General features: G+C 45.8%; 4 protein-coding genes and 1 long non-coding RNA gene across 18 annotated transcripts; 4 read left to right on the plus strand and 1 right to left on the minus strand.

The window, feature by feature from the left end:
* Window positions 1–11,147: 11,147 nt before the first annotated feature.
* Window positions 11,148–34,925, plus strand: DDX52 (DExD-box helicase 52). The gene is made up of 15 exons (XM_084750540.1): window positions 11,148–11,299; window positions 12,462–12,645; window positions 17,046–17,182; window positions 18,672–18,857; window positions 20,721–20,864; window positions 21,683–21,794; window positions 23,103–23,175; window positions 23,911–24,114; window positions 24,821–24,911; window positions 26,810–26,932; window positions 27,021–27,171; window positions 27,831–27,906; window positions 29,507–29,578; window positions 31,588–31,674; window positions 34,520–34,925. Exons 1-15 carry the CDS (start codon window positions 11,213–11,215, stop codon window positions 34,569–34,571), a joined length of 1,779 nt encoding a protein of 592 aa, XP_084606666.1. The 5' UTR covers window positions 11,148–11,212; the 3' UTR covers window positions 34,572–34,925.
* Window positions 34,926–37,139: 2,214 nt separating this feature from the next.
* On the plus strand, window positions 37,140–111,868 carry SYNRG (synergin gamma). Of its 11 annotated transcripts, none has more exons than XM_084750484.1 (23): window positions 37,140–37,291; window positions 43,373–43,413; window positions 48,519–48,640; window positions 52,586–52,716; window positions 56,067–56,172; window positions 56,598–56,796; window positions 58,750–59,052; window positions 60,099–60,332; window positions 61,398–61,475; window positions 63,571–63,767; window positions 64,423–64,665; window positions 66,986–67,119; window positions 73,175–73,287; window positions 73,490–73,552; window positions 79,905–80,837; window positions 90,801–91,160; window positions 94,135–94,298; window positions 95,202–95,255; window positions 95,681–95,777; window positions 98,085–98,233; window positions 109,179–109,289; window positions 109,687–109,722; window positions 111,048–111,868. In XM_084750484.1, the coding sequence occupies exons 1-23, from the start codon at window positions 37,221–37,223 to the stop codon at window positions 111,177–111,179; spliced, it is 4,071 nt and encodes a 1,356-aa protein (XP_084606610.1). In that variant the 5' UTR covers window positions 37,140–37,220; the 3' UTR covers window positions 111,180–111,868. The 11 variants fall into 11 exon arrangements, with proteins under 11 accessions (XP_084606610.1, XP_084606613.1, XP_084606614.1 ...); XM_084750487.1 differs by having other exon boundaries at window positions 48,522–48,640; XM_084750489.1 differs by having other exon boundaries at window positions 37,141–37,291; window positions 56,598–56,709.
* LOC311579724 (uncharacterized protein) lies at window positions 103,146–109,168 on the plus strand. Of its 2 annotated transcripts, XM_084750551.1 has the most exons (4): window positions 103,146–103,968; window positions 104,097–104,137; window positions 104,171–105,031; window positions 105,135–109,168. In XM_084750551.1, exon 3 carries the CDS (start codon window positions 104,281–104,283, stop codon window positions 105,028–105,030), a length of 750 nt encoding a protein of 249 aa, XP_084606677.1. In that variant the 5' UTR covers window positions 103,146–103,968; window positions 104,097–104,137; window positions 104,171–104,280; the 3' UTR covers window position 105,031; window positions 105,135–109,168. The 2 variants fall into 2 exon arrangements, with proteins under 2 accessions (XP_084606677.1, XP_084606678.1); XM_084750552.1 differs by having other exon boundaries at window positions 104,270–109,168.
* A 708-nt stretch (window positions 111,869–112,576) lies between the features above and the next one.
* LOC311579736 lies at window positions 112,577–114,700 on the plus strand. The gene is made up of 2 exons (XR_014773236.1): window positions 112,577–112,690; window positions 112,727–114,700. It is a non-coding gene; the product is annotated as an uncharacterized lncRNA (long non-coding RNA).
* Window positions 114,701–118,088: 3,388 nt separating this feature from the next.
* DUSP14 (dual specificity phosphatase 14) lies at window positions 118,089–138,336 on the minus strand. Of its 3 annotated transcripts, none has more exons than XM_084750555.1 (3): window positions 138,171–138,336; window positions 120,771–120,861; window positions 118,089–119,379 (listed from the first exon to the last, which is right to left on the minus strand). In XM_084750555.1, the coding sequence occupies exon 3, from the start codon at window positions 119,279–119,281 to the stop codon at window positions 118,685–118,687; it is 597 nt and encodes a 198-aa protein (XP_084606681.1). In that variant the 5' UTR covers window positions 119,282–119,379; window positions 120,771–120,861; window positions 138,171–138,336; the 3' UTR covers window positions 118,089–118,684. The 3 variants fall into 3 exon arrangements, with proteins under 3 accessions (XP_084606681.1, XP_084606679.1, XP_084606680.1); XM_084750553.1 differs by lacking the exon at window positions 138,171–138,336 and adding an exon at window positions 137,963–138,121; XM_084750554.1 differs by lacking the exon at window positions 138,171–138,336 and adding an exon at window positions 136,476–136,613.
* Between the last annotated feature and the right edge of the window lie 3,590 nt (window positions 138,337–141,926).

Here is a 141,926-nt window from a genome sequence, read left to right on the forward strand (position 1 = left end):
AGGATCTCTCTCTATAACCCTAGCTGTCCTGGAACTCACTCTGTAGACAGGCTGGCCTCTCAGAGACCCGACTGCCTCTGCCTCCTGAGTGCGACCATTAAAGGCGTGCACCACCACGCTCAGAGACTGTCCTCCATCTAAGAGGTCAGATCTTCGTGAACCTGGGTTTTTCTGCAGCTGTGTCATGAAAAACAAGCACTCTCTGGCTGATAATGTGGAGTGAGAAGCAACTGTGGCAGTGTCTAGCTGAGCCCAACCAAGACATTCACAAATCTCACTAGCAAGCAAGTGTGTGTATTTTAAGTGAAATTGTGGTATGTTTTCTTTGCAATTATGTGTTTGTTACATCTTCAAATGGCTACTGCGTTGGGAACTCATAAACATTTGTTGAGGCCTCACAACTTAATATATGGAATTTAATTTTTTTTCATTCATGTAGTCATTCATTTGTTTATTTATTCGGGGGCGAGGCATGTGTGCATTCCAGGGAATATATGTAAGGAGTATAGGCTAACATGCAGAAGTCAGTTCTCTCGCTTTGCTATGTGAACCCCAGGGATTGAATTGAGGCCATCAGGCTCAGCCTTTACCTGCTAAGCCAGCTCACCAGCCCAACATATGGAATTTTAAGAATATTTCTTTTGGCCTGAGTTGCTGTTTTTAAAAAATTGCTGAGGCACTACCAACAAGGGTGTTTGGGAACCTTGATTTCTCTACCGTAAGCTGGGCCTGAGAATAATACAGCACGTGTTGGCTGTGACGCTGAACGAATGAACATACAGAGTCTTCAGAACAGCTTCCGGGAGCTGGCATAGCTGCTTCATTACTCAGGATGGGTCTCATCAATAATCCTACTCTGCTTTTTGTGTGAGACTCTGAGGACTTTGGAATACGTCTGTATGAATAACAATAACACTTTATAGCCACCGTTACAATCAGATGTTTGGGGCTACACTTACTCTCAACAACTTATTCCATTTTTTTCTTATTACTTCAACCCTTAGGCCTCCTAGGACTGAAATCTTCAACTCCTTTACCTCAGTTAGACATATGGAATTCGTCTCTGGTACACAACAGAGGTTTTAAGACTAACTGTTAAAAAAAAAAAAGTGTATTGCAGGCTGGGCGTGGTGGCGCACGCCTTTAATCCCAGCACTCGGGAGGCAGAGGCAGGTGGATCGCTGTGAGTTCGAGGCCAGCCTGGTCTACAAAGTGAGTCCAGGACAGCCAAGGCTACACAGAGAAACCCTGTCTCAAAAAACAAAAACAAAAACAAAAACAAAAAAGTGTGTTGCAACAAGTTTATATCATCTGAAAGCCAAAATAAGCTTTCAGATTGTCTTCAAAGAAACATAAAGCTTTTCCTTTGTTTGTTTGTTTGTTTGTTTTTCAAGACAGGGTTTCTCTATGTAACTTTGGCTGTCATGGACTCACTTTGTAGACCAGGCTGGCCTCGAACTCACAATGATCTGCCTGCCTCTGCCTCCCGAGTGCTGGGATTAAAGGTGTAGAGCTTTTTCTCTCCTTCCAACTCCCAAAGTCCAACTGTTTCCTCCAGAGCCGCTGAGCTGAAGGGGACAGAAGTAACTTCCCATATATTCTTACAGCCCTGTGTCCTGCTGTGACTTAGCTGTGACTTCTGAGGTGACTTCCTATTTTGATACAGCTTCAAGCTTGTGTAAAAATAGTACCCCAATCCTGTGTACTCCTCACCCAGGTTTTTAAAATATTGGTAGTTTACCATATTTGCTTTCACATTTATACTTCGGTCATTTCATTAACATGGTGTCCGATGGATATTTCTACTCATGCACAATTTTCTCCTTTGTATTGAATAAAAAAAAAAAAATCTTGTGACAATGTGAATATCTTGTTTCTCTTCCAAATTTCACCCACTAGTTTTTCTACAATTTTCCACAAATTGATGACTAAATTATTACTACTAATGAGGGCTAGGAAATTATTTTCTAATTCTAATTCTGTAATTTTTCTACATTTTATATATATCTGCCTTTTTTGGAGACAGGTTCTTGCTGCCTATCCCATGCTGGCCTAGAACTCTTGATCCTCCTGAGTGCTGGGGTTCCAGATGTGTGCTATCATAATCAGATTCTTTTACACTTGCTAGCTAATATTCCTTGCTTTTAATACTACAGTGTGTGTGTGTGTGTGTGTGTGTGTGTGTGTGTGTGTGTGTGTCTGTCTGTCTGTCTGTCTGTCTGTCTGTCTGTGGACAATTAGCTGGAGTCCTTTCTCTCCTTATACCATATGGGTCCCCAGGATCAAACTCAGGTCACCAAGGCTGGCAGCAAACCCCTTTACCCATCAACCTTTCCCCTTAACAATCTAATGAAAAAGCTCACTTACCCTCTCTCACATATATTTACTTGATTGTTTTTTATAACTACATATCTTTTTGTTTGTTTGTTTTTCAAGGCAGGGTTTCTCTGTGTAGCCTTGGTTGTCCTAGACTAGCTTTGTAGACCAGGCTGGCCTCAAACTCACAGCGATTCACCTGCCTCTGCCTCCCAAGTGCTGGGATTAGAGGCATGTGCCACCACATCCGGCTCATAAGTATTATTTTTAAGCCATGAATTAAACTGTCCTGCCTAATTCCTACCTACCCAGTTCCTATCACAGAATTCATTCTACCGCTTGCCCTTTCCAGATTAGTGACTTTCTTTTCTCTCTGTGAGGAAACCAAGCCTCATTCTGTCTAGCATTTTACTTATTTACTTAATCCCAGAATACCCAGAATCAATCACTGTCAAAAATAAGAGTCCCACTACTGCAAGAAAGCACACTGGAGTTTAATATTAATTTACAGTTTTCCTTTTCTTCAGTCTAAAAATATTTAGTGAAACAACATTGTGTTTAAATTCCTCGGGCTGGGAGGCTCCCAAACACACACACACACACACACACACACACACACGGCTGATTTTCGTGTGATTATTATGTTATCCACTTCGATTCGGTTTTAGTATTTTTTTTTTGTATCAGATAAACATTAACAGCGTTCTAAAAGAATGCACAAGAAGAAACACAAATGAGCCAGGCACAGCAACCCATGCCTGTAGGAGCAGCTACTCATGAGGGTGAGGCAGGAAGCTCACATTGGCCTGGGGTGTTGGGCAACATAGCAAGACTCTATGGAGACCTGGGGTGGGGACGAAGCAAGGGGTTAGAGGAGGAGAGAAGAGAGAAATGTCATCCCATCCCTCTGTTTAGTCAGCCCCTCGTTCTTCTTACTCCCGTCACAATTCTCACACGTACCTAATCTTATTCATTTCTGACTCATCTTCCCAGGTTTTCGTTTTGGTCACAAAAACCAGCATACGCGCGTATTTTATCACTTGGTTTGTTTGTTTGTTTGTCTTGCCCCAATAGCAGCATACTACAAGTATTTCTTTTTTGTTTGTTTGTTTTGGTTTTTCGAGACAAGGTCTCTCTGTGTAGCCCTGGCTGTCCTGGACTCACTTTGTAGACCAGGCTGGCCTCGAACTCACAGCGATCCACTTGCCTCTGCCTCCCGAGTGCTGGGGTTAAAGGCGTGCGCCACCACGCCCAGCACTACAAGTATTCTTTTATGCTTTTTTTTCCCCTCACTAAATCACATATCCTAGAAATCATTCTCTACCGCCTTGCACATCTCTTCCTGATTCTTTGCTAGAGACGCATAAGGACGCTTCTCGTGCCCGCCTTCCCGTGGGCATTTAGTTTGCGTTTGTTACTCTGCGAGTACAAATACAAGTGCTGCACGTGTGTGTTTAGGTTCTTAGAGGCATATATTCAGGGTAAGTTCTTAGAAGGATTCCTGGCTTGAAAGTCAACACTTCTCACGAGTATTTAGCTGCACAATGAGATTTAAATAAAGAAGCCTAAAGTAGTTTTGTAATCGCCTCCCATTGTGTGTTTGTTCACACAGGTACTTGAGTGTCTTATTTGAGTCACTGGAATTTGTATACCATGTTTGATGTTGGTTTTGAGACAAGGTCATGTGACTATATTATTCCAGGTTAGCCTGGAACTCGTTCTGTAGCCCAGGCTACCCTAGAAGTTGTGATGGGCTGGCTTCAGCCCCTGAGCGCCGGGCTGAGAAGGTTCACCATCACACCCAGCCACCTCCACACAGCACAAGCACAACTTAACAAAGGTGTTCTGATGGCGCCTAACAAGCTCTTCCTACGCAGATCCAGGCCCATATGTATTCATTTAATTTGATCTTAACTCCAAGAATAAAACAGCACAGAAATACTGGGGGAGGGATCCCTTAGATCAGGGAAACAGTGGTAAGTAAGGACAGGTGGCGTCTGTATCTGCTTCTCTAAGGAAAAAGTATGTCATCTGTGCAGAGCTGGGGTCTCCAGACGAACAGTGAAGGGGCTGACGTGAAGGTGCTACAGAGTCGTCTATACTGTAAATCGTGCAAACACCAATATGCTGAACAAAAAAAAGCTTCTTCATACATCTCCTTTCTCACTAAAGTACATTTATATGTACTTATACATATGTGTACATGTATCCATGTGTGCATGTATGTATATATTTATATATACATATGTATGTATTGATAGGTTATAATGGAATGAGCTAGAGAGATTACTAATTATCTTAGGCTGAGATTACTATGGCTTTGAAGCTGGTCAGGTATTTTTAAAAATGCTTTATAATTGTGATTGGACATTCCCGATTGGGTATCCGAGGAGCAAGGGCGACTACGCAGTCAGTCCACGCTCAGTGCAAGACATTATTCTGGAGTTTTATTGTTTGTGTCTTCCTTTTGTGTGCTTGCCTTCAGCAGGGTGGAGGTGTGCTGATGGTCATCTAGCCTGAAGGAGACAGATTCCATTCGGAAATCTCTGGAAGTTGGGGCTTTCACAGCTGGGGTTCAAAGATAGGAGTCAGTTATCTCTTCTATGGCTGACAAACAATGGTGAAAAAAAGGAAAAAAGATCCTTTGTCTTTCCTATTGTAAAAGAAAAAAACTCTCCCTATGGTACAAACACTAACACTTCATCATGTTTGCTTCACCACTTTATACTTCAATAACTCCCTTCAGTGGTTGCCTGCCAGGATTTTCCACTGTAAATTCCCTTAATTTTTTCCCCCCTCTGTAAGTAGTAAGTAGCCCAGGGGATAATCTCTGCGGCTGTGCAAATATCCCCTTCTCGTTTGTGAAAAAGTTTCGTGACGAGGTAAGGACAGGAGCCTCGTAAGCCTCCTTAAATACCATTCTACACAAATGAACTCACGCCAGGTCCTGCAACCAAGAAGCCAGGCTTCCTTAATTACTGTTGCCTTTACAACATCACTAACTAGCCCGATGTGCTCCAGGAGCTCAGGCTCTGAAACCACACAAACGGGGTTCAATATCCACTGTGGCTACTTGCTATGTATGGGATGAGAAAACAGGCTATGTCATCATCCTGAGCCCTGCTTTCCGTCTTTCTTGGGGGTGGGGAAGGGCTGTTATGACAATTGAGAGAGCTCAGAGAATCTGAAAAAGTACCCAGGACTCTGTGCAGCAAACAGGAGATGCTGAATAAGTGATTACTGTTAATAATTATAAAGAGATTGGCGTTAGTTAGTTTCGAACTCTTGTCATTTCTCTTCCAGACAGACACACTCCGCTGTACCACGCACTGTGTTGTTGGTTTCAGCCATAGGTGACACCTTAGTCTGAAAGCAACATGGCTGCCCATGTCATTTCACTCCTGGAAATTAGGCTGTCGGGTCTGTGGACCCAGAGCTCATGCCGGCTCTTCACTGTGGACAGTCGTCCACTTAGTAAGAGGAGTCTAGACCCTGTGGTTCCAACAAGACTGGAGTGCCACCGTGAGGTCGGCTTTGGTGCAGGTGCTATTTCTTGGAATTGTGTTCTATCGACAGACAGGGCTATAGTGACTGGAGCAGTCGCCTTTCCATGACGTCTTGTTTACAGGAAAGCCTGCAGAGTGCATTCTGTTGGCTTTTCTGGCAGAGAAAGGAGAAAGAAAAGAAGTATAGGAAAAGAAAACACTTTATCTGGATTCTGAAGTCTTAGTGTATCTTGAGAATTTGGAATCAGGACCTTAGCTTCAAATAAAGTGAAGCAGTGGGCCCACTGTCTATCTGTTGCTGAGTTTGTGATCTGTAGCCCACCATCCTCTACAGAAACTAGATTTTTATTGAAGTCTTGGAGCTATGGTCCAGGAGTCTTTATTTTTCTTGGAGATATATATATATATATATATATATATATATATATATATATATATATATATATATATATATATTTTTTTTTTTTTTTTTTAAATCCTTTCTCCAAATGACCATTAGAAATTCCACTCAGGACTGGAGAGGTGGCCTAGTAAGAAAAGCGCTTGCTGTGCAAGCGAGAGGGACTTCACTGAAATCTCCAGAACCCACGTAAAGCTGGGTGTGTGGTAGCCTGGATCTGCAATCCCAGTGCATCTCCAGGAAAGCAGGAGGTAGAGACAGGAGAAGCTCCGGAAGTTCCCAGGCCAACAAAGAGGACCATGCCTCAAAGCGGAAGGCAAAGCTAGACACCAAAGTTGTCCTCTGAGTGAGTGCTGTGGCCTCACTCTGTAGCGTAAGTTAATCTTGAACTCACAGCCATCCTCCTGCCTCGGCATCTTGAGTGCCAGGATTATGGGCACTAGCTGCCACACTTGGTTCGTAATGTGCTTTGGCCTGCTTCTTTCCTTGAGGACCATCTTTGGTTGCCTTGACTCTGGACTTGCCTCCCTCCCACAGAAGCACTGCTGTGTTTCTATCATTGGCTTAACACCCCTGAATGGCTCTCAGCACCTCCAATCGTGCATTGGGCTCTTCACTAGGAAGCACCCACCCCCCCTGTCCAGTTCCAAGTCTTGTTGCATCCTTGCCTCCAGCTTTCTGGAAACATTAGTAGACCCTCAAGCGCACCAGGCTGTTTTCCCAATTCAGTACATTCATTGCAGCTGTTTGCTCTATTTAAATACATTTACCCATCTGGTGGTGGTGGCGCAGACCTTTAATCTCAAAACTTGGGAGCCAGAGGCAGACAGCTCTGTGTTCAAAGCCAGCCTGGTCTACAACATGGGTTCCTGGATAGTCAGGCTACACAGAGAAGCTGTGTCTAAAAAAACAAAAACAAAAACAAAACAAAAAAACCGATCAATCAATCAATAATCAATACCTTTTCCCACAACATCTATTAGAAAACTTTTCTTTTCTGTGACAGCATCTCATGTAGTGGCCAGGCTAGCCTTCAACTGACTATATGCCCAAGGAAAGCCTTGAATTTATTTAAAAAAAAAAACACATGTATTTATTGTGAATGCATGCATGCCACAGCATTCGTGTAGAGGTCAGAGGAAAACTTGTGAGAACCTCTTCTCTTCTTTCACCATGTGGGTTCTCAGGAATAAACGGAGATCATCGGGCTTGGCAGCAAGTGCCTTTACACGCTTAACCATCTCACCAGCTTCATGACCTTGACCTGCTGACCTTCGGCCTCTGTGCCACCATGCCTAGTTTACCAGTTAATGGGGACTGAACCTAGGGCTTTATACTTCTAGGCCATCACTCTACTAACTGAGCTATATCCCTAGCCTGCTGTACCAGCCTCCTCTTCTCTACAAAACCCATCCTACCGTTCTGCAATGCCCAACCCCCAATGACAACCCCTTCGCTCCCTGTATCTTCTACTGCCGGCCCAAAAACATTTCCGTGCTTTGTTTCATCTCTATATCCCTAGCCGACTCTACTCCTTGAGAACAGAGATGGTGTAATCTCTGCACCCCTAGGCCATGGTCCATGGTGGGCGCTGTAAAAACAGTGCTCCCGCTGGAGCTTGTTGAATGATAAGCGGGGAGTATATGAGGAAAAATATTCCACAACACACCTCCGGGCCCTGGAATGGTCATTCTGTTCATAACAACAAGCTGTCCCGAGCAGCTGCCACCTTGGTGTTGCACAGACTGTGTGTTCTCACTGGCTGCAGTTGAGAAGCCATGTGTGTCCAAGAATCACACCATACTAGTTTTTGGAGAAATTCCAGTTATACAGAACCATGATTCAATTTCCTCTTCACATTTCTTGACGATACTTTCAAATGGGCTTGCTTTGTTTCTCCCCAAGAGGAAATGCTCTCTTAATGAGTCAGCTGGGCATTGTTGAAGCAGGCAATGGCATAAGTCTGCCCCCCGTCTGACTTCATTCATTTTATCTGCCAAAGTCTGTTAACACAAAACACCAGCCTAAAGAAATAGGTCCAGGGAGGGAGGAAAGGGAGTGTACAAGTGATGGGATAACAGTTGAGTTGTAATCTGAATAAATTAATTAAATTTAAAAAAAGAAATAGGTCCACTGCTAAATTCATAGAGATCTTTGCGTGGTTTGTCCCATTTCATTAGCTCAGTAAGATTTACAGGGCTGGGGAGATGGCTCAGTTGCTAAGTAGCTAGCCATGCAAGCATGAGGACCAGAGTTCAGAACCAGAGAACTCACATACAAACCCAGGTACCACGTGCTCATAGCCCTAGCAGTAAGGGGATGGGAGATGACTTAGGAGACAGATGGAGTCCTAAAGCTCTTTGGCTGGTCTAGGCAATTGGGTGAGCTTTGGGTTTAGTAAGAGATCTTATCTGAAAAATAAATGTGAGGGATGGAGAGATGGTTTTAGTGGTTAAGAGCACTTACTGATCTTACAGAGGTCCTGGGTTTGGTTCTCAGCATCCACACAGTGGCTCACAACCACTTCTAACTCCAGTTCCAGGGGACTCAACGCCTTCTTCTGACCTCAGGGGATAACAGGCACAGATGTGGTGCCCATACATGCATGTGAGAAAGACAAACAATAAAATAAATAAATCTTTAAAAAAACTAAGTGTGGAGGGTCAGAGAGACTCAGCAAGTAAAGGTACTTGTCGCCAAGCCTAAAGACCTGAGTTCAATTCCTACTACCTACAACGTGGAAAGAAAGAACCAGCTACTGCAAGTTGTGTTGTGACAACCACACATGTGCTGTAGCACATGAATACACATGCAGAAATTAATATAGTAAAGATTTAATAATAAATAAAGAAAGGCGAAGTGCAGTTGAGGAGACACACCTGATGTCTGTCCGCAACACACACTCATGTGCACTCACATGCATATTTGCACATATGTACATAAACCTGGACAGACACCACATAAACACACTAACACACACACACACACACACACACACACACACACACACACACACCATTATTGACCACTTAATGTGAATCAGATGGCATGCTCAGTAAATGCATTAAGAAGAGGCATAACAAGTTGGACACGCCTGCAATCCCATTACTCGGGGAGACAGAGTTCAAGCCCAGCTTGGTCCACAAAGCAAAGCCAGGACAGCCAAAGTTACACAGAGAAACCCTGTCTTGAAAAACTTAAAACTCAAAACGAGAGAGAGAGAGAGAGAGAGAGAGAGAGAGAGAGAGAGAGAGAGAGGAATGACACATTGCCTCAGCCTCAGAAGTTTCAAAGACTGCGGACCAATGCAGTAAGAAAAGAGCTAAAATAGAGACACATGGGCCAGGCATGGCGGCACACGGCTTGGATCCCAGCACTTGGGAGGTAGAGGCAGGTGGATCTCTGTAAGATTCAGACCAAGTTCCAAGGCCCTGCTTCTAAAGTAAAAGATATATAGCACAAATTCAATGAGCAATACAACTCTATTCTCTGAATGGAGGGGAGCAAGCTGGGTCACTGGTATAATGTTAAACCTTTCCCAGTAAGAACAGCCATCCGCAGGGCTTTCCTCTTCTCTCTCAGCTCCTGGGAGGTTAACTCTGTAGTGAACCATCAATACCCAGTGGCTATAACTGGAGGGGAGAGACCATAACTGCCACTGTGCTTGCCTGGATAAACTTTGGCCCTGGCTAAGCCAAACACTACAAACTTCTTCACAGCCTTATCTGGTCTTTTGCGTGAATTTCCAGGATCAAAGTCAGCTCATCAAGTTTACAGGGTTAGTGCCTTTCCCTGTGGAGCCGTCTTCCCAGTCCCCCCAAATCCCTATTTTTTAGGGGGAATAAATATACTTTAAACAGCAAGCTATCCGCACTGTAAGCGGTGAGAAGGAACCAGACAGGAGATTCCATGCCCAGCTCACACTCACTCCATATCTGCTTGAGTGTGAAAGTCTCACTAGATCAGTGTTCTCTCTCCTCCCTATGTCATATGTCTATACTAATGATATATGACATTTGAGTCTATACACTGGACTATTTCTATGTTGATGGCTCCCGATTTTGTTTCTCCAGCCTTCACCCTCACACCTCAGACTCTCAGGTCCGAGTAACTAGTTGGATGTCTTCATTTAATCAACTAGAGATCTTCATGTCTACAAAACAGTAGATGCCCTGCCATCAACTCGGCCCAAACCCTAGCATTTAGTTAGCAACTAACTAACAATTAATCTAACAATGAAGACGAAACTAAAAATCGTATGTGACAAACTAAGATAGCTGCCCCTTCCATAAATAACATTGTTTTTGCAGCATGTTCGCATTAAAAACCAAATACCTCACCATGCCTTTGTTATAGTTTTGAGATCTGATTTGTTTGCTCCTTCAAACTTATCTGTAAGCTTAGCTCGGACCACTCCAACCTTCTTTCCTTTCTTCCTCCCTTTTTCCTCCTTCTCTTTGCTTTTCTCTTTCCTTCCTTCGGTGGCACTGAAAAGCAACTCAGGTCTTGGCTTCTATTCTAACAATGTCTCAAACACTCCCTACTTCAGATGGGCTTCCTTTTATCTGGAATGCTGTTCCCATGCCTTGGAAAAGTGGCCCTCTTAATTCAAACAGTTGATTGAATTTGACCAATCTAACTAAAAGAACCCCTCTCTATATCCAACACATCTTTTAATTTGCTTCACAGCATTTTTTGTTTTTTCTGAGTTACAGTAACTGGTTAATAGTAACTCTGTCTTGCTAGACTGTAACAGAGTGCAGAATCTTGGCCTGTTGCCCATCAACCCATCTCTAAAAGTCTAGAACACTCCCTCGGACAAGAAGGGTCTTTGTGTGTGTGTGTGTGTAAATGGATTCACAACGCAAACGTCCTCCAAGCCAGGCTCCGCCTCCTGGAGCTGCTTCCGCCTACTGCCAGTCCGGAAGCTGTCGCGGAGAGGAAGTTGTCTACTCGGACGCTGGGAGGCTACGAGGCATTCTGGGTAAAGATGGATTCCTACGATCTGTTTCGCCGGCTCGGTGCGGGCGCCAAGTTCGACGTGAAGCGCTTCTCGGCAGATGCTGCTCGATTCCAGGTATTTACTGTGCGCGGGGAGCCGAGTACCCGAGAAGGGACGGGATCCCGAGAGTGAGACCGCTGCCAGCCGGGCAGTTGGGGCACCGGATCCCCCACCCCCCCACCCCGGTGGCCTGGCTTCTACCACCCCCGGGCATTTTCCTCCTTTGAGATTCAGCGTCATCTCAGGCCTACTGCAGACTTTAGAATGGCTGTTTTCTGAGCCCTGGTAGACTCAGTTGAGCCTGGCACGGACACTTCTGTTTCCCGACTTCTTACTTTGCAAAGTTGGGATCCCTTCCGAGGCCCCTTCTCAGAAACTAGAGGAGAGGTGTGTCGAAAACAAACGGAGAAAACACTTCCACCGCCTGCGACCGAGGTTTGACTTGGTGTGCAGGTAGCTGTACTGTACTTGGCAGTATTTTTTTCCTCCATTACTCCAACCAGAGGCGTTTTGAGTAACCAGCCGTTAGAGTGACGCTGAAGTGCGGGGAGTGGGGTTTCTCTAAGGAGTAGTGAGCATGAAGGGAAGTCAGCTGGGCCTCACTTGTGGAACAGTTTGAGCACAAGCCTTACTATAAAAGAGCAGAGCCTTGGCGGGAGGCGAGGTCTGTGTTTCTTCGTCCTGACTGCAGTGCTGTGGTTACAGTTGAACCCTGGAGCGAGGTTTTCTGGGTCCAAATGCTACATCTGCTGTTGAATAGTTTTGAGATCTTGGTTAAGTTACTTGCTGATGCCTGGATTTTCTTCTTCTTCTTCTTCTTCTTCTTCTTCTTCTTCTTCTTCTTCTTCTTCTTCTTCTTCTTCTTCTTCTTCTTCTTCTTCTTCTTCTCCTTCTTCTCCTTCTTCTCCTCCTCCTCCTCCTCCTTCTTTTTCCCTACTATTTACCTTGTAGGTTTGATGTGAGGATGAAGTAATTTAAAATCTAATAAACATCCTTGACGTGTCGTAAAGGTATATAAGTATTCATGGCTGTCATTGTTATTTCTGTTAGGAGGCCAGAGAGCAGTGTTTGTTTGTTTGTTTGTTTGTTTCCATTTGCCTAAACACACTCAGCTCAACAGATTCCTGGTTGAAACAGTTAAAAAAGACGAATTACAGAGCCCGTGTCCTCCATGCTTCCAGGATGAAAACGGCGCTGTTCTGGCAATAGATTTCATTTAAAACTTTTGGGGTTTTAGGTAGGAAAAAGGAAATACGATTCTGATTCTTCGGAGGCGCTGAAGGGACCAGACTTCTTTGGAAGCAAGAAGCCTGTCTCAGATGAGTGCGGAGCGTTACAAATACACCAGGAGCTCCAAAATGAGGAGAAAGCAGAAGGGGGCAAGGAGCCCAAGAAGAAAAAGAGAAAAAAGATGATTTCAGGTAAGTGTTGACTTTCTGTTTAAAGAAAAAAAATTTTTTTGCGGTAGCAAAGTAGTGCAAGCGGATAAATCAGGCAGCACATGCCAGTCCTCGGTCGATGCCATTTGGATTATATCTAGATGCTAGCCCTCCATTGTTCACATAATGAGACTCACGCATAGCCTTTTGTACGGGTGTTGCTATTTCTGTAGATAATAACCCCAAACTGGAAGCACTCTGTGAGAGGGTACGCACAACCATCCTTTGGACAGATAACACAAGATGACTCCCACCCCTTTGTCACTACTGGATTTTGGATTTGAGACCAGGATTCCCAAATGCTGGCATTGGAGGCTGGGGAGATGGCACAGCAGATACAGGGGTTGCCATAGAAGCCTAGTGACCTGAGTTTGATCCCAGACTCCATATAAAGCTGGAAGGATAGAACTGACTCCACGCCTTATCTCTGAATTTGAGGCCAGCCTGGTAGCCAGGGCTATACAGAGAAGCCTTGTCTCGAGAAGGAGGGGGAGGAGGAAGAGGAAGAGGAGGAGAAAGAACTGACCTCACAAAAAAAAAAAAAGAAAGAAAGAAAGAAGAAGAAACTGACTCCACAATGTTTTCCTCTGACCTCTGTCACATGCTATGGCACAATCCCCTTACCCCCAATAATAATATATTAAACCAAACGCTGAGGTGACAAACATGAGCCATTACATCTGTCCTAGTGGTGTTATTGGTCTTAATTTTTTTCCAATCGAATTAATGAAATTTTTAACTTAGATGTTGTTGTTGTTGTTGTTGTTGTTGTTGTTATTATTATTATTATTATTATTATTTTGAGATAAGTCTGTACCCCAGACTATCCTTTAACTTCCTATTACAGTTAAAGAGTAGCCCTGAACATCTGCTCATCCTGTCTCCATCTCCCATGGACTGTTGTTTTAGCTGTGTGCCATCATGTGGCTTTATGCTGTGCTGGGCATCGAACCTAGGACTTCATGCAGGCCAGACATGGACTCTGCTCACTGAGCTGTATTACTCCTATCCCCTTTAAAATTTTTTTTTAAACTTAGAAACTAAGTAGGGTTGAATACCTTTCTAAAAATTCATTAATTTTGAGACTGGGTTTTTATGTAGCCCTGGCTGTCCTGTAACTCACTATGTAGACTAAGCTAGCCTCAAGTTCACAGAGTTCTGAGTGCTGGGGTTAAAGGCTCATTTTATATGTTTTATGGATGCTTCATTGCAGCTTTTGTAAATTATCTCGTCCTTTTCATAGTTTTTCTTTTCTTTCTCTCCTATATAGGAAATACTCTATAGGAGTGTTTATGTGTTATGACTGTTAACTTTCCTAGCCATTTGCCCTTTTTTATAAATACCTGAATTATGCAATGATAGTGAGTAAATTTCTTTCCCAATCTTTATTTCCTGTTCCTCGATTCTATTATATTTTTCTAGAGACACTGTATTCACACTGACATGCCTTTCTTCAAAGAAAATATTAATTCTCTCTGTGTGTCTGTGTGTCTCTCTGTGTGTTCATACAGCGCTGCACACGTGGAGGTCAGCGCTATCTGGCAGGAGTCTGTTCTCTCCTTCTGTCACATGCATTCTGGACCTCAGTCTCATGTAGCCAGGCGAAGAATCTACCAGAAACACCTTATCACTCAGGAGCAGAGTGTCTTGTTCTTTATAATACAATGTATACTTGGTAGGGCTGGTACATACCTGGTTTGATTAGTGCCTGTGTCAGGGACATTTACGATGTATTCATATTTCTGCTATTACATTGTAAAAGTCTTCTCTTTCCCTAGCTTTAAGAGCATTGGTGAACCCTTTGCCTACTGCTAAAAAAGAAATGCCACAAATTTAGAGGAAGGATTCAAATGTTGGGCCATCAGAAATGCATAGGTGTGCACTGTAACCAGTAATAAATGTATGTAGGCTGTAGACCTATGATAATGCATTTATTTTTAGCTAGAGATGTTAAGATTGTGGATTAGTGGTGATTGGCATTTATTAGTTCTGTCTGTGTTAACCACGTTTACCTTAGACTTCTAGGCACTAGTGATCCTCCTCCACAAGCTGTTTGCAGGCTCTCGCGCTCTCTCTCTCTCTCTCTCTCTCTCTCTCTCTCTCTCTCTCTCTCTCTCTCTCTTTCTCTCTCTGTGTCTGTCTGTCTGTCTCTCTCAATTCTTCCCTGTGATACCTATTAGAAATATAGGGAGTTTTCTCTTTCTGTAAATTGATCTTGTCGTATTTTACATTCGTTTTATAGTTATTCATTCATTCCTTCTTAGTTTAATAAACTTCATATATTATGGAAATTAGCTCACAGTAAAAGATCCTCTTATGTTTTCCTACCTGTTGCTTCATTTTGTAACATTGAAATCTTCAATCCAGTGGTTTATTTGTTATAAGGAGTGAATGGAGCTGGGCAGTGGTGGCGCATGCCTCTTAATCCCAGCACTGGGGAGGCAGAGGCAGGCGGATCTCTACGTTTGAGGCCAGCCTGGTCTACAAAGTGAGTTCCAGGACAGCCAGGGCTATATGGAGAAACCCTGTCTAGAAAAAACCAAAACAAAAAGAAAGTAAAAGACTGAATGGGATTGATGTAGTGGTGCACGCCTTTAATTTAATCACAGTCCTTGGGAGGCAGAGGCAGGCAGATCTCAGAATTCTTGGCCAGCCTTGTCTATATAGCAAGTTCAGGGTCAGCCAGGACTACAGAGTGAGACCTTGTCTAAAAAAAATAAGAGTGAACAGGGGAGTAAATTCTTTTTTTTTTCCCCCCTTTTTTTATTAATTTATTCTTGTTACATCTCAATGGTTATCCCATCCCTTGTATCCTCCCATTCTTCCCTCCCTCCCATTTTCCCCTTATTCCCCTCCCCTATGACTGTTCCTGAGGGGGATTACCTCCCCCTGTATATGGTAAATTCTTTTCCTATAGCTTTGTGTTCTGTTTTTCAGTAGCGGCTCACTGTGTGGCCTAGTAGACCTGAAAGTTGAGATCCTGCTTCCTGTCCCTATGTCCCCAGTGCTGGGATTATAGGCAAGCGCCATTAGACACAACTCAGATGTAACTTTTTTTGTAAACTTATTTCCCACTTTTTATTCAAGGCTGTCTTTGGTCTCTGTTCTGTTCAATTGATTTATATTCCTGTGTTCTCAATTGTTGTGGCCTTCTATCTAAAAACAAAACAAAAAGCAAAAAACAGACAGGTGAGGCATATTATCACACACGTGTATAGTGTACTAGGGGCCACCTAGGACTGCATACAGCTAAATAAGTATTGTGAGATACATCTGATCCTTAATATATACTTTAAAACATACACAGTTTTATTAAATGTCAGTTATGTCTCAGTGGAGTTAAAAATTACGTTTTAAAAATTCCATAGAGGAGCCGGAGAGATGGCTTAGCAGTTTAAAGCACTGGCTGCTCTTCTAGAGGATCCAGGTTCAATTCCCAGCATCCACATGGCACCTTACATTGCTGTTACCTCCAGTTCCAGGGATGGGATACCCTCTTTTGGCTTTCCTGGTTGCCTGGCAGTACACATGGTACATAGACAAAACACCCATACACATAATTTTTTTAAAAAAAAATCAGTCTGAAACCCCCGCTGGTCTGCAGTCTTGTCACTTAGGAGGTAGAATCCAGAAGATCTGAGGTTCAGGGCCAGGCTGGGCTACATGAGACGCTGTAAAAGAACATAAAATCCTTGTTTAGACTATTCTCACATATTTGTTCTCCCATACAACATTAAAGTCAGCTAATTAGTTGCTAAGACATTCAGCTGTTAATTGAGCCAGTGTTTTTTATGGATGTGGGGAGAATTGCTATCTTTTTTTTTTTTTTAAAGATTTATTTATTTATTATGCATATATACCTGCAGGCCAGAAGGTGGCACCAGATCTCATTATAGATGGTTGTGAGCCACCATGTGGTTGCTGGGAATTGAACTCAGCACCTTTGGAAGAACAGGCAGTGGTCTTAACTGCTAAGCCATCTCTCCAGCCCGAGAATTGCTGTCTTATGAAACTGGATAGCCCTAAGCACTGCAGGTTTGCTGCTAGTGCACATGACATCTTCTCTCATCATAATACTTTCTTGCTTGGTTTTTGATAAACAAGCTGGCTTCTGTGTTGCTTATGTACTTTCAGTTCATCTCCTGTTTGACACATGCAGTTGTCTGACGTTCACAACTGAAATAATCAACTCTACCACTGTTGCAGTCCGCCCATTTCTAGCCTTATATACACTGTTATTTTTCTTCCTCAGTTGGATCTGCTTGTTTCTTGGTTTAGTGTGAAGTGCAGCCAGTTTGGTACACCTCACACTATTACACTTGATATCTTTTTATTTATTTATTTATTTATTTATTTATTTATTTTTAATTTTTAAAATACAGAAATTGCTGCTCAAGAAGACTTTGACAATACTATACAGTGGACATCCTCTGTGGAAGCAAAGATTCAAGATAAAAAAGACGAAGGAGAAAAAAAGAAGCTGACATCAGGAAAGCTGGAACATCTCAGAAAGGAAAAGGTTTGAAAAATATCTTTATAGCTGGGCACAGTGGGGCAGGCCTGTAATCCTAGCGCCCAGAGGCAGGGGCAGGCTGATCAATGAAATACAGGCCAGCCTGGTCTACAAAGCAAATTCAGGACAGCCAAGGCTACACAGAGAAACTCTGTCTCAGGGGTGAGATGACATCTTCTCAAAAGTGTACATAGTTTGCACTGGACTTCTGTTTGTAGATTTATTTTGTTATGTTGAAGATTAACTACGTTTGTGTAGATTGTACTTTAGTGAAGACTGACAGGAGCCATCTGCAGTGCTGGAGGTACTCGGTTGCAGTTATAGCGAGATGAGGTGGGTTAGTTCCAGCTGTTTATAGATGTGTGAGGTATGTATGTCACAGTTCTCGGCCATCTCAAGTTTCAAGAGTAATAGTATGCTTAGCTTAGTATTTTTTTTAGGTTTCCTGGTGTGGAGAGATGGCTCAAGAGTTAAGAACACTGGCTACTCTTGCAGAGGACCCAGTTCAGTTCCCAGCACCCACAGGGCAGCTCACAGCCATCTGTAACTCCAGTCCCAGGGGAATTGGATACCTTCTTCTGACCTGTCGGCATCAGGCACACATGTGGTGCTCATATATACATACAGGAGAAAACACTCACATATATAAAGTAAATTTTTTTTAACTCAAATTGCTTAACTCCTTTTGATAAATTTAAAAGTTGGTTCCCTTTCTCTTCAGTGTTGAACTTAGTGGCTTAAAAGCATTTTCTCTGGCAGGGATTTCAGGGCTGGAATTTTCATTGTTTGTTTGAGACAGGATCTCATGTGGCCTGCATGCATCTCCTGGTTCTCCAACTGCCGGGAGTACAGGTGTGTGCCACTGCACCTATAGAGGGTCCACGTTCTTAAGGATGGCACTTTGTGATGAGGGTGTGGGACATGAGAGAACAGTGTGCCCCTGCCCCTCAGCTGGCGGAGACTGCAGGGCTTCCGTCAGGGACTGTTGGCCTGTGCTTCAGTGCCCCACACGCCAAAGTGACTGACTGTGGCTGGAGGATGAACAGGTGGCTCAGTCAACAACATTAAACTCCACCCTTGGCCCTCAGTTTTAAGAAACATGTGGCTGATTGGCTTGTTTTGTTTGTAAGTACTAAAAAGCACTGGCCTTTGTATACTACATACAGATGGAAAACATGATTTCAGTGCTTGCCTTCTAGAGGTTTCTGTAAAGTTATGAAAGCTACAAATGTGGCAGAAACACATTACAGTGTGTAGCACATTTCTATCTTTGACTTGAAAGCACAGACAGATGGGTCCATCATTTGTGAGGGGCTCCTGCCTGTGAACGCCACAAAAACCATGTGGTGTCTGTGCTGACTGGGGCTTGGATTTAAACAGAAGTTTTATGCGTTGCTATAGCTATGGCACAACTGTTACTGCTATTAAAAACATCTAAGATTGTTGTTGTTGTTGTTTGCCATATCCACATTGGCTCTTTTGTTTCAATTTACAGATCAACTTCTTTCGGAACAAACACAAGATACATGTCCAAGGGACTGATCTTCCTGACCCAATTGCTACATTTCAACAGCTTGACCAAGAATATAAAATCAGTTCTCGATTGCTCCAGAACATTCTAGATGCAGGCTTCCAAGCGCCCACACCAATTCAGATGCAAGCCATTCCAGTTATGCTGCATGTGAGTGTGAAGATCTAGGAAGCCTGTAACGTCCCCTGTGCCCTCATTCTCTTCCTGACTCCTTGAAACCCTTTCTGCCTTAGTCCCCTGTTAAATTGTTTGCTTTGAAGGCAAGTTCTTGTGCCCCATAAAGTCTGCTTGCCACAAGTAGATGTCATCATCCCCTTTATTAGTTCCTCGTGCGTGTATGTGTGCACGCGCACATGCGTGCGTGTTGACATAGCCTCGAATCCATGATTGCACTGCCTTATCCTTTTGAGTGCTGGGATTTGGGGGCGGGGTAGGGGCGCCACTGTGCCTGACACTGAGGTGTTCTTCTTCATGAAGCGTTTAAACCTTCTGAGCATGGAGACTGTGTTTTCTTTTCATTCTTAGTTTAGTTTGTAATGCCCGGATGCTTTATAAAGTTCTTATACTTAGTTCTCCAACTTAGTTTCCTTGCTCTCCCCATACACTTTATTATTGAAATGTCCTTCACATACAATAAAGCACAGAGATGTTAAGCACTGCTTAGTCTAAGCAGTGTGTAGCCCATGTGATATAACTGCACCCCAGTGGAGCTGTACATTTCTGTGCACCTCAGAAATATACCCTGTTCATTCGTCCTTACTCTACCCCACCCAGAATAAAACACTATTCTGATTGCCACCGTGTGTTTTACTTCTAAGTACAGGTAGGGCTGTCACTAATCTTCTTTTACTTAGTTTTTGAAACTTATAACACATCTGCTACTAAATATCATTCTTTTGTATGCATGTATTAATGATGTGTTTATCAAATCATTTATTAATACAGGTATAAATTAGCTGAAATCTTTGGAAACTAAATTTTTGTGAGAACTTGAAAAATATAAGTGGTGATGGTTGTGGCGGCAGCGGCACACGCCTTTAATCCCAGCACTTGGGAGGCAGAGGTAGATGGAGCTCTGAGTTCAAGACCAGCCTGGTCTACAGAGTGAGGTCCAGGACAGCCAGCGCTATGCAGAGAAACCCTGTCTTGAAAAATAAATAAATAAATACATAAATAAATAGATAGATAGATAGATAGATAGGCGGTGAAAGTTCCCTCGCTCCTCCCCTCCTTTTCTCTCTTCCTCCTTCTCTTTCTCTCCCCTTCTCTCTCCCCATTTACAAAACAGTCAACTTGGCCTTCAGTTGAGGTAGTTGGAAGATACCAGTTATCTTTTCCCCCGTTATATTAGTTCTTCCCTTTGCTTTGTGTACTGAAATGAGAATATACTTAGATATTTGAATGATGTTACTGACTCACATTTATTGAATTTGCACTTAATTTCTTCTTAGGTTATTTCTACCGTTACTTCAGCTTAAGGCTTTAAAAAATTACAGTGACTCCTTTGAAGATTTTCACCTGTAAATATTCTCCTCACCTAGGTCACTGGCAGTTTTTAATTCTAACTTTCACTCATTGTGTTATTTAACAAACCTTCCCAAGGGGATTGAACAGTACAGATACTGGGATAAAAGGTCAATTGTGTTATATGCTTTGGTACCAGTTTAATGGGAAAGCGAACTTGAAACAGTAGTTATGGTTCCCTTTGGGTGTTATTGCCCATGGTGCTTACATTCAGATGTACCTTAGTGGCCGTGCTCAGAAACACTGTTAGGGCAGCAGTGGCGAGGGAGAGGGGTTAGAAAAAACAACAACAACAACAACAGACGAGGCAGTTAGAGAAGTGGGCAGGGTGCAAACAGCTGAATTTATTTCATTCACTTTGAAGTGAGCGAGTGTGAGTTGAGTTTCTTCGTCCAGTTCCGTTTGCTGTTTTCATGGCTGCTCACGTTGTCTAACCAGGCTCTGAAAACTTGCTAAACCTGTCCTGTACTTTCTGTGCTCTGTTGTTAGGGTCGTGAACTTCTGGCTTCTGCTCCTACTGGATCCGGGAAGACGTTGGCTTTTAGCATTCCCATCTTAATGCAGCTGAAACAACCCACAAATAAAGGCTTTAGAGCCCTGGTCATATCCCCAACTCGAGAACTCGCCAGCCAGGTATGGCTTAGGGTTTTGAGAGAGTGCCTTGGTGTTTGCTTTGATGTCACTCTTGCTCAAAAGAGTGTCTTCTGTCTCGGTCCACTGCCCTGTACAGAGTATTCTGTATATTCTAGCATATGAGCTGGTCTTTGAATTGTCCATAATTTTCTGGAATGTGATTTTGACAGTGAGGCTTCTTTGGCACAGGTTCTAAGATCTTTGAGGTTGAAAGAATACAGTCATATATTCATCACTGAAACTTGTTTTTCTCATTTAGAAAAATGAAATGTTGCTGGGTGTGGTGGCACACACCTGTAATCCCAGCCCTGGGAGGTGGAGGAAAGAGGATCAATATTTCAGAGTCGTCCTCAGCTTCAGTTACACAATGTCTTTAGTCCCAGCACTCTAGAGGCAGAGAGTCTAGGTGATCTCTGAGCTTTTGGCCAGCCAGGGCTACCGAGTGAGATCTTGTCTGAAAACAAAAAGAGAGGAAAAGAAACTGCCTCGGTTTTCTGAGACAGTAGAGACTCTCCGTTGACAAGTCCGCTGTCCCCGTGTGTAGAGCAAAGCACATGCCATGCAGTCAGACATCCCAGCTCTGCGCTCCAAGAACTGCAGTAGATGGAAGGGGCTTGCTCTTGTGTCATGGAATTAGTTTAGGATCTTAAGGAAACTCTTGCTTTTTTTTTTTTTTTTTTTCCAGCAGTACAGGTCAGCCTGTAGAGCACTGCAGGTTCCGTCTGTGGGTTGATATCAGAGATATTAAGGCACAGAAGAGGCTGAGCACCCTGGCCTACTGTCCTCACTACTTCGGTTCTCTTGCCTTTTTGTTTCAGATTCACAGAGAATTAATTAAAATATCTGAGGGTACAGGATTCAGGATACATATGATCCACAAAGCTGCAATAGCAGCTAAGAAATTTGGACCTAAATCATCTAAGAAGTTCGGTAAGAACGGCCTGCTTAGTATATGTAATGGATTTGGAAATAATAAAGATCCTAATTGCTGTTTCAGCGTTGTTACAGTACAGGTCAGGTGAGTGTGTGTGGGTGTGTGTGGATGTGTCTGTGTGTATGTGTATTTGTGTGTGTGTAAATGTTTAAAGTCAGAATTTCGTGTAACTCAAGCTGGCTTCAAATCTATGTAGTTGAGAGTGACCTTGAACTTGTGACCCTCCAGCTTCGGCTTAGTGCTGGGATCACTGTACCCCATTTATGTGTGTAAGGCATCAAACCCAGATCTCCATGCATGATAGGCAAATAGTATACCAGGCGAGGCACATCTCTAAGTCCCTTATAAGTTGTTTTATTGGGTCTCTGTGTAGCCTTGGCTGTCCTGGACTCACTCTGTGTAGACCAGGCTAGCCTCGAACTCACCGAGATCTGCGTGCCTCTGCCTCCAGAGTGCTGGGGTTACATGCGGGTGTCACCACGCTCTGTTTTAATTAGTTATTTCTGATGAAGCTAAACATAAATTTGTCCTCCCTGTTCACCCAGAAGATCTGTGCCGGTATCCCAGATGGTTCTTCCCACCAGTCTCTATAGGGATATTTGGCAATATGTGGATATTTGTAGTTGTTGCAAGCCCCTCGGTGCCCAATATAGCTGTCTACAGAGAGTCATGTGACTCACCACGGCAGCAGTGCTAGGGCTGGGAAATCCTACCTCACACCTTTGATTTTCAGTCAGCTGAGGGAATGCCTTGGCAGAGAAGAGTGGATTGCGTGCCACCCCTTCTGTGAACCAGAGAATTTGCTCTTAACTTGAGCTCTGAGAGTTTAAGATTGTTCAAGCCAAGCATGGCAGCATACCTGCAGACCCAGCACTGAGGCAGGAGGGTCAGAGGAGTTTAAGGCTGGCCTGGGATTAGGAGGATACAGTGTTGCCTCTTATAAATTGAAGTATTCTTGCAGCCTAGCACTATTATAGCAGGCCTGGGCTTGGCTCTGCGTGAGAAGGAGCGCAGCTGCTAACCTGGCACTCCTGAGTCTGAACTACACAGCAGGAGTCTGTCTCAGACAAACGAAAAGGTTGAGGAAACCCCTGAGATGATAATAAACAGTAGAAACTAAGGGGTTTACACTGGTGGAAGAAAGAAATGTGTGCTGGCTTACTAAGAAGGATTTTTGTGTTAACCGCTCTTCCCTCCCCACTTAAGGTTATTAATTAAAATTCTGAAGGCCCAATTCTGTACTCAAATTCTGTACAAAAACTGCATCTTGTTTTAGCAATTTCCATCACCTGTGTTTCCTGTAGATATTCTTGTGACGACTCCAAATCGACTGATCTACTTGTTAAAGCAGGACCCGCCAGGGATAGACCTAACGAGGTACAGCATTCTAGTGTCTTTCCTTCCCTGCTTATTGTGTTGGGTTTTCACTGGGACTAATTATTTGACAAAGTAATTTAAGAAAGGAGGGAAGAACCCGCTGCTGTTGGAAGGCATATAGCTCCCTGTGGCATTGGGACAGGAGGGTGAGGCTCCTGGCACCCACAGTTAGCAAGCAGGACGGTGATGACTGTTGACTTGTAGCTTGCTTTCACCTTGTCATTCAGTGCGACACCTCAGCCAGCGGGGCAGCTTACAGAGTGGGTTTCAGTGACCCAGAGGCTTGTCTCTGGTTCTGGATCCTGTTGGGTTAACAGTCTCAACCTTCCCAGTTGTATTTGTTCTCAGTTGCTCTTGGTGCATACTGTCTGCCAGCTTACGCCGTGTTATGTTGAGAACAGTAGTTAAAATTAGCCAGCAGAAAAGTAGTAGTTAGCAGGTCAGGAGGAAAATTACACACCTGATGAACAATCAATACATCTTTTAGCAAAGGCAAGGGGTCCTGAAGGAATCCTCTGCTGTTGCTGATAAGCTTGTCTTTGAGGATTTAAAATAGGTGACTGAGTTACATTTATAATGTTTTTGTGCTAATTTTTCCTGTATTTTGTATTTCTTGTTTGATAAAGTGAATCAAAAAACGGCATCATTACAGGACATTTCTTCACGTTCCCCGATAGTTGGGTGAAGTGTCCTGGATCTTCCGGTTCAGTAACCACAGGTTCTCCTGTTTCTTAGTGTTGAGTGGCTGGTAGTGGATGAGTCAGATAAGCTGTTTGAAGATGGCAGAACTGGCTTTAGAGACCAGCTGGCTTCCATTTTCCTGGCCTGTACATCCCACAAAGTCAGAAGAGCAATGTTCAGCGCAACGTTTGCATATGATGTTGAGCAGTGGTGCAAGCTGCATCTGGACAACGTCGTTACCGTAACCATTGGAGCAAGGTGACCAACCGTTCCGTCACGTTATCCCACTCACTCGTTGTCTTAAAGTAAGGGGACAAGAAAAGATTTGGATAAGCACCAGGATATAGTTCAGTGATTGATAGAGCAGTTACTTGGCGCAAGATCTCTGTTCCATTCTCCAGCACCGGAAAAGAGTTTGAGGTGGATAGGCATTTCATGCTAAATAAAAACACAATCACAGTTTTAAAAAAATGTTCAAGGAGGGAAGGTAGGGCTGGGAGGAGAGGAGGGAGGAGGCTACAACTACGATATAAAGTGAATAAATAAATTAATATTTAAAAATGTTCAAGGAAAAACATGGGTTGGCAAGATGACTCTTACTGTTGTAAGGGTGCTTTCCACCAAACCTGCTGCCATGAGTTAGAGCCTAGAACCCATGAGTCTTCTAGGAAAGACTCGGGGAAGTAGGTGATGTGTCACACAGGAGCACACATGGTAGTCAGGGAACACTTACCAGGACTTGATTCAGCCTCAAGGTGATCAGTTTACACAGCAAGCACCTTTGAGCCTCTGTGCCGCCCCTGGCCTGTTTGGTTTTTTTTTAGACAAAGCTTTACTGCATGTCCCAGCAGACTAGCCTTAAACTCACAGAGCCCTGGGCCAGTCCCCCAGGTGGTGGGATTGCAGGTCCTCACCAGCATATCCAGCTAAAATTTGATACTTAAAAGGTACATTTTCTTCTCAGGAATTCTGCAGTTGAAACTGTCGAACAAGAGCTTCTCTTTGTTGGCTCTGAGACTGGAAAACTTCTGGCCATGAGAGAACTTGTTAAAAAGGTATATTACACTGCATGCATTCTTGACTTATGGTAAAGGTTATTTACATTTAATCATCATCCTCCATTGTATTTAGTGTTGATTGAATCCTGGTGATCCAGTAGGCGATGAGGTTTCTGTTTTATCCCCAATTAAGTACTGAGTAGAAGCCTTGGTCAGAAAGTTTAAAGACTGGAAAATTGGCTCAGTGGTTAAGAGTACCTACAGCTCTTGCAGGGAAGCTGGGTTCAGTTCCCAGCACCCACATGGAGCCTCACAACCATCCCTAACTGAGTTCCAGGCACCTGACTCCCTCTTCTGATGTCTGTGAGTACCAAGCACATATATGGTCACATGCACATATATAGATAAAACACTCATACACATAAAAACAAATCTTTAAAATTAAAAAAAAAAACTGCTAGTGGGTTCTGGGTAAGGAGAAATGTAAATGGTAGGTCTGCTTTTTGGAGTTTACTTTTTTTTTTTTTAAGATTTATTTATTATGTATACAGTACACAGTAAATCACATTATAGATGGTTATGAGCCACCATGTGGTTGCTGGGAGTTGAACTCAGGACCTCTGGAAGAGCAGTCAGTGCTCTTAACCTCTGAGCCATCTCTCCAGCCCTGGAGTTTACTTTTACAGGTGAACACAAATACGGCAGTTAGGATAGTTGGAAGATGGGGAGAAAAGGCATTTGTACATCCCTGGGGCCCGTGGAAGAGGCGTGCTTTAGGAGCTAGGAAATAGGCTTCTGAGCTTGACAACCTAGGGAGTCTAGCTGTACCGTTTTCTTTGACGTTTAGGCAGCTTACCTTCCTTACACCCCCACTCTTCAGTTTTCCCTTTTGGTAAAATGATGTAATCTATTTCAAAGAGCTAGTGTGGTGTTTAGTGTGTTGCACACGTTACTTATAATGCGCTTGCCTGTGTGTGTTTGGTGGCACTCCTGTCTGGCCTTATTTTTACTTTACTGGCTTAGGATTTTGCTCGACAGCTCAAGCTGGCCTTGCTATCAGGATCCCCCTGCCCCAGCTTCTTGCGCTGGGTTGTAGATGTGTGCTACCATGCGCATCCTCATTTTACTGATACTCGTGAGGGTGTCATTTTGTCCCTAGGAAACTTCAGGTTTTTGCAGATAATGATATGGTGAAAATAGATGAGAGATTTTTAGCCATGCATCATCTCTGAAATATGTAACGTTTTATGTTGTACACCAAGACAGCTAGAACTAAAGATGCAGGGAAGTCCTAGAGTTGGGGTAAGCAGTGACTTAAAGACACGAGCTCTACATTGCGAGCGGAATCCACGTCCTCGGGCGAGGAGGTGCTGGCTCTGGCGTACATTATCGTAGCAAGGCAAGCTTACTGGAATTCGTAAGATAAGGAATATAGGCCAAGGACAATAAGAAGTACCCACTGTAGAGGATGGATGCTGAGGAAGAAGGAGGCAGGGTTAGACACTGGCAGTGGAAGTGAATGACCTCCCGAAAAAGGGGTGGGGCGGGGAGGAAAGGCTTATTTCGGCTTATAGTCCCTGACAGACATCAGACACGTAGAGGCAGGAGTTGATGTAGAGGTGATGGAGAAATGGTGCTTTTTAATGGCTTGCTCCCCGCTGACTTATTTGGCCTGCTTTCTTCTAGCACCCTAGACCCTCTGCCTAGAGATGGCACCACCCACGCAGGGCTGACCCATCAATCATGCATTAGGAAAATGCACTACAGATTTGTCTGCAGGCAAATCTTACGGAGGCAACTGTTTTTCGGTTGAGAGTCCCTCTTCCCAGATGGCTGGTTTTATGTCGGGTTGGCATAAAACTTGCCAGGACAACGCACTAAGTTGAATGGGTTATTTGTGAAGTGGTTGTGTTCTTTCTTACAAGATGTGCTAATTTTTGCTCTTTTTCTCCTAGGGTTTCAGTCCACCTGTTCTTGTTTTTGTTCAGTCCATTGAAAGGGCTAAAGAACTTTTTCATGAGCTCATATATGAAGGTATTAATGTGGACGTCATTCATGCAGAAAGAACACAGCAGCAGGTAGAACTTCAACTGTGCTACAAACATGTTCTGCCTGCTTTCTGTTCTGGAATGGTACTAAACCACTTTATGTGTCTTCTTTCACCAGCGAGATAACACAGTCCACAGCTTCAGAGCAGGAAAAATCTGGGTTCTTATTTGTACAGCCTTGCTTGCAAGAGGAATTGACTTTAAAGGCGTGAACCTGGTCATCAATTATGACTTCCCAACCAGCTCAGTGGAATACATCCATAGGATAGGTGAGCCTGTGTTTTCATGCCCCATTGCCTACTTATCTTCTTCAGCATCGCTACTGTTCCCTTTAGACACACTTTGGTTTTTGACATACTTTATACTCTTTGCATTTTGGTGCTATGAAAATCCAGTGACCAATGGACACAGTGGTGCATGCCCATAATCCCAGCACTTAGGAAGGCAGAGACAGGAGGATCTCTGTGAGTTCAAGACCAGCCTGGTCTACAAAGTGAGTCCAAAACAGCCAAGGTTACACAGAGAAACCCTGTCTCAAAAAAACAAAAACAAAAGAAAGAAAAAGAAAGAAAGGAAATCCAGTGACCTTTTTGGAGTGGGGAGGCGTATTTTCTTATTTAATAATGCATGTGAGCATGCAGTGTGGGGGTTGCAGGGAAACGTCAGGTGTTTGTTGGTCCTCAGTTTTCCCGTGTGTTTGAGGCAGGGTCTTGTCCTTCACTGTGTGTCAGGATAGTTGGCCCTTCCAGGGATCCCTTCGTCTCCGCCTCCCGCCGTAAGGGAGGCTTCTGGCTTTTTCATGGACTCTGGGATTTGAACTCATATCCTTGTGCAGCAAGTGATCCATGCCCTGAGCCATCTCTCCAAACCTTTATGTGAACCTTGGGAGTTTTCTTCCAGTTTAGTAAAAATCTCTGGTTTCTTCTAGGTCGAACTGGAAGAGCAGGGAACAGGGGAAGGGCTGTTACATTTTTCACTGAAGATGACAAACCCTTACTAAGAAGGTAAATGGGGGCTGGGCTGTGGCTCAGTTGGTAGAGCTCTTGTCTGGCATGTGGGATTCCCCTAAATTTGATTCCAGCATCACCCCTACCACCCCACCATCCAGACATGCAAGAAGCGTGCAAGCCAGGAGACATGGCCTAGTATTCTGGTTTCAGTTGACAGAACTGCTTCGTGATTTTTATATGTGTATTTTATTAGTAGATAATTACAAAATGGTATGTCCCAAATTCTTTTAATATGTTATTTATTAGTTAACTAAATTTTGGGCGTGTGCTGGGTGTGGTGCTTACTGCCACATAGATTGCTGCAAGTTTGAGGCTCTGTAGTGAAATCTTGTCCCAAGATTCAGGGGAGAGATCCAGGGGTGATTTTTTTTTTCCCTTCCCTTCTGCTATTAGAACGTGAAAGTGTTGACAGTGGAAGATTCAGTTTTAGGTTTCAGAGTAACAGAACTGGCCTGGGAGCGTGAGTTGGGGAGGGGGGGTGTAGTGTCTTACTGTATACCCCAGGCTTGCTCTAGTCTCTGAGCAGCATGGGCTAGCCTCAGACTTAGAGCCTGGGCCTCCCAAATCCCAGGGTGACAGGAGTGTCCCTCCACACTTGGCTTTGCTCTTCAGTCAATCCTCTTACCATGGTACATCCTTTCTGTTACTTGGGGCCAGATGGAGTTTTATATTTAGTCCCAGAGTCACTTACCACAGAGGAGAAAGTATTTCAGTGGCACATTTTATTTTTAGTCAGTTGTAGCCCTTTGAAGTGTGGGTATCATATACTTTTAGACACTCAGGTCCTAATTTAGCCCATCATTGTAGATTTTTATGCAGATTTCTGTTTTTGGCCTGAGACAGTCTCCCTGCCTCAGCCTCCCGAGTGTGAGTGTTAACAGGCTGGTGCCGGCACTCCCAGCTGTGAAGGTGCAGGGTCCTGCGTGCTGGTTTTGGTTGAAGAGTAGCTGACAGCACCTCTCCTTTCCAGCAAATGTAGTTAGGGTAAAGGGGCTCGAGCCCTGGTCTGTTTATTAGCTCGGATGATGAGTTTGATGTGTTACCTTCAAAGCCTCCATTCTGACACCTTGGCTTTCCTCTAAGCAGACTTGCACGTGTCCATATGTCGGAGTGTGTTGCAAGAGCCTTGATGGGTCTAAGTAAGGTCTTAATAACCGCAAGCATGTGACTGATGATCCCAACACCAGTTAGCTCTGACCATTAGTTTCCATCTGTGAGATGGGGATTGTAGGACTTTCCATTAGGTCATCATGAGGAGTGACCAGGTTATCACTTGTAGAAACCGTGCGGTGCCAGCCCTAGTAAGCACTGCCACTTAGTGAGCTCAGGCTTAGCTCAAGATTCATTTAGGATCTGAGGTAGCTACTGCCTAATAGTGACTACTCATCAGGGTGTTGATTTCAGCCCAGGGACGGCTTCTCGGGAACCCAGGATGGTTGCATTTGACGGTGGTAGTTGGTACTCTCTGAGAAGACCATGTGGAATACTTTTGTGTAGTTTTAGCTCCTCTCATGTTTTAGAGAGGGTTTTGTGCATGACCAATTTTGTATGTCACTTTAACAAGACCCGTTACTGTTTATGGTTCCTTTTTCAGTGTTGCCAATGTTATCCAGCAGGCTGGTTGTCCTGTGCCTGAGTACATAAAAGGTTTCCAGAAACTACTAAGGTATGCATTTAAACCCGCTTGGACCTTTCTCTCTGGGTCTTTATACACACATTCTTGCTTTTTGTTATTTTGTTTCTTCCCCTTGCCTTTATTTAGCTTGTAGTTTAAGTCATATATCGCAGAATGCTGCGTTGTTGAATTTTACATGTGTTTCTGTTTGTCTGTTTTTTGGTTTGATTGGTTTTGTTTTGTTTTGAGACAGAGTCTCACTATGTAGCCCTGACTGTCCTAGAATTCACTATGTAGACCAGACTGTCCTTAAATTCACAGACACCTGCCTGCCTCTGCTCCCGAATGCTGGATTAAAAGTATGCGCCACTAGGTCTGGCAAATTGTGCAGGTTTTTAATCTTGTGTACAGATGTCCTTGACTTAAAAGGGGTAAGGTCCACTAAACCCATTGTAACTTGAAGGTATTATAAATAGAAAAAGGGCCAGGCAGTGCAGTGGTACATGCCTTTAGTCCAGCACTTGTCTTTAGTCCTAGCACTTAGGAGGTAGAGGCAGCCTGGTCTACAAAGTGAGTTCCAGGACAGCCAGGGCTACACAGAGAAACCCTGTCTTGAAAAAACCAATAAATAAATAAATAAATAAAATGGATTTAAGTGTATTAATCTACCAAACATCCAAGTGTAGTAGCCTAGTGTACTGTAGACTTTCAAGGTTTATGTAATTTTGTTTTTTGAGACAGGGTCTCTTGCTGTCCTTAGGCTGTCCTGAAACTCATAGCAATCCTCCAGCCTTGACTGTCCTAACTACTGAGATTATAGGCATGCATCACCACACCTTGCTAGAGTGTCTGTCACTCTCATTGTTGAGCGGCTCACTTGGAACTTTGCTTCCCTGCTGCCGTCCAGCATTGCTAAGGAATTTTGTGCCACCTGTTGCATGCTGGGAGAGTCAAAGTGCAGCAGTCACTTTGCATCATAACGTGAAGAGGCTGTGAGCCTGCTGCAGTGTGGCTTCTGTAACAACGTCATCTGGATGTGCTCCGTTCTTGCCTGTTCAGTTTCCCTTGTGTATGGCCGAGTGACACTGCATTCGCAGTCCTGTGCACTTGCCACCTGTCTCGGGACTTTTCCTCTTGCAGAGTTGCACCTCTGTGCACATTAATCAGCAACTCTTGTCTTCCCCTTTTCCAAGGTCCTGGCAACGATTGTTTTGTTTCCTGATTCTTGTTTTCACTATCTGGGTGCCTCATATAAGTTGAATCACGTGGTATTTGTCTTTCTGTAGTTAACATACTTCACTTTGCGTAGTGTCTTTTAGTCAGAACTTCCTTCCCCAAGCCCCTTCCACATTTTCCCTGCCCATTTAGGCTGCATGCACGTTCTGTCAACTGTGAGTGGTGCTGCTGCACGTCTTTGAAGACTAGTGTCACACACTCGAGATTTCATCCTCTTTGGCATTACTGCAGTCCCAACAGTCAGGTGCTTTTAGAGCATTTTAAGTAAACACTTTGCTTTAGGACATATTTCCTTGTTAGCTTTTTCATCTTTGAAATTCTGATTTCTTAAAAAAACTATTCAGTGAGTGAAATATACTTAGAATTATTAATAATGGTTAATTGTCCAGAGTAAGATTCTTTAATGCTTACTGACATAGGACATGAGGTTGTCTCAGAATATATTTAATCTCAGCCAATGTTTTTTGGGTTTTGGTTGTTGGTTTTTGGTTTTTTGTTTTTTGTTTTGTTTTGTTTTTTGGAGTGCTTTTTTGTTTTGTTTTGTTTTGTCTTTTTGAGACAGGGTTTCTCTGGGTATCCTTGGCTGTCACAGACTCATTTTGTATACCAGGCTGTCCTTGAACTCACAGTGATCCGCCTGCCTCTGCCTCCCGAGTGCTGGGATTAAAGGTGTGTGCCACCACGCCCAGCTCTTCCCGTATCCTTATGAAACAATTTTAAGTGTTATCAGCTAATCTAACCCATTGAAATGGGTAGAGCCTCACTTAGCTTTAGCTTCTAAATGAACTTGCATTTAATTCATTTCCTCTCTTACTTTCTTCCAGCAAACAAAAGAAAAAAATGATTAAGAAACCATTGGAAAGGGAAAGCATTAGTACAACTCCAAAGTACTTCTTAGAGCAAGCTAAACAGTAAGTATACATGTATGGTAAGAAAACTACTATGTAATTAGAGTAGGCATTATTTTTCCTTAAGATACATTTTATAGGTAAAATGGATAGGTAATCCACTATAGGGTAGGGTAAAAAATTTCCCTCAGATTGTCTCTGATTTGGGAATTTGCATATTTCTTTTAGTTGTTTGGGTGGGTGGATTTTTGTTTGTTTTGGGTTGGTTTGGTTTTTCAAGACAGGGTTTCTCTGTGTAAAAGCTCTGGCTGTCCTGGAACTCTGTTTTATAGATCAGGCTGTCCTCAGACTCTGCCTGGGTCTGCACTCGAGTGATAGGATTAAAGGCTACTACGCGTAGCTGGAGTTTGCATATTTCAGTGTAATTTTTCTGTATCTATTGATCATCTGGTTCTCCCTCCATAGTTGAGAACAGATTACAGTTTGCTGTGAGTTAGAACTGCACTGCACACTCTGTGGCCATCTTCATTAGGCCGTGCTGTGGTTAGGATCACTGACGGAACCGATCAAGCCTTTTGAGCTTCCTGCTCTTGAGCAGGGTTGTAGATAGTCTTAGGCTTACACTGAGGGCACTGTAGCCTTTAAAGCGCACCGCTTAGCTTAGGGGTTGTTTTGAGAGGAGGTGAGTGCTAGCGTTGGTCTTGTAAAATACATACAGGTGTGTTTTAGCTATCAGTGCTGGGAAGCTACATGTTCTGGTAGGGGTTTGCCAGACTATTCTGCGTTCCATTACCCTACCTAAAGAAAATGATACTTCTCTCAAATTTCCCAGCACTAGAGTAGCATGTGCTCTAACTGAATCACTCAGTCCGAGGGATTTCTTGCATGTGTGTGTCCTGAAGGTGTTGGCGGTGTCCCGGGGTGCTGTTTGACATAGCTAAGGCTGTTTTCCAATCCCTTAAGTCGGGTGGGGAAAGCCACTAGGCACTGTTTCATAGGCAGCACCATTCACTACAGAACACTTGATGCTGGTGGGATAGAGAGGTGAATTTAAAATAGGCCACGTGAGAACACTGGATGACTTTAACCAAAGGATTTTACATAAGGGGAAGGCCTTGGGGGCTGGTACAGTTACAGGAAGTTTCAAGGCAGCAGATGTGTTTGAGGACAGGTGAGATTTAGGTCTTTAGAAAAAACAAAGTGAGCAAAGGTCCAAAACTGTATGTGACACGCTTGCAAGCAGAGCAGGAGTCTTGCACAGCATTCTAGCACTGTGGAAATAGAGTTCACTGCATGTGTTGAAAGTGCACAAAGAGTGCCCCAGAGTTTGGATGAGAGGTCAAGATGTAGCATGAAGGAATACATATCACAAACATAAAGATTTGGAAGCCTAATAGCTTAAATTCCGTTGTTATTTTCTCAGTTTTGTGAATTCTTAATATAATGTTTTGGGTTTATTTGTGTGTGTGTGTGTGTGTGTGTGTGTGTGTGTGTGTGTGTGTGTACAGTTTTTTTGTTTGGTTGGTTTTGGTTTTTTGGTTTTTTGGTTTTGTTTTGTTTTGTTTGTTTTTCGAGACAGGGTCTCTCTGTGTAGCCTTGGATGTCTTGGACTCACTTTGTAGACCAGGCTGGCCTCAAACTCAACGATCCACCTGCCTCTGCCTCTCAAGTGCTGGGATTAAAGGCGTGCACCACCACACCTGGATGTGGGTGCAGTTTTTGTATGGCAGGGAATCTGTCTACATCGTCATGAGGGCTGATAGGCATGCATCAGTCTTGCTCCTTGGGAGAATTACGAGTCCACTTCTCTCAGGCCCTGAGTAGAAGCCAGTGGAAGTTTCTGTAGAGCCTGAAAGTCAGCTGGAGCATAGCATGGAGACTGATGAACTTTAATGGGATATATCAGTATTTTTTTTATTAAGATAAAACACTATTTTGATTAATTACACTAAATGCTTTGTGTTTGTAGCATTCTTCTTGGTTTATTGAAAAGCTTAGCTCCAAGGCCGCTTTGGGTTGCTGGTTAAGCCTTGTGGTATCAGTCACACACTTGAGGTGCTTTGACTTTCTTTCCGTTTTCTTCTCATTTAAAGGCCGTCCTCCTAAACGTAAGAACAAGATCCATCGTGATCTAGTTCCTGCTCCTTCTCCATTACAGATACAGGTTGCTTTGGGGCACATGAGTTCATGTCTTGAGCTCAGCTTCCACATTAAGTGTGGTGCCTGGTTCCTTGTTGTCTAGAGGGCCTCGCCCCCTTCAGGCCCTACAGAGCCAGCTCGGTGCGGGTGGGGTGGATAGGATCTGTCTTGGGTGACTTAGGGTAAGTGGCTTGTCTCTCAGGTATTGTCTCCAGTATGTAGTGGAAATGCTTGTGTCTGAGTCACAGACTCTGCCCTCAGTGTCAATTGGGTCAAGAATTACATGAGCTAATATTCCAAAGAACTTCTTACTGTGGTCTGCAAATATCACTTATTGTCTCTAAGTTCATTCTTTCCTGTATTAACCCTAGTTAACACATCCACCACTCACCAGGCTGTAGAATCCGTCATGGCTCGTGTCTCACGTTTATTACTAATGTACGGTGACCCACATGTTTTTATGCATTCCACCTCATTGTCCTCATCTGAAAATGCATGTACAAACACCACTTTACAGCAGTGGCTAGTACTTAACACAGATCCAACAGGTCAAGACCAGACTCTGTCCTTTGTGCTATGTAACAGTGTAGTTGGGATGTTTCTCATATGGACAATGGGTTTTATGTTGGGCAGAGACCCAGTTAACCCCTTTGCTCCCAGTGCCTCATAAGCTTTGCTGTCAGTAACTTTCAGCACATGTTCATTAAGCTTTGGCTATAGAGGTAAATGTATATAGAATTTCTGATTTGGTGTGTTTTCCTTTTCTTAGGAGAAAGGTTGCTGGCAAGAAGAAAAAACAGCAAGAAGAAAAAAACTCTTGAAGAGAAAAGTTGAAAATAAACACCTTAAAAGTCCGTCCCCGCAGCGTAACTTATAAGCGGGCGTGAATTCTCATGGAGTACTTACAGCCATCTTAAGTCAACAAGAACAAAATAGTCCTAATTCAGCGCTGCGTCAGGCTTCCCTTCGTGGGTGATGTATATAGTAAGCTACATACACACTTCTGCCTGAATCCAGAGAAATGCTTCTTATAGAAGAACAAGAGCCGATGCTAAAACACCACCCAAAACGGTGAACTCTTAAGGATTTTGTCCTTCAAGTGTGAAGGAAAGTGAGATGCCTGCTGTGGAAAGGCATCTGGAACAGGATTTTAAATAAAACCTTGAGCTTGAACACACCATCCACGCTTGTGTGCATGGAGAGCCATGGGGGGGGGGGTGCAGACAAGAGCATCCCACCCACTAGGAAGGAGCCTAACGCACCCTTTAGTGTTTGTTTATTAATGGCCTCTGTGACATGAGCCATGCCATATCTATGATTAACCAGGTCCCCAAGGATTGGAAACTTGAGCCTATTGAAATTCACTTCCACTGCCTGGGGAGGAAGCCATGCTTAGCTGTCACGATGAGATTATGTGGCTCCCTCTCCGACTTCATTCCCCATCCTTTCATCATGTTCTTTCCGTCTCTTTCCACTCAGGATGGTTTTACTTGAAAGCTGATAGCAGTGTTTTATCCTGTGAGGAAGAACATTCCTGTTACACGATACACCTGGCTGCATTCTCTCAGGCTTATCCTCGTAAGGCTTGGTGGCCTTCCTCCACCCTCTGCCAGTCACACGCGGACCGAGGCAGTGCACAGTGCACAGGCTTTCCCTGATCGCCTGTTCTGTACAGTGAGCTAAAAAAGGCTTGGTACAAGTTAAAGCACTTCAGACTGGTGCCAAGAGTTGCATAGGATGCGTGCTGCCACAGGACTGCAGTGCAGGTGACTGCCAGCACCTGAGTTAAACCTGTCCCCTCTACTCTGAGCAGTTGATGATTCATTCTAAAATCAGCACCGGAGACCTCTTTAACGTGTGTGAGTTTTGAGAAGGGATCTCTGTAGCTCAGACTAGCCTGGAACTCACACTAATCTTCCTGTTTCATCCCCTTTACTACCGAGAATACAAACATGAGAGAGAGGAGACTTTCTTGAATAGATGGGACAAAGGTTTTTCTAAATCAGGATTTATTTAAATATACTAATGGCTCCTGGGAGTAAAATTAAATAAATAAATAAAAGTACATTTATTCTTGCCGCTCTTCAAGTCCATTTGTATCATGGAAGTGGAATATAGTTGGAACCGTTTGCCACCTGTGTTCTTTAATTTCTTAGTGCTCCAGTTTCTCCTGTGTTGTAAGATTAAAGGTACCTGTGTGTTAGAAGCTTCGTAAACTCACAACAGACAGTCCTTCAACAAACATTTTCCTTTAGGAACACAGGCTTGCTGACAGCACCACTTTTGCAATTAACGACAGGGATGAATAAATAGGAATAAAATGTGTGGTGTGAGGCGCTGACCGTGAAGCATGGGAGCAGGACTCCACCTCAGGTGGGGGTCCTGGGAAGGCTGCAGGTGGAGAGGCTAGCATCACCTGCACAGCCCTGATCTCCTTATTTTCTCTTTGTTCTCTCCTGAGCAACCACCCAGTCCATGAAGTAGCTACGAAATCTGTATCAGCTCTGCTTGTCGAAGGGTCAGTCAGGTCTCTGCTACATAAATGTCACTTTTGTCAGGGAAGAGGAAGAGTGAAAATAGTGAACAATCAAGACCAAACAACATAGAAAAAAATAAAGATCCCACAGATAACGGGGCATGGTCCAGTTAAAGGAGCAAGGACCTAGTAGCCAGGCTGGCCTGGATTTGAGTCCTCATCTTGCTGCCTGTAGCTCCGAGATCTGGGTATATTATAAGAACTTTCAAGATTGGTTTTTCTCATTTCTCAAATATGAGTAATAACTCATAGGGGCACAAAAACACTTGACCGGTGGTTTATGTCTAGTAACTAAAAACCTATTCCAATTGTCAGTGAAAGCTGTAAGGCAAGAAGTGGCAGTTACTGGGTATAACTAATCCATTATCTGAGAGTTTGATTGACAAAGTTCACTTATGACAAGTTTTACTTCCAGGTAGCTTGATTGGGGATGGGGGCGGCAAGGTAAAAACAGCCTACATAGGTTCAGCATGATTGTGCTTGTGCCTTTCTTGGGAAGGAAACACTACAAGGCAAGATGGCAGAATCAAACACAAGAGTAGTGTACCTGGGAGGATGTCCTATTCATGTCTGCTGGGTTCATGTGCTGCTAACTAAAGTATCATGGATGCTGAAACGAGTCAGAGGGCCGTCTAGGATCTGTCTGCTGTGCAAAGGAGCAGCAAAGGAGCACCTGTGTCCCTCCATCCAGCTCAAAAACCAGGACCTACTCTGCACTAGTGCAGACCCGCGTTGACAAAGGTACCACTCAGGGTTCAGTGCTATGAACCCTGCAGCAAGCGGCGGGATCGCGCAGCTCGTGCCCGAAGACTCTGGAGTCACGTGGGCGCGTGGCCCCGCCCCGTCGTCGGCCCCGGCTTGGTGGGGCGGTGTCTGCCCCGGAAGTGCCTGTCTTCGGCTGACAGCTGCTGGCGCGGCAGCGGCCCGGAGCAAGATGGCGCTGCGGCCGGGAGCCGGAGCCAGCGGCGCGGCGGGGGCGGGCGCGGGGCCCGGCGGGGCAGGCAGGTGGGTCGGCGGGGCGCGGGACTGGCCGGATCGGCGGGATGGGCAGGTGGTGCGGAGCGCAGCGGCGACGGTTGCGGGGCGCAGGCGTCCTGGGGACCCACGGGGAGCGCGCTCCTGTGCAGGCTCCGCCGCCGCACCTGCTGCGGGGCCTTGAGCGCCCGCGTTTCCCTTCCAGACTTTCTGGGCTTGAGCTGCTACTGTTGGAGCGAAGGCTGAGACAATGAGAGCACAAAACCGTTTTGTTGTTGTTGTGTTTTTGTTTTTTTGTTTTTTTGAGAGTGACTGTATTGTCTTTCCCCTTATAGAGCGTCCTGTCCTGTCCCTTTTCTTCATGTACAAATAGGAAAATCTGAAGACCTTTGTCTTGAGTCTTGTAGATTAACTCAACACTTTTCTGCCTCCTTTTTAATAAGACATTTTGAAACAAAGAGAACTCACTGAGCAGAAGCGGTTATGCTCTTGTTACCACAAAAGCTTCCTGACCTGATTGAGCTCTTTTAAAAAAAATCTGCCCTTTGTTATATTTCAGATAATTACTAACCGGTGCTTCCTATAATCAGAATGACGAGAGACATTTGTAACTTAAGTTCACTATCATTTAACGAAATGCTTGATTCCAGAATTCCTGCACCCCGTTTCTATCATGACTTAAATCTGTGTTTAATTAGCTTACACATACAGCACACATATCCCAGGGTAAAATTAGCTTTTCATTTTCAAATGTCCTAAGTTATCTTTGGAAAGCGAAGTGTTTGGGCTTTTTCACGTGTAGTTTAATTTTGGATTCACTTGCACTCCAAATGTGGAAAGGATTTTAAAGTTCTCGCCTCTTACAGGTGCGTATATGATTATATACACTCAGTCGCAGGAGAAAAAAAAAAGCAGTCACTTGAATAAGCCAACTGTGTGTGGTGGGGTTTTCCGCTTCCTCTACGTGTCTTTCACATTAAATGTTGCTTCCTTTTTTTTTTTTTTGTCACTGTTTCTTAGGGGTTTTCTTTAGTGGTTGTTATAAATCGTTTTTGCCTGGAGAATATAAATACACGATGAGAATTTCTAAAGTGTTCCTAAATGGCATTAATATAATCAAATGTATGATTAATAATGGGACCAGTTCTAGGAATTTTTAAACAATTTGATATTTTTAGACACAGATGTTATCTTTATTTTTAGAGGGGGTAGGGAAAGACCCACGGTGCATTCCTTGATTTGGTTTATAGTATTTTAATGTCCAGCCAGCTGTGCTGGTGCATGCCACTGATACCAGTTCTGAAGAGATATAAGCAAGAGTTCAGACATGCTCGGCTACATGGCAAGTTTGAGGTCAGCCTGGGCACCCTGAGCTCCCTTCTTAAGGAAAAGAACTGGAACACCAACACGTGTGAACTCGAACAGGTTCCAGGCAGAGGGCACTGAGAAGTGGTTACAATGACCCTTTGAAAGGCATTTTGTGTTACATTTATTAGATACTTTCTTAGGCTGAGAAACTGTACACTCCAGTCAGGAATATTTTGGCTTGGAGAAAGCAGTGCTAAGGGCTAAAGTTATCTGATTAAAAAAAAAAAAACTGACATAGTAGCAAGTAGAAGAAAAACAAAGGTACTGGAGAGATGGCTCAGAGGTTAAGAGCACTGAATGCTCTTCCAGAGGTCCTGAGTTCAATTCCTAGCAACCACATGGTGGTTCACAACCACCCATAAATGACCTGATGCCCTCTTCTGGAATGCAGGTAGAGAACTATATACATATTAATAAATTAATAAATAAATCTTAAAAGAAAAACAAAAGCCAGCACTCTCTAAGCTTTCAGTGAAAAAAAAAAATTACCAACTGGAACCGATTCTGAGGCATTCTTTCTGCCTTAGATACTATTTCTTAAATACTTTCTTTTCGCTACTGAATTTTCTAAAAGTCTAGTCAACGGTAGCCAGCTACATGCAAACAGCTGCTTTTGCCCAATACACTGAACGGACTATCCTAGAGTAAAATGCCTGAAACTTATAAATGGCAGTATTTTCCCTTTAACCAAGTAACAGAGCCGAAAGCAATTGGAATGAGTCTCTAGTGACCCTGCTTGTAGTCATTAAATGCCGAAAAGTGTAGCACAACCACACTTAGCTAAACAGTAGTATTCGTGATGCTCAACCGCAGCAGTTCTCAACCTGTGGGTCGTGACCCCTTTGAGGATTGCATCTCGGATATTTACATTAAGAGTCGCAGCGGTCGCAAACTTACAGTTATGAAGTGGCAATGGAATAATTCTATGGTTGGAGTCATCACAACATAAAGAACTGTATTAAAAGGTCACAGCATTAGGAAGGCCGAGCGCCACTGCCCTGATGGGTTCAAAAGACACATAACCTGCCCCAGTGCTCACAAAGTAACCTTAGCACTTTGTTTCTCTGCTCTCTAGCAAGCGCTGTGGGTGCTTTGTCTCTCCGGCTTCTGCTGGTTCTTGGCTATCCTGGCATGTTTTTAAATGTAAATATTTGTGGGTTCCACCAACATAGGCAATAGTGAAGTTGATTTTCAGCTGTGTAGGGGGTAGAAGGAGGAAGAGAAAGGAGTTGGGATTGTGGGGGTGGGAGGGGGCGGGGCTAGCAAATGCTGTGGAAGCAACATACCTGCAGTGTCAGAAAGGCTGCTTTTGGATAGAGATTCTTGGGGTGAAAAGGAAAGGAAAAGTATGTCAGACTGAAAGAGGCCATGAGGGTAAAGTAGGGGACTCTGAGCCCCAGAGGCATCCTTCCGTGCTAAGTCCAGGTGCGTGCGTGTGCGCGCATCTTCTGATCTTTCCTGAATGATTCTCACCGGGGGTTGTATTAGAAGTATTAGAAACCAGAGCCTGGGGCTGTGCAAGGGTGGGGGTGGGGGTGGGGTGGGCGTGGTGGCGCACGCCTTTAATCCCAACACTCAGGAGGCAGAGGCAGGCGGATCTATGTGAGTTCAAGGCCAGCCTGATGTACGCAGCAAGTCTAGGACAGCAAGGGCTACACAGAGAAACCTTGTCGGGGGGCGGGGCGGGACGGGGGGGGGGGGTGGAGAAGAAAGAAACCAGAGCCTGAGGCCGAGAAGATCCATTGAGAAAACTGTATTTGGGAGTCCAGGCCTGAGACATGAAAGCCGGTAGGTAGCAAATGTAGGTTACAAGCAAAGCTTTGGGTCTGAGACTTGGCAGCATTTCAGTTAGGGTTTGACTCTTCAAGTCAAATTCTTCAAAGCGTGCTGCCATCCATACCCCACCCCGCCCCACCCCACCCCCTTCCTTCTCTCAAGTTTAGCTGTCTTATTAGCAGCTTCCTTAGCTACTTGTTAGGGCCTGGCTGGGGGTGGAGCTTGCTGCTAAGCGTCTTGACCTGAGTTCAACCTCAGGGACCCACAAGGTACAAGGAGAGAACTGACTCGCTCAAATTGTCCTCTGACCTCCACATGAACACCCCCTACACAGGCACGCACGCACGTACACACACACACAAATGTAACAAAATAGAATGTTATGGAGTTGGAGAGATTAACACTAGCACGGGGGAGTAATCTAGTAGCTGGCTGTAACTCCAGCTCCAAGGGATCTGACGCCCTCTTCTGGCCTCCGTGGGTATCCACATACAGAAACACAAATGAAAAGAAAAACATGTTAGTGCTAGTTAGCTAAATAGTTCCGTCATAAAAATACAGGAGTCACTAAACAACTGTAGATTGTTGAATTTTTATTAGATTAAGTCATATTTGTCAGTACACAGTTTTAAATGTGTGTTTAGCTTTTCAAATAGCTTTTATTTATAACAGGTATTTTTAAAATCATTTTTTAGATTTATTAATGTGTGTGGGTTTTACCTATATGTGTGCACTACACACATGCCTGGGGTCCTCAGAATCAGAAGAGGGTGATAGATCCTCTGGAAATGGAGTTACAGGTGACTGTGAGCCACCATGTGGATGCTGGGAACTGAACTCAAGCGTCTCTCCAGCCCTGTCATACATCCTGTATTTTCTCTCTGCTTGCCGTAGTTGGGACCTTGACAGATGTTGGCTTCTGTGTCCTCACTTGGCAAAGGGGGAAGCAGACGGGTAGGGGACTAAGGGGACTGCGACTGTAGTCTCTTTAGACTACAACGCCAAGTGTTTACAGAGCCACTCCACCATTCTTTAAGGCTGATTTGGCAAAGTCTTGCCTGGTTGCCTACTTAACTGTACCTCTCGCTACTAAGCTCCTCCATCTCCGTGTGTGAGTGGCGTCTCTTAAAGCAGATGGCTACCAGAGCTCCCCTTCCACTCACTTCTCATCCCGTGAACAGCCCAGCACGGTGGCACACGGCTATGGTCCTAGCTACTCAGGCGACGAGGTGTGCTCCACCAGGCCCAGCTTGAGTAACGAATGTTTCTAACCCTGCTGAACTGCTTGCTCCTTGGGGTCCCTCCCCAGGCCTGTCGCTGGGCTGCCCTGGCCAGCACAAAGCACCCCAGTCCATGTAGTCGCCCCAGCTCAGCACCCTCCTTGAGGGGTCTCTGCCTTCTCACTGCTGGGCCCCACCCTGGCAGCTGCTGGGTTCTCCCCAGTCTTCCTCTTCCATATCTGGTGCCCACTGCTTTTCCATCCCTCCTGCCTTACTTATCGCTCTTTTAAAATAACTCATTAAGAACACTGTGGCATTTTCTAGGCCAGTTCTTTTTACTTCCATATGCTGCCATTAAAGCAAGCTCCTAAAACACACTTTGTGGCATGTTGTTCTTCTCAAAATGTCTGATAGCAGAGATGTCACATCCAAACCACAGTCTCTCTCATAGGGTACCGTGGGGTACGGTGGGATACCGTGGGGTACGGTGGGATACCGTGGGGTACGGTGGGATACCGTGGGGTGCGGTGGGATACCGTGGGGTGCGGTGGGATACCGTGGGGTGCGGTGGGATACCGTGGGGTGCGGTGGGATACCGTGGGGTACGGGGGGATACCGTGGGGTGCGGTGGGATACCGTGGGGTGCGGTGGGATACCGTGGGGTACGGTGGGATACCGTGGGGTGCGGTGGGATACCGTGGGGTGCGGTGGGATACCGTGGGGTACGGTGGGATACCGTGGGGTGCGGTGGGTATACCGTGGGGTACGGTGGGAATACCGTGGGGTACGGGGGGATACCGTGGGGTGCGGTGGGATACCGTGGGGTACGGTGGGATACCGTGGGGTACGGTGGGATACCGTGGGGTGCGGTGGGATACCGTGGGGTACGGTGGGATACCGTGGGGTACGGGGGGATACCGTGGGGTGCGGTGGGATACCGTGGGGTGCGGTGGGATACCGTGGGGTACGGGGGGATACCGTGGGGTACGGGGGGATACTGTGGGGTACGGGGGGATACCGTGGGGTACGGGGGGATACCGTGGGGTACGGGGGGATACCGTGGGGTACGGGGGGATACCGTGGGGTACGGGGGGATACCGTGGGGTGCGGGGGGATACCGTGGGGTGCGGGGGGATACCGTGGGGTGCGGGGGGATACCGTGGGGTACGGTGGGATACCGTGGGGTACGGGGGGATACCGTGGGGTACGGGGGGATACCGTGGGGTACGGGGGGATACCGTGGGGTATGGTGGCACCAGAGTTTCTGTTTGGGCTGAAGGAAAAGCCCTGAACATGACTAATGAGTGGCGGTAATGGTTTCAACACTGTAAATGTCCTCAATATCACTGAATTATGTGCTTAAAATTATCCAAAGGATAACATTTTACAGTATACACACACACACCAGCTTCTGACATAGAATATTCTAAATAAAAAAATATTTTAAAGACTTATAGCTGGCTCATGCACATTGTTCTAGCCCTGAGGAGATGGAGGCAGGAGGATTGTGCTTCTCTGTGTATCCGGGCTGTCTTGGAACTCACTCTGTAGACCAGGCTGCCCTCAAACTTACAGAGATCCACCTGCCTCCGCCTCCCTGAGTGCTGAGAAAAATTTTAATATATTAATAAGGCATCATTGTACTACTGGGCCGACAGCAGGCTCTGTCTGATTCTTTCATTTGTCCAGGAATCGGGTTTTGTTTGAAAATTTACACAGAACTGACTTGTTTGTGTTCTGGTTTCAGCTTCATGTTTCCTGTCCCAGGTGGAATGAGACCCCCACAAGGTATGTGAAAGCTTACGTTTCCTTGTCAGTACTGGAATGGAACCAAGGGCCTCATACACACTAAGCCAGGTCCTCAGACCCCAAGCTGAAGTTGCTTTTTACTGTTTCTGAACGAGAAATTAAATGGATAAGAAAATAAGTTATGAGCTGAGTGTCGCGGTGCACTCCTTTAATCCCAGCACTCAGGAGGCAGAGGCAGGCAGATCGCTGTGAATTCAAGGCCAGTCTGGTGTACAGAGTGAGTCTAGGACAGCCAAAGCTACACAGAGAAACCCTGTTTCGAAAAGCCAAAAAAAAAAAAAAAAAAAAAAAGAAAAGAAAAGAAAGAAAGGTAGGTAGGTAGGTAGATAGGTGAGTCTCAGTGTTTGGTTTTGTTGTTGTTGTTGTTGTTGTTGTTTTTTGTTTTTTAAGACAGGGTTTCTCTGTGTAGCCTTGGCTTTCCTGGACTTACTTTGTAGACCAGGCTAGCCTTGAACTCACAGTGATCCACCTGCCTCCGCCTCCCAAATGCTAGGATTAAAGGTGTGCACCACCACGCCTGGCTGTGGGTCTCAGTTTTATCCATTTATAGGGATAAACTTCTGTCTCTTAGCTGTAGAACTGGAGCCCGCTGGTGTCAATTCTAGCCTTACCTTGAAGGCACCAGGAGTTAGGGTGTAACATTTTGACCCATCCTGCCATAAACAGGAACTGAGGGAGAGGTTACCCACACTTGCATTGCTTCTTTCTGCTCCCTTCTTCAGTCCCACTAACTTCCCCCTTTGCTCCCCTCTGCCCCAGCTGCTTTTGAAAAGTGGCCCTTCTCACAAAGCCAGTGCCGGTTGGCTACAGGAGACTCACAGGGGAAACAGAAGCTCCTAGGTCACCAGCAGAGATGAAAGATAAAGGGCACTCAGAGCAGGCGGGCAAAGCTCACTCCGACTCTCTCTCCATCAGTGGGAGAGGCTGAGTTTCAGGCCAACCTTCCAAGGAGCAGTTGTATTCTTTTCATTGTGTGCGCGCGTGTGTGTTTTATAAGCCAGCTGTGCGCAGATGTCCCAGATTTCCATCAAATGGTCTATGGTATTCGGCTGTACTTACAGTTGTGTTTACTGTCATGTGTGGCTCATTGCTTTGCAGGTTTTTACACACTGAGGTGAAAATCCACACACAGAACACAGAAAATGAACAAAAAAAAATGGTGTGTGTGTGTGTGTAGTGCCTGGGTGTATATTTGTGTACCACAGATGTGTTAGAGTCCATGAAAGTCAGGAGAATTGTCAGATCCCCTGGAACAGGAGTTACAGGTGGTTATGAGCCACCATGTGGATGCTGGGAATTGAACCCAGGTCCTCTGTCAAGAGCAGCAAGTGCTTTTAACCACTGAGCCATCCCTTTATTCCCTGAAATTTGGAATTGTTTTGGAGGGATTGTTTTGTTGTTGTTTCAGTGTTTTTTGTTTTGTTTTGTTTTGTTTTGTTTTTTACATTCATGTAGTGTGTGTATCAGTGCCACACTGAGTGCGTGTGCAGAGTAAGAGGTTCGTGGCAGCTGGCTGTCCCCTTCCACCTGACAGTTCTAGGTACTGAACTTATGCTCTCAGGTTTGGCAGCAAACCCCTTACCCACTGAACCAACTCACCAGCCCTTGTTTTGTTTATGAGATAGGATTTCATGTGGTCTAGACTGGAATGGAATTCACTGTATAGTTGAGGATGACATTGTACTTTTTAAAAAAAAAAAGATGTATGTAGTTTCTGTATATGAGTACTCTATCTGCATGCATGCACACCTGCATGCCAGGAGAGGGCATCAGATCCCTGTTTAGATGGTGGCGAGCTACCATGTAGTAGCCAGGAGTTGAACTCAGGACCTCTCGAAAAGCAGACAGTGCTCTTAACCACTGAGCCGTCTCTCCAGCCCTCCAACCTTCAACTCTTGATTCTACTGCCTCCACCTCCCGTGTGCCGGGATCACGGGCGTGCACTACTTTGTCCAGCGTGAGGGTTTTTAAAAAGTGTTTTAGAGTAGATTTTGATTATTGAAGACCTGAAGCACAGATCATTTCTAAAAATATATACAACCAACAGGAGTATTGATTGATCACGAGACGAGGAGAGAAAACTTAATTTTTACTTTGTATACTTTTATGCTTTAAAAGTTATACCAAATACCTAAATGGTCCATTCAAAGATGAAATGAAGCCATCCGTGGTGGCGCACACCTTTAATCCCAGCACTCATAAGGTAGAGGCGGGTGGATCACTGTGAGTTTGAGGCTGGCCTGGTCTACAAAGAGAGTCAGGACAGCCAAGAAAAAAGAAAAAAGAAAAAAAGAAAGATGAAATGAACATTAGGACGTAAAGATTAGAGGGAAACTGGCTGTGCTGAGCCTGCTCTGGTTATCCATGACACCGCAGTCTTTGCCTTTGGTGGCCTTTGAGACACTATTTATTTATTTATTTATTTATTTATTTATTTATTATATATACAGTGCTCTGCTTACATGTACACCTGCAGGCCAGAAGAGGACATCAGATCTCATTATAGATGGCTGTGAGCCACCATGTGGTTGCTGGGAATTGAACTCATGACCTCTAGAGGAGCAGTCAGTGCTCTTAACCTCTGAGCCATCTCTCCAACCCAGAGACACTCTTTTTTCAGGCATCTGTGTTGCTGCCCTCCTCCCTCCCTCCCTCCCTCCCTCCCTCCCTCCCTGTTCTTGTGCTCACACCGCCCTGTTGGCAAAAACATGGCACAGAGGAGCAAGCACAGCATTCTCTGGCTCTTGTCTTCCCATTACTCTGTGGTATTTGTTGCCCCAGCTCTTACCATAACCTGACTTGTAGGGTTTTGTGTTGCTGTTGTTTTGTTTCATTATTTGTTGTCTCCAAGTACAACATGATTCCATAGGGTGACGCTCTGGTTTTGTTCCTCGCTATGTTCTGAGCACGGTGCCTGCCATGGAGTAGACCCTTGAGACCTGAACAAATGGCGGAATGAATAAACAAGTAGCTCGCCTCCACTAGCTGTTACCTGTAAATGCAAATGTCTGTGCTTCCGAAACTAGGCAGTAAGAAAAGTGGAAAGCAAATGAAAGGACAAGGTAGATCTACTAGACTGGTCTCTCCCTTACCGTTCAGTACACGTTCAGTTTTTTAAATAGCGTCTGACTGTATATTCCGGCCTCTAACTTCTGATCCTCCTGCCCTAGCCTGCCCAGTGCCGGGATTACAGGTGGTTTCCACCATGACTGACAGCTTCTGCACTTCTTTAAGTTGAGTATTTGGTTTAGGGGAGTGGAGGGCGAGAGAGGGAGAGAAGAGAGAAGGGGAAAAAAAGGGAATGGCCTGGGTATGAAGGCACGTACTCTTAATCCCAGCACTCAGAGGCAAAGACAGGCACATCTCTGTGAATTTGAGACCAGTCTAATCTATACAGTGATACCCTGTCTCAAAAGCAAACCAGGAAGCTCAACTTCTAGCTGTCTGCATTACTGTCCACACTCGGAACCGTACAGTCAGGTTTTTACAGTGTTCCTGTGATGTTAAGTAAGCTAGGGAGTTGGTATTGGGCTGTATTCATGACTATCCTCAGCTAAGCTGCATGTGCAGCCCACAGGTTGGACACACCTGTTAGAATCAATGAGCTTGCAGGGTGTGGTAAGATACAAAATTATAATGTAATTTGTGCTCAAGCTATGATTTTATTCACTGTCGTGCATAAGGCATATGGACCTGTTCCTTATTGTAGTAGACGTTTACTGTTTACTGAACCCCAAAAGGCTGTTTGTTCTTCTCTGCTCTTGGGAATATTTCATTGGGAAAGTTTGGGAGATACTGGTGCTCAGGATATGTCCCCGTGGTTTTCCTGTCCTTGTAGGATATATGTTTCACATAGCGACAACCGTTTTGTGTAAATGCTTATGTAAGGACAGGGAAGAAAGAAATAGCATTTCTTTGATAAAGTAAGCATTAAATGGTTTTACAGATGAGAAGCCAAGGCGTAGAACAAAGTTAAGAAAAGCCAGGAGTGGTTGGTGCACACCTGTAATCCCAGCACTCAGGAAGTTAGAGGCCAGCCTGGCAGGAGAGAGAGAGAGAGAGAGAGAGAGAGAGAGAGAGAGAGAGAGAGAGAGAGAGAGGGAGAGGGAGAGGGAGAGGGAGTGTCAGAGTCCCAGAGACAGAGAGACAGAGTGAGGGCATGAGCCACCACAGGTAGTACATAACACTTGGTTTCCAGAGTTCACAATTTCAAGTGTTAGTGTCTACTATTATATAGCAGGTGACCCTGACACTTTCCTAAATAAGCATTTTGTTATTTGCAATGTGCCTATGAGTCAGGACTCTGAGCGTGCCTTTGCTGGGTGGTTCTGGCTCAGAGCATCTTGTGAGTTGCGGTAAAGCTGTCAGGCAGAACTGCAGCCACCTGAAGGTTTTATGGAACGGAAAGATCTGCTTCCAAGATGGCTCATTCAAAGTGGCAGACTCAGGCTGCCCCTCTGGAGGGGGCCCCAGATCTCCACATGGACTCTCCTACGGCCAACTTGAGTGTCCCTGTGGTGCAGCTGTGGCTTTCTCCCAGCACAAGTACTCCCAAGAAAGCAAGAAGGAAGCTGATGACTAGCCTCGGGAGCCAAGGTGTGGTGGCACACATCTGTAATTACAGCTTCGGGAGATGGAGGCAAGAGGCTCGGGCCAGCCCTTCAGTCACATGAGATCTTGTCTCAGAAAGAACTGGGCTGGGAAGTTGCATGCTGTCACCACCACAATAGCCTGTTAGCTGCGCGAGGTCAGCATAGAGGAAAGGGTACAAGCTTATGCGTACCGGGGGCTCAGAGATCACTGGGGCCCGCGGTGAAAACTGAGTATTGTATTAATTCCACGCTCTTCATCTCATATTCATATTCAAGTTCGGCATAACCAATATTACTTTCACTTAAGAAAGGAAATTGTATAGCTTGCCCAGGATCACACAGCTAAGTAGATGATGGGATTCTCATCAGGACCCTACTGCCTTTGCCACTGTAATATGCAGCTTTTCAATTAGCGAGTCCTCTGGGTGTCATGGTCTCAAGGAAACAAACCTTAGGACATGTTGATTTTAATAATACCTTGGTGTCTTCCAGCAGGCCTGATGCCGATGCAGCAGCAAGGATTTCCTATGGTCTCTGTCATGCAGCCCAACATGCAAGGCATGATGGGAATGAATTACAGCTCTCAGATGTCCCAAGGACCCATTGCAATGCAGGTACTTGCTTCTCAGTTGATTGTCTATAAAGTTACTGCTTCTTGTTGGGCATCTGCACGTCCAAGAGCTCTGGCTCGATGTTGTGTTTGCATTTTTAATGGCGTTTTTATTATATCCGGGTTCAGGGGATCCTGTTTGCCTTGACCTCCCAAGTAGGTGGAATTGTCGGTGTATTGCCACAGTACAGTTCAGACTCAAAGACTCACGCGTGCTAGCTAACTATCTTAGTTACTTTTCTATTGCTGTGATAAAACACTATGATGAAGGCAACCTATAAAAGAAACAGTTATTGGGGCTTCCAGTTTCAGATGGTGAGGCCTTCACCATCATGGCAGGCAGCAGGGAGGCAGGCACTGGGGCAGTAGCTGAAAGGTCACATCCTTATCCACAAGTCAGAGGCAAAGAGAAAGAGCTCGCTGGGAATGGTACTGGGGTTTGAAGCATCCAAGCCTGCGCCCCATGGCACACCTCCTCCAATAAGGCCACGCCTCCTAATCCTTTCCAAATGCTTTCACCCACTGGGGATCAAGCATTCTAATACATGGCCCTGTGGGGGCCATTCTCACTCGCATCACCACAGTGCTGTTCTAAATATTAGTTATTGGAATTAGCAGACTAGACCGTGGAGCTGTGTGTTCTTTTCTTTCTGGAACTATGTCTTTCATGATCTAAGAAATAAAAGCTGAAATAGATTAAAGAAAAAAATCTCGGTAGGGAATTCAAAATTATAAAAAGTGACAAGGCAGATTTAAGCAATTTCAGAACTGAAAGATATACTAACCAAAAGAAGAGTCCAGTGGATTTAACAGGAGATTAGAACTAGCTGAAGAGCATAGCGGTACACGCCTTTAATCCCAGCGCTCGGGGGGCAGAGTTAGGTGTCACTGTGAGTTCCAGGCCAGCCTGGTCTACAAAGTCCAGGATAGCTAAGGCTACACAGAGAGACCCTGTCTCAAAGAAAGAAAAAAGAAAGAGTATGTGCGCAGAGCTGGGGAGCTGGCTTTGCAATGGAAATGCTTGATGGCAAGTATGAGGGTGGCGTTTGGACCTCAGAAACTCATTTAAATGCCTGGTGGGCATGGTGCCCTGCCTTCTATAAATCCAGACCTAGAAGATGGAGACAGAGGATCCCCAGAGCCAGCATGCTAGCAAAACTGGGCTCAGATGAGAGACCCTGTCTCAATAAATAAGGTGGAAGAGTGATTGAAGATTATTCTGGGCATCAACCTGGGACCTCCACATGCGTGGCCATCCATATGCAAGAGTGCCATGCACGTGCATGCATACACACACACACACACACACACACACACACACACACACACACACCACAAAATGGAAAGAGAAGTGTGTGATAGAGCGTGATGATACAAGAGAAGGCTTAATATGTGTTTAGTCAGAGTCCTAGAAAAAAAGGAAAAACAGAATAAGCTGGAAAAGTAATAACTGAAACATCTCCTGGATGGTTGGTTGACGGTGCTCCCGACTAGACAGGGGAAGCTACTGAGTACTCATGTGGGCTGTGTCCACTCTCCTCGATGTGCACTGGTTGCTCCAAGATTTAGCATTCTGCAGTAGCTGTGATTCCTGTGGTCGGGAGTTCAGGGATGTTTCTAGTTGAGTGGTTCTGATTTGGAGTCCTTGGTGAGGTCAGGATAGTGGTTGTGGATATATTCACTAGAAAGCTTGACTGAGGGGAAGGCATCTGCTTTCAAGGGCCCATCACAGGCTGGCAGTTGGTACCATCCGATGGCCTCCATTCCCAGATGAGCCTCCAAGTTCACACGAGTGGTTGGAGGGACCTGCAGGAGCTCCCGGAACTCTCCTGACCCGGCCCGTGCAGCCATTCTCTAGTAAAGGAACTGTCCTGGGGCTGTGCTGCAGGGGCACGGATACCTGATAGCCAGAATAAGTAAACAGAAATCCTGGGCACATCATAGAGAAGACAGGAGACAGATGAAGAAATTGATAACTAAGGGTCACCGGCATGGCTCAGTGGCTAGAGCAGCTTCCCGCTGAAGCCTGATGGCCTGAGTTTGATCCTTAGAGCTCACAGAAAGATGAAAAGAGAGAACTAATGCCACAGGTTAGCGTATAACCTCCACATACACAGTGTGGTACCTGCATGGGTGTACTTGCACTACACAGAGAGATGCTGTCTTGAAAAAAAGAAGAAAAGAAAGAAAGAAAGAAAGAAAGAAAGAAATTGACAGGAGACTTGAGGATGTCTGTACAACCATCTTAATGTTGAACTGTGGAGTCTAATCTGAGCAGGAAGAGAAGTGAGAGAAGCGAGGCCTTGATGAAGACGGATAGTAGGAAAAGGGGTGAAACTAACAGAGTTGGGGTATTACTAAGAAGAAAATTGCTGCTATAAGTGAGCTAAAAGGAAGGTCAGTGGAAGCCAAGTGTTAAGATGCTTAAAATAAAAAAATACAAGAAGTTTAAGGAGGCGTGTTTATTTTACTGATAGACTAGTGACGTGGCAATAGAACGGGAGGTCGGGCACGATTGTGGTGTTGTAGCGGGGACAGCAAAGGCCAGAGACCCGAAGGCACAGTGTCGGGTAACTTGTTGACTTTACCAACAACACTTTAGGGGTAGCATGGAAGAAATAACATTTTAAGCCTTGCGTTGAAAAAGAAAGGCTGGCCTGTAGAAGGGGAGAGGCGAAGGGAAAGAAAGGAGAAAGAAGGAGAGGAGGGACCCTGAGTTTGGGGCTAGCCTGGGCAACATAACAAGGCCCTCACCTAAAAAAGAAACAGACAAGAGAAAGTTAGACGTTGATAGACCAAGTGCAGTGGGGGTGGGGAAGTTTGTGGACCAAAATTAAACCCAATAAACTGTTTCAGGTTTTTTATTTTATTTTTTTCAAGATTTATTTATTTATTATGTATACAGTGATCTGCCTGCACACCTGCACACCAGATCTGCTTATAGACGGTTGTGAGCCACTATGCGGTTGCTGGGAATTGAACTCAGAACCTCTAGAAGAGCAGCCAGTGCTCTTAACCACTGAGCCATCTCTACAGCCCCTATTGATATATAATTTACTATTGATTAGATCTGTTATTTTCTGTAAAAGTTTATATTATTACAGCTGTGATATAAGCAACAAGCACTCTTAACCACTGACCATCTCTCCACCCCAAAATGTTTATTATAAATACTAGGAGCCAAGTTCAGTATTATCTGTGGAGTGACTGCCTTATGCCAAGGTCTTCACTGATGCAGGGAAAACAAAGATGCATACATATGCTGTGACCCAGTTCCTCAAAGCACGTGGACCCCTGAGCACACTAGAGCATAGCTACGTGTTTCCACACAGCCTGAAGGCATTCATACCATTGATGTCCTATCACAACAAAGTCAATATGTAGCCTACATTTTTAAATCTTTCACTAGAACATACATATGTCTTACTAATAAAAATACTTTGAAATAATTTTGCAAGTTACTTTTTTAATAATTAAAAAGAAAACCTGTTGTTTTTAGCAAACTCTCAATTGTTCAGTTTTACCAATGAGGACTGGGTGAAAACCTGCTCGCTATGAGAGGCAGAGAAAGCACCCAGCTGGCCTTCCTCCTCAGCCGACGTCCCGGAAGGAACCCATGCCATCTCAAAACTCCAACACTGAGTGCCCCTCCCTTCTACTTCCTGTGCGTCTCTCTACCCATTCTCCTGACTTCCTCTTACTTTCTATGGCTTTTTCCTATGTTCCATCCCTGTCGACTGGTTGCTTGTTCCACCTCCTGACCTATGGTTGATTTTATTTAATTCAAGCGGAAAGGTCTCGGATTAAAGGCATATGCTAGGGCTGGGCCGCACCACAACTAGAAACAGGTTTTTCTAGTAAACAACACAGTCTCAGGGTTTACCTTGTGAACAAATATCCTGCAACAAAAACCCATATATTTTTTTAATCTGTTGCCTGTTTCTTCTAGGCAGGAATACCGATGGGACCAATGCCAGCAGCGGGTGTGCCTTTCCTGGGGCAGCCACCATTCCTGGGCATGCGTCCTGCAGGCCCACAGTACACACCAGACATGCAGAAGCAGTTTGCGGAAGAGCAACAGTAAGAGACCCCCAGCATCCAGGGGTAACAGGGTTACACAATAGCGTCTACTCTATAGATTATCAAATGTTCTGTAGCTTGAAGCTGAAAGAGATGACTTGCCTTTAGGACACTTTAAAAATAGGTTTGTTTGATTTTGAGACAGGGCCATTTATTTATTTATTTATTTTAATTTATTTTGGTTTTTTTGAGACAAGGTTTCTCTATGTAGCCATGGCTGTCCTGGACTCACTTGCATTGTAGACCAGGCTGGCCTCGAACTTACACCAATCCACCTACCTCTGCTCCGGAGTGCTGGGATTAAAGGTGTGCGCCACCATACCCAGCTTGAGACAGGGCCCTTTACTTTTGTAAGCCGTTTAGAGCCAGCTGAATGCTGTGGCACTCACGTGACAGCCCAGCCTCTCGGGAGGCTGAGGTGGGAGGAGCGTGAGGTTAAGGCCAGGCGGGCAACGTAACAAGGGTCTATCTCAGACGAAACAAAACAAAAAACAAAGAAAAAATATGTTCAGTTCCAAAGGGACCTCATGGGTCCTTTTGTTCAAACTTCTTGTTTTCTGTCTGAGGGAAGGGAGAACCAGAGAAATGAAGCAGTTTGTCAGCCCAGGTTACAAAGACACCAACAGACCTGGTTGTCTCACAGGCCCCTGCTTCTCAGAGCATGGCTTCTGCTCCTGGAGACACTGCCTTCCTTCCCAGGGAGAGTCCCTGCATGTTTGGTTGGGGTTTGTTTTGTTGTTGTTCATGTTGTTATTTTGATTTATGGAAAGAGTAACAAAAAATGTCCAGTGTGGCCTTGAGTTTGCAGTCTTTGTGCCCAGGCCTCTCAAATGCAGGCTTATAGGTTTTGCCTCTACACCCAGCTTCCTAACGTGGCTGCTGGGGCTTCTTTTGTTTGACGGTATAGTCTAGCGTCTAGGCAAGCGCTGTACCACAGAGCCGCCTCCAGCCGCCACAGCAAAGCGTGCTTTTATGTTCATTTGCCTCCCTGGACTTTGGAGTGCACCGAGAGTCTTTCCTCTGCTGCTGGGGATACCGTCTGGGGGTGCAGGACGTGGTTCATGTTCCCTGCCAACTAAAGAATTAAAAAGCAGGAAGGAAATATTACTGGAGATCTTGGGGAGTCCCAGCAGAACCACCATATGGTACTGGGGAACTGAGGTCCCCTCTTGGGGTTCTTAGTCTTCTTGATAATAGAATTTAAAAATGGATACGAAGGTGATTTTAAGGACAAACAGAAGATCAAGGACCGCTTATTAGAGTCTGAAAGGGAAACCCCAGGGCAGGCAAGCTGTAGCTCTCACAGCTGTCTGGAGCGGGGAGAAGGAGGTCAGCTAGCTCAGAGATTGACCACGTGGTGACAGGCAGCCACATGGCAGGGCAAGGGGGCCTTAGACACAGGATGAGGAAGCCCAGAGTGAGCAGGGGGAGCTTAAGAGCATCCAGAAGAAAAAGACACAAGAGGAAAAAAAGAAATAATTACACTTTTCTGAGTCAGGCCTCAGAAAGGTGGGCACCTCGTAGGGACTACACCAGGGGAAGGGGATTCTGGGAAGGGAAGGCAACCTTAGTTAGGGTTTTATTGCTGTGAGGAGACACCATGACCACAGCAACTCTTATGAAGGAAAACATTTAACTGGGGCTGGCTTCCGTTTCAGAGGTTTAGTCCAGTGTCATCATGGTAGGGAACATGGTGGCACGCAGGCAGACACGGTGCTGGAGAAGGAGCTGAGAGTTCTACATCTTGATCCACAGTCAGTAGACAGAGATTGTGTGTCACTCTGGGTGTGGCTTGAGCCTAGGAGACCTCCAAGTTGGCCCAACAGTGACACACTTCCCCCAACAAGGCCTAATAGTGCCCCTACCTATGGGCCAACCATTAAAACACATGAGTCTGTGGGGGCCATAACTCGTCAAACCACCACAGGCATGTTACCATTTTTTAGCTGATAATTTGAAAAATATTTTTGGTTTGGTTTGGTTTGGTTTTTTGAGACAGGGTTTCTCTGTGTAGTCTTAGCTGGCCTAGAGTCACTTTGTAGACCAGGCTGGCCTTGAACTCAAATCAATCTGCCTGCCTCTGCCTCCTGAGTGCTGGGTTTAAAGGCATGCGCCACCATGCCCGGCTTGAGGGGAGAGGGGAAATATATATATATATATATTGTTTTTGTTTTTCAAGACAAGGTTTCTCTGTGTAGTCTTGGCTATCCTGGACTTACTCTGTAGAGAAGGCTGTCCTCGAACTCACAGTGATCCTCCTGCCTCTGCCTCCTGAGTGCTGGGATTAAAGGCGTGCACTACCACGCCTGGCTTGAAAAATATTTTTAAATTAAATAAAATTACATACATCCTTCTCTTTCCTCCCTTGAGTCCTCCTTATAAACCCTCCCCTTGCTCTCAAATTTATGGTCTCTTAAGTACAACCTATTCAGTCCATATAATTTTACTTATATGCATATAATTTCAGAGCTGACACTTGGTGTTAGATAATTTATTGGATGGTTCTTTCTTTCTTCCTTTAAAAAAAAAAAAGGATTTTATTTAGTTTATGTATGAGTGCTCTATCTGCATGCGCACCTGCTTGCCAGAAGAGGGCATCAGATCACATTATAGATGGTTATGAGCCACCATGTGGTTGCTGGGAATTGAACTCAGGACCTCTGGAAGAGCAGTCAGTGCTCTTAACTATTGAGCCATCTCTATCTTTTTCTTTTCTTTTCTTTCTTTTTTGTTTGTTTTTTGTTTTGTTTTTCTGAGCCAGGGTTTCTCTGTGTAGCCCCGGCTGTCCTACACTCACTTTGTAGACCAGGCTGGCCTCAGACACACAGCCTGCCTCTGCCTCCCAAGTGCTGGGATTAAAGGTGTGGCCACCACTGCCCATCTGAGCCATCTTTTTCTTAAGGTGAACATGCCTTCCTGGGTTGGTCCCATAGCTAGGCTTCTGGCCTTGCCCCATTGAGTTACTCCTTAAGGAAGAATACAAGGCCATGTCTCCTCCTAGAGATGAGTTTCTCTCTTTACACTTGGCGCTATTTCAATTGTAGGATGCTGTCTGGCATGCAGAGGCCCTGGGTTTCATACCCCCCCCCCAAAAGCTTTCTTTGCTTTGCAAATTAGGTAAGGAATAAAAGCATACATGTAAATTAAATGAATCATTCTGTAGAATCATTTAAAGTATTTTAGAGCTAGTTTGAAGAAGAAACAGATTGTCATAAGAAAATTACATATAATTAGGAGTGAAGATTATAATTCTAAAAATGCAAGTTGGTATTGCTGGAGCTGACAGTGTAGGTCTGAATGTAGCCATTACTTCCTGAGGCTGAATGTTGGTGTGATTGTTTTTCCTTCAGAAAACGATTCGAACAGCAACAAAAACTCTTGGAAGAAGAAAGAAAAAGACGCCAGTTTGAAGAGCAAAAACAAAAGCTCAGACTTCTGAGTAGTGTGAAACCCAAGGTGACGTATGCACTGCCATGGGGTGATAGGAAGTAGATTTGTCATAGAACATCTCAGTATCTCATAGTCCTGTCCAAGAGTATTTGCGAATGAACCTTTTAAAGTTTTTATATTCCATAAAATGTCCTCTTTTGCCTTTATTTTATATACTTACATATCTTTCCAGCTTGGAAAATTAATTATCACAAATACGTAGTGAGAATATCAGAGCTGACGCGCAGTGTGGCTGCTCATTCCTGAATTCCTGAACCTCAGGGTTGAAGGCAAGAGGGTGGCCATGTGCAGGTCTTAGTCAGCCTGAGCTAGACAGTGGGCTCTACAGCAAACCTCGTCTCGGAAGGAGGAGGAGACAAGGATGCTGGAAGTCGGTATCGGTGCTTTGGTTGGAGAAGGGAAGAGCTAAGCACGGGCTTTCTGTCTTGCAGACGGGGGAGAAGAATAGAGACGATGCTTTGGAAGCCATAAAAGGAAACTTGGATGGGTTTTCCAGAGATGCTAAGATGCACCCCACTCCAGCATCCCACCCCAAGAAACCAGGTAGCTTTCATTTTAAGAGACACGAAAATGTTCTTTCCTTGGAAGGCGTTGATCATCCTCCTGTTTGCTTGGCCTTTGTGCGTGAAGGTCAGTGCCGAGTTCTTTCTTCAAGCTAAATTCAGATTTGAATATTTTGAAATGTAGGGTTCTGACCCAGTTAAGAGACAAGCTGGAGGTTAAAATCCTTAGCCCTCTGCTTAGACATCACTTTGATAACTCACTCAGGAGGCAGAGGTGGGGGCCTGGTTTGCTGAGACTGCATAGAGACCCTGTCTTAAAAAAAGAAAAAAGACAGTCTGTAGACTCAAAGAAACCTAGTGAGTTTACTAATCCATTGTCATTATTAGGACAGGTGTACTCTCATGAACTCGGTCAGATTTCATTGTTCATGTGACAAATGCCCATTTCTAAATAGTCATGCCTGTGATATTTCTCAGGAAAGTTCAGTTCCTTCAGTAAATTTCTTTGTAGTTTTTAATCCTGACATAATCAAATAAAACTACCTTTTAGAGAAGCAGGGCAAATGGTTTTTTTGTTGTTGTTGTTGTTTTGTTATTTTAAGCACTAAGATAAATTGTCTTGTCTGAAAAATGTTTTTTGTCTTTTTAAAATTAAATATTTTGACATTTTTAAATCAGATAATCTCAATAATAGTATTCCATAGTAAATAAACAGTTTTCTTTTTTTTTTTTTTTTTTTTTTTTTTTTTTTATTTTATTTTATTTATTGCATATGAGTACTTTATCTGCAGAAGAGGGTATCAGATTACATTATAGATGGTTGTGAGCCACCATGTGGTTGCTGGGAATTGAACTCAGGACCTCTGGAAGAGCAGGTGGCGCTCTTAACCACTGAGCCATCTCTCCAGCCCTAAACAGTTTTCATAAATCGTTCAACAAACCAAAAAGTACTATCTTCTGCTAGAAAATATTGCATCAATAAATTTTATCTTAAATCCTTATGTTTTAGTATCTCTTACAAGTTAATATCAGGAGAAAACAATCTAATATTGACACTGTTCATTGTTACATTAGTAGGTAGCAAAGCAATTCACTCAGGATAAAAATAATAATAAGAAAAAAAAACAACAGCTGGACATAGTGGCACACGCCTTTTAACCGCTGCAAGAATAAGGAAGAGGCAAAGGCAGATGGATCTCTGAGTTTGAGGCCAGCCTGGTCTACAGAGCAAGGTCCAGGATAGCCAGGGCTATAATTAGAAACCCTGTCTAGAAAAACATAATAAAAAAAAATGGAGCTTTCGGTGAGCTTTATGTTAAATGTGGCCCTTGGAGGGCACATTCTTTATGGAAGTGAACCTCACACATAATGATAAAAAGCTACAGTGTGACTGGGCAGGTGGCTCAGTAGGTAAGAGTGCTTGCCCAGCAAGCATGAGGACCTAAGTTCAAATCCCAAGCACCCCTATAAAAACCCATGTGTGCCTGTAACTTCAATGCTGTGAGCAATGAGATTTTGTTCATTTTATGCAGCATTCTTATACAAGTGCACACACAGAGAGAGCGAGAGACATCTTTCTAGGGCTGAGTGTGGTGGTACATGCCTTTAGTCCCAGCACTCAGGAGGATCACTGTGAGTCTGAGACCCGCCTGATCTATAGAGTGAGTTCCAGGAAAGCCAGGGCTTAGTAGAGAGACTCAGTCTCAAAAATCAAACAAATAAACAAAGACAATAAATATTATCTAGATACAGCACTTGGATTTCAGAAGTAACTGCCACTTGGATAACACCTTGAGTACTACCTAATTGAATGAGAGAAGGGAATTTGACTTAGTTTTGTCTGTTTTGTTTCGTTTTTTTTTTTAACCAAATGCAAACTAGCTCTAGAACTTATTTTTAGAACAAAGCAGACATCAAAGTGTCCCGGGAGCACTCTGGCTCCACGGAACTGTGGCTGTGTCTCACTCACCGCCGCCGCTGCTCATACAGTAGTACATTCTGAGCGTTGCGTTGCGTCTGGATTTCCCTCTCCCTCTGGTTTTCGTTCCTGTGTGTCTCATTGCCATTTTCCATTTTGCAGATTGCCCCACATCATCTCATCCTACTAAAACTGTCTCCCCATCATCTGCCTTTCTTGACGAAGACGAATTCAGTGACTTTATGCAGGGGCCCGTTGAGGCCCCCCCTTGCGGGCCTTCCTCCACCCCCCAGCCCTTTCAGTCTCTCCCCCCCAGCACCCCACTCGGCCAGTTGCACACACAGAAGGCTGGGGCCCAGCCTCTCCCTCCAGGTCAGGTTCCAGCGTTCTTTGCCTTACGCAGTGGCCACGGGCAGACGCCTTGTCTCTCTGCTGCCTCAGCTTCACACAGTGTGCAGAAAGCAGGTAACTCCTGGTGTTACTATCCAAGGGCTAACCTAGCCGAGGATCACTTACTTCTCTCACTTGTGTAGAATTAGACAGTGCTACTGGCAAAGAAACAGGGATGTGACACATGAGAGCCACTGACAGCTGCTAGAGCAAGGCCAGAGTAAGTTTTTCCATCTTTATTCGCTGCTGTGTTAGAAACAGGAGAGGCCCCTTTAAAACTTAGCAGACTGACCTGCTAAGAGTGTGTTAAGAAGAATGTGCTGGGGGGGAAAGCTCCTTTAAAAAGCAGTCTTTCTACACAAAGAATCAATAACAAGTTAAAAATACGTGAATAGAGGGTGGGGTAGGCCATCTTTGAGGGCCAGTGAGATGGCTGAGCAGGTAAAGTGCTTGCTACCAGGCCTCATGACCTGAATTTATCCTGGAAGGAGAGAAGGGACCCCTCACTTTCACACATGGGCCAACACACACACACACACACACACACACACACACACACACACACACACACACACACACACACACCATAAATGTAATTCTTTCAGAATGTGGCCTCTGTAGTCAGCACTGGTGCACACATGTGTACTCCATTCCTTAGGGCATGGAGGCAGAAAAGACCAGGAAGAGTTCAAGGCCATTCTTGGCCACATAGTTCAAGGCCACTCTGGGCCACATGAGACCCATTTTCAAAAAATAAAAAGGAAGGAAGAAAGAAAGAAAAGTGGGGGAGGGAAGGGCTCCTTCTAAGATGAGTATGGGGGGTCCATGTCTGTCACCCCAGCACGAGGTAGACTAGACAGGCAGGAGGCTCCACTCAGGGTTTAGGCCAGCCTGCTGGGGTGACACTCTTTGTCCTTGGACAAGTCATTAAACACTTCTGTACTTCGATTTAAATTCCCCTCCCCAACCTCTGAAGTCTCTCAAATCCTACACAAATGGGTAACAATTGAATTATTACAAAATTCCATGCTCTGTGGGAGGCCTTCCCCTGGCGGGCAGCGGTGGCGGAGAGACGGGAGTGCGCCGTGAGATGCAAATAACCCTTCCTGCTGTTTGTTCAGGCCCTTCCGTGGAAGAGAAGCTCCTATTATCTTGTGATTTAAGTCCATCTGGGCAGGAACAAATTAAACTAAACACTCCTGAAGTTGGGCACAAAGCCGTAGTCCCAGGTTCCAGTAAGAACTGTCCCGGTTTAACAGCCCGTAACGGGGGTGCTGTAGATGGATGTGTGAGTGGTCCCACCACTGCAGAGGCAGAAAAGACTCCAGATCCAAACCTGTCAAAGGAAGAGAGTGGTGAGCTCCTGGGACCCTCAGCACAGCCTGTGTTTAACCAGTTGCCGCTCAGACGCTAACACGTTAAGCTTGAATATTAAAATGGGTGCTGCTTGATTGTGCTAATTAAACTTTTGCTTAAAAAATATTTTATGCGATTTTTTCTCCAATTAACCCCTAAGAATTTGGTCTGAATTCTTTGAACACACTGTATTACTTCTTTTCAAGTGATTTTGATAACCCTGTGTCTTAATCCCAATCACTCCTGACCTAAATCCTCCTCTCACTGTTACAGCAGCTCCCTTTTGATTGCCTTCACACTGCTTGGGTTTCCATAAAAGTTCAAGAGTTTAGCTGTAACTGAAAAAGTCACCAATGGAAATGTAGTTTTCACCTCTGAACTAAATTGTATGCATTGCTGCCTGAAAGATCCAGTTCCATACACACAATGCCCTGGACGGAGCCCACAAAGGAAAGACAGCAGGTCTTCAGGCTGCAGGCTCAGCACCTGCATGGCCCTGGGTCCGGTTCCCAAAACACAAAGGCTAAATCCAAAAAAAATTTTTTAAAGATTGATTTATTTATTTATTTATTTATTTATTTATTATGTATACAGTGGTCTGCCTGGATGTTCACTTTCCAGCCAGAAGAGGGCATCAGATCACATTACAGATGGTTGTGAGCCACCATGTGGTTGTTAGGAATTGAACTCAGGACCTCTGGAAGAGCAGCCAGTGCTCTTAACCTCTGAGCCATCTCTCCAACCTGCTAAATCCAACTTTTTATCAGGATGAGGACAATCCTGCAGAAAAACCCTTGGAGGATATTTTAAGCCGCTGTCTATTACATTTTCCCCTTAACTTGTCACACATTAAATGGTGCAAGCCTCCTGTGACCTGAAATACTGATTTGTTACCTTGTACTCTTTCTTTACATTAATAAATAGTCGCGGTACAAGAGTTGTTTGGAAACCAAGTGCTTTCATTATATTGGTGACTTTTCTCTGGTGTCTCCAGCCAGCGCTCCTCTCTATAGAAAACAGTGACTCTCTCCAGGCCATGTACATTAACCATCCTCACCTTCTAGGTGTGGGCGTGTTTCCCTCTCAGGATCCTGTTCAACCCAGAATGCCGCCTTGGATTTACAACGAGAGTTTGGTTCCAGGTAAAGTAAAGCTGCTTTGCCCAGCATTTCCCCTCTGGATACTTTTACCTTAAAGTATAGAGACATTTCTAAATATTTACTGATATGGTTATAAAATATCCAGAAGGACTTGTTACTTAAACTTTTTTCTACAAGAGTATAGAAAGCTAAATAAACCTCATGTTTAAGACTGCTTTATGGGCTGGGCATGGTGATGCACGCCTTTAGTCCCAGCACTTACCAGGCAGAGGCAGTGGCTCTCTCTGAGTTCCAGGACAAGCAGGGCTACACAGTAAGACCCTGTCTTCAAAAAAAAGGGGGCGGGGGTGGGGCGCGGGGAGGGAGAGAAAAAACTACTTGATTACTTTATTGAGAGTGCAAGATTGCTCATGGGGCAAAGACCAAGGCATTAGATTTATCATATATTAAGCGATGATATTACCAGATACTTATTTCATAGACTATTAATGACATCAAGAATCATAGTACTGGGGCTGGAGAGATGGCTCAGTGGCTAAGAGCACAGTTGCTCTTCCAAAGGACCCAGGTTCAAGTCTCGGAACCCACATGAGTCCCAACCATAGTTGCAGGGCATCAGTCACCCTCTTCTGGCCACTGTGGGCACCAGACACACATATAGTGCACAGATTTACATGCAGACAAAATACCTACACACATACAATTTTTAAAAATAATCTTCTTGCTGGGCACGGTGGTACACGCCTGTAATCCCAGCATTTGGGAGGCAGAAGCAGGCAGATCTCTGTGAGTTTGAGGCCAGCCTGATCTATAAAGCAAGTCCAGGACAGACAAGGCTACACAGAGAAACCCTGTCCCAAAAACAAACAAACAAAAAAACCTTAAAGAATTACCCTAGTATGTTTAATACTTTCTACATTGTTGAGGATTATATTTTTAAAATATTCTTTTTTTCTGACTGTCCAGTGAAATTAAAACTTGGGTAATGTCATTTTCTATATTGGAAAGCGGTATTTGTTTGCTTATTTTATGTGTATTATCATTGCTGAGCTGAAGAAATGATATGTGGTAAAGCTAAAGTAGATTATGTGGTAGTTCTCAGTGGATGCATGATATGTTTGTTTAAGCTATGTTTAAGCTACGATCAATAGACACAGAAATAATGCCCTTTCAGCAGAGATGCTGATGTTTTTTTGTCATAGCTACTTGGTTTGCTGCTCAGCACCTTGGGAGCTGGAGGTGACATGCATTAGCTCATCAGTGCTCAAGGCTGGTACAGGCAAAAGCTGTTCTACACTTGAGTAAATAAACCTTGATGCAGAGCTGGAGAGATGTCTCAGAAGTTAAGAACACTGGCTGCTCTGGGTTCGATTCCCAGCACCACATGACAGCTCACCACTGTCTATAACTCCTGTTCCAAGGAACCCGACCCCTCACACATGCAGGCAAAAGACCAGTGTACATAAAAACCCAAAACAAAACAAAAAACCTGATGCAAGATCTCCACAGATGGACTTCTTTCTGGGAGAAATTAGTAATGCCTACCTTGAATTACAATCATACAATCACAAATCAAAGCCTACATGTTCTCCCAAACCACTGGGACTTCGTTCATCCATTTTCTGTTTCTTTTTTTTTTTATTAATTTATCCATATTACATCTCAATGGTTATCACATCCCTTCCTCCCATTTCCCCCTTATTGCCCTCCCCTATTGACTGTGACTGAGGGGGACTTCCTCCCCCTGTATATGCTCATAGGGTATCAAGTCTCTTCTTGGCATTCACCCATTTTCAATCTCTTTGCTTTCCTCTCTTCAAACCCTACAGAAGCTAGATCTTAGTATATTTTTTGTTTTATCCATTTTCTGCCAGTTTATCGTATCCTTCATTCTTCTGTGTACACATGAGTGCAGCCTTTCCTACCCATGTGTGTGGCGGTCAGAGGACACCTGTGAGCTCCCGGGATTGAACTCAGGTCATCAGGCTCCGCAGCAGATGCCTTTTCCCACCGAGCCAGGTGCCAGCTGTATTAAAGCAAACTGACATAATTTTATTCTTCTATACCAGCAATGGCAGCAGCAAAGTCAGCCACCTGCAGTGTGTTCGCATTTGTCATCTGGTCTTTCTTTTCATAGATGCCTATAAGAAAATTTTAGAAACCACCATGACTCCAACTGGAATAGATACAGCTAAGCTTTACCCCATTCTGATGTCATCGGGGCTTCCCAGGGAAACCCTCGGGCAGATATGGGCCTTAGCCAATCGAACTACACCTGGCAAGCTTACGAAGGAAGAACTTTATACCGTTCTCGCCATGGTCGCGGCAACACAGGTAGACTATGTGCCCTATGTCATAAAAGGTGTGCTGTTTCTACAGATTGAAAGGGTGTGAATCCCTGTTCACCACAGGGTTGTAGATTTCCTTGTACATTAAACTTTATGTATTTTGTGATATATATTCCAAAAATGTATAGTCCATGTATAATGCATGTCCTGACAAGTTATTCCTTTGTTCGAAAGTGAAAATAACGGGTAAAATAAATTTCTGCCCTTGTTTAGAATTCCTTAAAGTATACTTAGTCTAGTAACAACTTTTCTTATATTTTGGAATTAGTTTAAGTTCTTTGATTTTTTTTTAGAAAATTAGCCAAACTTCTGAGATGGAAAATATCACAGCTGATGTGCTGATGCGCGCTGGCCATGTCTTAGTATTGGCATTGGTGTTTTCGGTGAGGGCAGTTTGGGTGCATGCACTAGGTCCACAGTTGCTGCATGTAGGTTGGCCTGTATAATTACGTCTGTACTTGTATACAACAGTAGTGGGTCCTGCTGCACTGTCCTTGCGACTTTTCTCCTAGTATCAGGTTCATGCATTCAGACAAAGAAAGTGAAACAACAGGAAAGCTACGTGTAGGTCTCGCTTGCACAGATTTTGAGTGTGGTCAGCAGTTGGCTAAATGTTTCCATTTTCCTGATGTTCCATGTAGAGAGGTGTGCCTGCCATGAGCCCCGATGCTTTGACCCAGTTCCCTGCGGCTCCCATTCCTACCTTAAGTGGCTTTCCCATGACTCTGCCGGCCCCAGTGAGCCAGCCAGTGTCCTCTGGCCCTGCAGGCTCCATGCCCCTCACCCTTGGACAGCCCATCATGGGCATTAACCTTGTTGGACCAGTAGGTGGAGCTGCAGCGCCAACTACCAGTAGCTTCATGGCAGCCTATCCCGCAAACCAGGTAAGTGTAGAAGCTGCGTGCGTGCCAGATCATCCCTGGGTGTGCATGTGGGCAGCTTTCCTTCAGAGAGCCAGTCTGCAGCATTGTAGTGGGCACTGGACATGGAGGCTAAGCAATGTGGAGACAGAGGTGTGCCCCATCAGTGAGTGGTCACCTAGGATGCTCAGGATCCTAAGTTTGACCCCAGCTCCGCAAGAAGTAAAATAATTTTTTAAGTATTAAGATAATACAAAATTTAATTGTTTATTTTTGTTTTTAATTGTTCTTAAAATACACAAAATATTTGTTGAGAACTAAGGTATTTGCTACAATGGAAAGCAGTTGAGAAAGACACATATGGCTTCCTACACACACACACACACACACACACACACACACACACACACACACACACACACACGGATTTAAGGATAGACATGGTAGTGCACACATTTTATTTCAGCTCTCAGGAAGAAGAGGCAGAGGAGATTTCTGTGAGTTTGAGGTCAGCCTGGTTTACATAGAGAGTTCCAGGCCAGCCAGGGCTGCATGGTGAAATCCTATCTCAAAAAAGAAGAGGAGGAAGAAGAGAAGGAGGAAGAAAAGAAGAAAAAGATTTAAAATTTTCACTTCTCAGATTAACAAAACGATATTTTTAACGCACAGATATGTAATGTTAATGAACATGTACGAAAAGTGATTAATCCTCCAGGTTTACTGGTACAACTATTTGGAAATGTGCACCTCAGAGATGGTAACTGAAGTTAGCAGAGGCAGGATGTCAGCAGTAACGCTGCTTGTTAGCGTAAAATGAAACTGCTCGTCACGGAGACAGTGTTCAGTGGACTTCAGTTTCTCCATACAATAGAGAGCAATCATTAAAGTGAACAAAATAGATCTCCACTTAAGGCACGGAAAGAGGGCCCTGTTGTGTAATTACATCTTTAAAGTACTGAACAGTGTAGTGTGAGCTTGTTCCATAAAGCAAATGGGCCCTGAGCAGTCTGCTGCCCCGGTGGTAGCCGAGGAGCCAGTGTTTGCTTCATGCATGTGTGTGGCTGGTGACCAGGGGCTCGTGTCATGTCTGTTCATATTGGTTTGTTGTCAGCAACTTGACAAATGTAGTCCAGTTACTTTAAAAATATTCAGTGCTTAGCTATTTAAACCAGTCTCTTTTACATTTGTGCCAGAGAATACTTTAAAATATGAAACAGGGTTCTTGTCGTAAACACCTCTGTTGTTATATACAGTATAGGTACTCAGTGGTAGCACGCTTGCCCTGTGCTCAGCTCCAGCACAGAGCATACGTACTCCTGAACTGAGCAAGCCGTGAGGAACAAGCCAGTAAATAGCACCCTCTGTGACCTCTGACCCTCAAAGATGTGCAAGTATAAGCTGAATAAACCCTTTCCTCCCCAAGTTACTTTGGTCATAGCAGTTCATCATAGCAATAGTAACATAGGCAGGAGCCGGGAGAGTGGGGTATTGCTGTGACAGACCTGATCACGTTGTCTTGAGGAGGATTATTGAAGGACTTTGGAACTTTCGGCCAGAAAAACCACTGAAGTAAGAAAATATTTATTTTTTTATTCTACAGGAGCCTATAGTTATGGAACTTTAGATTTTAAAGGGTACTGGGTGTTTTAAGGAGACTGAATTGTTAAAGACTGGGACTTTTCAATTTGGGATGTTTATATTATAATGTTGATATTAGTGTGTAATCTTGGGGAAGAACAAGAAAGGAAAGTTTGTGAGTTTGTGTGTCATGTTAACAAGGGATTAGTTTTTGTCAGCTTGACACAAGCTAGAGTTACCTGAAAGAGGGATCCTTGTTTTGTTTTGTTTTGTTTGTTTTGTTTTCCGAGAGAGGGTTTCTCTGTGTAGCCTTGGCTGTCCTGGACTTGCTTTGTAGATCAGTCTGTCCTTGAACTCACAGTGATCCTCCTGCCTCTGCCTCCCAAGTGCTGGGATTAAAGGCATGCGCCACCACGACCAGCCCAAAAGAGGGATTCTTAATTGATCTGGTTGCAGGGCATTAGTTATTGATAAGGGAAGCCCCGGACCATTGCGGGTGGGACTACCCCTGAGCTGGTGGTTTATAAGAAAGCAGGCTGAGCAAGCCATAAAGAGCAAGTCAGTAAGCAGCACCCTTCCATGGCCTCTACATCAGCCCCTGCCTCCAGATTCCTGCCCTATTTGAGTTGCTGTCTTGACTTCCTCCAGTGATGAACAGTGATATGGAAGTGTCAGCCAAATAAACCCTGTCCTCCCCAAGTTGCTCTGGTCATGGAGTTACGTCACAGCAGTAGTGACCCAGACTCTTAACACTTTCTCAATCTAGGTGGGAAAGACAGAAGAAGATGACTTCCAGGATTTTCAAGATGCTTCGAAGCCAGGATCCATTGATGATTCTTTCACTGACTTCCAGGAGGTGCCTGCTTCCTCAAAAACCAGTAATTCCCAGCACGGAAACAGGTAGAGAAGAGTTGAATATATTTAACATTATATGTTATGGTTAGGGACAGGGCATCAGTAGTGTAAGTCTGAAAACAATGGATGTCCTGTCCAGAGAGCAGTCAGCACCCTTCCCCTCCTGTCCCCTGCCGTCCTCTGCCGTCACGCTGTTGCTCTCTGCTTCTGGGCTCTGTGTTCACTTGAACTTTGCCTCTTGCCTTCCTTCCAGTGCATACCTGCTTGTCATATTTATTTGTCTTTAAGCCTGGGTTGTGGGGCTGGGTATGGTGGTGTAACCCTCCAAGGGAGGCAGAGGCAGGTCCTGAGTTCAAGGCCAGCCTAGACTACACAGTGAGTGTCAGGCAGCCAGGACCACACAGAGAAAACTTGTCTAAAAAGAAAGAAGTAGAAAAAGGAAGATGACATCTGACCAATGACAGCTGAGTGCCTGTGCCACAATGGCTTCCACTTCTTTTATTAGACCCAGTCTTCAGCTTTTGAAGAAAGATTGAAGCGGGAACTTGTAATTTTGTATTTCATAGTAATATGCTGTGCTCCCAATTTAATCAGGAATCAGGGCTCTATGTTTTAATTATTAATGTCTCTTATTCATCAGTGGCTTTCGACCTCCAGATTTCTGTTTGTTTGCATACAGACCCACAAACATTTCACTTAGGTTTTCCTCGGGGTCGGTGGTTCTCAACCTTGCTAATGCTGCAGCCCTTTAATCCAGGTGACCCCCAGCCATGAGGTTATTTTTGTGGATAGTTCATGACTGTAATTTCCTACTGTTATGAATCATAATGGAAATATCTGTGTTTTCTGATGATCTTAGGCGGCTCCTGTGAAAGGGTCATGTGACACTCCGCAAAGGCATTGTGCACGACCCACGGGTTGAGAACCGCAGCCCTGGAGCCAGTCATCAGTTCAGACAGCACAGTCAGCACGTCATCCGGGCCACCCACCCCCTTCTCCCTGTCCCGCTACTTCTTCCACAGATTGGAAGACCAGACTGAGTACACAATAGGGATGCGTTTGGCTTTATTTTGGAAGTTGTTTCTGTCAGACAGAACACATACTGTGTTCTCGTATGTTCTTGTTTGTGTATTGGTACCATCACTCCCATTTTAACCAGCCAGGCCTCCCACATAACACCATGGCTAAAGATAGACAGGACAGAGGATTCTTCAGATCGGAAACAGTTATTATTCTTTTAAGTATAAGGATATAAAGACTATATTCTACACAGCTGGACATGGTGGCAGCTGGACATGGTGGAGCTGAGGCTGGAGATGTGCCACGAGTAAGAAGCCAGACTAAGCTACAGTAGGAGGCCCTGTCTCCAAAGACAACAGAAACACATACCAAACACATGTGAGCAGCATGCCGTGTCTAGTACTGCGCGTCACATGTCGACCCAGAGGTCTTCCGTCAAACAGAATTTACACACTCGATCTGGGCATTCCTGTCTGAATGACTCCGGCAAGACAGCTCAAGTTTACTGTGTAGGATGAAATGAATTTCCTACTGAGAGGCAACTGATCTGTTACATCACCATTACTTGTCTTCCTTGGTTGGGCCATGCTATCAGCACATCCCGTCACCAATGCAAGTGTCCTCAGTCTCTCTCTAGCTTTGCCTGGTGGGGAAGGAGCCTTGCATGTAAATTTGCTCTCCTTTCACGAAATGCAGCCTGCCAGAGAGACTTGCTTCTCACCATGCCCTTTTAAGCTTTAGGCATTGTACTATCTCTGTCCCTCAACCTGGAAAAACCTTACCTGGTCGGTCTCTCTGGAGCTCGTTCCAAGTTATTTCAGAAACCAGCTAGCAGAGGGTTTTTTTTTTTTCTAACTCCTCCACAGCAGCCCATGCCTCTGAGATGAGTTGCCACCCCTCCCTTCCTACTAGTTGTACCCTAATTATAACGGTCTGTAGTTCTCATGTTTGGCCCCAGTACTGCTGAGCCCATACCTAATTGTTAGGTGATGATGTCACTGTATGTGGACTGTAAGCCAAGGCCTTCAAGTGGGTGTCTCATTTCTTGGGGGGGAAGGTCTTTCATTTGATGAAGTTAAAATTTGTGGGTAAATGTTTAAAGTGCGTGTATGTGGGTCTGTCTGCCCGTGTCTATCTGTCTATGTAAATATATGCCACATATGTGCAGGGGCCCAGGGAGACAGAAGAGGGCATCAGATCCCATGGCACTAAGTTGCAGGCTGACAAGGGATCTGGGGACTGAAGTTGGGTCTTCTGGGAAAACAGGAAGTGTTCTTAACAAATGAGTAGTCTCTCCTGCTCCTGGTTTGATTTTTTTTTTTTATTTAAGGTTTTTTGCTATATAGTCTTGGCTGGCCTGTAACTTGCTGGGTCAACCAGGCTAACCCTGAGCTCACAGCTATCCTCTTGCCCCTACCTCCTCCGTGCTAAGGCCACCATGCCCCGCTGCTGTTGGAATTGTCTGTTGCGTCATCTTCCTGTCATCACTTATCCTCAAACACAGCAGTGCATGTACCTTTTAAAGATCTATTTATGTTTTATATTCATCAGTGTTTAGCCTGCATGTGCATCTGTGTGAAGGTGCTGGAGCCCCTGGAACTGGAGCCACAGGCAGCTGTGAGCCGCCGTGTGGATGCTGGGACTCAAACTCAGGTCCTCTGGAAGAGCAGCCAGTGCTCCCAGCCGCTGGGCCTCTCTCCCGCCCCTGTGCGCTCACCTTTTACAGCTCTCATTTCACCACCGTCATGTTTCCCTTGAATGAAAATATTTTTCTCCTGCCTAAAAGTCTGCACAGGTGCTCACGTACAAATCCATTCTTCATGTGTTTACTTAGCTGCTGCTATATGCCAGACCCTCAGGCAACACTGGAAATAAAGACCAAAATCCACAGTTGCTGCCACATAGAAGCTCAGGTTCATCTGGGCGCCTACACTCTTTCTTTCTTTCTTTCTTTCTTTCTTTCTTTCTTTCTTTCTTTCTTTCTTTCTTTCTTTCTTATGTATACAGTGCTCTGCCTGCATGTACACCTGCAGGCCAGAAGAGGGCATCAGATCTCATTATAGATGGTTGTGAGCCACCATGTGGTTGCTGGGAGTTGAACTCAGGACCTCTGGAAGAGCAGTTGGTGGTCTCAACCTCTGAGCCATCTCTCCAGCCCCCCTAGACTGTTTCTTAAGCTCTCGTGACTCAGTCTGAACTGCCTGAGTCATCTCTCCAGCCCTCAGATTTTATTTACCCCCCCCCCTTGTTTTAATGCCCTACCCCTATTTCATAAGACCTTTGTTTATGCGAAGGCCCACTGCTCCATTCCAGGAATTTGAAAGCCTGGAGCAGTGACCCCTCTCGTTCCTTCATTTCCTTTGCTGGTACCAGCTCTTTACACACTAGCCAATTCAGTGAGACTGTGAGGTCAGCCCCCAGCCTGTGCAGAGGAGATGCGGCAACCACCGAGTTAGAATGAAAACCAAGTACATTTCCTGTTTCTGTGTGTGTGCTCTTCCATCAAGAGTGACAGTTACACCAGGCGGTGGTGGCGCACGCCTTTAATCCCAGCACTTGGGAGGCAGGGGCAGGCGGATCACTGTGAGTTTGAGGCCAGCCTGGTCTACAAAGTGAGTCCAGGGCAGCCAAGCTACACAGAGAGACCCTGTCTCAAAAAAACCAAAAAAAAAAAAAAAAAAAAAAGAGTGACAATTCCCTTGTCCAGACACTACAGTTGAAACAGTGGTCTCCTTCCTCTCTCTGACCCCTGCCAGGACACATGGGGGTAGACTCTCTGAGGGAGACCGAATTGTGTTCCTTGGTGGTCGGGTTCTCAGTCTTGTGTTTCAGTGGAATGCAGATTCTCACATTTTAAAACAATGTGTCTCTCTCACTTGAATACTCCCTTAAAAAGCAGAAATGACTGTTTTCATGTATAAAACATAATAACTGCTATATATAACCGGCATAAACACTCTGATGGTGATTACAGCCTTCTTTTAAAAAAAAACAGCTCTAGAGGCCTGGAATGAAACACTGATTTGTGGTACACATATAATTAGTGTGTGTCAGCGGAACTGATCTCTGTTGATTTCCATCAGCGCTGTTTCGTTACTCTGCAGTGTTTCTCTTTGTCCAATTCTGTGAATATAATTTCAAAATTAATTACATTCAATTAAATATCACATTTAGCAGAAAGATTTTTGCCACTGAGCTTTTAAAAGACCATAGCTAAAATTGGATGGTTACGAAAAGCAGGCAGGCCATCCAGCCTCCTGGGCTTTTTGTCCTTAAACACCAATTATCTGTATTTCTATGTAACATTCTGGTCAGTGAGCTATAGTTTAATTATTTATGGAACTGTAGAAGCATCCACCTACACATATAGATGATAAGCTATTACATTTGTCAAGATCAGATAGCAGCAGCTGTGTGGCAGTGATGTGAAATTTTAATATTCGATGCCTGTAAGTCTTGAAACACAGTGGACCCCCATTACAATGCGTGTGGGACAGCCCGGATTTTTACCTTGGTTGTGGGCCACTGATAAGAAGATTTAAATGGCCATGGAAAGGTTTTTGCTGCAGGGCAGAGACCTCAATAGAAATCCATTTTTCTGTCTTGTGCTGTGGTGCTGAATGGCACTAGCTGGTGGGGAAATGCAGTCATTCATATGTAAAGGCTGTTCTCCCAGGGAACTGCCTGGGTCTGATAAGAGGGAAAAAGAAATGCTTCTGCAGTGCGTGTAGGCCTTCCAAGAATTGCCTACGAAGATGCTACTCATTACACTATTTTTCAGTCCAGAAAAAAAAAGTGCACAGATAAACCTATCTTCATCTGCTTTTGAAGTGACTGTTGTTTTGCTCTCTGGGACCGCTGGTGTGATCCTTGTAAAAATGTACGTTCTCTTGCTTATCGGATGTCTGCACGTCCTGGCAAGGATCAAAAGCAGGTTTTACATCTTGGTTTGAAGAACATTTTACAAAGAGGCTTTTATTGTAACTGTTCCACCTCTCCAGGCTGAGTCCATTTTAGAGAAGTCTTATGTTAGGTGGTTGTAATTTATCTTTAAATATTAAGTATACATTTTTGGAAGAGCTCACTGTTAAATTATTGTGAACTGTAAGTTAAAACCATATGACATTGTTGCTCTTTAATGGTCTGTTTTCAGTGGTTTAACCAGATGCTTAGGCCATCAGTGTAGATATCACTCCTCCCTAGTCAAGAAAATGATTACAAGCAGCCGGGCATGGTGGCGCACGCCTTTAATCTCAGCATTCAGGAGGCAGAGGCAGGCGGATCACTGTGAGTTCAAGGCCATCCTGGTCTACAAAGTGAGTTCAGGACAGCCAGGGCTACACGGAGAAACCCTGTCTCAAAAAACCAAAAACAGAAAAAAGAAGAAGAAGTAGAGGGAGGAGGAGGAAGAAAGAAAGAAAGAAGGAAAGAAGGAAAGAAAGAAAGAAAGAAAACAGAAGGAGTGGGCCTAACCCAGGGTCCCCCCCCCCCCCCGGACTCTCAGCTGAGTCCCCTCTCACTCCCACAGATGTCAGCCTGCTTCAGTAAAGAGTTTTGGAGTTTGTTTGTTGTTTTCCTTAGCTTCCTCTGCATTATTGTCTGTGATCTTTCCCAGGCAGTCTGTCTGCCCCACAGAACGAATACAGCTAATATCAGGATAAGTTCCATTCCCAGTCCCCACATCAGGCAGCTCATAACTGCATGTAACTCTGCCTCCTGGGAATCCAGTGCCCTCTGCTGGCCTCTAGGTAGGTGTTCACACGGCTGAATACACAAAGACATACGCATGTTGTTTGTCTGATTTTGAGACAGAGTCTATATATCTCTAGATGTCCTGGTACTCACTATGTAGACCAGGCTGGCCTCCAACTCATAGAGATCCACCTGCCTCTGCCTCTTAGTCCTAGAATTAAAGGTGTGCACCACTATGCCTGACAGGCATAAGTCATTTTTTTTTTTCAGAAAGAGGGGAGGGAAAGAAAGGGCAGAGAACCGAGACTTCTAGCTGCGTCTAAGCACTGTGTGGTGCTGAGGGAGCACTCAGTGGTCTGATCAGTAACACTTCCCTCCTCTTTTGTAGTGCTCCATCACTATTGATACCATTGCCTGGGACTAAAGCCTCCACAGATAAATACGCAGTGTTTAAAGGGATTTCTGCTGACAAGCCCTCTGAAAACCCGGCTTCATTTGGAGGTAAAAGCAGTTCGTCAGCTGATAAATCTGCAGCAGTAACTTTTAATTAAGTTGTATAAATCTTTAAGCGGTAGGTTTTCTATTGAGTATGTCAGATGCTGTGCCACATGTTAACTACGTTTGCTCAGCCCGGTGTGCCATGCTTCTCTGACTGCGATCTCTGGATTCCTCACTGTAATGAGTTTCTGTCTCTCTGTCGCAGAGTCTGGTGATAAATACAGTGCTTTCAGGGAGCTCGAGCAAACAACAGAGAGTAAGCCTTTAGGTAAGTTTGGATTGCGTTTCTTTTTTCCTTTTGCCGCGTTGAGGGGAAACCCAGTGCCTTATGCATGCTGAACAAGTATTTTACCACTGAGCTACATCCCCCAACCCTTTAAGCAGTTTTTGTTTTTAGTGACATTCATAAATTGTATATATCTTTTTAAGAGGAAAAATGAAATGTTTTTTAAAACGGTAAACCAGATGTTATAGCACACACCTGTAATTGCAGTGCCCGTGGGGCATAGGCAGAAGGATTGCTGCATGTTTGGGGAAATCTGGGCTACTTAGCTACTGCCAAGCCAGCCTGGGGTACCTAGTGAGAGCCTGTCAGAGTCACTAGGTAGGCTTGGCTGGCTAGAAACTCACAGGGACACACTTGGCTCTGCCCTTCAAGTGCTGGGATTAAAGGTGTGTTCCACCATGACTAGCTAAAAAGAAATTGCTGCTACTACTACTACTACTACTACTACTACTACTACTACTACTATTATTATTATACATAGTATTAGTTGTAATGCATTCTGAGACTGTGAGTATTTTAATTTAGAAGTCCTGGGTGGTTGCTGCGGTGCTCAGTAAGTGAGTGGCCAGCTGAGTAGAGCACTGTTGCCTGGGACAGGGATAATCCCAAGAGCCCTGAAATTAACATGAGGCACTGAGGCTCATTTATTGTGAGGTACTTTCTCAAATTCCAGGCAAATGTCCTCTGAAAACAGTGTGTTGCTGTCTGTGGGATCTGCCAGGCAACTGAGAGCCAGCATCAGAGACAGCAGCTGTGACTGTTCTATGCTCTTCTTTGCTGTTCTATGCTGGCATTCCCAAAGGCTGCTCACAGTGCATGTCTGTGGACGGCAGAGAGCAGCCACCAGTCTTAATCCAAACTAAATCAGTTCCTGGTATGGTACTTGGCATCATTTTTGTTTTCTTGGTTTCTCATCCATCATTTGGAGAGAAAAACACTGTCGAATCCCATTACTCGAAACAGCTCTGGAGCAGCTGAGATGGCTCAGTACTTAAGGATGCTTGCTGCCAAGCCTGACAGCCTCAGTGCTGTCACCAGAATCTATGTGGTAAAAGAAGAGAACAGCTCCTGCCAGTCATCTACGGACTTGACAGATATGCATGTGGTAGCATGCATGTATTTATGCCCCCTTGTGTGTGTATGTATGTGTGCTTATATACACAGAAATACATAAGTAAACCAAAAGTTAATTTTTAAAAAAGCTGGCTCTAGTGAGCCAGGCAAGTGGAGCCTGAAAATCTCAACATGGCCCAGGCAGGACTTTCAGAAGCTCAGGCTCATCCACAGTGCCTAGCAAGTTCAAAGCCAGCCTGGGAAACAGCAGAAAACCACAGCCGTGACCGGGCAGAATGTTTCATAAGGCAGGGACAAGGCATTTCACACTCACAGAGGTGGGGCGTGACACCGTCTGACAGCTAGAGAGCCACTGGCGTCATGTAAGAGTCCATCTGCTTTTCCCACAGAGAGCCTGAGTGCAGGGCAGCACGGCTAACAAGGAAATACACCTTCTGAGGATTTCTCCTCACTAGCTACACAGTCCTACCTACTTAATACTTTTCCAGAACTAAATACCATTCCAAAAATGGAAACATTGTATTTATATAAAACTACAAAGTGGGTGGGTATAGAGACAGCTCAGAGGTTAAGATCCCTGTCTCTTCTTCCAAAGGTCCTGAGTTCAATTCCCAGCAACCACATGGTGGCTTACAACCATCTATGATGAGATCTGGTGCCCTCTTCTGTCCTGTAGGCACACATACTGGCAAAATATTGTATAAATCTTTTTGTTTGGTTTTTGTTTTTCGAGACAGGGTTTCTCTGTGTAGCCTTGGCTGTCCTAGACTTGCTTTGTAGACCAGGCTGGCCTCCAACTCACAGCAATCCGCCTGCCTCTGCCTCCCAAGTGCTGAGATTAAAGGCGTGCACCACCACTACCCAGCATAAATAAATCTTAAAACAAATAAACAAACAAACAAAAAACCCGACAAAGTGGAGGCAAGCAAGACTTCAGCCTAACTAGCATTTTACCAAATCTACGCAGTTGGCACGTGAGTTCTATATGGCACAAAGTGCACACCAAGTGTCATTCCAAAGCCTCAGAGCTGAGAGGTAGCTCAGTGCGGAGTGAATACTTAGAATGCACGGGCAGGCTCCCGGCTTTCATCCCCAGCACTGCTGATTAAGAGTAAGTGAGTGAGTCAGACATTAGTTCACTTGTATAGGAAGGAGAGGTCAATTACTGAACTGTGTTTGACTCAAGTCACCATTGGTCAAGATTTTCAAAATTGGTTAGGATTTAATGAGAAAGGTAGAGAGGGGTGTGTGTGTGTGTGTGTGTAAGAGAGAGAGAGGGGGGGGGGAGAGAGAGAGAGAGAGAGAGAGAGAGAGAGAGAGAGAGGTTATTGTGTGTGGTTAGACATGGCCTATAGTGTAAGTAATCCATAGGTTATATCCTAAACCTTAACTCTGTATATTGTGAAATGTGTCTGCTCTAATTGGGATTGCCTCCTGTGTATGTACTGCCCTATGTATGTTCTGCCTTTATGTACTTGGTGCTCAAAGCTGATGCCTACACTTTGCCTGGGGTGGGAGATCGTATAAAAGAGTAAGGAGGTGTGGTAGATATTCCACTGCACCAGCAGCGCTGCACGGGAGGGACCGCCTTAGAAGTCAGTCTCTCGTGGATCGTAAGTTCCAGCAACACTTTTCTTGTGTTCCATCCAAGCCTTTAGGATGTGAGTACTAGTTCTTCCTCCATATCTGTGTGAGGCACTAGGCACTCAAATGTGAACCTTAGAAGAATCTTGACTTAGGGCTGGAGAGATAGCTCAGCAGGTAACAGTGCTGGCTCTTACTTCCAGAGGTCCTAAGTTCAATTCCCAGCAACCACATGGTGGCTCACAACCATCTGTAATGAGATCTGCTGCCCTCTTATGGCCTACAGGCATATATGCAGGCAGAACACTGTATACATACATAATAAATAAATAAATCTTTTTTAAAAAAAAGAATCTTGACTTCATTTCATCGCAGGCAAGTTTTGAGTAGAGCCTGGTTTAATGTCTGGATTCTTTGTGTGATACAGTATTAAAGATCATGATGTAAACATCTAAATTTTTACTTTATGTCTATAAGTGGTTTTGCCTACGTGTCTGTCTATGTACCACACTTGAGCCTGGTGCCCACAGAGGCCAGAAGAGGATCTCCAGGAACTGGAGTTACAGACAGTTGTGAGCAGCCATGTGGGGGCTGGGAACTGAATCCAGGTCCTCTGAAAGACCAGTCTGCTCTTAACTGCTAGGCCATCTGTCTAGCCCTGTAAACAGTCTTATTAGAGACAATAGGAAAATGTAAACGGGCCTTGGTCCTGCTTCCTCGTCCTTACCCGAGGCCCAGCATTGTTGTCTTTTTTATTTCCTTGCTTTCATTTCTCTCCACTTCACTTGCTTTAAAGCCTTCTGCGTTGCTAACTTTGTTCAGTTTAGGAGGGAGTGTGTTATTCTTGTAAATATTTTTGAAAAATCCTTGGGGCAGGCCGTCTGGGATACAGACACTTGGCAAGTGGAGGCAGGAGGATAAGAGGCACAAGGCCGTCCTTGCTGCGTAGCACATTTGTACCAAAAACCATGGGGAGTGGGTGCTTAACGCCCAGCAAGTGTGCTGTGACTTAGAGCCTTCGCAGGACTGCAGCTCAGAGCTGAGTGACAGGTCAAGCCAGAACTGTCCAAAGGTCTGAAAAATGCTCTTATCAGAGCTGCAGCCAATGCTCCCTTGAAATTTTCCCAGGGCCTAAAAAGTTACAAAAATCAATGGAGGAGCCTCAAGAACCCCCAAGTTAGCTAGAAAGCTGCCAGTGGAATGACACCCCCACTCCCAGCTAGATTGCTTGCTGGAATGTTCTCTTTGCTCTGAAAGGTATAAACCCCTATTTTCATTTCCTTTTAACCCTTTCACCCAGTTTACATTTCTGACGGACAAAGTTACAGTTCATCCTCAGTAAGTTTAGTTTGCTGTGTGGTTTGTGTTAAAAATCAAAAGCTGTCAATTTCACAGATACTTCAGAGCAACACATCAAAAATGTATTTAGGCCACGATCTGGACATACTAGCCCATGCCTCTAATTGTAGCATTGTGGGTGAGGCAGGAGAATTGCCATGAGTTCAAGGTCAGCCTGGGATACCACATGAGACCCTGCCTCAAAAACCCAAAATGACAACAACAAAAAAAAAATGTACTAACTACGTTTTTCATTTATAGAAAGAACACAAACATGTGGATGGCATGATGCAGCCCTAAAACCCTAGTGTAATTTTCACTGTCAGTTTGTGAAATTGACCTTTTTATGTAATGGCGTTTAATGTTGTGTCTTAAAAACAAAAGGTGTAGGAAACGTGAAGGCTGCTCCTCTTTCTCATATGTCTCTAGTATCATGGGAGGGCTTGTGTTGATGACTTTTGCTAGTAAATAAGTTCAGTATCAGAGTAAGAGAAAAAGCACACTGTGTCCAGTGCTGTGCAGGTCAGGCACCAGGCATGGTAGGCTTAAAGCCCATCTTCCTTGGTGTCAGTTTTAGAAACTGATTTTAGGGTTTTGGTTTTAAGTACATTTTTAATGGTTCATATGTATCTATGTTTCATTTTTAGAAAAATAATTTTTTTAAAAAATGTATAAGGTCAGCCGAGTCTACACAGTGAGTTCCAGGACAGCCAGAGCTGTTACACAGAGAAACACTGTCTCAAAAAAAAAAAAAAAAAGCATAAGAAGCTAGACATGGCAGTGCGTGCCAGGAATCCCAGCACTCAGAAGGTAGAGGCAGGGGAGTGCCACAAGTTCAAGGCCAGGTTGGTCTATCTAGTGAATTCTAGGCTAGCTCGAACTACAAAATAAAGATAGACTGTCTCTATTTAAAAAAAAAAAGCCAGGGAATGGTGGCACATACCTTTAATCCTGGCGCTTGGGAGGCAGAGGCAGGTGAATCTCTGAGTTCTTAGTTTGAGGCTAGCCTGGTCTACAGAGGGAATTCCAGGACAGCTGGGGCTACACAGAGAAACACTTTGTCTTGACAAACGAAAACAAGAAAATAAACAAATTTAGGTTTTTTTGTTTTTTGTTTTTAATCTCCAGAAGTGGCAGTCATGGATGGCATGGCCATGTTCATGTTTGGTCTATTCTGGGTTCATTAAATGGTTTATCCTAGTGGGGTTCACTGTAGACCTTCAGACACTGTAAGAAAACTGAGGTCGCCGGCACCCTGACATTGTGATTGCGAGTGACAAGATTAGATACGAGTGAAGAAGGGAAACCTTAGGAAGATTCAAGGTTCCGGAGTTTAAAGAATAAGCTCTCAGGGGCTAGAAAAGAGTGGCTCGGAGGATAAACATTCTTGCTGAAGAAGCTGGCGGCCTGAATTCTGCCCTCAGAATCAAAACAAAGGGGAAAAGACAGAGCCAATGCCCAGAGCTGTCCTCTGACCTCCACAAGTGCACATCACACTCACACACCTAACAGCAGTTAGCAGGTTTCTAAGTTTCTATAATGCTCTTATCCAGAGCACTTAACTTGCTTTTCAAATAAGTAGTTATTTTTGTCAAAGATTTTTGCAAAAATGTCTTCAAATTAATGTCAGTGTACTTGAACGTTATATCCTATCTAACACTTTTTGTTCCTGTGTGTGTGGTGTGCATGTGTGTGCAGTGTGCATGTGTGTCAGTGTGTGTGTGTGTGTGTGTGTGTGCGCTCAGCATTAAACCTAGGTCATGGTTGTATGATGCATGAGCTTTCCCACTGAGCACTGAGCACTGAGCTACACTGCTAGCCTCTGGTGATTGGTTGCTTTTACTTGGTGGTGGTGGCAGATACATCATTGGTTGGCTGATCAGTTGGTTGGTGTGTTGGAGACCTGGTCTGGTTATGTAGCCCAAGTTGGCCTCAACTTGTGATCTTTCTCAGCTTCCCAAGTGCTGGGAACTAGGTGCTTAGTTGTTCAGAGTTGTACATTCCCAATATCAGATGTAGGACTGTCCTCAACACTTCACTGATACCTGTGATTTTGTTTAAAGCTATATAACATTTCATCTATAAAGGGCTACTGCTACAGTCACCCAGAGCAGCATTCCAGCTTCTGGTTCAGTTCTGGCCAAAGGAGGAGAGACTCTTGAGCAGAGCTTGTCAGTTTGCATATCAGTGGCATTGCTGGGGAAACAAGTGACAGAGTGTAGACTATGGTTACTGTCAAGCCAAGGGGAAAACCTACAAGATGACACTTCAGTTTAATACACACATACTAAGCGATCTTCAGCTCTGGCCTTTAACTCACTGCACGTTTTTCTTTCAGGAGAAAGCTTTGCCGATTTCAGATCCACAGGAGCCGATGACGGCTTCACCGACTTCAAGACCGCCGATAGTGTGTCACCCCTAGAGCCACCGACAAAAGACGCTTTCCCAGCAGCCTTTCCCTCTGGAGCTGCCCAGCAGAGACAGACACAGGTGAAAACCCCCCTGAACTTAGCAGACCTAGATATGTTCTCTTCGGTGAATTGCAGTGTTGAGAAGCCAGTGCCCTTTTCAGCTGCAGTTAGCACGTCAAAGTCAGTTTCCACGAGACCCCAGCCGGCAGGTGCTGCAGCAGCCTCAGCAGCACTGGCATCCACTAAAACTTGTAGCTTGGCAGATGATTTTGGGGAGTTCAGCCTCTTCGGGGAATATTCTAATCCTGCATCTGTTGGGGAGCCGGACGACTTTGCGGATTTCATGGCTTTTGGTAACAGCTCTATTTCATCTGAGCCAAAAGCAGACGACAAATATGACGCCCTCAGAGAGGAGGCAAGTCCGAGCCCCTTGACCAGCAGCACAGTGGAGGGCGCACAGAACCCAACTGCTGCGTCTACCAAGTATGATGTCTTCAAACAGCTTTCCCTAGAGGGAGCTGGACTGGCCATCGAGGAATTCAAAGAGAACACTCCTTCTGCAAAGAGTGACGATGACTTTGCTGACTTCCACTCCAGTAAATTTTCATCCACGAGCTCAGACAAATCCCTGGGAGAGAAAGCGGTGGCTTTCAGACATGCCAAAGAAGACTCTGCCTCGGTGAAGTCTTTAGACCTCCCCTCCATCGGTGGCAGCAGCGTTGGCAAAGAGGACTCTGAAGATGCTCTTTCTGTTCAGTTTGACATGAAACTGGCTGATGTGGGAGGAGATCTTAAGCATGTCATGTCTGATAGCTCTTTGGATTTACCAACAGTTAGTGGCCAACATCCTCCTGCCGCAGGTGAGGAATTGGTGAGATTGCTCTGGTGATGGTGATGTAGATTTCAGAGATGACTCTGTGGGTATTGTTTGGCTGACAGACAGGCTCTGGCCCGTTACCTTGTCAGATCTCTAGTGATAACTAGTCTGTGGTCGTCCGTCTGTCCACCTGAAGCAGGGTTAAACGTGATGTCGTGGAAACCTTAATCTATGGGCACTCTGGCTGCTCTGAAGATTAGAGAGATAGGCAAACTGTCTTTATTTTTGAAACTCAATACTCACTCAGTATGAGAGGCCCATACAAACCCACTGCTCAGTGAACCCCACATAGCCAGAAGTTGTATAGCATCCGCAGTATTTCTCCATTCCTGTGAGAGGGATCAGCGGCGCCCACCTCCCCTTCGGTCTTCTCTTTCGTATATTTAGAGTTGCTAAGGTAGTATTTGTTTGATTTACAGAAACTGACCCTTACCAGGCCAAGAGATTGAAAAAGCTCTTCCCACTTGTAGTGCACTGCTTCCCTGAGAAGAGGGAGAGGCCACTTAGGGACACTTTTGTGTCAGGGCCTGGCGGGGAGCAGGCCTGTTTTCAGTGTTACCGTGAGTATTAAGTTGTCATAACCCTGTAGATGCTAGGGTAGGGTAACTACTAACTTCTGAAAAGATGTGTGAGGACCCCTGACTGGGGAGCCCTCTTTTTTTGGGGCAGGGGATCCCTCTTCAACCCCTGTGTGGTTTTACATGTAGCAGTTTATTATCTGGTCCAACTTCCTGTCTCAAGAACTAGATTCCCAAGTGTCCTAGTTTTTATTTTGTTTTGGTTTTTTGATATGTATATAGAAAGATAAACTATTTTGTGGCCTTTAATAATGAGAACTATCTCAGTATTACTGTATTATTCTAGAAAACGTAGTGTGCACTTGCAGGGTTTGTTCCTTTACCTGAGAGGGACAGGTAAGACACTTCCAAGTTTACAGGCTCAGCAGACATTGTCAAGTGCTGTAGAGTCCGCAGATTTCAAACTGGCAAATGGTGTCCGTCCTTCGTTACTGAACTGTTGGCGGTTTCTTATGCTGGCTTTTGAATGGGAAGCGAGTTAGCAAAGATCCACGTTCTGCCTGCTGCCGGCTGAGGGGTTTCCTGTGCAGCCGGCTGGCTGAGCTCCTTCTGCCCCCTCGCTGGCATTTTCTCTCTTTCTCCCCCTCCCTTTTTTTTTCTATTTTCTCCTTTACTGCCGTTTGTTTGCTGGGATGATTTATTCTTCTTTTTTGTATGAGCTTGCGTGAGCCACAACACTTGGTTGCGAAGGGCATTGTTTTTTAAACAACAGCATTTGATTTTTATTTAAAAACAATTTCACAACACGTGCACTAGCCTTTGGACTCTGAAGTTATTAATTAGAGGCTATTTTTCTGAAAATGAATCTATATTCTTTCACAGTGCCAAACCACATATCTTTGTGAAATGAGTTAATCCAGGTTTGAGATGCCCCTTTCCACCTTTTATTTGGGAAAGGGAGGTTGGCTTTTGACTGAGCTCGTTCCATGGACCTGTTAACTAACCTGTGCTTGTGTTCTCTGTATGTTTGGGTCATTCCCAGAATGGAACCTGTCATGTTCAAGCGGGCTCTCTTCAGAGGGAGGAGACCTTAAATGCAGATTGTTTCCTTCTGTTGCTCTGTAAACCTCCCGTGGGGAAGGAGCGACAGCCACCCCTTCAGAGCGGTTGTTCAGATGGGTTGGTGGCTGACCAGCACGCCCATGTGTCACAGAGCAAGCTTGCTTCATGAATCACTATACTAGAGAGGGCAAGCGGCAGGCACAGCTTCAATGCACTGTGACTTTATTTTGCCCTTCCATTCACTGTGGAATCTCTTGCTCTCTTAGTCTGAGAGTTAAAAAGACATCCTGGAGAAATAAAAAGTGGGCTGACAGAGCAAAAACAAAACAAAACTTGGATGATTATTGTCTATGGACCGTAATCTCATTCGGAAACCCTAACTTAACTCTGAAGGGGATGCTGTCTCTAACCCGTGCTGTTTATTCTCTGTATGAAGGTAGATATACTAATGACATTGCCTGATTTCTCTTTGCGTATCATTACATTTAACCCTTTGAGCCCTTTGCTGCGTATAATTTCAAAGAGGCTGCTTTCCCACCCTCCTAAATTTACTCTCTCCGACACAGCAGCATCTTGACTCTGTCTTTAAAATCCTGTGTTTCCCTGGCAGCGGGAGCTTACTTTCTCTGTGACTTCCTCAGAGTCAGCAAGCCCTCTGCGGCTGCCTGCCTGTGAAGTAGCTCTTTTTGACATGGAAAATCTTTGTATTTTAATCAGCGCCTTATGATTTTTTTGGCTGCTTTTCTGATGTCTTTTTTCAACATACACTTGTGTGTGAATGTGCCGTTTGGAACTTGCTTTATTTTCTTCCTCTGCAAACACTGGCCTGCATGCTTACTCTGACGAGTCCTTTCCAGCTCTTCTGTACCGCTCTCTCTTGCGATCTGTAAGTCCTGTGTTAATAAACGATTCTTTGGCATATTTTGAAAGTGTGGGGATGTGTGTAATTTATGTTTTTCAGAGTTAGACCAAAGAAATACCTGGCTGGTATCATATTGAAGTCATGAACCCTTGAGACTGGGTTCTTTTTTCCTTCTGAGAAAGCAGGGTATGGTTTGACCTTTACCCTTGTAAAACCCCTTGACAGAGTGTTTAATATGGCACCGAAATGAAGTGTATAGCTTTAGGTTCTTGAGCTTAGTTGGTAGCATGCTTGCTTAGCATCTACAGAGTACTTATTTAATCTCAGCACCAAATAAATCAATATATGTAGAAATATATTATACACAGTCCTTGCTTAGCCAGGGGTGTGACACACACCAGTAATGTCAGCTCTTATGAGGCAGAGACAGCATCATGAGTTCAAGGCCAGCCTGAGTATACAATAAGACAGTAAAAAAAAAAAAAAAGCACGAAAGAGTGGAAGGACATAACAAGTGCCACAGAGTTACCCTCTGACCTGCGTACTCGCACATGGCACACTGTGCTCACACATAGACATGTTGTACACACAATAGTAATAAATGTTAAAAATTAAAAACAGCCCACAAAACAAAAGAACTAAACTTTAAACTATTTTCATTTTTAAGCAAGCATTTTCTGGCCTGACTCAGTGATAGAGTGTTTACAAGGCACTGGGTTTGATCCCAGCACTGCAGTCAATCAACCAGTTAATTAATAAAAAAAATCTCAAAGACCAGAGAAAGTTAGCCACGAGTAGCCAGACTTGGAAATTGCTTGCTCCGTTTTTGAATGGGATAAGAGAGAGGGACCTCAGCAATAGAATTCTTTTTGGTTTTTCAAGACAGGGTTTCTCTGTGTAGCCCAGGCTGTCCTAGACTCACTTTGTAGACCAGACTGGCCTGGAACTCACAGCAGTCCACCTGCCTCTGCCTCCCAAGTGCTGGGATTAAAGGCGTGCGCCACCACACCCATTGGCAATAGAATTCTTTTTCAGGTCCCAAACCGAAGGCACATAAAGATCTTAGGGAAATGAGTCTTCATACACCTGGTCTGAAGGTTTTAGGTTGTTGTTGTCTTTTACAATTCAAGGACATTAAACTCCTGAAAATGGAGATTTTGAGTAGGATTCTAAAGGTCACTTTGATATGCCAAAAAAGTCAGGTGTCAGGTGAAATTTACTCTAGGAAGGACCTTCCACCTGTGATGTATAATGTGTTGGAAGTTGTGAGGTCACTGTTAAACCCTTGTACAAAATGCTCTGCATTTCAACCGTTTGCTGCTACCAGGCTGGGGAGAAAAGCCTCCAGCTAGTGACCTCTGCGCTGCTCCAGGCGCGACCCTGACCTCACGGGGCTTGGGCTTCCTTTTGTCACTAGATTCTAGAAAGTCAGAGCAGTCTACTGGGATGCTTTAGTTCCTTTGTGATGAGCAGTGACTGTCCTCCCTGGGTGTGACTGCCATTCGCTGAACAACTCATTGTGTCTAGATACCATATTATTTTTAGGGAGGTAGGTTTATCATGATAATAACACAGTATCCTGTGTGTGTGTGTGTGTGTGTGTGTGTGAGAGAGAGAGAGAGAGAGAGAGAGAGAGAGAGAGAGAGAGAGAGAGAGAGAGAGGAGGGGAGAGTTAAAGACTTGCATTCTGTGCTCTAGGTTCTAATAAATAGCACTGTGGTATTTATCCTGATGCCAGGTAAGATACGGTTGGCTAATGCTTGTCTCTGTCAGGGCATAAGACATCCCCCAAACATGCTGGTGTTCTGCAGCCACTGTTAGAATCTGTGCTGACTATCAGAGAAAACAGGTGAGGTCACAGAGAGTGCCGGCAATGTCACACAAGCTGTGCTAGCTTCTAAAATATCTGAAGGAATTGGATGATAATGATGATGATGATTTGTTGTTGTTGTTGTTGTTTGAGACAGGGTTTCTCTGTGTAGCCCTGGCTCACTAGAACTCACTCTGTAGACCAGGCTGTCCTTGAACTCAAGAGATCCATCTGCCTCTGCCTCTGCCTCCCATGTGCTAGGATTAAAGGAGAATACCACCACCACCTGGCAGTTGTTTTTATTTGCACTTGTTTGTTTTGTTTGAGTCAAGGTCTCACTATGCTGCCTAGGTTGCTTTTGAACTCCTCAGTTTAAATCAATCCCCTGCCTCAGCTTCCAGAGTAGCTAGGACGATAGGCACATGTCTGCCCAACTGTTTTTCACTCATGTGTGTTTATTTATTGCATGCTAAGCAGGTGCCCTGCCACTGAGGTACACTCAGCCCAAATTACTTTGTTTCTCTTGCGAGTGGCTTCTACTCAGTTGTGTCATTTGAGTGCTTTTCATAAGCTGTTTGAGAAATGTCAGCTAAGGGATTCTGAGAACTTAGGGCCGTATGTACCCAGGAGGCCCTGCCTCCTGTGTCTGCTCTCTCTCCTTTTTGGTAGCCAGAAAGCCTTCATTGTACTTGCCATCTTTCGTGCTCATTGATATCTTTTTTTTTTTTTTTGGTATCATTTTGATGGGACTTCTATTATTTTTATTATGCTTAATTATATGTGTGTAGGGGGTTGTGCACTTGAATGCAGGTGCTGCATTGGCCAGAGCTGGAGGTGCCGCCAGTTGTGAGCTGCCTGGCATGGATGCTGGGCCCTCTGGTAGGGTGCTGTCTCCAGGCAGGGATCTCCCTGACCGTCCGTGGACAGCCTTGCTGTCTTCTTTGCTTCTAGCCGCCTCTGAGTTTAGTATTCTTATCCTTGCTGCTTTTCTTTACTAAATTGAAAAGCACCGACATAGAAACCTAAAGATGCTAGCAGTGTGGATACAATTTAAACCGTAGCATCACAGGAGTCAGTACAGACACACAGAAAGGGAGGTTCCTATACAGATTAGAAAATACCACAGGAAGGTGATCACACAGCAGTGTTGTGTAGCCTGTTGCACAGCGGAATGCTTGGGACTTAGCAGGACATAGACCTGGATTGACAGTTAATGGAGAATATTCTCTAAGGGAGAACTGGGCCCAAAGTGGGGGGAAATGAAAATACTCAAATATTTTGTGGCTTGTATTGATAAATGAAGGGTAAATCTGTATTGTTTTTCCCTCCTCGGGCCAGCAAATACTGCTACTGCCATGTAGACCACTTGAGAATACTGGAATTTTACATGTAATTCTTTCCCCCCTCTTCCTCTAAACCCCTTCCTTACAAGCCAGTCACTCATAGGCTGTCAGGCACACACCCAGGGCTTTTGAAAACATCCGCGGGGTGGGCCTCCCCTTCTGTGTCCTGTCGCGGTGGCTCGCGTGCCTGGGAATGCCTTGTTTTCATGTATAACATGCACTCAGAGTGGAGATGAGTTTGGTCGGGTCAGGAACCGGATTGTTCTTTTTATTTTTTTGCCCTTTGTTATAGTGAGCTCCCGGTTGCAAACAAATCCATGTGTTTGGAAAGCACACAGTTTGGCGTTTTACCTGTACCCCGCTGCAGCTCTATTCAGCACTGCCCAGGAGCTCACCGGCGAAGTGCAGCTAGAGTAGTGACCCTTCTTTTATTATGCTCACTCCCCCATTTTCTCTTTTCTTTTTCTCCTGCAATTTTCAGAATTCAGCTATGGAGCTGTAAAGCCTTGCTTGTCTGGTCACTTTAGTGGTTATAACATCCTGTGTCGTTTTCTCCAGACAGGGGCTCCTGTCCTTCATGCCGGGGGCCTTTGTTACTTAGCGTTTTTAAATCTTTATACAATACTACATAGACCATTGAGATGTAACAAGAATAAATTAATAAAAAAAATTTTTTTAAATCCTACATAGATCCAGATTGCTAAGCAGGTAGAGCTACCAATACAAGAAAACGGGGAGTTTCCTTGTCCCTTACCTTCAATGAGCTAATGTGCCAAATTTTTCTTAGAAAATGGTTCACCAGTGTTTGTTATAGCAGAAGAGCACATTTGGCGTTTGTACTGTGTATAGATGCTGAGGCTTAGGGGTGAGTACTGTGTAGCTGCTTTGGCTTCTTATGTAATGCCTGTCTCAGTGCTTACGCTTTCAAATTAGTTACTTTTCACCCACAAGTAGCCAGTAAATAAGCAGAAGTAAAAACAGTCAGTGTCAGAGAAGACCTTTGTACTTATTAAAAGTCTGAACAGCTCTTCAGATAAGGTAATCCTCATTGCTTGTAACACCTTTTACCTACGTGAGTCAGTCTTGATTTTCTTTTTAAAGGCTTTATTTATTTATTTTTTTTTGTTCGTAATTGCACAAAAAAGGTCTCTTTTTATTACCATAGCAACTTGATTGCAGTGTTTGAACTGGAGCTATCTTTCCATAAAGTTATCTTCGGTCTGCATTAAAACAAAATCGCTACCCTTTCTATCATAGATAAGATACTGGAAGCCATTTGTGGTATTGTTTGCCCAGAGAGCATTCTGGGCGGGTCTAGTGATAAACATATGTGTGTGGTGAAGCGTTCTGCTGAGTGTACCCCTGATACACTAGCCTTGTGTCTAACTGCGTCCGCCTTCTGATTGGCACCTCATTGGAGCCTGGGCAGCTAGACCCAGCTAGATCCTTCTACCTAAAGGAGAAAACACTGCAGTGAGGGACCAAGAAAGTGCCTTGTCTCATGGCTTGCTTCATGCATTCTGCACTATAGATCTGTCACCCGAATCATGTTTCCTTTTTAATAAGTAAGCCACACATGAAGGGTGCAGTTTGTACTGCCGAACTTTAAAGTAGTCCATCATTCAGCAAAAGAGATTTGCGTTTCCTGCCCCAGTTGGCTCTAGCTAGCATTGCGATTATTAATTTAATGCTCTTATCAGAGTGTAGGGAGAAAAGTGGAATGATGGTGGAGAGCTGTGGAAAAGTCTGGAATCTCATATCTATTCTCCTTTTGTTTTGTTTTGTGAGACAGGGTCTCTCTGTGTAGCCTTGGCTGTCCTAGACTCACTTTGTAGACCAGGATGGCCTCGAACTCACATCTATCCGCCTGCCTCTGCCTCCCGTGTGCTGGCATTAAAGGCGTGCGCCACCACGCCTGGTGTATCTATTCTGAACTGTGATGTATTGTTGCTGTGAAAGGAAGGAGAGGGTCACAGAACTTGGGATTCCTTGTGTGTCCTGTGTGTGGTTATCAGGATGGCTGGCCTTCTCCCCTCACATTCAGTAAAAAAAAAAAAAAATGAAATAAGGTGCCTCTAGCACTGACCCAGTGCCTCATATAAAAGGGGCTTCTCCACCCCCCCCCTTTCTTTTTAAATTATCTAGAAAGCCAGCTTGATGATACAGGCCTGTCATTCCAGCCGCCCCGGAGACTGCAGCAGGGGGACTCTGAGTTCACTGTTAGCATAGGCTGGTTAGTAAGGGCTTGTCTCAGCAGAGAGCTGGAGATGTGGGTCAGTGGCCAGGCTCTTGCTTAGTGTGCCCAAGGCCAGGGTTCAGATCCCCTGGATGGCGGAAGTGGGGAGAGGGGAAGAAAATGGGCGAAACGGCTTTCCCTAGGACCGCCACTGAAACGGTGAGTTGCCATTCTGTTTTTACCCGGAACGAAGTCAAGCTGTTCCACGTGCTCTTCTCCAGGCACTGAACAGTCTTCCACACACGTCCTCACAGCCCTTCCAAGCACACAGGCTCACCTCCGCTTGATAGGTGAGCAATCCCAGGGTTCCGAGACGGGAGGGTTTGCCAGGCGTTCAAAGCCAGCAGTGCCCTGTGCTAAGAAAGTAAGTAGGTGGTAGAGTCAAATTTAGATCTGGCACCAGATGCAGTGGTGCACCCCTGTGATCACAACACTGAGGGAGGCGGAGGCAGGCGCATCTCCATAAGTTCGAGGCCAGCCTGGTCTACAAAGTGAGTCTGAGGCAGCCAAGGCTACACAGAGAAACCCCATCTTGAAAAACCAGACAAAGAAAAAATTTAGATCTGTCCAGACTGAAAAGCTGCATTTGGTGTCTTCTGGTACCTCATCATTCGTTCATTCATTCATTCATTCATTCATTTTCCGATACAGCCTTATAGGCCAGGTTGGCCTTAGAGATCCATCTGCCTCTGCCTTCTGAGTGCTGTAATCGAAGGCGTGCGCCACCGCAGCCAGCTTACTTAATGCATCCTCTAGCCAGGCGCATCTTTCTTTTACTCCTTTCCCTCTGCAGTGAGTAAGGGGAGAGAGATGCATTACTGAAGCAGAAAAAGCCCAGCGGGACCTCAGACTTTTCATTTGCTGGCCCAGAACTCAAAGAGATCCTCCTGCCTCTGCCTCCTGGGATTAAAGGTGTGCTTTGCCACACCTAGGCCCTTCATTCTTTTTTTTTTTTTTTAAGGACTAGAGTAGTTCAGGTTGATTTGGGTTTTTGACACATTCTATGCCAGCAATAGGATATCCAAACTGACTAAAATAAAAATGAGGTAAGTGGCTACTTGGTTAAACTCCACGCATGTAATTTATTAAAGGGATGGGAAGGTTTTTACTTTTTGTTTTGAGAAACTGGGTTTTTAGTTCATCACATCTCCTATAATGGTGCTTAAGAGAAACACTGTCCAATACAGTCTAGACAAAAGGAGACTGGTTTTAGGTAAGAAGTTTGTGTTCAAGCTTAAAAAATAATTCATTAAATAATCTGAATTTTCTATCAAACAGTGTGTACATGGCTATGTAACCTACCTTTATAGTAATTTTTTGTATATAATGGAAAGGATTTTTGTTGTTGTTGTTGTTTTGTGGGTTTTGGGTTGTTTTTGTTTTTGTTTTTGTTTTGTTTTGTTTTGTTTTTTGAGACAGGGTTTCTCTGTGTAGCCTTGGCTGTCCTGGACTCACTTTGTAGACCAGGCTGGCTTCGAACTCACAGCGATCCACCTGCCCCTGCCTCCCAAGTACTGGGATTAAAGGCGTGCGCCACCACGCCCGGCTTTGTGGGGGGGGGGGTTGTGTTTTGTTTTTTTGAGACAGGGTCTCTTTGCTGCCTGGAACTATATTGACCAGGCTGGCCTCAAATTCACAGAGACCTGTCTCCCAGACGCTAAGATTAAAGGTGTGTACCACCATGCCCAGCTAAAAGGATTCTTTATAATCAAATATAAATGTTAGCTAAAAAGTATTACGGTTTCTTAAAGATCAAATGTTACAGTCCAACTCTCATTTTAGTACAAGCTCTGACTATGGTTTTTGCAGCGTGGCGTGTGACTGGCGAAATGTTCTAGGCATTTTGCCTAGCTTAGGAGCTCGCCTCTAATCGTGGGGCCTTACTTGCCTTGTAGCTGTAGGGGATTTAAACCACACTGCTTTTGGAAGCTGTATAGCCATTTTGCAGTGAGCACACTGACAATGGTCAGACAGGGGCGATGCACCTCAGGGCAGAACACTCTCCATTTGTCCTCTCAGCAAGAAGCGGGGCCTCCTCAGCCACCTCAAACCTTCAAAACAAAGAGACCTCAGTTGGCAGTTCTGAAAACATCACCATGTCATCTCTCTCCAAAGGCACGGCCTCGGCCAGTGAGGACGCTCTTCCAGAGGCTCCCTTCCCAGCTTTCGCCAGCTTTAAAGACGCGATGCCTCAGGCCGCTGAGCAGGAGTATGAAAGTGTGGACTTGCAGGATTTCGCGAGGCCGGACCTGCCCATAGTGGAACTGAGCCGAGAGACCGCATGCCCAAGTCCAGCGTCCAGCGTCGCCTCTCACGAAACTCCCAAGGAGGGCGCAGATGACTTTGGAGAGTTTCAGAGTGAGAAGCCCAAAATCAGCAAATTTGACTTTTTAGTAGCCAATTCACAGAGCAAAATGAAATCCAGTGAGGAAATGATCAAAAGCGAGCTGGCAACCTTTGACCTTTCTGTTCAAGGTAAGAGTTTCCTCCTGTGGGCTTGTTCCACTGAAATGATACACATGCTTTCCTGAGAATAAAATGGCAGTTCTTAAAACCAGGATGGCAGTGCATTTCTGTAATTCTATCATTCAGGATGCTAAGGCAAGAGGGTCATGAGTTTGAGGTCAGCCTAGGTTGTACTGCAAGCTTCAGGCCAGCCTGGGCTACATAATGAGGCACTATCTCAAAAGCTAAAAAATAATTTAAAATAGAAAGTAAAATGGTGGGGCTGGAGAGATGGCCCAGAGGTTAAGAGCACTGGCTGTTCTTCCAAAGGTTCTGAGTTCCGTTCCCAGCAACCACATGGTGGCTCACAACCATCTACAATGAGAGCTGGTGCCCTCTTCTGGTGGGCAGGCACACATGCAGGCAGAGCACTATATACATAATAAATACGTTTTAAAAATAGCTTTTTTTAAAAAAAAAAGTGAAACAGTGGCTCTTTGTTTAGCAGGAAGTAGATGTTCCAATGCCTGAGACTGCAGTCCTCTCCCTGGTGCTGACGTCGGGCCACTGCCCCTCCCAGCTGCTTGTTTAAGAGAGAGCAAGTAGAACCTGGGTTTTCTTCGCTCTCACTTACTTAGAAGTGTGCTGTGAGCCAGGCGTGGGGGCACACAGCTTTAATCCCAGCACTCGGGAGGCAGAGGCAGGGATACTTCTATGTGTTCAAGGCCAGTCTGGTCTACATAGCCAGTTCCAGGACTATAGAGAGAGACTCCATCTCAAAAAAAAAAAAAGGTTGTTATCTAAAACAGGCAAAGACATGGATTTTCAGAATAACTCTGCTCATCTTCCCCAAGTTCAGTATGGCAGTGGTTCTGCATTCAGCCTACAGATCTAGGAGTGATATTTGTTTTCTTATTGTTCTGTTTTGTTTGACGCAGAGACGCACAGGCCCAGGCTGGCCCCAAACCCGTTGTGGAGCAGGGGATTACCTTAAGTACCTGATCCTCTGCTTCAGCCTCCCAAGCACTCCCGTGTGCTGCCGTGCACCACCATGCTGGCACTGAAGGCACGTTTATGTATGTGTGTGTGCACATATGTCAGGGCATGCATGGGAAGGTCAGAGGACAACTTTTGGAACTCTGTTTTCTCCATCCATCATGTGAGTCCTGTGTTTGTCGGGCTTGGCAGCAAGAGTCTTTACCCGCTGAGCCATCATAGCCATGAATGCATTTTTTAAAAGATTCATTTGTTTAGTAGTATGTATATGGTCCTCTATCTGCATGTACACCTGCAGGCCAGAAGAGGGCATCAGATCACATTATAGATGGTTGTGAGCCACCATGTGATTGCCAGGAATTGAACTCAGGAGGTCTGGAAGAGCAGCAGATGGCTGAGCCATCTCTCCGGCCCGGCCATGAATACATTTTTAATGATCTGTTCGGGGTCTGAAGAGAAGGCTCGGTGGTTAAGAGAGCGTATAGCAAAGGATCCCAAGTTCCTAGCACCTACATCAGGCACGCCGGCCTGTAAATCTAGCTGCAAGGAAGATCCTACACTTCTGGCCTCCATGTGCACACAAATGCATGCACGTGTGCGCACGCGCGCCCACACACACCCACACACACATTTATTTAAAAATAGAAGGCTAGAGAGGTGGCTCAGTGGTTAAGAGTACTTTCTCTTGCAGAGGACCAAGGTTTGAGTCTTGATTTCCAGAATCCACGTGGTGGTTCACAACCATTCGTAATTCCAGTTTCAGGAAATCTAGTACCCTGACTTCTATAGGGACCGAACATGCATGTAGCGCACACATATATAGACAGAGGCAAAAAAACCTCACACATAAAATTAAATGAATAAGTTTAATAAAAACATTTTAATAAGTTAAATACTTTTTTTTAAGTTAAATACTTTTTTAAAGCTATCTGGAGCTAAAGAGATGAATCAGTGGTTAAGAACATTCAGTATGTCAGATTTAGTGGCGCACTCCTTTAATCCCAGCACTCAGGAAGCAGAGGCAGGCAGATCTCTGTGAGTTCGAGGCCAGCCTGGTCTATAGAGCAAGCCAAGGACTACACAGAGAAACGCTGTCTGCGAGACAAACAAAGAACATGCACTACTCTTGCCGGGGCCTTGAACTTGGTTCCCAGCCCCCACACCCAGCAGCTCACAACCACCTGTGACTCTCGCTCCAGGGGAATCTCATACCATTGGCCTCTGTGGGCACCTGCACTCCTAGGTACATATCCAGACACAGTACAGACACATAACGAAAATTCACAGAAATCAATACTTTTAAAACGCGTATCTGTTTTAATTGATTCATGACCTGAAGTAATAGCAAACATTTTTAAGCATTTAATGGAGGCACTACCCCTTGGATAGTCAGGAGGCTCTGCCACATCTTTCTCCAGATCCCCTGCTTCCTTGCCACCTCACTTCCCGTCCCTGAAGCTCTGGATCTCACAGGAGAAACCCAGCCTGCAAGCAAGGAGGCCCAAGGGTGCAAGCCTCCAACCAGCGACCCCTAGGCACCCATGTTTACAAAGGCACTTTGCTTCTAGACACCAGTCATCCAGCCCTCAGAATTATGTAGTGTAGTGACAGATCCAGGAAGAGTGGCAGAGGGAACTAAAGGACGGCTGTAAGCACAAGACGGCAAGAGTTAATTTTTTTAGTTGGTTGGGGTTTTTTTTGTTTGTTTGTTTGTTTGTTTTTGTTTTTGTTTTTTGAGACGGGGTTTCTCTGTGTAGCCTGTGCTGTCCTGGACTCGCTTTGTAGAAATCTGCCTGCCCCTGCCTCCTGAGTGCTGGGGTTGCAGGCGTGCGCCACCACACCTGGCAAGAGGGCAAGAGTTAAAGAACTTCCCAGTGGGTGCATGAAGCCTGCGTATCAGAGTGCCTCCTGACATGAGCACCTGTAAAAAGACGGCCCCGTCAGCAGGTGTCCCTGCACCAGCCAGGCTGAACACAGAACCTTTCTGCCAACTACTTTCTTTGCTCAGGATCACACAAGAGGAGCTTGAGCCTTGGGGATAAAGAAATAAGCCGGTCGTCTCCTTCTCCAGCCATGGAACAGCCTTTCAGAGACCGTTCCAACACTCTGAGTGAGAAGGCGGTGCTGCCTGTCATCCGGGACAAGTACAAAGATCTGACTGGCGAGGTGGAGGTAAGCTGGGCGGCTTCCTGCACAGCAACAGGTAAAAGGAAGACTGCCAGAGCCCTGAGCACCGCAGGAAAGAGCTTTTCCACTCTCCTGGGGAAGGGATGCGGAGGAGACACTAGGATGGCAAATAGATCATTAGAGGTCCAGGCTGGCAGCATTAGCCCAGGATGAAAACGCTCCCTATGTGTGACAGCCGCTGAAAGTTGTGGCTAAAGTTGAAATCGTCTGTGGGACTTTGCAAGGAGGGACGCGTTTAAGAAAACCTTTTCCAAAACTTAACAGTTTATCATCCTACTGAATTTTAAAGCATCAACACAGGGGGAGGGGAGATGTTTTGAATCTTCTGTTTGTGGTGTCTTAAACATCCTCACTCTTTGGAGACACACAAGCGTACACACACATATGCCTGCATGCATACACAGCAATAACTATGGGATGGAAAGCTACAGTTTTGTTCTGTGGGGTTTTTGTTGTTGTTCTGAGACAGTCTCACATAGCCCTGATTGGCCTAGAACTCTCTATGTAAGTAGGCCAGGCTGGCCTTAGACTCACAGTGATCCTGCCTCTGCCTCTCAAACGATGGGATTTCAGGAGTACGCCACGGTACCCAGCTGAAAGCTGTCGAATGGCACTAGCTCATACACTAATGCCTCCATGGTGAGAAACTGGACAGAAGCTTACACTTCTGCTGACTGGAATAACCGAGGCAACACTTACACAGAGAGGCCACTGTAAAACAGGTCCCTCGAGTTCATATTTTTTGTCTCAGTGGATTTAAAATGATAACTGTTTTCGAGAGTGGTTTCAAGAGAAAGGAGTCTTCTAAGCCCTTTGTATCAGGAGAAGTCCTAAGCAGAGGAGCCCGAGCCTGCCTGCTGAACCCAGTTCCTTTTATAAAACCCACAGGAAAATGAGAGATACGCATACGAGTGGCAGCGATGCCTGGGGAGCGCCCTGGATGTGAGTATGTCCCTTCCCTGCATCCGCTCACTCTCTCGCAGTGTTTTGTCTCCTCCTCGGTTCCTCTGAATGATGCAGGCAAACATGAGAGGTGTCTCACTTCCATCACCATACACACAGCATCAATACCGCTTTGGGCTCTCACAGGGAGAGATGGCTCAATTGTTAAGAGCACTGGCTGCTCTTCCAGAGGACCCAGGCAGAACATTGTATACATAGATAATAAACAAACAAACAAACAAACAAATCTTTGAAAAACTAAAAAAAAAATAATTAAAATAAACCCTTAGATTTGTCACTGCATAGGCATATGCACACGGTGGTCAGGCATGGCTTTTCGCACAGGATGGGTTTTCTCCTAATGGGAAACTGGTTTGCAGTGACCTTTATGGTTGTATCAGATGATGTGATTGCATTTCTTGTAGGTCATTAAGAAGGCAAATGACACCTTGAATGGCATTAGCAGCAGTGCTGTTTGCACAGAAGTCATCCAGTCAGTGCACGGCATGGAGTATCTCCTAGGTATGTCCCTGGGTGTGTCACACAGCCAGACCGTGCCGTGCTGCGCCAGTGTCGGCATTCCCCCGCTCTTGGTATGTTAGGCCCGTGACCGCCCATTATGTACAGCCACACTAGCAACTGCATTCACAGGCTGACGTCATGAGCAATAACAACTACTTTACTGAAAGTCTCTAGAGTGAAGTTTTCACGTCTTTGTTTCATATCTTCCTCAGTATAAACTGCGTCTGTGGGGGCTGAGGAGATGGCTCAGTGGTTACGAGTGCCTGTTGCAGCCAGGTGTGGGGGCACATGGCTTTTTCTAGCACTCTGGAGGCAGAGGCAGGTGGAACTCTGTAAATTTGAGGCCAGCCTAGTCTACAAAGTAAGTCGAGGACACCCAGGGCTATTATACACAGAGAGACAGGTCTCGAAAAGCCAAAAAAAGAAAAAAGAATGCCTACTGCTTTTTCAGAGTTCAGTTCCCCACACCCATGTTGGTTGTCTCACAGCTGCCTATAAATTCAGCTCCAGGGGATCCAAGCACTTTTCTGGCCACCACCAGACTTTGCACACATATGGCTTTGTAGACCAGGCTATCCTCAAACTCAGATCTGCCTACGTCTGCCTCCTGACACCCTCACACAGACACACATGCAGGCAAAAGCACCAATGCACGTAAGATAAATATTTTAAAAAGAAAAGAATATCATGCATCCTTCAAGTTCACAGTAGTAGATACTGGCTCATTTGTCAGCTGTTCCCTTATCTGTCACTGTGGACCACAAGAGAAACCCTATCTCTCTCTCTCTCTCTCTCTCTCTCTCTCTCTCTCTCTCTCTCTCTCTCTCTCTCTCTCTCTCTCACACACACACACACACACACACACACACACAGTAAAAATGGAAATGTTTAGCACATAGAAGTACAACAATTTTTTTTTAAATTTGAGGATTCAGCATGAATTGAATTACTCTATGATGACTTTAACATTTACATTCTTTAAAACTTTACTTCCTGCCGGGCATGGTGGCGCACACCTTTAATCCCAGCACTCGGGAGGCCGAGGCAGGTGGATCACTGTGAGTTCGAGGCCAGCCTGGTCTACAAAGTGAGTCCAAGACAGCCAAGGCTACACAGAGAAACCCTGTCTCAAAAAAAATTAAAAAAAAAAACACTTTACTTCCATTTTCAGTTAATAGAGTTTCCCTGAATCACACAAAAACTCATAAAGAAATCTAAACTAGGGGCTAGAGATATAGCTCAGTGTTTCAGAGCACTGACTGCTCTTGCAGATAACCTGGGTTCAATTCCCAGCATCCACATGGCAGCTCACAACTGTCTATAACTGCAGTTCCAGTGGATCTGACACCTTCATACAAGTAGGCAGAATACCAGTGTACATAAAAATAAGAAAAACAAATAAATCATGTTTTTAAAAAATCAAAATAAAAAAGAAAGAAAAAGAAGCTGGAACTAAAAAGTCTAATAGCTTGCAATGTCTTCTGTTCACTAAGCAGTGCTTGAGCCTTTTACAGTGTTTACCTGGCTCGTCCTCTCCTCCCGTCCTTTGGGAAGCTGCTGTTCTTGCCTTAACTTGAGGCACAGGGAGGCTCATAACCTGCCCCAGGATGCTTGGGTGGTAAGAGGTGGAGCAGGGATGTCCAGGGATCCCAGTGCATGTCTCTAAAAGCTATATAGCAGTGCTGGGCAGCACAGTGGTCTGGTGACAGCCACATTGGAGGCCTGGGGATGTGTCTAGTGACCATCTTAGAACGAGGAGCTGCTCAGCACCTCTTCTTCTTGCCTGGAGAGTTTGGCCTGATTAAAGACCACAGGAAAAAGAACCCTTTGGCAGATCAAGGAGGCTCACACCTTGTGGTTTGAATGAGAGCTGCCCCCCATAGACACCTAGGTCTGAGTACTCCGTCCTCACTTTGTGGGACTATTTGGGAAGGATCAGGAGGTGTGGCCTTGTTGTAAGAGGTGTGCTATGGGCGGGGCCTTTCAGGCTTCAGAAGCCATTCCCAGTATGCTCTCTGCCTCCAGCTTGCAGTTTTGAGGTCTGAGTTAGCCGTTCCTGCCACCATGCCTCCACTCTGCAATTAAGAGGTGTAGAATCGTATGCCCAATTTCTTCTATGAGTTAGTTGCCTTGGCCATGGGGTTTTATCACAGCCATAGAAAAGCAACCAGTGGGTACCCCTCCTCGCAGCCCCATCTCTGTGCAGTGGTGCGCCTCCTAATCAAGTCATGAGCAAGCCACAGTGCTGCTTTGCGTTTGCCTGCTTCTCCCACGCCTAACCACGCCCCTCCCCCCCCTCCCCATCAGGTGTCGTGGAAGTGTACCGCGTAACCAAGCGTGTGGAACTGGGGATAAAAGCCACCGCCGTGTGTAGTGAGAAACTCCAGCAGCTGCTGAAAGACATCGATAAAGTGTGGAACAACCTGATCGGCTTCATGTCGCTCGCCACACTCACAGTAAGCCTGTCAGCCAGTTCAGTGGCTGCCTGCCTTCCAGACACCTGATAGGACGCAGAGAATATATTCTTATTGCTTATTAGACGATGAGTGTGCTGACTGGACTGTGATGTTGACAGAGGTCCGAGACAGTGGTCCTAGACTGGCCTTGGAGAGCTCCAGGGCCGGCTATGCCTTGGAAAAATAAGAGGGTAGGGAGAAATCTTTATCTGGTGTGTGTGTGTGTGTGAGTGTGTGTGTGTGTGTGTGTGTGTGTGTGTGTGTGTGTATGAGTTGTGAGAGACTGAGTGTATGTGTGTCTGCGTGCACTTGCCACAGTGTATGCAGAGGTCAGAGGGCATCCATGTCTAGTCTCCCTTCCTGTCTTGTCTGAGACAGAGTCTCTGTTGTCAGCCTCTGTGCACACTAGACTGGATGTGCCCACAAGCTTCTGGAGGTGCTGCCTGCCTTCTCATCACAACACTAGGAGTGTAAACATGTGGCTTTACCACTCCTGGCTTCATATGTGTTCACATCCCACTTTGCCCATTGATGGTCTGCCAGCACCAGCCACTCTTTTTTTTTTTAAGATTTATTTATTTATTATGTATACAGTGCTCTGACTTCATGTACACCTACACATCAGAAGAAGGCATCAGATCTCTCATTATAGATGGTTTTGAGCCACCATGTGGTAGCTGGGAATTGAACTCAGGACCTCTGGAAGAGCAGACAGTGCTCTTAACCTCTGAGCCATCTCTTCAGCCCAACACCAGCCACTCTTAATTCTTACATATGCAAGGTTTACCAAAAAGTAATGGTTTGAGTTCATCCCTTCGCACCTGACTTGTTTAGAAAGCTGTGTGGTGGACCATCTGGTGCTGTCCGTTCACCACTGTTACTATTTTCCTTGGGTTCATTCTTTCCATGCTGTGAGTAGCTCTGCTCTGAATAAACAAATGACTAGCCTCCCTCTAGTGGATGGAGAAGGCTGGAGTGTGTGCACACGCGTGCAGCCTGCATGGCTGCTGCGACATTTGCCAGGTAGCATTTAAGTTCATGAGAGGCCTTGCTACCTTCTCCAGTTCATGAGCAGGTTTGCATCTCTGCAGAAGAGAAGAGTTCCTGGTGCTCTCAGCTGACATCCCAGTCCCTGTCCAGCTGTCCCATTGTGTCCTAATTAGCAAATCTCACAACTGTTAGACTGCTCTGGCTTTGCATTATTAAGTTCTTAACAAGTTTAAGTAAGGAGCCAGGGAGATGGCTTATAAAGGGCTGCACTGCTCTTGTTTGTTTTGTTTTGTTTTTTTCCTTTCGTGGTGCCAAGGATGGACCTCAAGGCCCAGGACTAGAGGCCCAAGGCTAGAGGAGTTACCTGCCGCTGAGCCACACACCCCTACCTACCTAGTTTTCTTTTTTCTTTTAAAAAGCCCTATTGATCTATTCTTTGTGCAATTACTGACAATTCTTTGTAAACTATGAATCTGATTGTTTCACTTAAATTCCGTTTAAAATCCTGCAGTGGGCCTCCATGGTCTTCAGGACTTCGGCCAAACTTCTTAGCCTAGTGTAGAGCTTTCCTATTGCAGAACCAGGCTGCACCCCTGCTGAGCTCTTCAAAATTCTCCCCAGAAGGCACCCTAATGCCCTTCAGTCCAGTCAAAGGTCCTTCCTACGTGAGTGTCTTTAACCTATTTCTCTGTCGCATCTCATAGCGCTCACCTCATTGGTTACTTCTCTTGTAATAACAAAAGATGTCATTGAAGCAGCCTGAGGAAGAGGCTGTTGGCCCTAGCGCCTCAAGCCAGAGAAGGCGGGGCCTCAAGCCAGAGAAGGCGGGGCCTCAAGAGCTCCTCTAGCTCTGGTGGGATCTCACTGTTAGTCCACAGGAATGAAATGGTGAGCCGTGGGTGCTGGTCCTTACCCCTCCTATCGCCTGGGTTCCAGCATGCTGAGTTCCATGGGTCACTGTGTTCACGGCATAAAAATAAACTTGATAGTCAGGGAAGGCTGGGTTATTGTTGGCTACAATATCAAGAAGGATTTCTTGTGTCACCTCTTGGCCTCCACCTGAGCCCAGCGCGTCTGAGGTAGCCCTGTAAGCGCTGAGTGCCTGAGGGGACTCACACGCTCTGCTGATGCCACTTCTGAGCAAGCCTCTCCAGTTCTAAACGTAAAGTCACCTAAGGAAGCCACCAGTTCAGAGCATTGTTCTTTGCAAAGGAGAAAAATTGGAACCCTCCTGAAGGTCCCAATCCAGTGTTAGTGTGAAGTAGTGCGTGGCGGCTCGTCATACAGGGTGCCATGGCCATTTTGTTGTGAAATAGCAGAACTGTCACCACATGGCTGGGAGGAAGGCTGCCAACCAGGTTGTGCTTAGTGAGAAAATCACATGTTTATAAGCATTCTCTGCCTTTATCTACCATCTTTAATGAATATTTGTTGCATTTGCAATGGAAAATAAATCTTTCCCCTGGTAGAGAAAAATTTCATTGCCTTTATGCACTCAAACCCTTTCCCAAAACCCCCTTCGGTGTTGTGGCTACTTTGCCTTCAGCCATCCTGGGTCATCCAGTTGGCTGAAGTGTGCGGTAGGGCCTTTGACTGCATTAAACCTACACAGCAACTTGGCACCCTTACTCTTCCATCATCCTCCTGATGCAGGAAGTACCAGAGCCGTCTGGCACACACTGAAAAGGGTGAGTTAGGAGGATTAAACCAAAGATAAGCGAAAGCTGTCTCCGGGGAGGGGAGTAGACTGGCAGAGCGTAAAGGGACTGAGGAACCAGCAGCAGCTTGTCATGGCTCTCTGTGACTCTGAAGTCAGCCCACTTCTGCACCGTCCCAGGGCTGGAGCAATGTACAGCCCTCCCAGTGGTTTCCATTTAGATTTGAAGGTTCCCTGCTTCGGTGGCAGTCAGTCCTCACTGTGCTTAATACATTGGGAACTAGACCCCACCCGTCCCTCCACTCAGCCGTCCTCTTCTGGTGCTGCTGGAAAAAGCTGGGTTGAAATGCACATCTTTGCTTGCCCTGAGCTCTTAGAGGAGAAAATGTCCCCAAAGCCCCAGTGCATGAGCCAAGAGCACTGTGCGTTTGTCTGTCCAGTTGGGCTGAAGAGGGACTGCCAAGTGACCAGCCTGGTTGCTGGTCTGTGTAGCTGCTGTCACCAGGGGCGACAGAAGCCATTTTCCTCTGGGTACATCTTCCCCAACTCCCAGGCTCCTGGGCTCTGCCGCTGTTCATGGATAGGGCTTGCCTCCTAGGCTCTGCTTTATCACTCCAGGCCACTTTTGCGTTCACACGCAATAAAATGCAAAAGTTTGTAACACTGCACCATGAGCTTTGTGGCTTTTCTCATCTGCTGAGTTTTGACAAATGAATGGCCCATCTGTATGGCCTGTGTCCTGACGAGAGATGGACTATTTAATCCTCCTCGTTAGCTTCCTTAGAGACTGTTCAAGTCTACTTGGCTGAAGTTTTCACACCAAGTATCACTTTTGTCCAGACCTTTTAAAAAAGAAGCATGCAATTTGATTTTGTTACTTTGAAAGCAGTTTGTCACCCATTTACCTAGAATGTTCTGCCCCCTTAATGTTTGGTGGCTCTAACTCCACAGGGGAAAACTGTGAGGTAAATGGAGAAGGGGCTTCACATCTATGCCTTCTCCTCAGACTCTGTTTGCAAGCATCCGTCCCAAGAACCTATATCTAGACTCTCCAGGGTAAGTGGCCTGGCTTTTCAGACACACATAATGGCCCAGAGATTCGTTATCTCGCCTCTGTGGTGCCTGGATGCTTGCAGAGTGTCCGTGAATACCAAGTGTTTGCCCCCTAGTTAGCCAACTCTTCAGTAGAGTTGCTGTGTTTTTACTAGGATAGCTGTGACAGAGCAATGCCTGGTCTCTGTTCAGATAGTTTCCTCTTAGAATGGGCACATGGGTCATCAGTCTAGAAACCTCCATTTGAATCACCCACTGCATGAGGAATGGCATGTATCCAACAGAAATATAAGGCATGGTTGTCATGCACTGGCCTTTACTCTAACAGAACCAACAGAGGGAGCCATATAAATGTCAAGAGCATAAAGCACCCCAACATCTGAATACTTCAGCCCAGCTGCAACACAACTCTGATAACCTAACAAGTCTGGGTGAGATGCCAAAGCCAGCAAGCCTGTCACTACTGGAGAGGCACTGACCACAGTGCACTAAACCTCTGAAAGCCAGCCCCAAACAGAGCTTGCCTTTATAAGAGTTGCGTGGTCGTGGTGTCTTTTTTAAAGGTGTGTGTGTGTGTGTGTGTGTGTGTGTGTGTGTGTGTGTGTGTGTGTGTTGCATGCCATGGCGTGGAGATGGAATCAGAGACGGTTTTAGGAGTTGGCTTCTCTCTTCCTTGCTGAGGCAGGGTCTCCCTTGTTCTAGGCGCACTGTGTACTCCAGGCTAGCAAGCTTCTGGGAGAGGCCTCCCGTCTCTGCCTTCCATCTCACTATAGGAGTGCTGGGACTCACCACTGCATTGAGCTTTGTGTGGGTTCCAGGGATTAACTGCAATTGGTCATTACACGAGATGAGCAATTTAACCTGCTGAGCCATCTCACTGGCTCATTATGTTTATTTCTGTTGGGGACGAAATTAAAGCTTAGAAACATTAAAATTTAATTGAAACTATAAAAATCAGGATTTTTGAATCTATATCGTCCTTTAAAAATTTGTTCTTCCAGCCAGGCGTGGTGGCGCGTGCCTTTAATCACAGCACTCGGGAGGCAGAGGCAGGCGGATCGCTATGAGTTCGAGGCCAGCCTGGTCTACAAAGTGAGTCCAGGACAGCCAGGGTTACACACAGAGAAACCCTGCCTTGAAAAACCAAAACAAAAAACAAAAATTTGTTCTTCCATGTATGTAATTTCTAGGTTTCAAAAGATCTAGCTGTACTGGAGTTGGGGGTGTTGCTCATGGTAGACAATGTGCTTACTGTTTTGTCTTGTTTTATTATGGTTTTGAGCATGTGCTTAATATACTTGCAGCCTTGATTAGATATATTGCCCAGCTCCCCAAAAATGGACAATAACAGAAGCAAACAAAACACCAACTGTGCCAGGCTACGGTGGCACATGCCTTTAATCTCAGCATTTGAATGCCAGAGGCAAGTGGAACTTGGTGATTTTTGAGGACAGCCTGGTCTACAGAGTAAGTTCTAGGATAGCCAGAACTACACAGAGAAACCTTGTCTCCAGAATAAAAACAGAAAACAAAACCCACCAGCTGTTCTACTTTTTTCCACCCAAAAAACCCCTGTGTGTAGTATACATCACAGTAGGGATGCACATCCTCAACTCCAAAATGTGACTTTTTTGTTGTCCGAGACAGGGTTTCTCTGTGTAGCCTTGACTGTCCTGGATTCACTTTGTAGGCCAGACTGGCCTCAAACTTACAGTAATTCTCCTGCCTCTGCCTTCCAAGTACTGGGATTAAAGGTGTGCGCCACCATCACCCAGCTTCTTAATATTTTATTAAGCTAAATGTAACATAGCAAAAACCCTTTATGATTGTGATTGTGGACTAAAGCTCCCTCTTGTGGTTGACACAGGCATTTCTCTAGTGGAAAAGGCCATCTTACTGTTGGGTGTGGGTGCTCTTCTGGTGAGGTTGCAGTGAGGTGTGGGTGCTATGATGGTGAGGTTGCAGTGAGGTGTGGGCGCTATGATGGTGAGGTTGCAGTGAGGTGTGGGCGCTATGATGATGAGGTTGCAGTGAGGTGTGGGCGCTATGATGGTGAGGTTGCAGTGAGATGTGGGTGCTATGATGGTGAGGATGCAGTGAGGTGTGGGCGCTAAGATGGTGAGGATGCAGTGAGATGTGGGCGCTATGATGGTGAGGATGCAGTGAGGTGTGGGTGCTATGATGGTGAGTGAGGTTGCAGTGAGGTGTGAGTGCTATGATGATGAGGATGCAGTGAGGTGTGGGTGCTATGATGGTGAGGTTGCAGTGAGGTGTGGGCACTATGATGGTGAGGATGCAGTGAGATGTGGGCGCTATGATGGTGAGGATGCAGTGAGGTGTGGGTGCTATGATGGTGAGTGAGGTTGCAGTGAGGTGTGGGCGCTATGATGGTGAGGATGCAGTGAGGTGTGGGCGCTATGATGGTGAGGTTGCAGTGAGGTGTGGGCGCTATGATGGTGAGGTTGCAGTGAGGTGTGGGCGCTATGATGGTGAGGTTGCAGTGAGGTGTGGGCGCTATGATGGTGAGGTTGCAGTGAGGTGTGGGCGCTATGATGGTGAGGTTGCAGTGAGGTGTGGGCGCTATGATGGTGAGGATGCAGTGAGGTGTGGGCGCTATGATGGTGAGGTTGCAGTGAGGTGTGGGCGCTATGATGGTGAGGATGCAGTGAGGTGTGGGCGCTATGATGGTGAGGATGCAGTGAGGTGTGGGCGCTATGATGGTGAGGATGCAGTGAGGTGTGGGCGCTATGATGGTGAGGATGCAGTGAGGTGTGGGCGCTATGATGGTGAGGATGCAGTGAGGTGTGGGCGCTATGATGGTGAGGATGCAGTGAGGTGTGGGCGCTATGATGGTGAGGATGCAGTGAGGTGTGGGCGCTATGATGGTGAGGATGCAGTGAGGTGTGGGCGCTATGATGGTGAGGATGCAGTGAGGTGTGGGCGCTATGATGGTGAGGATGCAGTGAGGTGTGGGCGCTATGATGGTGAGGATGCAGTGAGGTGTGGGCGCTATGATGGTGAGGATGCAGTGAGGTGTGGGCGCTATGATGGTGAGGTTGCAGTGAGGTGTGGCGCTATGATGGTGAGGATGCAGTGAGGTGTGGGCGCTATGATGGTGAGGATGCAGTGAGGTGTGGGCGCTATGATGGTGAGGTTGCAGTAAGGTGTGGGCGCTATGATGGTGGGTGAGGTTACAGTGAGGTGTGGGCGCTATGATGGTGAGGATGCAGTGAGGTGTGGGCGCTATGATGGTGAGTGAGGATGCAGTGAGGTGTGGGCGCCAGGATGGTGAGGATGCAGTGAGGTGTGGGCGCTATGATGGTGAGGTTGCAGTGAGGTGCGGGTGCAGTGAGTGCTTCCTGTAGTTAGAACATTTTGTTTTGATAAAAGCAGAAAACTTCGTGCATACAGCAAGAACTTTGCAGTTCACAACAGGGTCTGCGATCTGAGCAAGGCCTTTGAGGCAGCATTCCCTGGCATATGGTGGGCAGCAGGTACAGCACAAGCTGTATGCTGTATGTCTAACATGAGCGCTGCAGTGACATCACCTGCTGCCATGTGGAGGGGTGCCAAAAGCACCTCAGTTCATTAGCACTTGATACTCGATCAGTGTTTGGTGGGTTCATATCAGGAACCTTTTACTGTTGCCAACTTTTTGTGACTCCCACATTCAGTTAAGTGACCTCTGTCTTGGTTACAACCCATTGTTTAAGGAGCTGGGGTACTGGGCTAGAGAGATGGCTCAGCAGTTAGGAGCACTTGCTGTGTATCTTCTATTGCTGTGAAGAGACACCATGACCACAGCAACTTTTCTGACAGGAAGCATGGAATTGGGGCTGGCTTATAGTTTCAGAGGTTTATTCCATTGTCACCATGGCAGGAAGCATGGCAGTGTGCCGGCAGATGTGGTGCTGGAACAGTAGCTGAAAGTTCTACATCTGGATCCACAGACACTGGGCCTGGCTTGGGCTTTTAAAAACCTCAAAACCCACGCCAGTGACATGCTTCCTTCAACAAGGCCACACCTCTCCTAATCCTTCTCAGGTATTGCTAAACATTCAGATCTATGACCCTATGGAGGCCGTTCTCATGCAAACCACCACATTGTTCTTGAAGAGGACCCGGGTTCAATCCCATCTCCCATCTGGTGGTTAACAACCATCTGTAACTTCAGTTCCAGAGGATCTGACGCCTCCTTCTAGCATCCAATGGCACTGGACGCATGTGGTATGCAAAGACATGTGGACAAAACTCTTATACATATAAAGTAGAAATTAATAATTAAAAAAGAAATTGGTTCCAGCACTTGGGGAGGCAGAGCCAGGTGGATCTCTGTGAGTTTGAGGCCAGCCAAGGCTACACAGAAAAACCCTGTCTTGGGGAAAAAAAGGAGGAGGAGGAGGAGGGGGAGGAGGAGGAAGGAGAAGGAAGAAGAAGAAGAAAATGAGTTTTCATCTTTACTAAATATGTGAAATACATGGCAAAGTTGATGGTCAGTTTACAGCATCCTGTAGCAGGCATGACTTATAATGTTGGCCATTGATTGGTGTCATGTTGCTACTGTACATTACAATATAGTCCTCTGCTTATGGATATGTGTTTAAAAGAACTAATTTATTTTCTTTGTTTGTAGACCAGGCTAGTCTTGAACTAACTAACAAAGATCCACCTGTCTCTGCCTCTCAAGTGCTGGGATTAAAGGCATGTGCCGCCGCCACCTGGCTAAGAGAGCTAATTTTATCACTTAGAAGATTAATTTAATCACAGGATAATTTATACAGAGCCTACTGTTCTCATGGCAGATTACAGTGTGCCCTTTTCGAGTGCTTCCCTGTGCCCCGCCCTGTTAACAGGTAGCTCTTCCCAGCTCGCGGTCAGTGACGTCAGCCCCAACAGGGGTACTTTTACCATGGAAGTCAGTAAATGTTGTTTTGCTGGCTGTGTACATTTAAGAAAGTGGCTGGGAGAGCACAGGTGCTGAGGAGACGAGCCTGTGTCCAGCAGCCACTCAAGTCTTCCACCAGTGGCATTTTCAAAGTGTTTTTGTTGTTTTGGTTTAGTCAGGTCTAATTAGGGCCTTGGGAAATGGTTCAGTGGTTAAGAAAACTCGCTGTTCTTGTACAAGTCTTGGGTTCAGTTCCCAGCACCCACCTGACAGCTTAGAACCATCTTTAACTCCAGTTCCAGGGGATCTGATGCCCTCTTCTGGTGTCTGTGAGTACTGCCTACATGTGGTACACAGAAATAGAAGCAAACACAACACCCAAACACATAAAATTATTAAAAATTTAAATCACCAGTATTTATGCTGGTATTATACTTATTTATGAAAACAAACGAAAGTTGACTGTTAATCCAAAAGATGAATGAAAAAAATGTAAATATATATGCTCTGTGAAAATCATTTGGCAATATGGAATTTTCAACGAGGTATATATTCTCTGTTGTTTTGGTTTTTGAATTTTTGTTTGTTTGGTTTGGTTTGGATTTTTTTTAAGTTTATTTATTTATTAAGTATACACCTACAGGCCAGAAGAGGGCACCAGATACATTATAGATGGCTGTGAACCACTATGTGGTTGCTGGGAATTGAACTCAGGACTCATAGAAGACCAGGCAGTGCTCCATTGCACCATCAGAAGACCTCTGAGCCATTGCTCCAGCCCCTGGTTTTGATTTTTTTTTTAATTTATTTATTATATATAGATGTTCCACCTGCATGTACACCTGCACACCAGAAGAGGGCACCATATCTCATAGATGGTTGTGAGCCACCATGTGGTTGCTAGAAATTGAACTCAGGACCTCAGTAAGAGCTCTTAACCACTGAGCCACCTCTCCAGCCCTGTTTTAATACTTTATAAATATGAAGTGATGTCCAGTGCTAGCATTCTTGTGTCTGGCTTGCTTAGCAGCATAATACTGAAATGCAGCCATGTTGATCAAATATCACTTTGCTCCCTCGCTGAGTACCAGTCTATTGCATCCACACACTACGGCTTGTTTATCCATTTTCTTATTACTAGACACTTGCTAGTGCCAGATTTGGCTAATATGGATACAGTTGCTATGAATGCTTATTTTGGAACAAGATTTGTTGACATATATTTTCCTTTCTCTTAGATAAATAACTAGGAATGGAATTGTAAGCAGCTGTGTATTTAACCTTCTAAAAAATTGACAGCTTCTTTCAAAATTGAGAGCTACCCCCTTAATCATGGCACTACACTTGCCATATTTCATAGATTTTTGTTGGTTGGTTGTTCGTTTGGGGAAAGATAAGCTATAGAAAGCCTATCACGAGCTGAGCATAGTACTTAGCCTTAGCCTGCAGGGCAGATAGCCCATTTGCTGTCTGTAGCTCCTGACTTTCACAGCTCTCCTAGCGTTACGCTGGGCTGTACGTCCCCACCATCTGTACCTCTGACCTTGGCAGCTGCAACTCAGCCTGAACCAAACTATGCTATCTTCTGTCCTTGGGCTTAAAGATAATCTCCTCATGTGCCCAGCCCTCCCTCCTTTCATCCCCTGTGCTGCCCAGGGCCTGTGGAGATTGCCCCCTGGCCAGCCCTTCCCCTCTCTGCTGTGTAGCAGTCACCTAACCGAAGCTGTGCCCTGAGGACTGCGAGGCCCCCTGTCTCTTGGTGACACTGCCTTGAGAAGACGGGTTATGCCTGCGATGCTTGCTTGGTCCTGTCACACCTCCTTCCGCTCCATTCTGGATCCTTCATGGTCCAGCCTCACCTCCCACCCCCTCCTTGGCTTGGCTCCCACCCTCAATCCCCTCATAGCTGGACTTCTGCTTAGCCGTCATTGCTTCGTGCTGCTGTGCTAACATCCTTCCCTTATCCTGCTTCTCCCAACCCACCAACCCATTAACTCATCCCCTTCACCTCCCGTGGTCTCATCAATACTCAGACGGGATGAGGTGAGGTCCAGGAAGCATTCTCTTGGTGAAATGCCCCTGTTGAATGCCTGGACACTTGGTAGTTACCCCACAATAATTAATACAGCACTAATGACCCTGCATTGCTTGTCACCCTCTAGCTCCCCCCTAGACCACGAGGTTCCCCCAGGCTAAAGAGTGGTTCTCTCCCACTGGCGTGGCTAGCAGCTGGCACATAGCCGGTCCTTGGCAGGGCCTGGAGACAAAGCACTGGTGCTATTAGTTGGCTTAACTTTATGGTTGACCTACATAGTATTCAAAATTCTGTATTCTGACCCATCTTTCCTTGTCATCCTCAGCCAGATGAAAATTCACTGGATTTTTCCTCCTGTATGTTACGGCCTGGGATTAAAAACGCTCAGGAGCTGGCTTGTGGGGTGTGTCTCTTAAACGTGGACTCCAGGAGCCGGGTAAGCCCTTGCCTTCCTCCCCCTTCAAGTGGTAGGGTTCATCCCTAACATGACTTGGGGACCAGCCCAGTGTAGCCCCCTTCCACAACGAGCTCTGTGACCGGCCCTGGGCATGTTGAAGTCTAGAAAGTTCCATAGAAGTGATGTGTTTTTTCCACGGGGCAGTGGGGGAAACAGCTGAGGGAGTGGACAGAGTCCTTCCCTCCTGGTGAGCGTGCACTCATCTCATGGACAGGGCGGTGGGAGGGAAAATGTAGACCAACATGGATTTACCTGGAGGCAAGAGGCCTGCTTTAGGGACTTCGGTTTTAGGGTTTTTTTTGTTGTTGTTGTTGGTTTTTTTGGTTCTGTTTGGTTTTGGTTTTGGTTTTTTGACCTTATGGTTTCAACGTTTCAGAAAGAAGAGAAGCCCGCAGAAGAACAGCCTAAAAAAGTATGAGCCAGTTATGCGTTACTGTAGCATCTCCATCTCAGTCTTGTGTTGCGAGAGGACAACAGACAATCCTGTTGTCGTCCTGGACCGTGCCAACCGTGCATCCCCCACTGACTCATTTTTGTCCCCATAATGTTTGGTCAAGTCAACTAATGCATCGTGTGGAGCCACTGCTGTGCTGTGTGTTTGTGTGCTAATCAGCTTCTAGCGGTGTTGTTATTTTTCTTGGCCACGAGTCAGCACCTTCTGGAAGTCGTAGTGACGTAGAGATGGAGAGCTTCAGGGCTCCGCGGATGGCAGGCAAAAACAAGTCATTTGGGCTTTAGGATTTTATCTGCGAGGGGCTGGAGAGATGGCTCAGTGGTTAAGAGCGCCACCTGCTCTTCCAGAGGTCCTGAGTTCAATTCCCAGCAACCACATGGTGGCTCACAACCATCTATAATGTAATCTGATACCCTCTTCTGTAGATAAAGCGCTCATATTGCAATAAATAAAATAAATAAATCTTTTTTTAAAAAAAAAAGATTTTATCTGCGGTGTTTGAGAAAACAAACTGCAGAATGTTCACGTGGGTGACTGGAAGCACAGATGAGGGGACTGTTGACTCAGGTGTCGGCTCGCAATGGCATTAGACTAGTGGTTCTCAACCTTCCTAATGCTGCGACCCTTTAAAACATCTCTTCACGTCATGGTGACCCCCCCCAACCATAAAATAATTTTGTTGCCACTTCATAACTGTAATTTTGCTACCATTATGAACCATAATGTAAATATCTGATATGCCGGATATCTGATTTGAGACCCCCAAAGGGGTCACTACCCACAGGTTGAGAACCACTGCATGAGACAGCAAGAATTAATATCAATGGATTTCTAGCTCTTTTAAAAAATTTTTTTTAATCCTGATAGGACTGTAATAAGCCACAGACCTCTAAGGGGACCATGTTATAGCAATGACAGCCTCCAGGGAGGGCAGCCCTTACAGTAAGGGAACCAGCCACCCACAGCTCTTGACTATTTTAATTCTAATGTCCTGCCCTGTCTTTCACTCCTGTAACCTCCGTCTGCTTTTTCTGTGAAGATTGAGCCCTTTACTGAAACTAGGTTGAATGGTACTGGCTTTTATACCTTTAATTAGCAGTAGAATAAATAAATAAATAAATCTCTCCTACTTGAATCCTATAGCCACCCGCTCAGCTTTTGTCTGTGTGTGCCATTCGGGCCTCAGCCTCTGTGACAACCTGGGGAGTGCCCATGGTGGCTGCCGACAAGCTCTTAGATGTAGGAAGACCCTGACTTGCCCCCGTATTTTCTATTTCTGGCAGGCATTCAACTCAGAAACGGATAGTTTCAAGCTGGCCTATGGAGGACACCAGTATCACGCCAGCTGCGCCAACTTCTGGATCAACTGTGTCGAACCCAAGCCCCCGGGTCTCCTCCTGCCAGACCTGCTCTGAAGAGCTGCTCGGTGAAGCTCTAGCTGATGGTTGGTTATTTCTGTCACATGACTTGGGGTGACAGGGATCAATAAATAGAATGCGAGCACTGCAAGCCCCCTCCATCAGTCTCTTTGAAGCATTCCCCAAGAGGTAGGGTGGGGAAACTGCAGCGGCGCTTCCCACCAGACAACCCTTGGTCACTAGTTCTGCCTGCCCCTCCTCAAGACTTGAGGTAAACTGTTAGACCCAAACTGCACGTGGCACCGGAAGCTTGCTTGCTCATCTTCCCCTGGTTTGTGTTGATGGCGATATTGGTTTGTTTCGTTTGTTTGTTTGTTTGTTTGTTTGTTTTAAGGATAGGGTCTTGATGAATACCCCTGGCTGACCTTGAATTTGCAGCAATCCTCCTGTCTCTACCTCCCAAGTGCTGGATCACGGGCACAAGCCACCATACCCTGTTCTTCTTGTTCGCTTAAGATATTTTAAAATGGTGGACCACAGTTCTCTGTGAGGAGTAATCTGCTGCTAAAGTATTTAAGGTGTGAAAAATAAACAAAAGAAGAAAAGTAAGTTATCCTAGGACTGGAATCCACAAGTTTGTGTCCAGCCAGTGCCTGTTTGTATCTCAAACATTATGGTCGCATGAAGCAGAACACATTTTTACTGTAGTTAGTTTGTAAGTACTTGAAATGAATAAAAGGGGACTTGTGATTAAACTGATGCTGTCCTGCTAAAGCAAACGCTATGCCCGTCTCCAGGCAAGGAGGACACTGCTCCACCTCCCGTCCTTCCTCACCCTCTCCCCTTCCTGAAGCTCGGCTCTCAAGGAGACCCTGCCTGCTTTGACAGGCCCAGAGCCTGTGTCTCGGATGCACGCCCTTCTCTTTGGAGCCTTTATTGAGAACCTGCTGTTTGGCCTCAACATCAAGACTGGTATAAAGCATGGTGGTTTTCCTCTAGACGAAATCCGTAAGAGCCACAGGATGAAGTCTCCTCATAGTGGCCTCTCTCCACATTGCCAGAATGACTGCGCGGGGCCAGGAATGCTGGACTTTGCAGTACTTCAGGAGAAACCTGAGAATAAACTCAGGGGGAAAGTGGGGTTTAGGACTGCAGCTGTGGTTCTCAGCCTTCTGGTGCCGTGACCCTTTAATGCAGTTCCTCGTGTCTAGTGTGGTGTCCCCCGGCCATAAAATTATTTTTGATGCTACTTCATAACTGTAATTTTGCCTGTTATGAACCATAAATATCTGTGTTTTCCAGTGGTCTTACACAACCCTTGTGACAGGATCACTCAGTCCCCCAGGGGTTGTGACTCATAGATTAAGAACCACTGGCCTAATGAGAGGAACAGCAAGGTGTGTGTGTGTGTGTGTGTGTGTGTGTGTGTGTGTGTGAAGGGGGGGGCAGGCGGGAGAGGGGAGAGAGAATTCAGATGCCCCGAATTCAGTTATCAACAGCACTGTCTTTTTGAAGGAAAAAGCTCACAGTGGTGTAGGAATTTGTCGCATAAAATCAAGAGAAGGAAAGCTTAAGTGGTTAAAAGGTGTCACTCCTAGGAGAAGGCAAGCAGGCTGGGACACCTGTTTCTCTGGCGTGTTGGCCTTGGGCTTTGGGAAGGACTTTGCACCTTACATGCTTCACTGACCTCAGTTTTATTTGGAAATCTAAAGCATCGGCTTTTGCCTGTCCCACAGCTGCCTTTACGTAGTTTGTCATTTCCCCTTCCAAGACAAAACCAGAGGGAATTCTGTGCTGTTCCACCTCGTACCTTGTTTATTTTCTCCAAGATATGGATGCTTTCCAACTCCTTACGCAGCTTCTCCTTGGCCTTGCTGTAGAGCAGAGTGCAGGGAGAAGAGCTGATGAATCCGGTTACTCATCCGTTCCAGGAGACGTCACCTCCAGCTGCTAACACCCAGCCAGCTGTCTGTGTTGTGACCACATGGCCTTCCCCTCCCCAGGGCTGGTGGAGTGTGGAGGCTCCACACTCACAGGTGGCCTGGTGGACAGGTCCAGCAGGTTCTTCAGACAGCCCCACTAGTGTCTCACCATAGCCCAGAGTAAGAAGCAGCCTCTCCAGTCTGTATTCTGGATTATTCCCTCTCAGCACCTATAATAGGATTGACCTTAGTACTAAAAGGGTTCCCAGTTTAGCTGTCTTTACACTGCTGAAGCATTTTCTGGAAATGCTATGTGAAGTATTTTCTGCACAGTAGCCTGTATCCATGGCGTCGGTTAAAGTGCCTGTTGGCTGGATTGTCTCCGCTCTTAGACTTACTCCAGCATGTCTCAGTTAAAACACCTTACCATAGAGTTAGTCACTCCTTGGGAAGGGCCAGAGGGAAATTCAGAGGATGTAGGCAAAAGGCCTTTACCATGAAAAGTATTGGCTGTTTAATGCTTCCAACATTGTTAGATACCCCCACCACGGGGCTGGGGGAGTGCAGACTGTTAGCCGGCCGGTTTTCTTTGCTGGCATATATTAAAATGACTCACGTTGCATTCAGCTTCACCTCAGCTCAGCTCTTGTTAGCCAAGAGCCCGGTGTCCTTGGAAACAGTAACCAAGGTTACTTATCTCCACACTGCGCATTGTGTCAGGCAGCTTCACCTACTGCTTGAATGGCGACTAATGAGCATGTGGGTTTGGGGGCTGCACCTCACTTTTTCTGTCCCGTGAGTTGGCACGTGCGACCTGTGTGGACATGGCTTGAGACAGAAGAGGCCCGAGGTGCACTCGGATATCATCTGAGCCCGCCTTCTCTGACTCCGCTTGCTAGCTTTCCACCTGAGATACACAGTTTAAGTTAATATTTTGTGTTGCTATACATATTTTAGGTGTTTGGATTTTTGCTTGGTTTTATTTTTAGTCTTATTTCCTGTTTTTTTTTTTCTATTTATGTGTCATCAAAAAGATTTCTTGAAAACAGAGATTGGAGATGCCTGCTTTGCATCAGGGACTGGCTGCTCTGAGAATCCTCCTAAGTCCCTTCGGAGTCAGACTTCGCCTATGTGAACAGTTAACGAATGAACTCTCACATTTTCAGACATTTGTCATGAGGAAGGGGCCATTGGAGCCTGCTGCAGAGATTCCTGCAAATGTCAGAATACAGTCAAGGTGTGTGTGTAGCCTGTGGTTTTGTGTCTAGATTGGGTACCATTTCCTTGGGGGAAAAAATGCACCAAATAATATTGAAAAGCCTCCTCCTTCCACAGTCCTGCCAAGGATATGGGCCTTATGTGAAATATCTCATAGGTTTTCTTTAAGCCACTTTACTTTTCTAACAAAGTATCATTATAATAAAATGTTTACTTAGTTCCATTCTTTATATGGTGAATATACTGCAAGTGGCTCAAAGAGCGTTAGCTGGTGACCTCTCTCGGGTAGCTGTGGCTGAGTTAACCTGATGAGTGTCACAAGCCCGCCGTGAAACAGCCGTCTTGTATGTGATGTGAAATGTGGTCCCATACGGTAAAGGATGGTATGCACAAAGCTTTGCCCCCTTGTCTACATTTTAATAAACACATTCTAATTGCTGTGTTTATACACTGTAAACCTGGGTGTCTAAATCTTTTCAGGGTCCGTTCTGAGGTAGCCCCTTCTCCAGAAGGGGAGACTCTGCTGGATTAGGATTCCACAGGTGAGTCAGTAGACAAACACAGGGCGAACACTTGGAAGGGTGTGAGCCTCCCAGGTGCTCAGGGCAGCTTTAGTTACTTACAGTTCTAATGTTCACCAGGATGTCTTTTGGCAGGGGTGGTGGTGGTGGTGTTCCTGTGTCTGCATGTTCCTGTCAGAGGACAGCCTTGGGTGTCATTCCCCAGGTGGGGAGGGAGCAGCAGCCTGGCTGGCTGCCTAGAAGAGCCCAGGGATTCTGCTGTCCCCACCTGCACAGTGCTGAGGTTACAAATGTGTGCTGCCCACCTAACATTTATTTATTTATTTATTTCTCCTTTTATTGAAAACCAAATTTGTCAGGCGTGGTGGCACACACCTTTGATCCCAGCACTCGGGAGGCAGAGGCAGGCGGATTACTGTGAGTTCGAGGCCAGCCTGGTCTACAAAGTGAGTCCAGGACAGCCAAGGCTACACAGAGAAATCCTGTCTCGAAAATACCAAAAAAAAAAAAAAAAAAAAAAAAAAAGGAAAAAGAAAAAAGAAAGAAAATCAAGCAAAGAAAAGAAGGCCCTCTTAGTTAACATGATCAGAGCTCGTATGAACTCAGAGACTGAGGCAGCACACACAGGGCCCGAACAGGTCTGCACAAGGTCCCTCTGTGTATATTATGGCTTCCAGTTTAGTGTTTTTATGGGATTCTGGAGTATGTAAATGAGTGGGTCTCGGATTCTTATGTCTTCTCTTGGGCTCTTTTCCTCCTGTTTGTCTTATCCAACTCTAATGCGTGAGTTTCCTGTTTAATCTTATTTCAGTTTATTATCCCTTAGGCGCCTGTTTGTTTTCTAATGAGAGGAAGGGAATAGATCCAGATAGGAGAGGAGCTGGGGAAAACCGCGAGCAGTAGGGAAGAGTAAGCCATAATTGGAGTGTATTACGTGAGCAAAAATTATTTCTGTTCTGTTTTGTTTTTTGTTTATGTGTTTGTTTTTCCAGTCAGGGTCTCTCTGTGTAACAGAGCCCTGGCTTTCGCAGACTCGATTTGTAGATCAGGCTGGCCTCGAACTCCCAAGAGGTCTGCCTGCCTCTGCCTCCCCAAGTGCTGAGGTTACAGGCGTGGCAGCGACGGCCTTGTTTTCTTGGTGTCTTCCATTCCCTCTGGCTCTTGCACTCTTTCCACCTCCTTTTCCTTGGGCTTCCCAGAGCCCTGCCTAAGTCCCCGAGCAATCTAGTTTCTAGTTCCTGGTTACCCAAGCAGTGTTGGGTATGGATTCCGTCTTGTGGAATGGGACGTAAGTCAAATTGGATACTATTCTGCTACTCCCACGAGTTTTGTGCCACCATTGCCCTAGCATATTTTGCAGGCAGGGCACCATTGTAGATCAGAAGGTTTGTGGCTGGCTTGGTGTTTATGTTTCTCCTTTTGTAATGTACAAAGTGCCTTCCTGTACCAACGGTTACTAGACCCCTGGGAATGGGGACACAGAGGAGAGGCCACAGCAGGTCGGCTACAGAGCCGGGGATGGGGGACGCGCAGGAATGGAGGGAGAGGTGAAGATGTGTACTGAGCCTCCTGGTGTCCCCTGTCAGAGCGGCCTCTGGGTTCCCAGGGAGTGCCTGCTTGTGGGGGGGGGGGGTGAGGTTAGAAGGGCAAGATGCCTGTGATCCACTGGAGATGGCGGGTGGTGTGGAGGGGGGCGGAGCCTGCAGCAGGTGTTCTGCTGCAGAGCTGGGGAGGAGACTGGGGGGATTGGGTGCAATGGAAGTTTTGGGTTTTTTGTAAACTCGGTTGTGTAATGTAAATATGTTTTTGTTTTAATCCCAAATGTGGGATTTTCGTTTGGGCTTTAGCTTGTCCACATCTGTTTAATTGTCTTGTGGGGGGGTGGCTTTTGCCAGGTGGTAAGGGCCCCTCGAGTGGGGCGTGGTCTAGGGCTCTGAGGATATAAATTGGAGCACAGAGGGGCCTGTGGTGTATAGCCCGGAGCAGTTTGAAGAAACCAGAGGTGGTCGTGGTTTGGATCAGATGGAGAGAGCAAGAAACGCTTCGCGGCTCAGCGGCTGGGAGACTGCTGGCTGCATCTGCTGCTGACAGAGACAGGTATAACCCGGAAGAACCCAATTGACCCTAAACAGCCAGGAGACGTAAAGGGGCCCCCTCTCCCCACTAGCCTTTCTCCTATGTAGGGTTGGGAGGTTGAGGCCTAAATACCCCAAATAGAGTTTAAAAGAAAAGTGCGCTGCAATTGGGTTTGGAAGAGCAGAGGGAGAGGTGGAGGTCTGCAGGCAGCCTTCCTGCTTTCCTGGCCGGAGTGCTTACCTGGCATTTCTTAGGCGGTTCTGGAATGGCACCAGGTCTTTAGGTTTGCACAGTAAGCACTTCTCCAACCAAGTCAACGCCCCACCCCTAGCCAGAATTTTCACAAGAAAGTTTTTCTTAATGTCAGTTTCTTTGTTTGGGTATTAATGTTGCATGTATATCCCTCTTATTTCCCAGAGAAACTGTTTTTAAAATTCCTATTTGGATAATGATGGATGTATGTAAGGGTTCGTAAATAGTATAAAACAAAACAAGAAATGGTAAATTGCTGGGGTACCATTGCCATAAACCAGGTAAAATCTGCAAGACAGAGTTTACTTATGTAGTTTGCTGGCGTGTTTTGTGTCTTGTTAAAAACAGATCAAAAAGCCAGAAAACCGTTCCATGAACACATGGCCTGGCAAATAAAATGAAAGGGCCCTCTGGGCTGCCTGGCCTCCCAGCAGTTGCCCAGGACAGCAGACATTAAAGGGCTTATTAAACGTCTACCACTTCCCTGTCGGGCTGTGCTGGCAAGTTTATTGGAAGCCATTGCTCTTCGCTTAGGCTGAGGTTTGCAGTAGACAGAGGCTTCTGTGTAACTAAGTGAGCAGAGGTGTGTCTTCTGTCTCTTTGATGGTAGACTTGACACTCTGACCAAGACCAAATGGAACGCAGGACCTTTCAGCAGTATGTGTGCATGCTACCAGTGGTGCCCAACCTTTTGAGCTTGTGACATGAGGCTCGTCTGCTGCAGGGTGGGGCTGCGTTCACAGCTGTCCTGGAATCGTGCTGCTCAGGAGCTGCAGGTGGGACACATTTACTTCGCACTGTTCCCAAGTGCAGATGAGGAAACCTGCAAGGACGTGAAATGCCGGCCTGTTTCTGCTGGGGTTTCCATCATAAGTAGTGGCTGTGACAGTCCTAAGAGCCACAGTTGGATGCCTAGAGACCCTTTTTCCTCCACTGACACACATGCACACACACTCCTAAAATGATTCGTAAAGGGCTTATGTTAAGCAGATAAGTTTATTAAAAATAATGCTAATATAATCCCAGGACACACTGATTTCAAGAGGGTCTTTGCAACAGATTTTTTTTATCATAATCACTTACCAACTAAATAACAATGGTTAACTTAACTTATAGAATTGCTAAATAACAAAGGAAAAGAAAGAACCAGGCTAACCCAACCCTGTAGTGACTGGGCTGGCCCTGATCTCCCCTACACTTCTGTCCAGCCGACAGCCATAAGCAAAGCTGGTCTCTTAAGAGGGTTAATCAGGGCCCAAAGTGGTATCTGCAAAGAGCTCTTCCTGCACCTGCCCAAGGCCCCGAAAGGCAGGAGCCAGAAAGAAAGCAGGAACAGTAGCCTACACTGTTCCGGTTGTTACAAAGGATTAAAGGCCAGTTAGAGATTTTCATGGTCACTATTTCAAAATGCTAGTCTTATAAAACGTATGTGTTTCCCCTCTGCCTCTCTTAAATCCGAACACCCAGTGTGTAGAAACACTTGCGTGTGAGCCAGAGAGAGGAAGAGCGGGGCAGACGGTGTGTGGCAGATGCTGGTACTGCAGAGGGGCCGTGGATGCTAGCTGTGCCAGCACTAAATCCCCCAGTAAGGCATCAGGTGTCGGGCCTCCTTCTCATAAACGTCTGGAATGACGCCATAGGGCGTCTGTATCATCTTAACCGTGGACTTCCCGAAGAGCTGGCTCTCGTAGTCTATCAGCTGCCTCCAGAAGCCCACGTTAGGCCTGATGACGGGCCTCCGGGCTTTGACCCAGTTGTATGCCTCCAACAGGCACACGTTGTGGAACTTCATCAGGTACGCGATACAGAGGGTGGCCGAGCGGCTCACTCCTGCAGCACAGTGCACCAAGGTAGCCCCGTGCTTCTTGCTCACGCTGTGGATCTTGTCAGCCACAGTGTCAAAGTACAGTCTAATGGGGGCGTGAGGAATGTCAGCCAGGGGCACCTTAACATACTCAAACTGGGGCCAGTTGAAGTTTGGGATCTCGATGGTGGCATTGATGACGCAGGTGATGCCGCGCGCCTGGAGGAGGTGCCGGTTGGAGGCCACACTGCCTCTGCCCAAGAAGAGAGAGGAGGTGATCTGAGCAATGCCTCCTATGTCTCCCTCGGAAATCATCCGAGGAGCCATGAGAGTCCGCGGGAGCGTGCTGTGACCTCTGGAGCTCATGAAGATGCCAGCAGTCACACTTGCATCATCAGGGGGGTGTGGCCAGAGAGCAGTGGAGTCCGTCCTCCACAAGGGAAGTCACAACTGCAGCCGCCTTCCTGCAAGACACAGGTGTCTGTCAGAACTTTACATGTTGCTCCTCTAGCACAGCGGCCTCCAGTGCTCGGGGGAAGGGGAGGAGGGGAAGAATCAGGAAGTAAGGCCGAGTGCTTGCTTTGCAGAAGTATATATAAATCAGTTCCTATCGACTATTAGGAAATGTAGCCTGCAATGCCAATATGTAAATCAATACAAAACTAGGCTTTTTTTTTAAAGCCCTTCAGTGAGAATAGTCATCCTATTTTTAGAACAAGTTAAAGACAGAAAACATGCCTGACTGGTTCCTGAAGAGCCATCTGGCAGAGTCCTGCTGAAGGGAGGGGCATTCCTTGATTCTTCAGCGCTGGGATCAAACCCAGACTCAAGCTGGCTAGGAAGTGCACTAAGCTACAGGCCCTGCCCTGAAATCCAAAGTGCTGGAGTCCTCAGAGTATCATGTACTTCGTGCTCCCATGTTTTCCTAAACTTCATCGCAACCTTGTGACGGTATGGGAGTGATGTCACATCAGGCCCGGTAGTTAATAACAACACTAAAGCCAGGTAGTGGTGGCGCATGCCTTTAATCCCAGCACTCCGGAGGAAGAAGGATCGCTGTGAGTTCGAGGCCAGCCTGGTCTACAAAGTGAGTCCAGGACAGCCAAGGCTACACAGAGAAACCCTGTCTCAAAAAACCAAAAAAAAAAAAAAAAAAAATGTGAGTAAAGTGCTGTGGCCTTTCCATGTAGATAATCCCAGGCAATTTGAAGGCACAGTCATTGGTGTATCTGTGTGTGTGTGTCTGTGTGCATGCACGCACGCGTACGCTGGAGAGTGCCTGAGTGCCTGTGTGAGTGCACACCTGTCTAAAACATGCTACCTCAGCTTTGAAGGGTATGCGTGATCTTCAAATTTGATTATCATTATTCAGCTAAATAGGAATCTATCTGATCTGACCCCAGGTACGGTAAATGATAACCTTACCCTCCTCTGCCAATTCTGCGCTCTCAAGTGAATCCTACTGCGTTCAGGGATGTGCTGGAATTAACATTAATTTAGTTCAGTATCTGAAGTCCACGTTTCCTCATTTAGTGAGGTGTTGACTATAAAATATTGGTGTACATTTGCAACTACAGAAGAGCAGGTCATGGTGGCATATCCCAGGCAGAGGGTTGTGAGTCCCAGGCTAGCCTGTGCTGCTTACTGGGTGAGACCACATCTCAAGAAGGAAAAGATAATGATTATAAGTATTGATTTCCTGTGATTTCAGACATACTACTCTCTCACTGCCAACCCAACTTGTTTCATAGCTTGTACACCCTGACAATTGTGTAACGCCCATCTGATGCCACAGCGTGCCCAGGCAGACGAGAGCATCCCAGCTTGTGCAGCTGGCAGTACCATGGCTACTCACGTTCAAAGGAGTCCAGTGAGCTGGAGCTCTTGGTCTAGATGTAGAAGGGTCTTAGGTGAGCAGTGCTGGTTACCGTGAATACAAATGAGATCTGCAGGGGGACAAAGAGACAAGGACATAGCCAGTCAGGAAGCCCCATGCAGTTCCTCTGAGGTTCTTGCTGCTAAATCAAATTTGGGATGAATCTTGGAAGCAGGGTTCTGCTGAACATTTCTGGTGTGGCTTAAAGAATATGCCTGTAGGAGCCGGGTGGTGGTGGCAGCGCATGCCTTTAATCCCAGCACTCGGGAGGCAGAGGCAGGCGGATCGCTGTGAGTTTGAGGCCCACCTGGCCTACAAACTTAGTCCAGGACAGCCAAGGCTACACAGAGAAACCGTCTTGAAAAAAAAAAAAAAAAAGAATATGCCTGTAGGAAACCCCAAGCGTGTCCAGGGACATAAGCCCATAGTCTGCAAACACTAGGACTAGGTACAGTTTTGGCAATAAGGAAGACAAAGGCAGTTTGAGGACCACACCACATAATGCCACTAAGTATTGCACTGCTGCAATAGTTTGCCATGTCTTATCAATCCGTGCGTTGCAGAGTGCTCTCTCGGCCTGTGAGATGTAAGACCGAGCCACAGCGTCTCCTTGGGCACCTGCTGTCACCCCAGAGCATGAGGCCTCTAGTCACCACAGGAAGAACAGAAAAGCAGAAGACAGGGATGGTAAAATGGGCTGCGACACAGGGTAGAAGAGTGCAAGGTGCTATGGGGTTAAGAGCGTTATCTTCAGTGATGGGACCAGGACAGCGCCAGCAACACCGCCAGCTGACCCTGCTATTCAGGAGAACAAGCTCAAGGTCATTAACTTCCTCATTTTGGCCATTACGTAGCCTGACAGGTGCCATAACCATCTCCTGAGAGGGCTTCTCCCACGCAGATCCCAGATCCACCGCCTCACACAGAGAAGCATCACGCCTGTGTGTTTGTTACAGCTCTGCTGGTATATAAATGATGTGTAAACAGCCATAACCACCGAGTGTGCCCCTTGATAATTTTGACATACACTCCAGACACAGAACCTCAAAATGATACCCACACACCCTACCCAATGCCCTTATGCTCCTTTATAACATATTCCTCTGTGCTCTCCGCCCCTCATTTTACTTTTTGAGTTTTGGTGGGGGGGGGGGTGCTGCTATTATTGGTGATGGTGGTGGTGGTGGTGTGTGTAGGTGTGTGTGCGATGATTACATGCATGTGTCACCACACTTAGCTTTGAAGTTGTCTATAAGAGTCCTGCACATTTGCGGGATGTATGGCTTCTTTGAGTGTAGCGTAAGATTCATCAGTGATGCTGGGCATAACTCCATTTTTACTGCTGAATAGTTGTCCGCAGTGCAAACACTCCATGTGATGTCTATCTGCTCACCTACTGACGGACACTGCATTGTTCTAGCTTAGGGCTCTTGAGAGTTAAGACACCTCCAATGTTCCAGGGCAGACCCTTGTGTGAACAAATGCCTTCCCTCCCTTGGTTAAGACCTTCAGATAGTTTGGAAAGCTGGTCATAGTGAAGCAAACCCATAACCCCAGCACTGGGAGGGAGGCTGGGGCAGACGGACCAAGGACAGCCTGAGCTGCGCAGTGACGCCTCTGCAGCAAAGCAACAAAGAAAAGAATAGAATTAGAGGCTAGGGTTCAGTTCTATGGTAGAGTAATTGCCCGGCATAGGTGACTTCCGTGATCCAACCCAGCAAAAGTAAACAAAACAAAACCAAAAAACAGTCCTGGGACTGGCAGGAGATGGCTTAGCAGGCAAAAGGGCTTCCCACTGGCCCCGCGGGCCTAAGTCTTACACCCAGAACCCACAATGGGGAGCATAGAACAGACTCCAAGTTGTCCTCCGACCTCCACACTTGAGCTGTGGTGTGCCCCACCCAACAAAGAAATGTAAAAACACTGCTACCACAGGAGACTAGACAGACAGTTCAGCAGTTAAGAGCTCCATCCCTGTTCTTGCAGGGGATTGGGGTACAGTTCCAACACCCACAAGACAGCTCACAAACCTCTATAACTCCAGTTCTAAGGGAATATGATGCCCTCGTCTAGCCATTGTGGGCAGCAGACAGACAGACAGAGCAATATGCATATGTTCACCCAGGCAGGTAAACAGTTATACACATAAGTAGCTCATGCCTGTAACCGTAGTACTTGGGAGGTAGAGACAGGAAGATGAGGAGTGTAAGACCACCCTTGCTACATAGCAAGTTTGGGGCCACCCTGGGTTACAGAAGATCTTACACTACTCCCAAAGCCAGGTTCAGTTCTGTCACAATGCAGTGATTTTCTTACCAGAATCCCCTGGGAAGTTAGTCAGGACTTGGGCCACTGAGCCCCAGCATCTGTGGTTCCTGGAGCAGGACTGAAGAACCTGAGCATCCTAAGTCCTGCTGATGCCGGTCAGGGGCAGTCTGAGAACTGCTAAACGGATGCCACGTGTTACCACCCAGGACCTCCCTCCTCAAGGCTGAGGTGCTCAAGTGCTGCCACACCTTGGAGCGCCACACCTAAGACCTGGCCCATGCCACAGGGGTCCACAGAGGACCTCAGGTGCAAATGCATTCTGGGAAGGCAGAGAAGGTGATGATGCAAAGAGCTGTGTGTCAGACATAAAAGGTGAGCCAACACCAACCAGCAGCTTGTGGGGTCTTCCCGGGCAAAATGCTCCTAAAGAACACGGAGGGAATAAACGCAAAATTCAAAGTACTGAGGATTCTCTATTCAACGTCCATACGGCTTTCTTGTTGCCTAGTGAAAAGAGACTCAGCCTGTGCTCTCCCAAACTATTCTGCCATCCAGGAGGCCACTGGTCCTCCAGAGCTGGGTGCCCAGGCTGTGCAAAGACTGCTCATGCGCTCAGCGTGGACAGAGAGGACAGATTGTGCGTCCTCCAGGCAGAATCCAAGCAAGGCAGACACGATGCTCTGTTCCTGCTGCCGCCACTCGGTCCCCATGCCAGCAAACCTGCTCCAAATGCCAAAACTGGCTACAAGGTTTAGAAAAAGACCTTCTGCCGGCCAGTGCTCGGAAGGGAGGTACTACACAAGCCTCTCTGACAAGTCCCTTTGTCCCTTACAGACCGGAAAACACAAGTCTGAGCAAGGTGAGGTGATTGCAACTTGGAGAAGGCAAACAGACAGGAAAGCTCAAAACAAAAAAAACAAAACAAAAAATCCCTGCCACTTCTAGCTCTGTACTTCTTTATGGGACTGTGCGGGCACTGTGATCTCATCACTGTGTGCTGGTGGCAGCAGCCAGGAAAGACCTCTGTAAACACTGACAGACAAGCTTGAGCCCACATGGACTGAGATCCTCCTGCTTGTCACCTAGTGTCCAGAACGGAGGACTACCACAGCCTGCACACCCTCCACGGCACAGAACCTTCCTCACGTCAGAGGGACACCAGCAAGGAACTGTCCCTGTGTTGGGCATAAGCAGCCTGGTTCGACCCAGTTCTAAGAATGGCAGGCCCTTACTGTAAGGAATACAGAGGCCCACAGGTAGCGCATCACAGGCATATAAAGTCAGCTTAGCAGATGTGTGCTGGCAGGCAGGGAGGACTCTGCTAAAGTCGAGTTTGACCTGTGTGGGGATCAATGACTCAGTAAGCAGGACCCTCCACTGTTGCACACCGGCCATGGTGTTCACCTCAGCCTTCCCAAGCTCCTGTGCGGCTGCATTTTCTTCTTGGGGGTAAGAAAAGTGGTTCCTGACCAAGAGAATAACACCAAGACAGCGAGGACATGAAAGTAGAGCTGTTCTAAACCAAACACAGAAGGTTTGGAAGAGTGCTCTGGGAGCTTTGAAAAACCAGGTGTAGGGGCTGGAGAGATGGCTCAGAGGTTAAGAACACTGTCTGCTCTTCCAGAGGCCCTGAGTTCAAATCCCAGCAACCACATGGTGGCTCACAACCATCTATAATGTAATCTGATGCCCTCTTCTGGCCTGCAGATGTCCATGCAGGCAAAGGACTGTTTACTTAATAAAAAATCTTTAAAAAAACAAACAAAACAGATATGTTTGGCTTACACCTTTAATTCTAGCACTTGGAGGCAGAGACAGATCTCTACTATGTTCAAGGCCAGCCTGGTCTACATAAGACACTGTTCTCAAAACAAAAAAATCAGGTGTAAGGATGTCAGGGATGCCAGGCATGGCGCACACCTATAATGCAGCCCTCAGGAGGGGCCACAGAAGGATGGCAGCAAGCTGAGGGACAGGGCGACCTAAAGAGGCCCTGGCCGCTGAATGATAAGCATCAAGCACTAGAGGTAACAAAGTTTAGGGTCAGTGTCTCCCAGGGGCCCTGTATCTTAGTAGAGTGTTGGCTAGTAACAGCTGCCCTTGCTCTGGGCACAGAGGATTTGTCCTGTGGCTGCACACTGGGAATCCACACCGGAATCAGTGCCAGTGTGGCTGAGAATGTCTGGGAGTCCCGGTCAGTTCAGAGCATCCGCTCGAGTGTCACCAAAGCAGCTTCTCCTTCCTAATGCCGCAGCCACTAGACTCGGCAGTTAAAGACAAAGTCCTATCTGCTGTTTGTCTTTTCTCATGTTAAAAGTGCAGAAAGTGGCCAGGGTGGTGCAGGAGGGCTAGAAAGAGCTGCAAAATGGTCTAAAATATCCCTAGCTGGGACATGGGGGTGGGTAGGGGACACTGAGAAGAGAACAGCAGGATATGGGTGCTTATGAAAAGGGGGCTCTATCTGGGGAGTGGGGAGGACATAATGACACAAAATACACATACACACTACACACTACACACACACACACACACACACACACACACACACATCTATATATATGCTGACAATGCTGTCCACAAGAACCACAGACTACAAAAGCAGTACCAGTCACAAGATGTATTTGAAGTTGTTTGTCAGGGTCTGAATGACTCCATAAACAATAATAAGACTCTTGCTGTTGCCTTTGGATGCCTCTCAGAGGCTGCAGTTAACTGAGGTTGAAGACAGCACTCAAAACACAGGGCCCAGACTATCAAGCTGGATCTAACCTAGAGGACTCCTTTCTGCATTCTAGCTTCCTTAGTGACAGAAAGTACTACCCAAGCTGACAAGGGAGGGAAGCAGTTAATAATCCTACCCAGCTATGACATCACAGCTCCTGCATCTGTGGCTCAGGGAACTTCACAGGAGACAGGGCGGCAAAGCTGACTAGGGAGCCACAGGACCAGGAAGTCTGCCGTGTGACTGCCTTGCTTAGAAATGGCCACATAAGCAAGGCTTTAACAATGACAATGTCAATAGGCATGCTAAGGAGGTCAGGGGTGTGTGTGTGTGTGTAGTTTTCCACAGGGTCCTGCCTCTAGACAAAGACCTAAAGGCAGCCAATGACCACTGAGAGAAGAAATTAATAATCTCTTCCAGGATGAGCCCCTACTGATAGTCTGGTATAAGGTGATCAGCCCTGAAACCATATACACACAAAACAAAACTGAACTCAGCAGGCTGTGTGTGTGCATAAATAATAATAATAATAATAATAATAATAATAATAATAATAATAATAAGGCTATCAATTTGAGAGTGGGGATGAAACACAGGAGGGGCTGGAGGAAGGAAAGGGAACAGAAATGTATAATTTAAAATGTAAATAAACAATGAAATATTCCTAGCTTTAGGAACTTCAGAGGGTCGAAGTATATATCAGAAGGTGATATGTGTGTGTGTGTGTATGTGTGTGTGTGTGTGTGTGTACACACATATGAGATTTGTCTGTGCAGGTATGTATGTGCAAGTACCCACAGAGGCCAGAAGAGGGCATCAGATTCCTCTGGAGCTATAGAGATACCGGTGGCTGTGATCCCCTTCATGTTGGGGCTGGGAACTGCATGCTTAACCCTGAGCCATCTCCCCAGCCCCTAAACTTACTTTTTATACTCAAAAAGCTATGCAATCACATCTTATCAATCTCCCTAGTTCTTTAAAACAACAAACAACAACAACAACAATGAAACCTTAAGGTCACTCCTTTTAAAACAAACACTGTGGTCTACACTGTGATAAATATCATTTTCTCACTTATTTTCACTATTAAATCACAAATGTGCACCACTGAAGGAAGCGTTGAGAGTCAGGATCTCAGGTAGTCCAGGTTAGCCCTTAACTCACCTTGTATGTAGCTGTGGCTGACCTGGAAATCTTGATCATCTTGCATCTACCTCCCCAGTTCATCGATTACAGGTGTGTGCCGCCACAGTCAGCCTAAACCTTTCGCTCAAACTAAAACTCGTAACACAATCATCTTTCATTAAGGAAGCACTTGACAGGAGATTAAGAATATAAGTCTAAAGCCAGGTGGTAGTGGCGCACACCTTTAATCCTAGCACTTGGGAGGCAGAGGCAGGAGGATCTCCATGAGTTCAAGGCCAGCCTGGTCTACAGAGTGAGTTCCAGGACAGCCAGAGCTGTTACACAGAGAAACCCTGTCTCAGAAAAAAAAAAAAAAGGATGAAAATCTAATAAGTATCATGTGATATTCACGTTGATGTAAAATGAAACAAACTATTCATGAATTGCTTTAAGCTGTAAAAAGTGGGCAGATTAGGTGGGACACTGACAGGCTACAGTAGGAGGTGAGGTTATTTTGCTTTTTGCCGCCATATTAGTGAAGCCCTACAACAGGGTTCTTGCATGAGGACAAATACACACGATACGTAGGAAACTAAAGACACTGTAGTCCCAGAATGTGGGAGGCTGAGGCAAGAGGAGTGCCGTGGGTTTGAGGCCAGCCTAGGCTTGAGTGAGCATCAAGAAACTGGACTACAGCGAGGGAGATCATCTCAGAAAACCAAACTCAAAACTAACAGAACCCCTTAGATGATTCACCTGGCTACCCCCCCCCATCCCTGTGACACAGGTACCAAGCAACTGCCTGTATAGTGCAGCCGGCTAACCATGACCTTAACTTCCTGTGGACACATTTGCTAAAGCCACTGCATGACACACTAGCTAAATGCAGCTGGAGAGTACATTACAGCCCGAGGGAAGAAAGACATGGGCACTCCCTTTGGTGGGAGCAGAGAGATAAAGAACCAAAACCGAGGGCTGGAGAGTTGGCTCAGTGGTTAAGAGCACTGTCTGCTCTTCCAAAGGTCCTGGGTTCAATTCCCAGCACCTACATGGCAGCTCACAACTGTCTATAACTCCAAGATCTGACACCCTCACGCCAATGCACATAAATTAAAAAAAAAAAAAGAACCAAAACAGAGCCAGGCTTGGTGGCACACACCTTTAATCCCAGCACTTGGGAGGCAGAGGCAGAGGCAGGTGGATCGATGTGAGTTCAAGGCCAGCCTGGTCTACAAAATGAGTCCAGGACAGCCAAGGCTACAAAGAGAAACCCTGTCTCAAAAAACAAAACAAAACCAAAAATAATTCTTGAAATTGGAATTCTGGCCAGTTGCCAGCATCATAGGCCTAAACCACCAGATCAAGTTATAATCTTCTTTATCTTTTAAACTTTGAAACAAGATTTCTTGTAGCCTAGGCTGGCCTTGAACCTCTGATCTTCTTGCTTCCCCGTCCCAAGTGCCGGAATTACAGATGTGCCTGACCTGGAGCTGAAGCTTTAACTGTGACTGTCACCGGCTAACCTCGCTGTTCACATGGCAGTGTTTACTGAGTTGTTTAACATACAGGGTTATGGTTGACATTTCTTCCCAGAGTGGGGCCGGTGACTCTGGAAACCCAGAGGTTTGTGAATGCCTCAACCAGAAGAAAAAATAAATAAAACCAGAAATGATGCTTCTAGGGTGAGGTTCTAACCAGCTGTCCTGGGACTTGCTCTTAGAAGTCAGGAGCTGTGCTGTGAGGGAGGCCAAACTAGTTGAACGGTTATCACGTGACATGTAGGCAGTGGTGTAAGATCCCTGACATGGCCCTAAGCCCAGTGTCACCTCCTGACTTTGGCTTCCCACTGGGGACCTAGCCGTTATGAAGCAAACACAAGTTGCCCCCACTACCTACATCGGTCTGTCTGGGTTCTTGGTGTCCAGGAATCGGTGAGCAGATCCTTAAAAGCACCTGCTTTCTCTAGAAACCAGAGAGTGAGAGCCATACGTATAATCATAACATTTGGGAGGTGAGGTAGGAGGATCAAGAAGCCTTGGACCACATAGTGAGTTTGAGGACAGCCTGGGCTACATGAGACTTTATCCGCCCCTCCCCCTTAAAAAAAAAAAAGGACTGTCAAAATTTCATCATGAAGAAATGATGCATGACACACATCTAAAAACAACCGATTCATGGAAAGGGACAAATATTCAGTGACTCAAATGGTGAATGCAAATAAGAGGTGCTGTACCAAGTCAAAGAGGGAGCCCAGGGTCAAAGCAAAGTGACCGTCAGTAGCAAGGCTGAGACCTCAGTTGTTCCTTAGGAAGAGACAGAGTAGTGCCTTCGCTCCTGCTATCGGAAGATACTGGAGGCTGGGTGCGACATAAAGAAAAGGACCAGTTGTCTACCTCAGGGGTAGAAGACACGCTTGACATCCAGGAGTCCCCTCCTCCTCGACGGTGTTTATGTAGCTCACAGTCTTGGAGGCTGAAAGTCCATGGATGGTCAACTTCGTCTGTACTGCCTCACAACATGGAGGCTGACATCAAGGTGGCAGACATGGGAGGATGCAGCAAAGCCAGAGACCAGGAAGGGGGCCAGCTTGACTCTCCAGAACAACTCACCCTCATGAGAACCCACTGTAAAGCTGCATGGATCCTGACTCTGAAGGTGATGCCCCAGTGACCTGACTACCTTGTGGTAGGCCACACCCGCCCAACGTGGCCACACTGAAAACCAAGCCTTCATTCAGCTCACAGGCCCTGGGGGAGCACATCCCAGTGATGGCGGATGGGGTCTCCAGGCCAGGCTGCATGTTTCTTTCTCCAATCCATTTAAGGCGAGTTCCTCTTTTTTAAGCTACACTTTACTTTGTGCGTTGAACATGTGGCTGGATGTACGCACACCACACACATGTGTGGAGGTCAAAGGCCAACTTGCAGTTGGGGGTTCTCTTTCCACCCCATGATGGGTCCCTGGGATCAAACACAGGTCGTCAGTGTTGGCGGCAAACACCTTTATCTGCTGACCCATCTTGGCAGCCCCATTACTGCCTTTCAAGAGCCTCTTTTCCAGGTTCCAGATGAAGACCGCAGGCCCCTTGTTACCGCCCCTCCCGACTCCCTGCGTGTCCCGATGCCAGCAGCATTGCCTCCTCTATGAGCTTTCCGGAATGCAGACAATCTCCCAACAACTACAGATCCAGTCCTGCAGCTCACAAGATGCCAGGGGATCTACAGCCGCATTCTAGCGTGGGCGGTGCTGCTCCCTCACCTGCCTCACAGAACCTGCAGAGGCAAACAAGCACACCTGTGCCACCGGAAGGAGCCTGCAGCATGCTGGGAGGGAAGATCACTATCACTCTGCTGTGCTCAGAGGAGGACGGAGGTGGAGAGGCTTTCCAGCCTCTACAGAGAGCAGGAGTAAGCCCTCTGGGATCAGGACCTCCTGCCACCAGCTGGGCGTTGTTGGTGCATCACTCAAGCCCAGCACAGCTGACCAGCCATTCTAAAGACTCCCAAAAGGACCAGTGAGAAAAAATGTCAGGCAGCCTGTGATCACTTCCTCCATGGTCTTTAAATCTCTCAAAGGCCTACACCGCTGGCGCTGATAGTCTCTGTGAAGAACGATGCATCTGCTTGTTGACAATTAAAAAAAAAAATCTATTGAACAGCCTATGTAACTACTTTAAAACCTTACAGAAATGGTTTTTTAAAATGTGAACCATAGATGCCTGGTTAAATAGTAAACATCATTAAATGACAGCACATAAAGCTGAAGAGCTGAGGTACTTTAAAAAGAGGAAAAGCCAGAGCTGGAGAGATGGCTCAGAGGTTAAGAGCACTGGCAGCTCTTCCAAAGGTCCTGAGTTCAATTCCCAATTCCCAGCAACATGCAGGCAGAATTCTGTACAAAAAACAAATCTGAGAGAGAGAGAGAGAGAGAGAGAGAGAGAGAGAGAGAGAGAGAGAGAGAGAACGCCATAGTCCTCAAAGCTGACAAAATTGAGACTGTCCCCATGAAGGTATGGTCCCAAGATCTTGGGCCTCAAAAAGTCCACGCTGCTACTTTAAGGAAGACAAAGGGGTTCATAAGTTAGAATTGAGTAGACAGGAAGGCCCTCAAGAGTTAGCAGTCACCGCTTGGTCAGCTGACCCTCTGATGTGCAATTGGACCAGATCAGAACTGTAAAGACCCCAGCAGCAAGATTCACCCTTCTCCAAGATTTAACATATACCCAACCCAGTTTGTGTGTTGTGTATATGGGTAATTTGTACCAAATTAATTAAGAGTGCTGACAAATTACTTTCTTTTTTTTTTTTTTAAGATGTATTTGTTTGTTTTATGTAGATGAGTGCTCTATTTGCCTGTACACCTGCATGCCAGAAGAGGGCATCAGGTCCCAGGATAAATGGTTGTAAGGCACCATGTGGTTGCCTGGAATTGAACTCAGGGCCTCTGGAAAAGCAAGACAGTACTCTTAACTGCTGAGCCATCTCTTCAGCCCCTCTTTCTTTCTTCTTAATTTTTAGAAATGGTTTTATATATGGGGGGTAAGCCTACACACCTTTGTGCATCATGAGTGTGTATGGTATGTGAGGAGGCCAGAAGAGGGCATCATGTCACCTGGAACTGGAGTTAGCCTGTTTTAAAACACACACACACACACACACACACACACACACACACACACACACACACGTGCGCATTATCATAAACAATAATAAAATAATTAGGTTGTATAGAAGGTATGGGATTCATAACAGACACTGTTTCATAAAGGAAGAAGCAAAGGGGCCCAAGAGGGCTTAGACTTTATAGTGCATGTTTTCTGAGACAGGGTCTCCTGATGCCAGGCTGGCCTCAAGTGTGCTGTCTATCAGAGGATGACGCTCCTCCACTCCTGATTGCCCAGCCCCCACCACCCAAGTACCAGCAATATAGGAATTGGACATCCTACCTGGCTGAGTTCATGGGAGGAGATCTCAACTCCAAGTTTATCTGTAATTTGTATGGGGGACAGTGTTGTCCTCCACCTTATTTTTACCTCGGATCCTAATCACTTGTGGCAAACTCACAATTACCCACCTCCTTCTGCCCTTCCCCCTCCCTCTCCCAGGAGAGGAAAGCTGGATCTTGGGGTGCTCTCCCTGCCGTGGGGATGAACGTGCTAGCTCAGTGATGCTCACCCTTCCGAAGGGTATGACTCGTTTGTTGGTTTGTTTGTTTTCGAGACAAGAGTTTCTCTGTGTAGCCTTGACTATCCTGGACTTGCTTTGTAGACCAGGCTGGCTTTGAACTCACAGAGATCCGCCTGCCTCTCCCTCCCTCCCAAGTGCTGGGATTAAAGGCGTGCGCCACCACCGCCCGGCCCTAAAGGGGTGACTCTTTAACACAGTTCCTCATGTTGTGGGGATCCCAACCATACAATTCTTCCTTTGCTAACTTCATAACTGTAATCTTGCAATGTTGTGACTCATCATGTAAATCTCTGATATGCAACCCCAAAGGGGTCGCAACCCACAGGCTGAGAACCACTGATCTAGTTAAAGTTATCTCTCTGAGGCCTGAGAAATAGTCTTCCTGAGAGAAGAGCACACCAATTGCTTACCCAGTGGCAAATGGTCAGTCCTGAAAACAAACATGCAAGCAACCTTATACAGACTGGGCAGGTTATACTTAGAAATCTATTTGTATGTACATATCCATATATGCATCTAGCAACAATTAATGAAAAAAAAAAAAAGAGATCATGAATTTGAAAGAAAGGAAAGGGGAAGGGTTTGGAAGGAGGAAAGGGAGGGGGAATGATATAATCTCCAAAATAAATACAAGAAAATAAAAAGAAAAAAAGCCTGGCCATCAATCTGGGACCTGACTGGGCATGGATTTAAAAGGGCCCTTTCCTCCACAGAGACTATGGGATGGCAAGAGGAGTAAAGAGCTGACAAACTGGACAGGAAGTGCTCTGTGTCCCGGGTCACCAGTGATGTACCCAGATGAGCTGAGCCAGCCTCACTGACAAGTCATTGGCAAGTGGCTGTAGCAGCACCTGCAAGGTCAAGTGGTTATCAGAGCACACCAATGGGCGTCTCTTCTGACAATATGTTTTAACGCTGTTCTCGTGGAGATCTTTTCTTGAAATCCAGAACTGAAACAAACAAACAAACAAACAAACAAAAATACTTTTACAAGCAAAAAAGTTTGTGGCATTTTTCCCCCCCCAAGACAGGGTCTCTCTGTGTAGCCTTAGCTGTCCTGGAACTCACTATGCAGACCAGATGGGCCTCGAACTCGCAAATATCCCCCTGCCTCTGCTTCCCTGAGTGCTGGGATTAAAGGCGTGTGCCACCGCGCCCAGCATAACGTAGCATCTTCTGAGATGCCTACAGGAGAAATAGAAGGGAAACATGGCTTCCACATGCTCTGAGCTCATTCTTTCGTCATCCCTCTGGCTGTGCAGAAGGGTCTCCTGGGAGGTCACGGGACCTGTGCTCTCAGGACAGAGAGATTATGCAACAGGCACTCAATACAGGCCAGCATTTAGTGGATGTCTTGTGATGACTTCATTTCTCTCCTTCACTCCCCGCCCCCCACATTCCTAACTTTAAATCCAGACAGCAAACCCAAATACAGGCAAGTCAGCGCCTAACAACAGTGAGTCCGGAGAAGCTGGACCCTTCTGTACAGAATGGCCTTTAAATTGCCTCTCCTGTTACATATGAAGGAAGAGTTGAGAGAAAAGCTTATGTAGACAATTGTGTGTCGTTTCTTCCTGTAGCACAGGCGTTGTGTGCAGCTGCGTTCGGTGCGTCATATGACAAGTGTGTCCATCCTCGTCCTCAGGGTCCTTTACCAAGGACAGGTCTGAGTTTCTGCCCACTTCACACACTTTCTGAGTTCCACCTTTAGGGCTGGGCACAGAGTGAGCATTCACCAGCAGTAGGAGTCACTCAGGGCCTTTAAAGGCTTCTGTTTTTAGTATTTCATTTTTTATAGGTAAATTTTCTGCAACTATAAACTGTCAAAAAAATTTTTTTCTGTTGAGTATTTTTTAACTAAATACCGTGAGCAAACTGTTTCTGGTGTTTGGTACATCAACCCAAGCCATAGAACTTTTTGTTTGTTTTGTTTGAGACAGGGTTTCTCTGTGCCTAGCCCTGGCTACCCCAGAACTCACTCTGTAAATCAGGCTGGCCTCTGCCTCGCAAGTGCTGGGATTAAAAGTGTGTGCCACCACCTGGCTCAAACCACAGAACTTAACCTGAGTAAATAGAAGCACATTAGTGGGGCTGGAGAGATGGCTCAGTAGTTATGAACACTGACTGCTCTTCCAAAGGACCCTGGTTCAATTCCCAGCACCTACCTGGTGTCTTACGAACTATCTGTAACTTCTGTTCCAGAAGACCCAATACCTTCTGGCCTTTGCAGGCATGTGGTGTACAAACATACATGCAGGTAAAACAACCATTCACACAAACACACTGGGTGCATGACACAACCGGAACCAGACTAGCCCCGGCCCATGTCTCTTATTCACTTAAACATCCAAGCGACTGTGGTTAAGCAGCAAACACAGCGATCTATGACTTCAAGGTGGACACCACTGAGGAATGTCAATTGAGACAACCACTTCAGAAAGAGCATCACACCTGACCGGGGACTAATCGTAATTGCCCAAGGCCACAAACAACCCAGAACGTTCATCAACATGTGACACTGGCAGATAATTTGTGATATGTTCACCCCAAAAATGAACTAACTACAACCTCAGACAACAATACAGGTGAATCTTTAAAAAACCATAGTGCAGCGTCTAGAGAGATGACTGCTCAGCAGCTAAGAGCACTGGCTGCTATCACAGAGGACCCAGCTCCACGTGGCAGCTCACAACTGTCTGTTACTCCAGTCTTAAGGATCTGACGCCTTCTTCTGGCCTCCCTGGGCACCAGGCACAGATGCAGTTCATAGACAAACACGCAGCCGAAAAACATCCATACACACAAAAATATACAAATTAAAAATAGCAAACACTATAACGCATGAATGTACACAATTTATGTATCTGTATGTTATTTATATATTATGCATGTATACATGTGGCATCATATATATGTATATATATGATGCTAACAACAACAACAAAAAAGGTTTAAGTCTGCTGTTGTGGCACAAGCCTATAGTCCCAGTACTGAGGGTGCAGAGGTAGGTGGATCTCTCTGAGTTTGAGGCCAGCCTGGTCTACATATCAAGACCCTGTCACAAACAAACAAACAAACAAGAAGACCCCCTAAGAATGCTCCACAAAGGTGAAGGGGGAATGAGCAGCTGTGCTGTTCAGAGGCTTGTACTAAGGAGGTCAAAGCCAAAGAAGATTATTTCCATAAAAGTCAGGGTAGTAATCGCTGTCCTGAAAGAGTGGGCGGGAGAGGGGGCAGAGAAGTAGTGGGAGATTTTTCTCTAAAGTAACTCAAGTTACCTTTTCAGTTTATTCCTTTGTCTTTATAAGCCACATTTAAAAGGTTAAATAAACACATCACTGACCACCAAACATTCTCCACTTGGCTAGCCCAGGCAGAGAACACCTCTTTGAATGTAACTATTACTCAGCGTCTAAGGTCATGGCCCTCACTCGCCTTCCACCTCAGCTCTGCCTTTAGAACAGCAAAACTACCTAATAAATGTTTGCTCTGTAAACCCGTACCCTGCTGACAGGAATTTTGACAGATCCACCTTTTCCGGATGCTACCAATCGGAGCCGTGACGCTCCCTTCCCTCCACCGCTTTCTTTCCTATTGCTTTGCCCCAGGGAAGCCACCATAAATAATGAAGCCACCACCTTAAATGCCAGCCCTGTAAGTTTATACCCAGTTGCTTTAGCAACTCTCCCTGCCTTCCACTCCCCTCTTGGGTTTTTCTCTGAGCGAAAGACAATTCACTGCTGTTGGTCGCGCATGTTTTCGTTTTAATAGGAAAGTTTCCATTTTGCACCTGAGAGTAAAGCCAAGCATCCGTAATGATTCAATTGCTTTCAAGTTGTTTGCGAGATCATTTGCCTGTTGCTGGAAGAAATACTAACTGACTAATTTATGTCAGAGTTAACATAAATTTACAATCGGTTGTGCTTAAAAAGCATGCTTGCTGTCTGTTCTAGACAGAAACCAGATTTCCATGAACGGGACCGGTCTACTTTAAAATAATTCTGTCAACAAATCACTTATGCAAATACATCGGTGAGACTGCCCGAAAGGAGCTACAAGACACAAACCAGCAGAAGGACACACAGCCATTGCTTTGAGGAAGATTAAAGGAACACAACGACCTCATCTGTAAAGTTCAATTTTTTTTTTTCATACAGAATTGAGTAAAGCCTTTCTTGTGATGCTGGGAAAATATTTTTAATCCACCTTGTTTTAAAACAAAATTCCTTACGCAAAGGCATACACCTAAATAAAGGCTCTCTCTTAACGCTAATTTTAATCCCAAAGTCTTTGAAGGATTTCCCAGACTTAGAACCTCCAGCCATTTCTTAGGATAGAAGTGAATCTGTATGACGCTAATAAGAGATCTCACAGAAAGCATACCTGCAGTCAGCCAGTATCAAAGGTTTCCGTGGAGGAGGAGGAGGAGGAGGAGGGAGGACTCAGCTCAGGCGCACTGAGAAGGATGCTGAGAAGACTTGAACGAAGCCAACTGTCTCCCGTTTTATGGGGGAAAGCCAAAAATACCAAGCAGCTAATTCTCCTCCCCCAAGCGTCAGAAGGTGAGTCAGAGCTGGAGGCAGGAGTGGGGCCCATGTGTCAAGCCGCCTGTGCTGGGCTCCTTCCTCCCTCCTCCCGGGAATGCTCGGCCCTCATCTGACCCCATGTGAATTCTTAAGGTGTCTAAGGAAGAGGTGGTGCCTCACTGCTCTGTTTCTCAAGGGAACAGAGACTTAAGTGCCACAAAAAGACAATGGCAAAACTGCAGCCCTAAACACACACAACTTTGCAAAGAATACATACAACACCCTTTCCACCCCCGTTTATAAAGAGCAAACAATTGGCGGCAGCGGGGGGGGGGGGGGGGGGGGGGTTGCATGTTGTCCAAAGGACACAACTTTGTAGCTGAGGGAGGCCTGCAGCCAGCCGTAGACCACTGACCCTGGCCTCTCTGACCTTTCATTGACCTCGGGCAAGATGTGCCGGTATCCCTTTAAACTTTGAAGTTGGTACTTCGGAGCAAGAATTGCAGGAAACTGCGTTAAAACTCTTGGTCCACATTTCATCAAAGTCAAGCACACGCCTTTAATCCCAGCACTCTGGAGGCAGAGGCAGGCGGACCGCTGTGAGTTCAAGGCCAGCCTGGTCTACAAAGTGAGTCCAGGACACAGCCAAGGCTACACAGAGAAACCCTGTCTTGAAAAGAAAAAAAAAGAAAAAAGAAAAAGAAAGAAAGAAAAGAAAGAAAGAATCCGAATCTTTGCCTCTGTATTTACATCTGCAAAACGGGAAAACTCAGCTTAGAAACTCCACTGAAAGCTAACCAGCGAACATAAGCAAACCGCCTTAGGGCTCTCCTGAGTGCAAAGTACAAGGTGTTGTTTTTTTGTATCCATAGACTGCAAGACTACTGGTGAAGCACCCCGCCTTCTCTTGCCTCCAAGATGCCCAGTTACCATAACATTAGCCGGTGCCACTAACAACATCCACTTCAATACAAGGCAGTTATACAATCCTAAGGCGGCTACACCACTCGGCTTCCTCCCCCACTACTCCAAGCCCAACACAATTCAACTTCGCTCCAGAGCAAGGATACTTAGGAGAAATAAGAGCCATATGCGAGCTCTGTGCACACCAATCTACCACCGCGAAGAGACGCTCAAGTTGAGTACTTGGCGCCGCAGAAAGCCAAGTGTTTCCAGGGGCTGGCGGAGCCGGTCGCGGGTGCATGCTGATGCCTACCAGCCGGGGTTCGGGAATCCCAGCCTCTCCCCACCCCGCGCCCAGAGGTCGCGGGGCACCCGCACAAAGTTTGCAGAGCCAAGGGTCGCGCGGGCCCGGGTCCCTCCAGCGTCCCCTGCACCCCGTACCGAGCGTCCCGGCTGCGGCGGCGGCTCTCGGGTCCTTGCTGCTGCGCGGCTCGCGGCTTCTGCTCACTCGCCTCGCGCGCCTCCCGCTCCCTGCGCGCCGCCGCCCTCTTCCGAGCGCAGGCCCGCGGCCGGGGCGCGCGTGGGTTCCCGGCGCCGCGCGTGCGCGCTGCTGCGCGGGCGGGGCGTCCTGGCTCTTGTGCCTACTCACCAGACGTACTCGCAGAACCCTGCTCCCGGCTGCGGAGATGTCCTCCCGCCCGGTCGTCTGAACTCCTGTCCGAGAGTTCTGTCCAGATACCGAGAGGCAACTGCCAGATAACAGGGGATAAAAGGTGTGAGCCTGAAGCCGGGCGTGGTGGCGCACGCCTTTAATCCCCGCACTTGGGAGGCAGAGGCAAAGGCAGAGCAAAGCTAGTCCAGGACAGACTAATCAGCACATCTCACCGCCTCTCCCTCCCCCGCCTCCTCCCTTGAGCTAGACAGCCCAGGCTCCTGACCTGGGGTGAAGGCAAACTCACTCTTTCTTGTTTGTTTGTTTGCTGAGACAAGGTCTCACTATGTAGACCACGCTGGCCTCATAGGGATCCTCCTGCCTCTGCCTCTGAGTGCTGGGATTAAAGGTGTCTACCACCAACGCCCTTCAATTTAACTCTAACATCAACTGCTGGGTGAATTTTGCTGGGCAGGTGCGGGCAGTTTCAAGTAATTGGGAAAAACCCAGAGGAGATAAAGACGCCCAAACCATTGCCACCACAGTGAAACAGGGACAATGTCCACCCATGCTCCTATGCACAAGCCGACTGACTGACACGTGGATCCCTTGAGATTTATTTGGGTTCTCTTGTTCTCTCTCTCTCTCTCTCTCTCTCTCTCTCTCTCTCTCTCTCTCTCTCTCTCTCTCTCTCTCTCTCTGTGTCTCTCTCCTCTCCCTCCCCCCTTTTAGGTCTTCCCACCTGTAATGAGTAAATGCAAATTGACTTTCTTTAGGACCACCCTGCTCTCCCCTCCTCCAACAGAACCAAGGGGCGGGCGGCACAGGGGCAGTACAAACATACAAACGACTTCCTCTAGCCTCTGCAGTGAGTCAGACTCCAGGCGTCTTGACTTGGTGCCCGGTCCTGTGTTGTCCTCACTGTAGCAAATCGCTGGCATCAGAAGTGCTGAAATCAAACTAGTCCTCTTGGATCTGGGGGGAGGGGACAAAGGAGGAGCTAGCACATGGGGCTTACAGCTGCTAACATCCTTAAGCAAAATTTGGAGATTTTTTTCTGTTGTTCTGTTTTCTTTCTTTTTAAACGAGATACCTAATCGCCATTGGCCAACCGGATTCAGAGTCATTTCATGGATGCTAGAATATCCATAAATTTTGTCTGCTTCCCAGATGAAAATAAAACACCAAAGTCATTTTAGTGATAATCCCGGGAGAGCTAAGGGGGGGGGGGGAAGGCCTACACCGAAGAGATTTGATGACATAAAAAGCATCAGCACTAAAATTAGGCAAAATTAACCTTTTAATGCAAGAACAAAAGTAGACTAGGGTTTGGGCTAAAGCACTGAGTTCAAGCTATGCTTTTGGAAAACATCTTCCTAAAATTATATTATTCAGCAGTTTACCTAATTATTTGTTTTTGACATATCAGTGTAAAAAAATAGCAAAAAACTCTAATAGAAACAATTGTGTGCTGCTTTCATTTCTGCATGTGGTTCTTAACAGCAGTGGTTCTTAACCTTCCTAATACTGGGACCCTTTAGTGGTGATCCCCAACAATAGAATTATTTTTGTTGCCACTTCCTAACTGTAATTTGCTCCTGTTATGATAGGCAGGACATCTGATATGTGACCATTTGTTCCAACCACTCTTCAAGGGTCTTGACCCACAGGTTGAGAACCTACAGTTCTTCAGTTCATGACTCAGTAGCAAACACATTCCTCTTTAAATTCCAGCCGGTTTTGTTTGTTGGGTTCATTTTTGCTTTCATTATTGTTTGCACATGAGTAAGCTCTAGGTGGTGGCAGGGAGCAGGGACTTCTCTTCTGTGGACTATGGGATAGAAAGCCTTCCAGGAAAAGCCACACCCTAGCCCAAGAGGAGAGAGGCATGTGTGAGCAGAGCCCCTCTGCTGCAGTAGCTTCTTCGTAGAACACAGGCGCCCCAGAAGCCTCTGATGGCCACTAAGCCCTTGTATACAGACAGCCTGTGTGGCCAGGGAACTCTTTTTCTTTTCCTTTCTTTCTTTTTTCTTTCTTTCTTTCTTTTCTTTTCTTTCTTTTTTTTTTTTTTTTTTTTTTTTTTTTTTGGTTTGGTTTGGTTTGTTTTTTTCAAGACAGAGTCTCTCTGCGTAGCCTTGGCTGTCCTGGACTTGCTTTGTAGACCAGGCTGGCCTCGAACTGACAGCGATCCGCCTGCCTCTGCCTCCGGAGTGCTGGGATTTAAGGTGTGTGCTACCACACCTGGCTTTTTTTTTTTAACATTAGTCCTTTTGAGTCAATTCAAATGTGTGTATTTATAGTCCTGATGACTGAACCTAAGGCAGGCAAGCATTGTATAACTGAACTATACACTTCAGCCTGGTGACTTCAAATGTATTTATTCTGTATTTGCCTACATGTGTGTCTGCACCATGTGGGTTCCTGGTGCCCGCAGAGGGCCTAGCAGAGGGCAACTGATCCCTAGAACTGGAGTTACAGCTGTTTGTGAGGCACCATATGAACACTGAGTGTTGAACTCAGGCCCTCTTAAAAGAGTCAGGGCTTGTTTGTATTTGTTTGTTTGTTTTGAGACAGGGTTTCATCGTGTAGCCCTGGCCAACCTCTAGCATCAAACTCACCGAGATCCACCTGCCCCTGCCTTCCCAGGGCCAGGATTTATGGCCTGTGCCACAAAGCCTGGGTCACTTCAAATTTAAATAGTTACATGTAGCAAATGAATTGGCAGTTTCTAGACTATAAATATGTGTTTATTGACGTCAATTACTTGAGGAGCCATCAGCTGCAAAAGTACAGGTTGTAGGTGCCTAGCCAGGGTTTGGGTCCTCCTGGCCACAACCACTTAAGCAGTACTTTGGGGCAGTACAGTGTCTTCAGAGTGAGATCTGGTTGGAGAGCAGAGGGTGAAAACTTCTACTCTGATTCCACTCTGATGTGCGTCCCCCCCTCCAGATCTTATTAGTTGCTTGGCAGTGACTGACCTTTAGATTGATTTCCATGCGTCTCTTAAGAATGCTTGCAGGGAGTTGGGCACAGTGGTGCACGCCTTTAGTCCCAGCACCTAGGAGGCAGAAGCAGGCAGATCGCTGTGAGTTCGATGCCAGCCTGGTCTACAAAGCGAGTCCAGGACAGCCAAGGCTACACAGAGAGACCCTGTCTTGAAAAACCAAAACAAACAAACAAACAAACAAAAAAGAATGGTTGCAGGACTGGAGAAATGGCTCAGCAGCTAACGAATATGTACTGGTCTCTTAGGGGATCCTAGTTTGGTCTTGGCATCCACACTGGGTGGCTTACAATCACCTGTAAACCCAGTTGCATGGGATTTAATGTCCTCTTCAACCTCCGCAGGCACCCAAACACCCACATGCTTGGGCACACACACATTAATATCTTAATTAAAAAAGAACGCTTGCATCTTCTCTTTATGTCCCTGCCTCTGGTTCACAAGTTGGCACAGCTTTGGTGTCATATGTGAGACAGAAGAACAGTAGTGATCAGGGCCCTCAGTGTACAAAGTTTGATTCTGGAGTGTCAGTAGGTCTTGTGCCTCAGATGTTTCAAAGCTTGTCAGCAACTGTGATTATTATAGACTATATAGCATTGAGAACTATAAAGATGCAACTCCCCTTTGCTACACCATGGCCTCTGGCAGGTTTTGGAGGTATTCTGATCACTTGGGTATGGGGGGCGGGTAGGGGGTGGAAGGGGTGGCAGGTGTGGGGGTAGTTTAGTGAATGTAGAAAAGACAAGAGA

This window comes from Acomys minous (genome assembly GCF_964271855.1).
Source record: "Acomys minous genome assembly, chromosome: 12".
In the NCBI taxonomy this organism is placed as follows: domain Eukaryota; kingdom Metazoa; phylum Chordata; class Mammalia; order Rodentia; family Muridae; genus Acomys; species Acomys minous.

Bases quoted from the DNA above. Each gene is read 5' to 3' on its own strand.
- LOC311579724 (XM_084750551.1), top strand. From the start codon at position 104,281: ATGATGGTGAGTGAGGTTGCAGTGAGGTGTGGGCGCTATGATGGTGAG.
- DUSP14 (XM_084750555.1), bottom strand. From the start codon at position 119,281: ATGAGCTCCAGAGGTCACAGCACGCTCCCGCGGACTCTCATGGCTCCT.
- DDX52 (XM_084750540.1), top strand. From the start codon at position 11,213: ATGGATTCCTACGATCTGTTTCGCCGGCTCGGTGCGGGCGCCAAGTTC. The intron at 24,115-24,820 runs GTGACCAACCGT...TTTTCTTCTCAG, and splicing joins ACCGTAACCATTGGAGCAAG to GAATTCTGCAGTTGAAACTG. The intron at 29,579-31,587 runs GTATGCATTTAA...ACTTTCTTCCAG, and splicing joins GGTTTCCAGAAACTACTAAG to CAAACAAAAGAAAAAAATGA.
- SYNRG (XM_084750484.1), top strand. From the start codon at position 37,221: ATGGCGCTGCGGCCGGGAGCCGGAGCCAGCGGCGCGGCGGGGGCGGGC. The intron at 59,053-60,098 runs GTAACTCCTGGT...CTGTTTGTTCAG, and splicing joins ACACAGTGTGCAGAAAGCAG to GCCCTTCCGTGGAAGAGAAG. The intron at 98,234-109,178 runs GTAAGCCTGTCA...TGTCATCCTCAG, and splicing joins TGTCGCTCGCCACACTCACA to CCAGATGAAAATTCACTGGA.